We start from the raw sequence: 144179 nt of genomic DNA, 5'->3' as shown, positions 1-144179 counted from the left end.
ACGAGTCAGAGACTATTCTCTGTGCATCAAACGTCCTCCTGTGTTTGTGAGAGCAGAGCACTGAGCGAGAGTGGAGGCACAAGGCACTGCACACATGCAGGCAGAGAAATGCACCGGGACAGAGTGCAAAACATTTCACCAACTGCTGTAAAGATGCAGAGACACCAGTTTATGCAGTAAAGAAGCTCTCGCATAGAATACACAGCTTACCTAATATGACGAAGATCTACCCCAAATATATATATTTTTTAGAACAAATGCCATATACTCAATTAGGCCACAGTTGTGCAATTTACCCATTATTGTTTACAATAGCATTAATACAAATACAACATTTACTATTTCATAGGTTTTTGTATCCAAATTGGGAGTAATTTACATCGGCGTTAGGTGAGAAATGACTATTTTCTGTTTATATCTGTTTTTGCTGTCTTGTTTTTTCCTGAGTCTGTGTTCTCTCGAGTCCAATCATCTTCCTAAAAAGCGTTCCAGGAACCAAAATGGAACAAGACCGCTTTGGCAGGTAGTACCTCCTTCTTTAGATGTTTCCTTATTGTTCTCATCCAACTAAAGCTGTTTAAAACGCATTACAGTCATGTTGAAAGGCTTAGTATTTTGGGGTCTTGTGATTTGCAGTTAATTTATCCCTGTTTTAATTACTGTATGTCCTGAACACATGGGGCAGGAGGGTGGCAGGAGGGTCCAGCCCATGGGCACGCTCACATCTCTTCGTCTCGCACCAGCTGCTGGCTCCTGACGCCCACAGCTTGCTTCATGAGTTCTCTTCACTGACCTGGCAATATCACACATGCTCACTTAAACAGGCTGGCTCAGTAAAAGTGCACACACAGTGCTTTGTTGGTATGTTTTGAAAATACTTAAATTCTTCAAAATAGTTCAATGAATTTGGCATTAGTCTGTCACATTTTATATTGCGTAAAATGATGCACATAAAACATTTTCACAAGTGAAGTAAAACACAATAATTGCTTTTTTAATGAAAGCCTAAATGTGATTATTGGGTGATTCTGCCAAATTCCTCTCAATTTTTTTTGAATTCAAACTATAAAATATATTTTTGTAAACATAAAGGTAAAAATGACAAAATATACATAAATACAGCTTTAAAAGGGCCGTAATGACCTTTTAGTAATTTTCTTTCCGTTTTAAAAGACCAAAAATGTCTAAGTCTAAGAAAAATATATGGAGATTTAATGAAATATTACTCATAATGACACCACATCACGAGTGAGGGAAGGATGGAACGTGAGATTGACAGGTGGATCGGTGCAGCGGCTGCAGTGATGCAGTCGCTGCATCGACTGTTGTGGTGAAGAAGGAGCTGAGCCGAAAGGCAAAGCTCTCGATTTACAAGTCGGTCTACGTTCTGACCTCACCTATGGTCATGAGCTTTGGGTAGTGACCGAAAGGACAAGATCGCGGATACAAGTGGTGGAATTGAGTTTCCTCTGCCGGGTGGATGCCCTTACAGATAGGGTGAGGAGCTTGGAGTACGAGAGGAGCCAGCTGAGGTGGCTGAGGCATCTGTTCCGGATGCCTCCTGGGAGCCTCCCTAGGGAAGTCTTTTGGGCAAGAGGCCCCGTGGAAGCAACAGGACACGCTGGAGGGACTATGTCTCTCGGCTGGCCTGGGAACGCCTCTGGATCCCCCCGGAGGAGTTGGAAGAAGTGTCTGCCCCCGCGAATTGGCCTCGGATAAGTGGAAGAAGATGGATGGATGGATGACATACCACACATGTTCAATCAGAAACATTTTCTGCATTTTTACAGAAAAAAAAAAGTCTTCTAAAAAAAGGTATTTGATTAACTTCTGTTATAGAAATGAAATTAACAGGATTAAGTTTCAGTCCTTCAATCGGCCATTACTTTCAAAACAACAGCAGCTCTGAGGAGCACACTGATTCAGACTATGTGTAACCTACAGTTAAAGGAAGCATGTATCGCGAGAACAAGAAATGCATTTGGGTAACGGGACTGTCAAATTTGTTGACACGTTTTCAGAGTCAATTATGAACCTAAAAATAATAAAATGTTCCTTGGAAACTGTACGTAGAGTTTGTTTTTAGGGAGTGTCTACAGAGCCGCGGCGCCCGACCAAAACTGCCATGTTATTTTGTGCCGCGGCTCCTGAAACTGCTACGCTATTTGACCGCGCCGTTTTAGACCGCGCCGGGTTAGGGTTAGGGTTAGGGATAAGATTAGGGTTAAGATTAGGGTTAGCCATGAGGCTATATGGCACTGCCGCGACTCCTGAAACTGCTCAGCCTTATTTTTAACACTATCCCGCTATTCTGTACACACTCCAAAAGACGAGTCTTTTGGAGTGACAGGGCCACTCCTGAAGACCTTCTACGACTCTGTGGTGGCATCGGCTCCTGTAGGTGTGGCCTGCTGGAGCAGCAGCATCACAGAGAGGGAGAGGAAGAGGCTGGACAGAGTCATCAAGAAGTCCAGCTCCGTCCTGGGCTGTGTTCTGGACTCGGTGCAGGAGGTGGGGGACAGAAGGGTCACCCCCTGCAGGACACTCTGTCCCCTGCAGGACACTCTGTCCGCTCTGGAGAGCAGCTTCAGTGAGAGACTGATCCAGCCTCGCTGTGTGAAGGAAAGGTTTCACAGGTCTTTCCTTCCTGCTGCTGTCAGACTCTAAATCAAATCAAATCAAATCAAATCAATTTATTTTTGTAAGGCCCAAAATCACAACAACAGTTGCCTCTGAGGGCCACAGGGAGAAATGAATCAACAATGTCTGTGGTGGCGATGGAGTCAGACAATGTCTGTGGTGGCGAGGGACGATGTCCCAGGGTCCTCTGTCCTTAGACTCTCCTTCTCGGCCAGGAAAAACTACAAAAAAACCTCTTTGGGAAAAAAGCGTAGAAACCTGGAGGAGTTCCAGTGAAGGAGAGATCCGACTCTCACAGACGGACAGACGGACACGAGGAGACTGGAGCTGGACCCACTCTTCAAGCAGAAGAGGGACCGACTGAGGCGAACTGGACCCACTCTTCAGGCAGATGAGGGACCGTCTGAGTCGAGCTGGACCCACTCTTCAGGCAGATGAGGGACCGTCGGAGGCGAGCTGGACCCACTCTTCAGGCAGATGAGGGACCGTCTGAGGCGAACTGGACCCACTCTTCAGGCAGATGAGGGACCGTCGGAGGCGAGCTGGACCCACTCTTCAGGCAGATGAGGGACCGTCTGAGGCGAACTGGACCCACTCTTCAGGCAGATGAGGGACCGACTGAGGCGAACTGGACCCACTCCTCAGGGTCCAGCTCTACAACAAACACTGTTAGTCCTGAACACTCGCAATACTGACCTAACCTAATACTGATGTGCAATTCTGTCACATGTGCAATTACTGTTGGAATTCATGTGCAATTCATGTGCAATCCATGTGCCGTCGTGACACATATTCATGTGCAATTACTGTCATGATCACATGCAATGGTATTTATTTATTTATTTATTTGTCTATAGGAGTTTTTGTTTATAGATCTTCTACTGAAAGTGTTTTTCAAACTTCCTATAAGTGATCTGTTCTTTTCTTCTGTATCTTCCTGCGTTGCACCAATGAAATTTCCCCATGTGGGACAATAAAGGATTATCTTATCTTATCTTATAGATAGGAGCATGGAAACTCAAGTCTAATGTGCCTATATCTGTCTCAGTGATTTTTTTTTCATCTGTGTTTATTGAAAATAATGAAATAGTTAATGCTGGAATAGAGTTTATGTGGATTAGAAAAATGGGTGTACTGGTATGCACTAGGGTTCATCTCCCTCCAATCAGCGAGTGGGTCTGTAGCTCATCACCATAACTGGAAGTTGTGCTCTTTTTTCACTAGCGTGGCACAGCAGGGGTGCTCAGCATGTGGCACTTAAATCTTGCAGAACTGCAGGTCAATCTAAGATGGTTATATATTTTCAGATATTTTTTCCTGCAAAAAGTTCCTGACACGTCAAAATCAAACAATTTGTTGAAAGAGATGTAAATTAACATTTCAGGGGCCAAAGAGATTATTCATTATACCAAGTTGTGTGACTCAACAGTGAGGCATTTGAATATTAGTAGTATCCAGTGTGGTACATTACACCTGGACCCCTCTTATCCTTCATACCACCATCATTTTCACTCTCAGTTAACCATTTTTTGCCAGAAAATGCCATCAATAACAATTGGGACAACCAACCCCACAAACTGTGACAACTAACTCTAACAGGGGGGCAATTTGTCACAGTCAATGTAGTTGTCTTTAAAGGTTGCTAATGTTTTATGAGATGGTTTTGTCACCTATTTAAAGCCAAGGCTTTAAGCTTTCATTTTGGAATGACACTTGTCATATTGCAACTCAAATGTATACAGCAACAGCCTTTTATTTCATAATCTGCTTCAAACACAAAATACTCAATACTGCCCCAAACTGGATCACTCAATATGTTTACATGCAAACGAAAAAAACAAATAGTTGGCTTTAATCCAATACAATCAGACATCTTTGTGTGCATGTAAACACCTTACTTCGATAGAAATCGGCATTCAAAATCTCCAATTGAGACGCTCAGATTATGCGGTTGTGTAATCACACTGAAACTAGACAAGGCTTGTGCGCATGCTCCACGGCCCACGCTGACGTATGACCCCGCAACAAAACCATACAAGGAAGAACGAAACCATACAAGGAAGAACAAAACCATACAAGGAAGCCGGTCGCTTACAAGGAAGAACACAACCGCCATGAACACCAGGGTTAGCGAGCACTTTATGTGCACAATAACTAACGCGGACATTACATACGAGATGAACAAAGCTGTACAACTATCCATCTTGCTGTTGTTCGAAAAGGCACATGACAGTTCTTTATATGTGACGCAAAAGGTCAACCGGAATGGGGGGGCGTATCAGTCCACTGAAACGACGCATATCGCCGCCTAGTGTTAGGAGGATGACACGTTCTTGTCAGGAATTTGACTTTCTCGTCTGCATGTATACTTGGACAAGGACAGAGCTTGTCCAAGATGTCAAAACCGAATGTTATCAAAAACGTTTTTTTTTTCGTTTGCAATTAATCGCACTGACTGTTACAAAACAGTCAGCAATGCTTTTAGCCGTGGCCCAAGCCACAGTGGGTTATGATCCCGCCATGGTTCACCTGATCCCACCTGTAGTGAGGACTTCTAAGAAGGCAAGGCAAGGCAAGTTTATTTGTAGAGCACATTTCATACACAAGGCAATTCAAAGTGCTTCACAGCAGGAAAAATGCATTCAAATCACAAAGAAATTACAGAAACAGAAATACAATAAAATTATCTAACTTAAAAATTATCAATCCAACTGATTTTCTAAACTAATAAAATCACAAACAAAAGAGAAGAGTGCAAAGCAAAAATCCTTTCAGTCATATGCGTAGCTAAACAAAACTGTTTTTAGCTTAGATTTGAACATTGTCAGAGTAGAACCTGTCTCACATATTCAGGAAGAATGTTCCAGATTTTAGCTGCATAAAACTGTGTCATGGAATTAGACATACACCGATGCTATTCCGTAACACATCGAGAACACAATTCAACCTAGAATATGAAACGACACAGAAAGATCAGACATTTGTGTGGCATGCATGGGAGAAAACGCGGGGACTGTGTCAGCCAGGCCGTTGTAAGGAGCCTGGCTGACCCTCCTGCGTCTCACCCCCGCGTCTCACCCCGTTTTTTCCCATGCTGGTTGGTTTTATTAGATATTCTGGAATAGGCGGGTCACATTTCTCATTGGTCAGCCTCACATCAAGGCACTTGGTATTTTTCCGTAGAGATCAAGCCTTGGGTAAACATTACCCAGACTCCTCTGGGTTATCACCCCCCCTAGGGTAAACATCCTTTGGACCATCTTTACGACCCCTTCACAAATGCAGTTTGTCACACACCCGTTCTTCTCTTAGACTAATGATGCAGATACAATATCACTATTATGCAGATAAAATACATGACAGAAATATACTCATATATTCACATTTTATCACATTTCCCTCCTGTTTATCAAAGCATTAGTCTACTGTCTCATATGCCAAACATATTATTCTTTTCAGTTTTCAACATGTCTTTCATATTGGTGTTAAAATTACACTTTTACACTCAAAAAGTTATGCACATCTTTCAACATTGAACACACTCCTTTTCTCTCGGCCCACAACATTTCTACTGCATTACTGTCCTAAATTTTGAGTCAGATTGGTCAATCTCTGTAAACAGACAATTTATCTTGTCTATAATTTGTGCGGTGTGATGGGAAATATAGAAGTACAAGCAGAAAGCCCTTAAACCCACTGCTCTCTGGTCAGTCAGTTTGACTCGTCAGGGACCTCTCTGGACACCCCAATAACATCAAATACGTAGTATCAGGTGCTACTGGGACCAGACTATCCACTAACCTCTCGACCTTGACCCTGCGGTATGGTTCTGGGTGATGCTGATCTTTGTTATGACCATGGCTGGCCACAAAAGGGATACATAGGCACAACGTCCCACAAGTGTCCCCACATCACCATACGTCCTCTCTTGGTTCCTTAAGAGACCTCCTTCCGCTGCTCGCTTCGGTCACACCTATGACACATATGAACTGGTACATTTCCCATCTCAATTCATAATCTCATTAACATTACATGTAGTTATGTTGTAGCAGATAAAAAACTCTCTTAGTTAGTGCAAACAACAGTGGCTGTATAATATGCCATTGTGTTTCTTCAGCTACTGTCATGTCAATTATACATTGTACATTATTACACATCATGCATTTCATAACCTTTCATGTTGATCACTTATTTTCTTCCCTCTATATTCCATTAACCGGTATACACAGTTGTGTATGTTGATCGATTGTCCCGATTGTCCCGATTGTCCCGATTGTCCCGATTGTATAATACAGGTGTTCAGCACCCATATTACCGTCATCGCTGTGATGATGATAACTGTTGATTCTTTTCACAGAGTATGGTACTCTGCGCACCGTAGCCTCTGGCTCTCGTTCATCGTAGCAGAGTATCGTACTCTACCGTAGACTCTGGACAAAACTCATACAAACGAAGTCCTGCGTCTGCGATGTTATGGATCTGCCGCTGTGTTGTCCAGACATTTCTCTCACTTTCCCATGAGAGCACCCATGTACTCGTCCCTCCAATGGTCGGTGTGAGGACGACACGGTGTGGCTCCGTCCACTTTGCTCGTCCACCTGGCTCGTCTCTGTAAACACCACATCTCCAACACGTTCTCTGTGGTGATAAACAACGTCTTTTCGACAATTCAGTGCATTTCAAACAGTTTTCTTGTTTACAATTTTTGTTTTTTTTTAGTAATTATTGATTCGGAATATTTGTTTACACGTACATCCCTCCTTTTAGAGATATGGAATTCCCATTTCTCAAACTACTACATTTAAACAAAATTCAATAATCCAGATAGTTTACAACGATGTAATCAAGGAAGAGATGGAATTGCGTCTGTCTTCAACTCCGCAATGTCACCTCTTGACCTTTCACAGTTCAGTGGTCACATCCCTGGCTGAGCCCCCCTTCCACGGCGCTGGGCCCCCCCTATGTGTCTGTTATCCGACACTGCCCTAATCTGTTTTACCACCATTTGTTTCAAACTCCAAATGTTTCAAACTCTAAACGTTTCAAACTCTAAATGTTTCAAACTCTAAATGTCTCAAACTCTAAAAGTTTGGTCTCCACGTGTGCGCGCGTATGTATGTATGTATGTGTGTGTGTGATTCAAATACATCAAACAATAATAATTATCTCAATAATTCCCCCGTTGAGCTGGCCATAAGGGTCACAGAAATATACTCATATATTCACATTTTATCACAAACTGAAACACAGATTCCCCATGTTTTGTCCTGACTCTGGCACCAGCAGGAGGCCGGTCCATGTTTAGTCCTGACTCTGGCACCAGCAGGAGGCCGGTCCATGTTTAGTCCTGACTCTGGCACCAGCAGGAGGCCGGTCCATGTTTAGTCCTGACTCTGGCACCAGCAGGAGGCCGGTCCATGTTTAGTCCTGACTCTGGCACCAGCAGGAGGCTGGTCCATGTTTAGTCCTGACTCTGGCACCAGCAGGAGGCCGGTCCATGTTTAGTCCTGACTCTGGGCACCAGCAGGAGGCCGGTCCCTGAGGTCCTCAGAGTCCGAGATGGTTCATATGGCACTAACATGTCCGAGATGTACTTTGGTGCTAGGCCATGGAGAGACTTGTACACAAGCAGAGCTGCTTTAAAGTCTCTTCTCTGAGCCACAGGGAGCCAGTGCAGAGACCTGAGAACAGGACTAATGTGATCATACTTCCTGGTTCTAGTCAGGACCCGAGCAGCAGCGTTCTGGATGAACTGCAGCTGTTTTACAGCTCGTTTGGAGAGACCAGTGAGCGGCCGTTACAGTAGTCTAATCTACTGGAGACAAACGCATGGATAAGTCTCTCTAAATCTGGTTTTGACACTATATTTTTGATTTTGGCACTGTTTTTTAGATGGTAAAAAGCTGCTGATGTTATTGATTTGACGTGGCTATTAAAGTTCAAGTCTGAGTCCATTATTACCCCCAGATTTCTAATTTGGTTTGTAGGTTTTAGAGCGAGACTCTGGAGGTGACCGCTAACACTTTCTCTTTGTTTCTGTGACAAAGACAATGATTTCAGTCTTGGCTGAGTTCAGCTGGAGAAAGTTGTTTTGCATCCACAAACTGATCTGTTGGATGCAGTGACAGAGTGAATCCACTGGTCCATAGTCACCTGCCGATAGTGAAACATAGATCTGAGTGTCGTCTGCATAATTGTGATAGGACACATTTTCACTGCGTATCAACTGACCTAACAGCAGCATGTAGAGGTTGAACAGAAGGGGACCCAGGACTGACCCTTGGGGCACTCCACAGGTCAGGGTCATGTGGTCTGAGACACAGCTACCAATTTCAACAAAGTACTTCCTGTCTTCCAGATAGGACCTTAACCAGTTTAGGGCAGTGCCAGTGATGCCCACCCAGTCATCTAGTCTCTGTAAGAGGATCCCATGATCCACAGTGCCAAAAGTAGCACTCAGATCTAACAGAATTAAAACTGAGGCTTTGCCCGTGTCAGTGTTCAGGCGGATGTCATTTGTCACCTTGACAAGAAGTGGACCAATGAGGCAGCGGAGGAGCTACGTGTGCGGACATTACAGACTGGGAGGTTTTCAGAGCTACCACAGATAGTTTGGATGAGTACACGGACACTGTGACAAAGCAGCAATTCTCAACGCAGTTCTCTGTCTGGAGTGGCCTCCGACTTCTCACCAACTACAAGCCCAGAGCCCCCCAATTCAATTCCATTTCAATTCAATTTATTTTTGTAACACCCAAAATCACAACAGCGGTTGTCTCGGAGGGCGACAGTGAAAAATGGATTAAACAATGTTTGACCATGTTCCCCATGCTGCAGATGACCGGAAACTAGCTCAGCAACTCAGCTCCCCCACTGTGGCCACCTCTGCCAACCCAACCCCGGAACAATGGACTTAATGACTACAGGCCGGTGGTGCTGACGTCTGTAATAATGTAGTAATTTGAATTCCTGGTCTTGCCCCACCTCAAGTCTTTCACCTCCCCCATGCTGAACCCCCTGCAGTTCGCCTACAGAGCCAACAGGTCTCTGGACGACGCCGTCAACCTGGCACTCCACTTCATCTTGCAGCATCTGGATTCCCTGGGAACCTATGCCAGGATCCTGTTTGTAAGATAAGATAAGATATTCCTTTATTGTCCACACATGGGGAAATTTCATTGATACAACGCAGGTTGATACAGAGGAATAGGACAGATAACTTATAGGAAGTTTAAAAAACACTCTTAATAGAAGAACTCTTATAAACAAAAACTCCTATAGACAAAACCTCCCATTTCCCAACAAGGGATGGAGGGGACAAATTAGGATGTACGCCGGGATAACGTGACGATCTCCGGGTGAGACGATGGTTTCCCCCTCAGTTTCATGAGTTCCTCCTTTGTATAAACGCGCACCGGCGCCGTACGTGGCCGGGGGGCGCGGTGCCAGCTCGGAGCTAGCGCACATCACGACGACACGACGAAAAACACTCAATAATCTAGCCGAACAAGTCGAAACAAGTTGAATTAAAGCGATTCCAGCGCGTGTCCCGATCGTACAACTAAAGTAGATTTTTTTTTTTTTTACAAAGCACAAAAGATAACAAAAGATACAAAAGATTGTGGACTTCAGCTCTGCACTCAACACCAGATCAGAACAATCATAAAGGGTTTATTGCCTTTGTCAATGAACAAAATTCACAAACATAGGTGCACAAAAGGCCCCGCGGCCCCCTGTGTTCCTGTGTTCTTGTGGTTCTCGGGGCGACCACTAGAGGCGCTCCAGCACCGCAGGGTACCTTATGACATCACTGCATTGCACCCTTTACTCTTCCCTCTACCCCATCACCAAGTGCCTTATGATGTCACCGGTGTTCCGCCTTTGTTCTTCCTTGGCTTGATGACACAACATAGCAGCTACATTCCGGCTTTGTTCCTGGCGGGGAATATAAGAGGGAAGTATGTATTGTAATGGTATTCTTCGTCTTCTGCGTCTACCTGTGAGCCTGAATAAAGCTATCACTCTCTTCTCGTCTTTCCGATCCTCATTCCTGGCCTCCAGTAGTGCTCTGACCGGCACTCTCGGGCAGTGACTTCTACAAACCAGAACCAGCACCTTACAGTCCACCCAGTCCGGAGTTATCTCTCCAACAATAGGAACTTGTCTTGGTGATTCGGTGTAACATAAAACAATGAACAATGAATAAGTCAAAAGAGGAACCATTTAAGTGACAGTGTTTAAGAAGCATTCATGAGTCCAATGGCAGAGGGAAAGAGACTGTTCTTGTGGTGGGAGGTTCTGGTCCGGATGGGTTGTAGCCTCCTGCCTGAGGGGTGTGGCCTCCTGCCTGAGGGGAGTGGCTCAAATAGTCCATGTCCAGGGTGAGAAGGGTCGGCTGTGATCCAACCTGCACATCCCAGAGCCCTGGAGATGTACAGGTCGTCCTTGATGAGGGAGTTGAACGTGAGCTCCCACTTGAGGTCCTGGGTGATGGTGGTGCAGAGAAAGCGGAGGGAGTCCACAGTGGTGATGGGGGAGTCTTAAGAAAACATCCTCCCTGCTCTGCTCCAGTACAAGCTCTCCCAGCCCACCATCAGCTCCCACATCAAGAAGGCCCAGCAGAGGATGTACTTCCTGCGGCAGCTGAGGAAAGCCAAGCTGCCAGGGGAGATGATGGTGCAGTTCTACACAGCCATCTTTGAGTCCATCCTCACCACCTCCATCACCGTGTGGTACGCTGGAGCCACAGCCAGGGACAAACAGAGACTACAGCCTATTGTGCGCTCTGCTGAGAAGGTGATCGGCTGCAGACTTCCATCTCTGCAGGATCTGTACACCTGCAGGGCTCTGGGACGAACAGGTCGGATCACAGCCATTCTCACCCTGGACCCACTCCCCTCAAGCAGGAGGCCACTCCCCTCAGGCAGAAGGCCACTCCCCTCAGGCAGGAGGCCACTCCCCTCAGGCAGGAGGCTACGGTCCATCCGGACCAGAACCTCCTGCCGCAATAACAGTTTCTTTCCCTCTGTCGTTGGACTCATCAACTGTAAAATGTGTGTACATAGTAGCCTATTTTATTTTTATCCTATAGCAGATTTAAAGTTTATTTTTGATTTTTGTTGTTTTATCATTATTAATTGTTTTATGTTGCACCGTATCACCAAAGCAAGTTCCGATGTTTGTGAATTATGTTCATTGCAATGGCAATAAACCTTTTCTGATTTGTAAATAACTTCTTGAGTTTGGCTATTGAGAAAGTGTGAGATATTTCAGTTTTGCGTGAGAGTGAGAGACTCAAGCTGAGTACGTCAGAGTTGACAGCCCTGTCGTCACCGCCCTCAAAAGCATTCTGGGAGCCAAAAGCGAGCCAGACTGCTTATGAAACTAGACTTCTCATGGTCCACTTTGATTTGTTTGAATAGACCGAGCTGGTTCACTAAAGACAGTGGAGGCGCTTTACATTCCAAAGTGAACCAGTGGAATCATGGCTATACATGAATGACACAAAATACTACTTAATGTTACACATTTGAAAGCGTGTGTAAAATGGGTCCTTTAACTTGTATAATTTTGTATTATTTCTTGTATTTTTTATCTCCTATGTGTGTTTAATTATAGGTGCTGCTGTGTGGAACAAGGCTCAGAGTGGATTTGACAGTTCCGTATGCTAATGCTGCTCGTGGGCTCTCCCAGGGACACTCTTTGTTTACTCAGTTCACACTCGAGCTGCGTTGAAAGCCGCTGGTATCTGTCTCATGCACAAAACATGCTCAAATGTCTATTACTCAGACATCTGTGCGTGTTCTGTGTTATGAAACATTATTACAATATAGCAATAATGACACACGTCTCTTCATATTCACAAAGGATAGAATGCTGTATGCATTTGTCCTATAATTGTGTATGAAAACAGGACACAAGAGAATTCTCTCAACAGCTAAATATCAACTTGTAAATCACTGCTCTTTAAGTCCAAAGGGAGATTACTGGTTTAGGGACTTGTGCAGTAACCATAAAATCACAGGAACCAGAATTATTTCCTGTGGTTTATTTATCAGTTAATCAAATCAGCAGAGTTCAAAACAGCATTAAAATCCCCAACAAGTTAATAAACTATAGCACCAAAAATGTAAACAGAAGTTAGGATTTGTTTAAATGTCCTATATTATGCTATTTCCCCCATTTTGTAGTCTACCTTAAAGGTGGGATGGACGATTTTTTTCAGCAAATTTTTTATCATATTTCCTCGTGGCGTGGATAAATCATTAGTCCTGCCACGTGTCAATCATAAAACGCACCTATCGCTCACCTGCAGCCGCGTCAGGCTCGTCCCCACGTTTCCGCGTGTCTAAGTGCATGGATCTATCATAATATAGTTCCCTCAGTGTACGGGACAAAATGAAGACGGAGAAAGACAGTTCGAGTTGAAGCAGAAGTGGACAGAAATCTACGGGAGACGAGCGATGCGATGCGCTCCGTTGCACTAATAAACAAACACGTGTGTGTTGTATCAGTCCACACGGGGGAGTGGCATGTGCACGGGGGAGTGGCATGAGCACGGGGGAGTGGCATGTGCACTTCCGCCTGCGTTCTCAAATCGCCGAAAAATCGTCCATAACACCTTTAAGGGCATTGTTGATAATAAAAGCATCCTGCAACGCCCATAACATAACAAAATATCACCCATATCTTGGACCCCGCTCCCCTACCTGGAAATGCTAACGGTTTAGTTGAGATTCGCCCCACCCTCCCAAAGAGCAATAAGCCTCCGCCCGCCCACCCCATGACGTATGGTGGGGGTCTAAACAGAGGCAGAGGCGTGCACTGCTACACAACGGTACAATGGAATAAACATTTTATGAATGATGGCGGAGCGTCATGCTGAGCCCTATGTCCAGAGTTTGAAGTGGGCTGCACAAATACCTCGACAACTGCAGCAGGATGTTGCCGTTTGGTAAATAATAAACCTATGCTAGTATTTTACGTATATTGTATTATTACAGTTTAGCATTGGCTTGGGATTTGCTCTTGTTAAATTGTGTAATGAATAAGAATTGTTACTACTCAAATAGAAAACATAAAACGAAATATATACTTTAAATAGGTCTATAGTTATTATGTTACAGTTGTACAATTTGTTGGACTGGTTCAAAAGTAAATACGACTACACTATTCTGACGTGAAATGAACAATGAAGATTTCATATTTATTTTCTTTGCAATGAACTGACTGCCTATGTGTCAATACATCCATTGTCTGAATACCTACATGCGATATTATGTGATACATACAGGTTTGCAACAATTAACCTTGAAGTAAAATACACTTATATAAATATTATACATTTATAAATTATAATTTTATATAATTATATATAATATAATATAATTATATAAATGTGTATGATTATTGTTAAATTATATTATTATAACACTGAATCATTTTTCCTACTTCCATGTGTAGGTTGTAAGGTGGATTCATTACAAAACATTAATAACATCTATTGTGCATGAGCAAATACTTGGGAGAACACAGGAAGAGTGAGTTTATGAAACTTTGATAAGTCACTGTATGCTTTATTTGTTATATATCAAAATCTAAACAGAAAAAATCAATGTAACAATAATAAATACTCGTACATTCCTCCAACACTGAATTCACGGACGAAGGAGGGATTATATCGACACTTTGAATTCAGTTAAAGGAATAATAGAGGATTTTTCGCCGAATTGAGAACTCAAGCCCCCTTTTAACCCATACTCACCCCCCCACCCTCCTATTGTTTCCAAGAGACCGCCTACCATCAAACCTCATGCGGAAGCACGCAACAGCCCCGCTGCTACACGTGCATTTGTTTATTAGCACGATGGATCGCATCGCATCTCTCGTCTCCGCAGATTTCCGTCTCTTCTGAGCTCGAACACTTTCTCTCTCGTCATTTTGTACTGTACACTGAAGGAACACCGGCATATCAACCATTATGCACAGCCAGGGAAACGTGCTGCTATCCTGGGAACGAGGCTGCAGGTGTGCAGTAGCGCGCAGGGAATGATTGACATGTGGGAGAACTACTCGGATGTCCACGCCACGAGTGGTGCGTGTTACAGGTATAGAGTGCTTTCTGGAGGAGAGGCTGAAACGGAAGGGATGGCGCGTCCCTGTAGGGATGATGCGTCCCTGTAGGGATGATGCGTCCCTGTAGGGATGGCGCGTCCCTGTAGGGATGATGCGTCCCTGTAGGGATGGCGCGTCCCTGTAGGGATGATGCGTCCCTGTAGGGATGATGCGTCCCTGTAGGGATGGCGCGTCCCTGTAGGGATGATGCGTCCCTGTAGGGATGGCGCGTCCCTGTAGGGATGATGCGTCCCTGTAGGGATGATGCGTCCCTGTAGGGATGGCGCGTCCCTGTAGGGATGATGCGTCCCTGTAGGGATGATGCGTCCCTGTAGGGATGGCGCGTCCCTGTAGGGATGACGCGTCCCTGTAGGGATGGCGCGTCCCTGTAGGGATGATGCGTCCCTGTAGGGATGATGCGTCCCTGTAGGGATGGCGCGTCCCTGTAAGGATGATGCGTCCCTGTAGGGATGGCGCGTCCCTGTAGGGATGATGCGTCCCTGTAGGGATGATGCGTCCCTGTAGGGATGGCGCGTCCCTGTAAGGATGATGCGTCCCTGTAGGGATGGCGCGTCCCTGTAGGGATGATGCGTCCCTGTAGGGATGGCGCGTCCCTGTAGGGATGATGCGTCCCTGTAGGGATGGCGCGTCCCTGTAGGGATGACGCGTCCCTGTAGGGAGGGCGCGTCCCTGTAGGGATGGCGCGTCCCTGTAGGGATGACGCGTCCCTGTAGGGATGATGCGTCCCTGTAGGTAGGCCCTGTCCATCTGCACATCTGAGGAAAGGGAGAGATGTTGTTCTATAGCTAAAGACTGCAGGAATCAATCAAAAAACATTTTGGGCATATATATGCGGTACCAATGGTAAGATGGTTAAAAGCTCAGAAAAGTTGATTTTGCATGATATGGGACCTTTAAGATTTACTTTCGCAAGACCCTTCTCTGGTATATCATTAGGACACTATTCAATTCACTCTTTGTCATCAGTGCCACTTCCTCCACAGCCAAGATGGGGATTCCATATTGTCCTTGGTTGCCGGTCCTATTGGACATCAGCATTGTCCATAGTGCTCTCATCCTTTCTTAACTCCTTCCTTTGGGGGTCCCGAACCGGCTGGGTGTGTGTCCATCTTACATCATTAAATAATTGTTTGTCACATATCTTGTGGTTGCGTGGTCCTGGCTAAAACATTTAGTTTGTGGCTGTAACGTGACAAATGTAATGTTCCATGGGTACAAATTATTTAAAAAGCCACTTTATACAATAGTATAGTAGTATAGTTGAATTATTTAGTGCTTGAACTATAACATAAGTAGATCATAACTTTATCATAACTAAGCATTAGATTAATTTCCTTTTTAAATATATTTTTTATTTTGAGCTCGGGATTAGACACATCGTGAAGGGAGAAGGAAGGAGAGTCTGGCATACAATCTGATGCTTCAACCACACTGCCACTGGGCAGCACAAATAAGTCCGATTCTAAATTGACTGCAAAGTAGGGCTGCAACTAACCATTATTTTAGTAGTCACCTAATCAGCAATTTGTTTTTCAATTCAAATATCTCACAAATGGATGTTTAACTAATTAAAGGTAATAAATCTGAAATAGTTTATTCTTTTTAGTCATTTTGATTTAATAATGTCATTGTCTTTGTTACAAAAGGTCTTTTTGTGTTTGTTTTAGAGTCTGTAGTCCAGATAATAACGATTATCAAACTACAACGGTTATTTTTTTTATAGTCAACTAGTTATTTTTAGTCAATTAATTGTTGCTGCCCTACTTCAATGCCGCCACATTTTTATTTATGTGGACAGACGGATGTGTGTCCCTGATTGGCTAATCCATCTGTCAATCACACCCATCTGGACTCGTGGAGATGGAAACAATGACCAGACTGATCTTGATCTGCATAAAAGTACTGAGAGATGTCATTCTGGATGTTTTAGTTGGGGGTGTTATGCTCCACATAGTTACAGAGTCAAGTGGGATGTGAAATGTTCAAAATAATTTGTAGTGCTTTATTAGGGATGATGCGTCCCTGTAGGGATGGCGCGTCCCTGTAGGGATGATGCGTCCCTGTAGGGATGGCGCGTCCCTGTAGGGATGATGCGTCCCTGTAGGGATGGCGCGTCCCTGTAGGGATGATGCGTCCCTGTAGGGATGATGCGTCCCTGTAGGGATGGCGCGTCCCTGTAGGGATGATGCGTCCCTGTAGGGATGGCGCGTCCCTGTAGGGATGACGCGTCCCTGTAGGGATGATGCGTCCCTGTAGGGATGGCGCGTCCCTGTAGGGATGATGCGTCCCTGTAGGGATGGCGCGTCCCTGTAGGGATGATGCGTCCCTGTAGGGATGATGCGTCCCTGTAGGGATGGCGCGTCCCTGTAGGGATGACGCGTCCCTGTAGGGATGGCGCGTCCCTGTAGGGATGACGCGTCCCTGTAGGGATGGCGCGTCCCTGTAGGGATGACGCGTCCCTGTAGGGATGGCGCGTCCCTGTAGGGATGACGCGTCCCTGTAGGGATGATGCGTCCCTGTAGGGATGGCGCGTCCCTGTAGGGATGATGCGTCCCTGTAGGGATGGCGCGTCCCTGTAGGGATGATGTGTCCCTGTAGGGATGGCGCGTCCCTGTAGGGATGATGCGTCCCTGTAGGGATGGCGCGTCCCTGTAGGGATGATGCGTCCCTGTAGGGATGGCGCGTCTCTGTAGGGATGGCGCGTCCCTGTAGGGATGATGCGTCCCTGTAGGGATGATGCGTCCCTGTAGGGATGGCGCGTCCCTGTAGGGATGGCGCGTCCCTGTAGGGATGATGCGTCCCTGTAGGGATGATGCGTCCCTGTAGGGATGATGCGTCCCTGTAGGGATGGCGCGTCCCTGTAGGGATGGCGCGTCCCTGTAGGGATGATGCGTCCCTGTAGGGATGATGCGTCCCTGTAGGGATGGCGCGTCTCTGTAGGGATGGCGCGTCCCTGTAGGGATGATGCGTCCCTGTAGGGATGATGCGTCCCTGTAGGGATGGCGCGTCCCTGTAGGGATGGCGCGTCCCTGTAGGGATGATGCGTCCCTGTAGGGATGATGCGTCCCTGTAGGTAGGCCCTGTCCATCTGCACATCTGAGGAAAGGGAGAGATGTTGTTCTATAGCTAAAGACTGCAGGAATCAATCAAAAAACATTTTGGGCATATATATGCGGTACCAATGGTAAGATGGTTAAAAGCTCAGAAAAGTTGATTTTGCATGATATGGGACCTTTAAGATTTACTTTCGCAAGACCCTTCTCTGGTATATCATTAGGACACTATTCAATTCACTCTTTGTCATCAGTGCCACTTCCTCCACAGCCAAGATGGGGATTCCATACAGTACAACATACAATGTTCAAAATAATTTGTAGTGCTTTATTAGTCTCATTCCACCATGATGATGACACCACGATTTATTCTGCAAAGTATTTCCTTTTGGATATAATAAAAGGCCACTCTCCCCCCAGAGCCTTTTTCATGTTGCTGTGACTCAAAATAAGTCAAATTTAATACAAATCTGCCTTTTACTTGGTGTTAGACATTTCCCCAATTTATAAGCATTGGTGCCAGGCGATACCACAGAGAAACATTGATCTTGGGTGGAAATATTTGTGGCAGAGCTATGAAGACTCCGTTTGAATAGCTCCTTCTTGACACCTTCACACAGACTTGTTTGCAGACTAAAATAATCTCCCAAACTCGCATTATCCGAACTGTCAGGGTTTGTGCGAGCTGATTGATTCTCCAACGCATATAAGGTCAGACAACGTTACATCACCAAACACGCTGTGAATCCTCGGCTGTAATTCTTCATATCATTTTCCCAGACAGTTACAACAGTGGGCGGAAGGATTGTTTACATTTTACAATAATCACAGGGAATTCCTATTTGTAGAATGACTGAAAACGGTGAATTCTGTTCACACAGTTATTAGACACGTTCGTATTTAGCTTAAGCCTTGAGGATCGACGGCAATTGAAGTGTCCAATGAGAGCGTAGACAAAACACCCATGAGCCTCGTGCACAACAATAGGTTTAAACCAAAAACTTCACTGTCAATCGACAGGATCGAATCTGCACCGTTTTTGCTTATCCTGATTGCGCCTATCTATTGAAGTAAAAAATATATTTAAAAAACAATATTTCCATGAAGAGATATTGTTATTTTTAATCAGAAGAAAATGCGTTGAACCCAGTCAAAGACATTTGCACGTTATTTGGTCCTAAACTTATTAAGCACATTGCAGTCTTGATTTGGACTTGATCCTGATCTAGTTCTTATTTACTTGGCAGTGGCATCACTGGCACTGCCCTAAACTGGTTAAGGTCCTATCTGGAAGACAGGAAGTACTTTGTTGAAATTGGTAACTGTGTCTCAGACCACATGACCCTGACCTGTGGAGTGCCCCAAGGGTCAGTCCTGGGTCCCCTTCTGTTCAACCTCTACATGCTGCCGTTGGGTCAGTTGATACGCAGTGAAAATGTGTCCTATCACAATTATGCAGACGACACTCAGATCTATGTTTCACTATCGGCAGGTGACTATGGACCAGTAGATTCACTCTGTCACTGCATCCAACAGATCAGTTTGTGGATGCAAAACAACTTTCTCCAGCTGAACTCAGACAAGACTGAAATAATCGTTTTTGGCCCACAGAAACAAAGAGAAAGTGTTAGCGGTCACCTCCAGAGTCTCGCTCTAAAACCTACAAACCAAATTAGAAATCTGGGGGTAATAATGGACTCAGACTTGAACTTTAATAGCCACGTCAAATCAATAACATCAGCAGCTTTTTACCATCTAAAAAACATTGCCAAAATCAAAAATATAGTGTCAAAACCAGATGTGTTTGTCTCCAGTAGATTAGACTGTAACGGCCGCTCACTGGTCTCTCCAAACGAGCTGTAAAACAGCTGCAGTACATCCAGAACGCTGCTGCTCGGGTCCTGACTAGAACCAGGAAGTACCATCACATTAGTCCTGTTCTCAGGTCTCTGCACTGCCCCCTGTGGCTCAGAGAAGAGACTTTAAAGCAGCTCTGCTTGTGGACAAGTCTCTCCATGGCCTAGCACCAAAGTACATCTTGGATATGTTAGTGCCATATGAACCATCTCGGACTCTGAGGACCTCAGGGACCGGCCTCCTGCTGGTGCCAGAGTCAGGACTAAACATGGACCGGCCTCCTGCTGGTGCCAGAGTCAGGACTAAACATGGACCGGCCTCCTGCTGGTGCCAGAGTCAGGACTAAACATGGACCGGCCTCCTGCTGGTGCCAGAGTCAGGACTAAACATGGACCGGCCTCCTGCTGGTGTCCAGAGTCAGGACTAAACATGGACCGGCCTCCTGCTGGTGCCAGAGTCAGGACTAAACATGGACCGGCCTCCTGCTGGTGCCAGAGTCAGGACTAAACATGGACCGGCCTCCTGCTGGTGCAAGAGTCAGGATTAAACATGGACCGGCCTCCTGCTGGTGTCCAGAGTCAGGACTAAACATGGAGCGGCCTCCTGCTGGTGTCCAGAGTCAGGACTAAACATGGACCGGCCTCCTGCTGGTGCCAAAGTCAGGACTAAATATGGACCGGCCTCCTGCTGGTGCCAGAGTCAGGACTAAACATGGACCAGCCTCCTGCTGGTGCCAAAGTCAGGACTAAACATGGACCGGCCTCCTGCTGGTGCCAGAGTCAGGACTAAACATGGAGCGGCCTCCTGCTGGTGCCAGAGTCAGGACTAAACATGGAGCGGCCTCCTGCTGGTGCCAGAGTCAGGACTAAACATGGAGCGGCCTCCTGCTGGTGCCAGAGTCAGGACTAAACATGGAGCGGCCTCCTGCTGGTGCCAGAGTCAGGACTAAACATGGAGCGGCCTCCTGCTGGTGCCAGAGTCAGGACTAAACATGGAGCGGCCTCCTGCTGGTGCCAGAGTCAGGACTTAACATGGACCGGCCTCCTGCTGGTGCCAGAGTCAGGACTAAACATGGAGCGGCCTCCTGCTGGTGCCAGAGTCAGGACTAAACATGGAGCGGCCTCCTGCTGGTGCCAGAGTCAGGACTAAACATGGAGCGGCCTCCTGCTGGTGCCAGAGTCAGGACTAAACATGGAGCGGCCTCCTGCTGGTGCCAAAGTCAGGACTAAACATGGAGCGGCCTCCTGCTGGTGCCAGAGTCAGGACTAAACATGGACCAGCCTCCTGCTGGTGCCAAAGTCAGGACTAAACATGGACCGGCCTCCTGCTGGTGCCAGAGTCAGGACTAAACATGGACAGGCCTCCTGCTGGTGCCAGAGTCAGGACTAAACATGGACCGGCCTCCTGCTGGTGCCAGAGTCAGGACTAAACATGGAGAATCTGTGTTTCAGTTTTATGCAGCTAAAATCTGGAACATTCTTCCGAAGATGTGAGACAGGTTCTAAATCTAAGCTAAAAACAGTTTTGTTTTGCTGTGCATTTTCTTTGCACTCTCTTTATTTCTTAAACTGTTTTGTGATTTCTGTAATTTCTTTGTGATTTGAATGCATTTTTCCTGCTGTGAAGCACTTTGAATTGCCTTGTGTATGAAATGTGCTCTACAAATAAACTTGCCTTGCCTTATTTAGTCTTGGCCTAGTCCAGGTTTAGTTATTGGTTTAGTCCTAATTGTGATGTCCTGAAGTGTGAACGCGCCTATTGAAAGACAGACATATTATGTAAAATTTACTTTTTTGAGCTTTTAACCATATTCTAACATAGCTCCCTCATCAAAAACGTACCTGAAGTAGCATTTAGCTTATTTGACGCTAGTTTGGTGAATCCTGTTTAGAAAGGTCTCTTTTGTCCAAATGTCAAAAACTCTTATTATATTATAGGGGAGCTCTGAGGTCTCCTGTGCTGTTTTAAATCATATCCAGATTCGTTCTGAGCATTACATAATTACAACTGCATGGCTAAATTTTCATGTCAGAAGCAAGGTAGTTTTTGCTTGTCTCACCTATGTAATTCGCTCTGCTGCCAGAAGTCAAATCCAGGCATAATGTTTGTCCTTTGACCTAATATGTTGCTGACACAAAACTTCTTATTTCAAGCAAAATTATCACAGTCATCTATAATACATTCATTTCAAATTAGTCAAAATTACCTACTTTTCTGTAGGACGGTAGCAAATCTTCTTGGTGGATTAAAAACTCTATCGACTGAGCCACTGCCAAACAAATACTAGTCCTGTTTCTCCAAATCAAAAGATTCCTTCAACATGTGACTGCTTTTCTCACAATCCTGTACAAACATTTCATACCATTTGTTATCCAGACCTTAAATCTCAGGTTTTGTGCTGTTTGGCACAAAACCTTTTATTTTTAAGATTTTAAGATGTCAGTTTAGTTTTTACGTTTTGATTAGCTCTTTCCAGGTTGTAAACTCAGATTCTACCCTCTGTCATCTGCCAGTAAGGGCTGTACAGGAACCTACTTGTGTTAGTGTTTCGATTTTCACTCTCTGGTCCTATTGTGTTCTGTTCTGTCCGATGTTTATTTAAATATATATTTTTTAAAAGAGATGTTTAATTCCACTCGTCAAACAGCTGGTTGGGTTTGAAAACTAGGAAAAGATTTTCAAGGTTGTTTTTTTTCAAGCTATAAAAACACCTGTAATGTAGATAACTTAAATACAGCACTGTAGAACATTCCAACTAAAGCAGCATCTCCATGGAGAGAAACAGGTGGCAGACCAGAAATGTTACACAGTGCACCTTTAAATGTTGAATAATGTTCAGTACTAGATATTGTTTTCTTTAATTATTATGTCTTCCCCTCAGTACAGAAGACGGTGGAACTGTGTTGTTTACATTTCACAATTCATTATAGTGACTTCCAGTTTGTAGAATGAGACAGAAAAGGATGCAGTGTGTCCGCCCAGGGCAGCTAACCGTGCGTGGCCTGACGAGACAAGCCAATAGCTGCCTAACTGCCCTGATTTTGGGAGAGGATTTACGAAAGCGCGCCTTATTATCTGCAGGTCGGATTATTGCCTTCCAAAAAAGCTCTTCCACGCCACATGAAACCCAGAATGCTTTCCCGGGGACTTGGCATTTGAGCGCAGATGACTTCTCCCTCGCACTGGTTCACTTGATGGTGATAAGTAAGCCACCGTAAGCCTTGGAGATCCACGCTCCTTGTTTGTCTTTGGGCTTGAGGCAGAAGGGCGCTGCAAAGGTCAAGGTGATGTGGGTATTTTTTAACTGACACAGACCTGATAGGCTCCACTAGAATAATTGGTTTGCTGGTATAACATATGAAAAGGCACTTGACAGAGGATTTATGGCGACAGGGTCAATGAGATTAAAGGTCTTTGATAATGGCTACAAATAACATTTGTCCTTCATGTTTCACAACTTGAAATTCTCAAGAATGAAAATTTATCAAGGATCTGGTCCGATCATAAAAACTAATACTGAATTATATTAAATAATTTCCGTTGACTAAAACTACATATTATTGTCAACTATAGTGCTAATATTTTTGTCAAATAATAAAATCTAAACATAAAAATAAATGACAGGAACAAGTGGAGACAAGTGGAGACTAGTGGGACGCAGAGCTTCCAGGGGGTGCTTGCTCGCTTTAGATGGTTGGACAAGAGAGGACAAAAGGGAAAGCAGACGAAACGGGACAAGCAGATGTAGAGTCTTCACCACACAATGATCGTGTCTGATGAGTGCATGTTCAAATACGACAGGCCTGTGTGAAGGCATGGGCTGGAGTTTCTGTAGTTTTCTCTACTCAGGACATTACTCTTCATTATTTACAACATGTTTTATGGAATTATTGCCTTAAAAATATATTTTTATGATTTGTTTAAAAAGTTTAATATTTGCTGTAGTGTTACATTTAATATTAATTTAAATACTGAAATGCTTAGGCCTCTAGGCTTCTAGCCAGAGGGGTATTTGCTGCCTCAACCGGAAATCTGACGGCCCTAATGAAATAAGTTATCAAAATATGTAGTATCTTAATCTGATAAGTCAAAATAGCTGATAGTGGGATTGTTGCCAACAGACAGATGGAAGGTTTTAACTTGAGACCTATTGTGCTAAATGGACTTTCAGGAGTTCTTTTAACCTAATTGTTTCCCCTTCTCATTTAAACACTGGGCGTTGTATTTAAAGTGATTCATCCATATTTGAGTCATCTTTGTTCTCCTGCCGACAAGACACCATTGGTTCGACAGTTTCACTGCTCTCCAGATTCCCCACTGATACACGGCCACTGCTCTTTACTTCACTACACATACGACACACGGCAACGTACCCTAAAGGGGTTTTCAACCTGGACGTAAGAAGACATGTTTTTTATGAAGTTATTTCAGATAAATAGTGAGATTTAAAATGATCCACAGGTGTCTTAAGAGTACAACTTTCGTAGCAGGCAAAAGCACAAAAGGTGTTTTAAGTATTGACATGTAATATTTACATATTAAAGATATATCTATTCCAGAGACACTTTTTTCTATTGGAACAAAATGTACCAGTCAGAACACAACAGACAGCATTTACTTTCAGCTGGTGTCCACATGGAAATGACATCCAGGAAAATACTGTTTCTCTCTTTCCAGCATACATTCAGAGCCATCCCGGGGCTAAGGGACTGATAGCACGAGTCCAGTCTGACTTTGATAAGGAGACACTGCTCCAGACGAAGAGGCTCAATTAGCATAAATCTATCCATGCAATTGTGTTCGGGTAAATGTGATATGGCCCATGCACATAGCCCCTGACATATTTATTGTGCCGTTCATTAGCAGCCAGGTGGTGAAGGTTGAATGTACTATGTCATCTCCTTCCATTAAAATATAAACCTGATTTTTACACAGCAAAACTGGTTGCAGCTTTTTAAACCTGTGTAACTTATCCTTAGCTCTCACAAACCCTTTGACACATTGTGAATATTTACACTGTGTCAAGGTTCTTCATTTTTAGGCATGTGAGCGGGATGAAACTGGAGTGGACCCAAGTGCAGCCAATCAGAGAGCTGCTTTAAGCTCTTACTTCCAGGTTGATTAATCATAAAATACTGTCTTATATGATACAGACAGTGTACAGAGGTTCATTTTTGTCACTTAGTCTTGCTTTTACAATATACTCTTTGGTGAAAAACACAAATATATTAATGTCATGTTTAAAAGTTGAGCACCCCAGCTTTAATTGGACATACACATTTTAGACTGATTGAAATCCCTTATTTGTCCACATTATTTATTTATTTTCAGCCCCATAGTGTAAAAAATTGGTTAAAAAAATATAAAACAAAATAAAACAAAAGGACAGTTTATTTTTGGGATGATTTTATTGCCCTAAAAAATGTATAAAACATGTGTCCATACTGTGGGCGGGCTCATACTGGTTGGCTCCAGTCAGTTGAAGCCATTCACGCTAGCAGGGTTAGTGGTTATCCAAGCAGGTTAATTCATTTCCATTGTTGTCGTGTTATGTCTACGATACATATTTTATAAAGTCAGATGGAATATTGGTGTCAAAGACGGGGTCTCATTGATCTCAGTCCAGTATTTATGAATAATAAGACCCAAAACACATGATAATTATGAGTCACTTGACAGCCAGTGTCACTTTAACCAGTACTTCCCTGTTTCCTGGAAAACCCCACTTCCTGTATTCTGCAGCAAACAAGTCAATCAGAGCCATGAGGGAGGAACATTACATCCTGAGTGTGAGAGCCTTTTGTGTTTTTTAGATGAAGTTCAACACTAGCTCTGTGCTCTGGATATGGGGCTTTCTTGTATTTTACAAAAATTGAGTTTATGATTATAATCATTGACTGATGTTCATGCCTTAACCTCCTACTCCTCCTCCTGCAACCACTCCACTCTTAAACAATACCTAAAACTTCCCAAAAGCCCTGTTAATACAGGCTTGTCCCAACATCTCTGGTTGTCTCTGCTCTCTCGACAGAGACATTCAGTCAGCGAGTTCCCACCGAGGCAACTGTGCCGCCCCCCTTGCGTCTCCATACAACCCTCTTTTCGCATCTCCTTCCGTCCCCCATTCAATCCCCCTTTGACTCTTCATGCCTCCCTCCCTCATTCATCCTTCATCCGACTAGAGCCCTCCCTGTTTCCTCCGCAGGGTCTCAGCCGAGCACCTGGACACCCTCTCTCCTCAAGCACCGGGATGCCTTCTCTCTCCAGGGTCACAGCCAGACACTGGCACGCTCTCACGCTCTCTCTCCTTGGCACTGGGATGCTGTCGCTCTCCAGAGCTGTTGCCGGGCTCCAGGATGGCCCCTCAAGGCCAGGATGACTTCTGAATCATCTCACTTTTCCTCTTTTGACCCACTGCTCCCCTTCCTCTATCCTTTCTATCTTGACAGAGTTCTACTGAGTTCGCCCTGTCATAATTTTCAGAGGTGCAGACCTTTTCCTGTTTCTTTCTCAGAGGAGACCACTCAGCGCGGTGCAGCTACTTCTACCATTCACATCATCCTACAGCAGGGGGGGCAAACTTATTTTGGGCTGCGGGCCGAATTGCAACGCTCAGGCTGGGTCAAACATAACGTAAAATATAGAACACTAAAAAATGTAAGAAATAAATATCTTTATATATCCTAGTAATAGTTCTATGTTGACACTTATGCACAACTCTGCTGCAAGTGAACGAGTCCATATTCATGCTCAGCAGCAGGAACAAGAACATGGACTTTTATATATGATATCACAGACATGTTTCTGCTCAAACTCAATATGAGATCACTGTTTTCATAGTTTAAGTTGATCTTAGTGACAAATGATTCATGTAGTGACTAATGAAGTCATTGTATTTGTGTTCAGTCACATTAGTGTGACACAGTCATGTTCAGACTTTATTACACTCTGACCTGTGGCTCTTGATCTGTCCAGGTTTGTAGAGGATGTTTTTGTCACAAAAGATTGTTTTCTTGTTGTTAACTCCACATTAGCGCCTCTTTTAGCACAGCTCTAACGTCCACAAAAGTGTCTCCTTTCTTTATTCCGAAATTGTTTCCCAAAACCATAGGTCTTCGGCGTGAGATTAAAACATCTGGCCGGACAGATTTGGCCCTGTAAGACACATGTTTGACACATGTGTCCTATAGGGCAAACCCTTCTAGATTTCAGAACAAGAATCTGCTTCTAGTCACAACAATTCCAACAGCATTTATTTTAAATTATTTTCCTCTGACTGTGGAACTCCTCACTGAAGTAGCAGGTTCACTCGGGCCAGCTCGCTTCTGTGTGGCCTTGAGCTCACTCTCTAATGGGTCCTCCATGTCCTTTCACAGTACACCCCACTATTGTTCTGGACATTCTTTCGGGGGATCGAGTTGTAAAAAGGCACTAATTTGAAAACGCCTCTCAAAGACAAAGGGTCTAGAGATCTTTTAGATCTCTAGACCCTTTGTCTACTCTCATCCATCAGTCCGTCTTCTGAACTACTCATACTCAGGTCACCACAATTGGCTAAAAATCAAACGCTCGGCACAACCGTCCCATTCCTTTTCCTCAATCTTCACCAACCATCTTCAATCAGATTACGCTCTCATCTATCTTTCATCCAACTCATTCTCAATCTCATTCAGCTGTTTTACCATGTTATCTCTGTTATGTTTCCAATGTTCAGAGAAACATGCAAACCAGACAAACAGGGGAAGTGCTCCGACAAACGGACATTATTATTTTTATATAAATGATGGGGTGCACGGTGGCAAAGGCGGTTAGCGCTCTTGCCTCCCAAGAAGGAGGTCATGGCCCTAGTGAATGAATGTGAGAGTGAATGATTGTCTGTAATGTCTATGTCTCTGTGTGTCCCTGCGAGGAGTTGGCCACTGTCCATGGTGCACCCCGCCTAAGGCCCGAAGTCACTGGGATAGGCTCCAGTCACCCGCGACCCCGAAAGGGAACAAGAAAAATGGATGGATGGATGATACTCTCATAGAATGAAGTACAACAATGTTGTGTTGCCATGAGGAATAACCATCCTAGTACCTTAAATGCACTTTCAGCCACAATTCTTCATGCTGTAAAGTAAAGTGCTCCGGTCTTTTCTATTTTTCCAGAGTATAAGTCCAGAAAGCTGAGAAATATTGTTGTCCAGGTCTCCAACATCTCCACAGCAAGTCGTATACAATCTCCCTCCATAACACGGATGAGTAATTGCGAGTTTTGGAGCCGCCTTTTCCTGAGCCGTAGGATAGGTAACGTCTTGCTGGGTTGTTTGATCTGCTAACTTTGATCATACAGAATGTAGAGTTAGGCAATCCGATTTCCTTCTGCCATGACAGTGAGCAGAAAAACAACCACTGTGCGATTATCTATCCTCTTTTTATTTTCTTCCTCCATCACTTTTATCGTAGGAGAGTAGATGAAAGATTATATCAAACTGTCACACGAATTCCATGCAGACAGCGCTAACCAACATCAAAAATCACTTTTCGATTTGAGACCAAAGGAGTGAAAGAGCCAATTATACTGGCCAGAAGTTTACTTTCTAAAGAAGTGCAGACACTTTCAGGCATGTCATTTCAGTTGTATGGAATTAAATATATTGAGTAACTAAGTACGTAAGTCTCCACTGTCTTATGTCTCTAATTGGCACCACGGTCAAATCCAAAACAGATTAAATACAAACATATTTTCTTTTCTTATCTTTTCCATGACCTCACTGGCTTTTACTACTTTTTCTGTCAGTTTTAAGTGATTAGTTTAAAGTTTAAAGTGTATATATAATGCTAAATTGACTTTTGAAAGCCGTTCAAACATTATTCCTCATCGAAAACAAACCTTTGTTGTATTTAGTCGTATTTAGCTTCTCTGTGGCTTCAACGTTCCCATTTTTAAATAAGATTTTAAAAAATGGACAGAACCATTTTAAAATTTCTTTCAACTAATTGAGTATTTGAGTAAACTCGAAATTACTGAAAATGAGTATCAAGTTAAACATTTGAGTTAAAAGTGAATTAAATTAGGCTTAAAACTAAATATCAACAAATCCTAAAGTATGATCCGTTAAAATGGTAGTAGTAAACTATAGTAAAGTTTGGTTAATTATTAAAATTCCAACCTGTCCCAGTTCTCTATAAAAAGCACGTAACTAAGACCACCAATTTTATATTCCCAGTTCACACCGGGCAGGTACTGGTACATGTTTTTTTTTTAAATATTGTTTTTTAATTATATTAATTTTTGGGTTTTGCCATAAAGGACTAGATAATGATACAATATATTCCAGTGTACTTCAAATACACATGAACTGTAAAAAATATACCAGTATAACGCATCATTTGAGCTGCATTCATTATGATTCTGTCCTTTAGTGCAATGCATTTTTTGATTGCGCGTCAGCCTCCTGCATATTCCTCAGTCTTGCATGCAGTATACTCATTGTATCGTATCTATTGCATATGGCTGCTCAAAATGCCATACCCTTTACTTTATTTCATATCTGGTCACCGGAGACACCAACGCTGCATCGGTCTGTGGACTATAACCCCAACAGTCATTTCTATAATTTATATCTGAGCTTGCTTCCAGTAATATCGCACACTAAAATAGAAATAATGAACTTCTATGCACGGTTTTGTCCCCCCCTATAGCGAAGAGGCTCTACAGACGCACTCACGGCGCACACACGCGCATGCACACACACACACAAGCATGCACACACACGAGCAAGCACACACACACACAAGCATGCACACACACGAGCAAGCACACACACACACAAGCATGCACACACACGAGCAAGCACACACACAAGCATGCACACACACGAGCAAGCACACACACACACAAGCATGCACACACACGAGCAAGCACACACACACACAAGCACACACACACACAAGCATGCACACACAAGCATGCACACACAAGCAAGCACACGCACGAGCAAGCACACACACACACAAGCATGCACACACACGAGCAAGCACACACACACACAAGCACACACACACACAAGCATGCACACACAAGCATGCACACACAAGCATGCACACACACGAGCAAGCACACACACACACAAGCACACACACACACAAGCATGCACACACAAGCATGCACACACAAGCAAGCACACACACGAGCAAGCACACACACACAAGCATGCACACACGCGCATCACACGCACACACAAGCATTAACACATGCACATCACACACACGCGCATCACACACACACACGCGCATCACACACACACACACGCATGCACACACAAACACACACACGCGCATGCACACACAAACACACACACGCGCATGCACACACAAACACACACAAACACACACACACGCGCATGCACACGGTGACCACTGGCCCGCACCAGCTGGATCACAAGGCGCGCTCCAGGCCCCTAATTGGCCCCATTTCTCCTCTTCTTGTCTGGTAGTCTTTGTACTCATAACGGCAAAGGCCTAATGCATGTTTCAGGAAAAAGAGGCTGGACGGAGCCTAGCTCAGCCGAATACAAAAAGCCTCTCCAAATGAGTCTAAAAGGGAGACATGGCGGCTGTGTCTTGGAAGCGAAAGCGCTTAGAAGGACTGACAGAATGGGGATGAGCAAAGCACACGAGACGGCCATTCAGAGTTGTGGTTTCACGTTGAGACGTAGCCTCATCAGACATGATGGCTGCAGCTGCTGCTGCTGCTGCTGCTGCTGCTGCTGCTGCTGCTGCTGCTGCTGCTGCTGCTGCTGCTGCTGCTGCTGCTGCTGCTGCTGCTGCTGCTGCAGCTGCTGCTGCTGCTGCTGCTGCTGCTGCTGTTGCTGCTGCTGCTGCTGCTGCTGCTGCAGCTGCTGCTGCTGCTGCTGCTGCTGCTGCTGCTGCTGCTGCTGCTGCTGCTGCTGCTGCTGCTGCTGCTGCTGCTGCTTCTCTCAAATCCACTGTCTTTTGAGCACTGGGCCAGAACGAGCAGTGACTATGAGTGCTTTTATGGTGAGAAAGTGTACATTTCAACTGAAGTACTGTGTATAAGGTTCTTACAGAGTTTTAGGGGTGCTTTAAGTAATGATGTGCCATTCACTTTTGATATCAGGACATTTATAATTAAAAAAGTATCTTTCAACACTCATTGTCCTTGTACATGACATTATCAGCCACAGCTGCCCTAGTGTCTACTGAGACATGGCTGCCGATCTCCAGCCACCGGCAGCTCAGTCACAGTTGGTATTCACTTATTACAGAAGAGGCTATGGTCCTGATAATAATTCATCATTGAATTTTTAAATGCATATATAAGACAACCACTGTCCAAAGTCAATGTACTTATACAACTAGCTGGTTGCAGTGCACTCCGCCCCCTTTTTCCTACGTCTAAATGTTGTGTGTGAGTGATTGGCGGTGGGAGGGTCGATGGGACATATCGGTTGCCCTAGGGCAGCTGTGACTACAGAAGTATCCTACCACCACCATGTGGTGTGAATGAATTATGACGACAGTGGAGGTAAGGTAAGTTTTATTTCTCTTTGGTGGGAGATATTCTTATTCCTTCAGTTCTGCAGTTGATCCCCTTTTGCTCTTAAACATGAATTATCTTTTTAATTAGCCCATTAAAACCAATGCAAATGTTGATGAGAAAATCACCAGCAGCATATTCTGTATCACAAATTGCCTTAATCACAGGCCAAAAACTAACCCAAACTAAACCACATACTACACCCTTCAGCACCAGCAATAAAACGCAGAATGACATTAACAAGACATTTTGGACATTTCACTCTTTCACAAAGACTCAATGTTTAAATTCCGTAGTGGGAAACATCTTTGAATCTCAAGCACTGTCTTGAGAATCTGATCAATAGTCCCGATGTAGCTTTGTATTCTTTGTGACCTCGTTTTTTACGGCCTTCTGATGTGCTGCAGTGTCTGGCTTTAACATCCTTCTGGCAGTGCAACTTTTGATTAGAAAAGAGCACCGCTGCACTTCCCCCCGCCTCCACCCCTCTACGGCACAGCCAATTTGCTAATGGATGCGGCAACCTTGTGATTTATCGTTGGCGGAGATATGCTTCAAGTAAAAGCCACTAAATGATTTAAGTTGGTGGGGCTGCATTTCCATTTGAAAGCCAGTGCACTCCGGCGAGTTCCCCACATCGCGTATGCAAACTTAATTATGTGGAGCATCTATTTAGTGCGTCTAAATCATTGTTCTAGGCGCTTTCAGTATTATTAAACTCAGTATGGATCGTCTGCAGGTTGTATCCTCAGTCGGAATCCAAGTCGGAAATGGAAATTAAGTGAGTAGCAGAGGCAGAATTTACAGCAACAAAAAGCAAGTCGGAAGAGCATGGGAACTTTGGTATTAAATCTGCCCGAAGGTTACAGCGTCGGGCCCGGGCTGAGTTGAGAGGACGGACGAGACGGGCTGTGCTCTGTTTGAGTCGCACACGTGAGACAAAAACACGGAAATGGGAAGAAGTAGAAATGTACAAATAAATAAAGCACTTGGACTTGGACTTGGACCGATACCAATAAACATGAGATTGATAAAATGTCCTAAAATGAGTATCTTTGTGCTTACTGTTTCTTGACCACAGTTGCCGCGTAAACAGCCCTCATTTGTGTCATTGTTCTGCTCTTATATCTAAGCTTGGTTGTGATCTTCAATTGTTTTCTAACCAACCTTGAACATAACTCACAACTGCACATATAATATTGACTGATAAACATCAAGGCTGAAAATCATCTATTTCTATTTATCCATCACTTTTCCACCAGACCTTTCCCTTTTGAATGTGTTTCTTTTCTGTTTAAGAGACATCAAAGTGTTGAAATTTAAACGTTTGCAAAGCCCTTAAATTCAGCCTCACCATATGCAGCTGATAATGGATTACCGTGAGCCTACAGGCCGTCATTGTGAGAAGAAATGTTTTCAATTTGGAATTGAAAGATTATTCTTGATTGTTGAAACTATTCACAGTCTAATACAGAGGTCCCCAACTTTTTTGGACTCGCAAGTTACTTTTAGATTTAGCAAAGCCCGAAGAACTACCTATAAACTTATATTATAGTTTATTATTATCAATCCATGTTTTAAAACCCATCCCAGTTAAAAGGTACAGCCTGACTTCAATAGACTAATAACAGTTTATTAACATGTATAAACCTAAACTATAAAATGTGTTGGTTATAAGAGATAACTTATTATATAGGTGCCTACAGGTGGTCATTTTGAAAATAAAATAAAGGAGCCACAACTATAATAGGCTAAAAGAAGTTAAAGCTTATCATCACCTCATTTGTAGCTCTTCTAACTAGTATTCATGGGTAGTATTCAAAACTAAAGCAAAGACAAAAACCCTAAAAATAAACGTCCCAATTGGTTGGATTAGGTTCCAATTTGACCCTCTCCATATTCCGTATGTTAGAGATAATGTCGGTCCAGTCCCTGATTGTTGGTGCACTTCTATGTAAATCCACTGCATTTGTCTATGGGATGTGTATGAGTGTACTTCATACATAGTCTTTTTTCTATTTCAGTCTAATATCTCTGAGCAACAGGACAGTCCCAACACATATGGAAGTGGGTTGCCTCGTGGTTACCACATTTTTTCCAACAGTTTGACGTGTTGTTATGAAAAATGGTGTTGCACTTTTCCAAATGAACTGTTGGAACCTGTTTGATCCTGTTTGATCCTGTTTGATCCTGTTTGATCATGGAGAACTACAGTATGACAAAACGTACTGTTAGTGCCGGGGGCAGTTGTTCACAGTTTAAGATAAGATAAGATAAGATATTCCTTTATTGTCCCACATGGGGAAATTTCATTGGTGCAACGCAGGTAGATACAGAGGTAGATACAGAAGAACAGATCACTTATAGGAAGTCTGAAAAACACTTTCAGTAGAAGATCTCCTACAAATAAATAAAAACTCCCATAGACAAATAAATAAATAAATAAATTCCATTGCATGTGATCCCGACAGTAATTGCACATGAATATGTGTCACGACAGCACATAGATTGCACATGAATTCCAACAGCAATTGCACATATGTGACTGACCGTGGCTAAACCAGTTACATGTCTACCCGCAGACATTGAGTTATTCACAGATTCTGAAAGTGTGACTTCAAAGCTATACAATGATGTCTCACTCATGTAGATCTGATCATATTTGAGTAAGTTGTGGTCATTTGAATGTAAACAACTCTCAAAACCTTTCACTGAGAAAACGGCCTCTAAAGATTCTCACCTGAGTGAGCCCAGAGTCACAGGGGGCGGGGCTCATTTGCATCTCATTGAGATAAACCCTCCCCCTGTCACACTGACAGCACCTCCCCCTACAGCTGTCACTCAAGACTCAAGAGGAGTGTTGTTATTGATGGTAACTGGACTTGAATCAGAATTAGAAGTTACTATATTAAAATGGAAATACTTGGATTACAAAAGGCCCTGAATAGAATCAAAGAATCAGAATCAAAGAATCAGAATCAGAATAGGGTTTATTGCCATTTGTCGATAAACATAATTCACAGGTGATTCAGTGCACCAACAATGGTGCACTGAATGATTCAACACAAACAACAAAAGATAAGATAAGATAAGATAGCCTTTAATGTTACAACGCAGTAGATACAGGGGGAAAGGACACACATAAAACACTCATTAACTATTTTTTTTTTTTAACACAATGTGAGAGTTTCAATATAAATACCTGAAGTGCTGATAACTCTTGATCTTTGGAAGCCGTCTGAAGAAGGGACTCAGATGCTTCTGCCAGTCCAAGTTCTTGACAAACACTTTGCCATCCGCCGTTCCAACAAGCTGTGGGATACTGAGGTGAGACTCAGGAGAGCTGTTTTCCACTCCCTGATGACAAGGGCGACAATGTAAAAAAAATGAGAACAGAAGAAACATATCTTAAGCAGAGAGCAGCACTGAAGTTTTACCAGACTAATGTTTACACATTACAGTAGTCAAATAATATAAACTAACCTCAGCGATGTCTTCCAAAGCGTCAACCCTGGTCTTCATGTATGCTCGCTTGATAAGTCCAAAGCCACAATCAGGGGAGAATTTGGTGTGGCCAGCAAACTGCAGGCTCACCTGAAAAACAGATGTTGCTTATGGTTAATTATACTCTAATCATTAAAACACGAAAATCACCAAAATAATGTTTTACACTTACCACGCTCCTTAGCAGACTTCACGTAGAGACAGGTCATGTCAGTCAGGGTGTCTTTGCCAATTCTGAAAAGGGGGATAAAAGGATTAGGGTTAACAGTAATATGGGAATAACACGCTTCACAGATAACAGTTCACATTGTGACGTTAACGGTGTATTTAAGATGCAAAACGCGGAGATATTGGGACATCTGCCCTCGGCTAGCGATGCTAGCTAGCTCACTTGAGATAACACGGCTCGTAAAAGCAAAACACTTGCAGAACAGCACACCAAAACATAAACATACACTCGAGTTTAAAACCGGCGTACATTAAAGTGATTAAAAGCGGGTGTTTTAGTCGCAAAGCTTACCTGGTTCAGCCGTCCTGTTGTCTCTCCCAACACCGTGCACAGAGAGACACACAGGAAGCTGATAATGGCCAGGCAAGCGCGTGATTGGTTCGAGTGACGCAGTGCGTGCGTGACGTGCAACGTACGTAAGCCACGTGACCAGAAGTGGTATCGGGAGTTGTAGTTTTTTTCTCTTCCCTCGCCGAAAAATAACCCGATAACATAGCAAAGTTTAGCTTACAACTTAGCTCCGAATAGCTGCGTTTAGCTCCGGGCTGCGGGGCTAACAGCCGGTTTAGCACCATAAAACAGACACAAAGCACGACCCACACAACCCACGGGCCAACCCACGCCGAAAAATAACCCGATAACATGGTGACAACAGCAAGTAGTCACATTAAGCCCGTATTGCAGAGTGCACTGAAGCAACATGTTAGCTTAGCATTAGCTCCACCGGAGCAGACAAGTAAGATTCTAAAGTGATCACGAGACCGCCTTAAAACACAGCGTTAAAGCAATAATTTAGTAGTAAAGTAAAAGTGTACCTGAGTAAACAGTTCCGTTGCAATGTAGTCCAGGAAATGTAAGCTCTGAAGACTGTGCTCTGCAGACGGTCTGGAGTAATGAGAAAACACGGAGCAGCAGCTGCCATGCGGATCACAGCTGATTGGTGGAAAATGTAAACAACACGTTGGCTAGAAAAAGGTGACGCCCCCCAGGAGAGCAGGAAAAAGACCCCAAAACTCCACATTTTTAACAGCTTAATGTATATGTTTAAGACAACCAATAGTGTTATCTGAAGCACACAGGGGCTTATTCATAAATTCAACTAGCACATTCTGCAAAAAAACGAAAATCACACATTTGAAAAAAAAAAATCGTTTATTGGGTTTATCTCAGTTTCACCGAGGCCGACATGTACCGGCATTAGGGCTGCTGCGCCACATATGACAGAATTGCACATCAGTATTAGTTAATAATTAATTATTAAATTAAATTAAAGAGACTGAAACAGATTTGAGGCAGAGGGCCACACACAGGTGGTCTGTTCAGATGGATGTATTATTTTGACAGAGCCACCACATCTTTAAAAAGGCTTATGTTAGGTCTACATCACAATAAAATGGGATTTTGTTGAGGTTATAATGGTAGAAGTACTTATATTTGCACTAAAAAGTACTTTCTATGTTGATTTAAAATCATTTTAGCCGGAAGAAAAATGACGGCCATATTTGGTCCCTGGGCCATAGTTTGGACACCCCTGCTCTAACATCTGAACAACCATGCTTTTACAGACAGTGGACCTCGATTAAAAAGGTTATCATCAAATTTAGATGATCAGTGGCTATTCTGCATAAAAGCATGCCGTATTATGTCCACTGGCCTTCTTTTAATCCCTGTCAGGAGGGCCCCCAGTGCAGTGTGTGGAGCCTCCCTCAGGTGTCTGGCTCCTGCTTTAAACAGCTGTGTCTCCAAAGCTGCGAGACAGCCGATAAACGCACACTCCAGCTTCCCCTTGGCCACCTGACAGAGCCTTCACACTCCCACCTTCAAGCTGCTCTTCAGCTCCCTCACTGTCCACCAGCTGGACCGGGCTTCAGCTGGAAGCTTTGATTGTCTCAAGACAAAATCATGTACTTTAAGAACACATTACACTTCGCTTTTCCAAAATTCAGGATTGCCCCATTCCTATTTTTCCATCTTCAGCCACCATCTTCAACCAGACTACATTTCCCTCATCTAGCTCTCGTCTCGCCCGCTGCTTTACAGGGTGGAATCTGACTCATTCGTTGCTCATATTGACATCATTACTATATGTAGTTTGTCACCTTCTCACTCCACTCACCCCAGAGCAAGGCCACTACAGTCTATTCCACTGTATCATTTCTATGCAGATTAGTGATGTCCAAAGCTCATCCTGAAATCGGCCAACTCTTGCACCTATTTGAACCTATACGTTTCTTATGGATTCCCAACTCGTCAGCAGATCTGAAGTAGAAGAGCATTCTCTTCTACTTCACTTATGGACTGGAGGCTGTTTGATTGCACCATCTGTCCCCCAATTTCTCACTTCCTTACTCTCCATATCATCCAGATTCTTCACCTCAGCGGCTTACAAATCTTGTTCCAACACTGCCGGTAATTATCTACTTTTTCTTTGGTACGGGCAGACGGCTTCTAGATCCTGTTCCGCTCCTCTTCAATGACTCCTTTGACTGTTCGGCACTAGATCAGATTAGCCTTTATTGTCTCCATAGGGAAATTTGTCCTCAGCATTTGACCCATCCTTCAGCTGGGGCATCTCCTCGGGAGCAGTGATTGCTGCTGGGACCCATCTCCAGATCTTTGTGCGAGGCCTGGTCAGGACGACCCTTAGCTGGAGGGTTTGAGTTGGGTTGGCAGCTCTCTTTCCCATCACTCAGTCACATCTGATGCGGTCAGGCATTCGGACCATCCACGCTCATTTAAATCTTCTCTGCGTGTCCTGAATCAGATGGACTGACCATCCTGGGTCTCTCTACATCTCTCGTCTCCTGTAGATTTCTGTCCACTTCTGCGTCAGCTCGAACTGTCTTTCTCCGTCTTCATTTTGTCCCGTACACTGAGGGAACTATATTATGATAGATCCATGCGCTTAGACACGCGGAAACGTGGGGACGAGCCACACGCGGCTGCAGGTGAGCGATAGGTGCGTTTTATGATTGATACGTGGCAGAACTAATCGGCAGTTCACGCCAGAGGCAGAGCCAGACATTGTAAACATCCGGGGCTTAGTCCAAAAAGAGAGGGAGGGGCTTCATTCTGGCCAATATGATGTGGTTTTAGTGCAGTTACAGACAGTGACCCGCCAAAGGTAAAGACAGACCTCTGAGAGAGCTCCTCCCTCCAAAAAACGTTGAACAGAACAGCAGAGGTGACCTTTAGTTATTCAAGAAATTGTACATCTTGGTGTTCTTTAAAACAATCCGTGACAAAACAAATATGAAAAACATGCCCCTGACAGGGCTCGAACTCACATCACTAATGTCCTCAGACTCATGCTCTGCTGTCTCGGCTCGTCGGCCTTGAAAGTTGAAATCAGTCTTACCTTCAGCAGACACCTTCCTCAGTGAGCTGTTTGTCCTGTAGTTTCTCTGCTTCAGCTTTGTAGATGAATAAAACCTGAGCCACTGCTTCACCGACAACCACAATGAACTCATGGTTTGAACGATCATGTGCTGTTGTTGTCTCTTCTACGTTAGATAAACTTTGTTTTTCAGCTCATGTTCTGAACGTCTCTTTTTCCAGTCGATCTGCTCTTGTGTCCATCACTTTTTGCAAAACTTCAGTTAAATGATGTAGAAAAGGCCAAATTGGTCAGATTGTATGACGTGCTGTAAACACCGCGCACTTTCCACGCTCCCGCCCACTTTCTACATGCAGCCAATCATACATCAGTTCAACAAAAATAACCAATGGAACGGATAAAGAGAATCGAAGCCACTGCTGGATTCGAACCCTGGGCCCCTGTGTCCCAACCCATGGTCACACACCCCTCAGCTCATAATCCAACCTTATTCCCACTTTGGCCTCTTTTTGCCCCGGATTATCACTTCTGTTGTAAGGGCACTTAGGGTCCAGCAGGAAATCTGTTTTAAATTTAAATGGAGAATGAGGGAAAAGTCTGACCGCTAAAATATAAAATCGATTGATCTGGATAAAATGTCCAATGTTCACGTCACCAACAAGTCAACACTGCACTGAAAACTGTTTTTTAGTCTGTGTAGCACTTCTTTTCTCTGGAGGTCACAGTTCACTGTCGGATGGCGGCTTCTGGAATATGGTGAATAGCCTACAGTTTAGCAGCCTCAAATCTAAAATCAATTTCTATAGAATCATTCACGTATTTGATACTTTTGCAATGGCATATATAAATTAATTTTAATCCATATAGAAAGTGCCTGGTTTAACGCACTGCTACAGTAACTGCGACGCACTGATACTTCTTTCATATGGGTCGAATCTCAAAAGTTTGGACTTCTTCCTATTCCCTTTTTGAATGGACTGAAATGTATTGACATATATGTTATAAAGATACAGGTTATAACAATAACATTGCATTGCATTTGTATCATCTATACTGCATGACATATATGGAAACATTTCAACAGTTTGTGTGAACACTACGGTTAACTTTTAATTGGAACGTATAGGACACGGACAACAAAACATTTCTCAAAGATAATAAAGTCAAAGTCATATCAGAAACTGGCTGTGGACAGTAATTGGAAAGATTCTGCGAAAGGAAAAGTACAAAGTGTCAATCTCTAATGTGTGTTGGCATGACGACCCATTTGAGGCATCAAGGCCCATCAGACCATTCCACATTAAGGGAACGAAAATGAAAAAATATGACATTAAGTTCTTTAGACTCAAAACGTGCTGACAGTGAGTTGCTTGGTTATTGTGTAATTCATTTGCTATTATTAGTGTTTTGGAGTATGTATTTATATTTTATATGGGTTATAAACATCAACTATTTTACTTATAGGAATATACTCCAAAGTATGTTGGAAAATGGCCGTCAAAGAATGGACTAAGATGTTTTCTGGGACATGAAACTTTTGACAGAGAAAATAAAATAAGAAATAAGATCATAACTAATAATAAATAAATAAGTATGAAATGAGATTTACAGATACTGTGATGTTGCTTGTAGTGGAACAGATGACATCACCAGGTGAATAAATAAATGATTAATGAAGACAAAGGGCAAGTTCCAGATGGATGATCACAGCAGCATGTTCAGACCTTTACATACCATGTAAATACTTCAACTGGAGACATCTATATGTTTATAAAAGTAGGTGCTTTTGTACTTGTATAAATGTAGTGTTAAAATAACACCAACAACTGAACTAACCTGTTTACAAAAACACTCCACTTTGCATTCTTTGTACTTTAATCAAGTCTGTTTTATGTCTAAGTGAAGTGGAGATCTGCACTTTTACGGCAAGATATCTTTGCTTATCGTTAAAATTCCCTCTATTGGCTACAGTCATTACAAAAGTGTCATTATTGCAGCTTATTAAACAGTCCATGAGTTGATGCTCACTCCATCGTGGTGGAGGGTTGTGATGTACGCCTGACCCAGTCCATGTTGAGCTAATAGGGTTTATTTGTATTTACTTGTGTGCTTGTAGTTGTATGCAGATGATCTGTAAGACAAATGAGTCATATCTTCTGTTTAAATTAAAGAAAATCAATCAAAAATATTTCTACAAGGGGTTTTTGCCATTTTCCCGAAAGACTTGAAAAATGACTTAAGCAAAGATGCTTTGAGCATGATGCAATGCAGGAAGAGGAGGCTATACTGTGAAAACATATAACATCTCCATGGAGACAAGCAGGTGGTGTGCCTTCCACTAGAAAGGTTATGCAGTACACCTTTAATATCAACATAAACCATTCTATTCTGGTGCTTCTATCCTTTCCTGTCTGAGCCAAGCAATTCAAACACCCTGAAGACTCACCTGCAGCTGTGGCCCATGCTAACATGGCACAGACACACAGAACGTGGCCCTCCGGTGCTGCCTTAGGATCCCTCTCCCTCCAGCTCAGTAGCACACATCCACAAACGCTAACCTGCTGATTCCACCGCAGGGAGAGGAGAGCGCTGTGCTGGGGACCGCCAATTAGCCTTTATGCCCGGCGCTAACGCTAAAGGCCTCTTCAAATGTCATTAGCCATTAAAAACAAGCTAATGCTGATCGTATGGACGGAGGATAAATCATCGCACATCTGACACTGCGAGGCCGTTTGTGGAGATGGACGTCGGGGGGGTCGTGAAGGGGGGGGAGAGGGCAGGGCGATTCATGGGCACATCAAACAGCGGCTGCTCAGATGAGAGGGAACAGAAAGGTTATCCCAACTGACAGACATGTGGAGCTAATGGAAGGAGGTCAAGGGCAAACCTAAGACACAGCAATACCAGTTGTATCAAATGCAAACAATATGATGTACAAATAATGTTTTGGCTTATTGACTCTGAAGTGTCTCCACTATCTACAAATTATATTCTATTCATATTGTATTCAGGGACCTTTCATTTTGGGACTAATACCTTGGTCTTTGAAAAGGTACACAATTAGACTGCGGGGGCGCCATCAGAAATCTTGCCTAGAGCGTGAAGGCCCTAAAGCAGGCGTGCCCAGTACATCGATCGCGATCTACTGGTCGATCTCAGAGAGAGTGAGGGTCGATCACGCTGAAGTGTGCCGGAAAGCTGTGTAACGCAGAGGAAGGAGGAGAAGTTCTGGTTAAGCTCAACCTTCCATTATTAGCGTAGTTGTGGCCAGTATATTTTATTCTTTTAAATACTCAGCTGTATTAAATGCTCTAGTTAAATAGCAGATTTTCTCTCTCCTTTTTAAATTGCACATTTGTATATGATAAACAATACTAAGCTATTAATGAAAGCCTACATTGTGTTTCTATTGCCTAATTATGGTTAAACAAAAATAAAAACAATAAAAATAATACTAAATTATACTATCATTTAGATCGATAGTCAAATATAAAAGTAGCTTGTTAGCCGAAAATGTGTGGGCAAAGGTTATGCTACGGTGGCACGGTGAGTGGTTAGCACTCCCGACCCACAGCAAGAAGAGTTTCTGGGCTTTTCTGTGCATGATTCTCCCCAAGTTTGAGTGAGTTTCCGCTGGTTTCCCCCATCAATCCAAAAAAAGCATCGTAGGTCAGAATCCTCCTGCTAAGGTCCTGGCCAAGAACAAGGTCTTGAGATGAGTCCCTGGGTGTTGCATTGTGGGCCAACTGCTCCTGACAGGTCAAATGCAGAGGATACATTTCTGGCAGGGAGAATGAAGTGTAACTTAACCTTAACCTGAACCTAACCAGGATTATGTCCTGACGGATGGGTCGGGGCTAGAACATTCTTTAGACAAGATGAACCTGAAAGAGTTCCTCATACCATCAGTACCATACATGAGCCAAACATACTCATGAAACAGCTGTACTTAAGATCATGTCGGCCTCAACCATCAATGCCCCAAAGTCTCTTTCGACTTGTAGAGCCATATACCTCTACATCCCCCACTATTCACTTTGAAAACTCTACATTGTCAGTCTTTTCAGTGCTAAAGCCAGGATGATGAAACCACAAACCCACAGTACAAAAAAAGGCCATTTAAATGTGCGAGTGTGCTTGCCTCTCTTTAGCTGGGACTGCACTCCATGTGTGATCAAACGCATATCGGGCAACTCCTCTTTTCATTCCATTTTTTCCTGCTCTGCGCTGTAATAAAAGGCTTCATTAAGGCACAGGGCTGGAGATATTGTATCAGAAGTAATTTTCCATGGCGTTCCCGGAAAAAGAGACTCCACTATTGTTCGGAAGAAGGGGAAGAAAAGTCTGTCAGGCCTTGAGATGAGATAGAACACCGCAGTGCTGCCTCCGAGCTGTAATGGACGCTGATAGGAAGGGGCTAATGGCAGCGGGAGAGGAGCTCATTGGGAGCCGCGGTGGGGAGAACAGCAAAGGACAGGGACGGACGCACAGGGGGGCAGATAAAAGGCAACGAGACGGGAGGAAGAATTGGCTTGAAATTTTCTGACAATGAAACGTCTCCGGTAATTGTCCCCACGGTGATAAATGGCGTCCCATTGTAAAGCCAGTCTGCATGTCCTTGGGAGTGTCAGTGATGAGGGGGGAGGAGCGAGGGGGGAGGGGCGAGTGGTGGAGTGCCAAAGAGGCTTTTAACGCAGAGGCAGAAGAAAGAGAAGTTTTGTGAAGGTGACGAGGAGGATGTTACAGGACTCAAGTTTGGTAAGACAGACTCATTCTTATCATTTAGCTCCTCTTTTTTGCCCCCAAAAAATCTTGTACAGTTTGATAGGTCTCAACTGGTCAAACAGAGACAACAATGGTAAAAGAAAACACCATATATCGAGCGATTATTTGACTAATTATGACTGGTCTATTTAAAAATGTGACCATAAACTATACAATATTGTCATAAGACACATTTCTGGACTATACTGAGTCCAAAACACATACAAAAAGACTTTTTACAACAAAGTCAATGGCATCATTATTAAATCAAATCAAATAAAAAAGAATACTTTTTTTTGTTGAAATTTTCCTAAATAACACACTATATTCATAATTATTTGTATCTAGAAGCCAATCACCATATTTAAACCTTTATTTGGTTGGTAATGTACGTTAAAAAGTCTCAGTGTACAATACTGAGACTACGACTCCAGTCTGTGCCAAACGTGTGAAACCATCAAATAAAGTGCACTATCGGAAGAAGTAGAAACTGACCACATTTAATTTTCTTTCACTTTTCTGTTTCTACAGCACAAGCCGCACTACAGCTTCAGTCAAGAGTCTGGATTGTGGTTTACAGATTTCTGTTGCAACCACAATTCAGCCTCTGAACATCACAGTGAAATGGTGAAACATATGAACTTAAAGGGGCTGTATTTGTGGTTTACTTTTTGGATGTAATAAAGTAAAACACATTTTGTACCAGTACAGATATAATGTAAAAGCTGCATTAGCCAGCGAACCACCTGAAACAAACCGCTCAGTCTGGAGTGATTTCCACTGGTCCTTCCTGACCACAGTCATACATTTCTGGACAAACAGGGTCTTTCAGAATGTTATAGATGATCAATTCATATTAGTACAGTTGTACCTAAATAATAATAATAATAATAAAAACATGTAAATGCTGATGAAGTGGTCGAAGTCCAATCCTGATTATTTTATTATACTCTATTATTATGTCAACTTATTTACTCATTGTGTGTCATTTGGTGGTCCCCAACCAAATTCTTGTTTAGAGCCACCAAATGCCCCGCCATGCCTCATACTGAAAGTCACATGGTTGTAAACTTATGATAAACTTCCAACTGAGAAACTTCCAGTTTCACGTTCAGGGTTTCAGACTTTGGACGTGTGTTGTCATCTGGCTGCAGAATATTGTGAAGGGAAGCAGCCGGCAGCGCAGTGGAGAGCAGACATTCGCCGTAGGGAGGAGGCTGTCAGAAGAAAAACAGCACATGGAAGTTTGGAAGGCTCCCTGGACACCTCGCCTGGAGCACTGTGCACCCGAGAGACAAGTACACACATCACTGCAGGCACGCTTCGGCCACTCACAACACAACTTCTTTTTAATTATAATTTGGGGACTTGAGAGTTAGATATTATTATAAGAGTACAACATGTCAAAGCAAATTACATTAAGTGGAGTCAGACAGAACATCCTCCACAAAGGTAACAAGAGCTGAAAGTGGTTATACAGGATGTAAGAGATTTGAAGACATTTATAACGACGGTGCAGTGAGTCCGCTTGTGGAGGTGTTGTCCTGGTTTAAAGGAACAATAGAGGATTTTTGGTGATTTCCTCATTTCCTCGTGGCGTGGACTGCCGAGTAGTTCTCCCACATGTCAACCCTCTTTTGGTGTTGAATACTTTTACAACCCTTTGAAACTGATATATCCTCGGTCAGGCTGGTCTTATTCTCAGTATTCATGTAGAAGAGTACAATTATATAAACAAAACTATTACACATTTTGACAAATCCTATTCATTGAATCATGCAAAAGGATAAACCACCAAAACAGAAATAATTAAAGAGATAAAGCCCCTCTCTCTGCACCTGTCCTGCACCTGCACCTTTACTGCCTCTGCACCTGTACTGCCTCTGCACCTGTACTGCCTCTGCACCTGTACTGCCTCTGCACCTGTACTGCCTCTGCACCTGCACCTGTACTGCCTCTGCACCTGTACTGCCTCTGCACCTGTACTGCCGCTGCACCTGCACCTGTACTGCCTCTGCACCTGTCCTGCCTCTGCACCTGCACCTGTACTGCCTCTGCACCTGTACTGCCTCTGCACCTGTACTGCCGCTGCACCTGCACCTGTACTGCCTCTGCACCTGTCCTGCCTCTGCACCTGCACCTGTACTGTCTCTGTACCTGTACTGCCTCTGCACCTGTCCTGCCTCTGCACCTGTACTGCCTCTGCACCTGCACCTGTACTGCCTCTGCACCTGTACTGCCTCTCCACCTGTACTGTCTCTGCACCTGTACTGCCTCTGCACCTGCACCTGTACTGCCTCTGCACCTGTACTGCCTCTGCACCTGTACTGCCTCTGCACCTGTCCTGCATCTGCACCTGTACTGCCGCTGCACCTGTACTGTCTCTGTACCTGTACTGCCTCTGCACCTGTCCTGCCTCTGCACCTGTACTGCCTCTGCACCTGCACCTGTACTGCCTCTGCACCTGTACTGCCTCTGCACCTGCACCTGTACTGCCTCTGCACCTGTACTGCCTCTGCACCTGTACTGCCTCTGCACCTGTACTGCCTCTGCACCTGCACCTGTACTGCCTCTGCACCTGTACTGCCTCTGCACCTGTACTGTCTCTGTACCTGTACTGTCTCTGCACCTGTCCTGCCTCTGCACCTGTACTGTCTCTGTACCTGTACAGCCTCTGCACCTGTCCTGCATCTGCACCTGGTCCATTGCACAGGCCCTGACACCTGCAGCCAACACTTAAGCTCCTCCACCGAGCACGTACATTTTGTACCATATGAGAGAAAATTGGGGAAAAAATATTTACCTTTAGCCAATTTAACTAATGTGTGCATTTAGGGCAGGGGTGTCTAACTCATTTGGGCCGTGGGCCGAATTTGGACGCTCAGGCTGGGTCGCGGGCCGAACATAACGTAAAACATAAAACAATTAAAAATATAAGAAAAAAAGAGCTTTATATTGCCTACGCTGTTTTTGAAGCAATTACTGGATCAATTAAAAACAAATTACAAAACGTTTGTTCTCATAAACTGAAATTTCTGAAGAAAAACAAGTGTAATTTCATCAATACTGTGCTTCAGTTTATGTGCATTACAACTTCAGATCACAGTTTATCTGCAGAGATAAGTATTCAGTCTCAGTGTTTTGACCTGAAAAATATTGTATTTGACTTTATAACAAAATAAACTTCTCAAGATCTAAAAAACCTTTTAAATGTACTAACTAACATTTCCACATCTGTGTAGTTATCAGTAGTTATCAGTAGTTATCAGTAGTTATTAGTAGTTATTAGTAGTTATTAGTAGTTATCTGAACACCTGAACTGACTCACCACTTAATACAAACAAGCGTGGAGCGTTTAAGTAAGCATGTTAAGTTACGCCTCTCAGTGCATGAGCCACATTGTTCCATCAAACCAAACTCTTTTGTCAAATCTCGAAGAAATATAAGAAACAAGCCTAGTAAAAGATGTAGAGACTGTTGCACAAATCTGCAGCAGGTGAAAGACTGAGTCCATATTTATGCAGGAACAGGAACATGCACTTTTGATGTGATTTCTGATATGAAACATATCACAGACATGTTTCTGCTCAAACTTAATATGAGCTATTTTCATAGTTTAAGTTGATCTTAGTGACAAATGATTCATGTAGTGACTCAAATGAGGTCATTGTGTTTGTGTTCAGTCACATTAGTGTGTTCATGTTCAGACTTTATTACACTCTGACCCGTGTTTTTACCTGATCTGTCCAGGTTTGCAGAGGATGTTTTCCTCAGAGCATCATCACAGAAGTTAGTTTTCTTGTTGTTAGCTCCACTTTTAACACAGTTCTAACGTCCACAAAACCATCTCCTTTCTTTCTTCCACACATTTCTTTTCCTCGCTCAGACTTCTGCTCAAAAGTGCTTAAAGTGTGCAACACCCGTCAATACTTCTCAGCACTTCTTCCTCAGCAGCACACACAGCAGTGCAGAGCCGCGCGGGGGAGGGGCGGCCACCGGCGGCATTGTGGGATGTGTAGTTTTAGCGATAAAAACTTTACGGATGTAACTATGTTTCTATGAATCGATTGAAAATATAAATTTGAAATGTTTGGCGGGCCAGATTAAAACGTCTGGCAGGCCGGATTTGGCCCGCGGGCCTTGTGTTTGACACATGTGAATTAGGGGTACAGCGCCAGCGACAAATTCTTTGTATTATCAGAGTGATATACCACACCAAACACAAGAAGCTACACATTTTCACAAGCTTCCATTTATTCAACTACACAACACTGGCGACTAACGTGTTCATGCGGTTCATCTTCTTTTGGCTGAATAATCTCATCATTCAAGTCATTGTCCTTGTTCCCTTCCCTGACACAGATCCACAGTCTTCCTTTGAAACGGGTGTGTTGCTGTTGAAGGCATCTCCCAGTTCAGATCTCCCAATCCAGATCTCCCAATCCAGATCTTCTAATCCAGATCTCCCAATCCAGATCTCCCAGTCCAGATCTCCCAGTCCAGATCTCCCAATCCAGATCTCCCAGTTCAGATCTCCCAATCCAGATCTCCCAGTTCAGATCTCCCAGTCCAGATCTCCCAGTTCAGATCTCCCAGTTCAGATCTCCCAGTACAGATCTCCCAGTCCAGATCTCCCAGTTCAGATCTCCCAGTCCAGATCTCCCAGTCCAGATCTCCCAGTTCAGATCTCCCAGTTCAGATCTCCCAGTCCAGATCTCCCAGTCCAGATCTCCCAGTTCAGATCTCCCAGTTCAGATCTCCCAATCCAGATCTCCCAGTTCAGATCTCCCAATCCAGATCTCCCAATCCAGATATCCTAATCCAGATCTCCCAGTTCAGATTTCCCAGTTCAGATCTCCGAGTTCAGATCTCCCAATCCAGATCTCCCAGTTCAGATCTCCCAATCCAGATCTCCCAGTTCAGATCTCCCAGTCCAGATCTCCCAGTTCAGATCTCCCAGTTCAGATCTCCCAGTACAGATCTCCCAGTTCAGATCTCCCAGTCCAGATCTCCCAGTCCAGATCTCCCAGTTCAGATCTCCCAGTTCAGATCTCCCAGTCCAGATCTCCCAGTTCAGATCTCCCAGTTCAGATCTCCCAATCCAGATCTCCCAATCCAGATATCCTAATCCAGATCTCCCAGTTCAGATTTCCCAGTTCAGATCTCCGAGTTCAGATCTCCCAATCCAGATCTCCCAGTTCAGATCTCCCAATCCAGATCTCCCAATCCAGATATCCTAATCCAGATCTCCCAATCCAGATCTCCCAATCCAGATCTCCCAATCCAGATCTCCCAGTCCAGATCTCCCAGTCCAGATCTCCCAGTCCAGATCTCCCAGTCCAGATGTCCCAGTCCAGATCTCCCAGTCCAGATCTCCCAGTCCTGATCTCCCAGTCCAGATGTCCCAGTCCAGATCCCCCAGTCCAGATCTCCCAGTCCAGATCTCCCAGTCCAGATGTCCCAGTCTAGCGGTGGGTCAGGACATTAGTCACCAGACTGAACCAAGAGAAAGAAAAAAAACATGTAAAAACCAAAAGCCACAACACAAGTTTGGACATAAAACATCTTTGCATGCTACAATTACTAAACCTAATCCAAAGTGTATTTAAATATCTTAAGGGCAGCATTAATTTATGTTTTACTCCACAGTGATTCAATTCAATAAAAAACATAACCATTGTAATTATAGGCAAAGGTTTTTAAAAGTGCCCACCTGAACAAGCTTTTACTATGAACCACTCCTGGATGAATGAGGAGGATGACAGAATCTAAAGCCATTTATTTCATGAAATAAAATCCATAAAAGTGTAAACAGATTTATAAACATCACATTAGGATCAGTGAAGCCCACACCTGTTCAGAAACATGGCATCCTCATCATCTCAGCCGGCAGAGATCCTTCTGCCCATCCTGCAGCAACTCATGGCAGATGGAGTAGCAGCCAGTCAGTTCAGTGAGCTACAGGAGCCAGTAAGACTGATTCTGATTCAGAATAACCCAAAGTGTCCTCAGTGAATGGTCCATTTCAAGTCCAGAAAACATGTGGGAGAGTGAGACTCTTGTTAAAGAACATGGTCTGGAGCAGATGTTCCACAGAGAAAGTTATATGAAATGAATTCCCAATGTTAACTCCATTATAAAGCTCCCTTATGTATATATCATTTTTAACTACAAAAGAGTTGACGTGTTTTCAGGACTTGACCTGTCTCACTGTAACAAGCCAAGTTGTCTCCTTGAATTTCACTGTGGGAAAAGATTAAAGAAACGTCTCACTTCTTGGTGTACTGTGAAAATATACACAGTCATGTGTATGAAATACATCCTGTATTATATAGTGAAATCTGTGACTGAAGCTTGTGTTCAGATGGTTCATCTCAGTCAAGGGCTCAGGGCTGTGGACACCTCAGGGCTGTGGACACCTCAGGGCTGTGGACACCTCAGGGCTGTGGACACCTCAGGGCTGTGGACACCTCAGGGCTGTGGACACCTCAGGGCTGTGGACACCTAAGGGCTGTGGACACCTCAGGGCTGTGGACACCTCAAGGCTGTGGACACCTCAGGGATGTGGACACCTCAGGGCTGTGGACACCTGAGGGCTGTGGACACCTCAGGGCTGTGGACACCTCAGGGCTATGGACACCTCAGGGTTGTGGACACCTCAAGGCTGTGGACACCTCAGGGATGTGGACACCTCAGGGCTGTGGACACCTGAGGGCTGTGGACACCTCAGGGCTGTGGACAGCTCAGGGCTGTGGACACCTCAGGGCTGTGGACACCTCAGGGCTGTGGACACCTCGGGGCTGTGGACACCTCAGGGCTGTGGACACCTCAGGGCTGTGGACACCTCAGGGCTGTGGACACCTCAAGGCTGTGGACACCTCGGGGCTGTGGACACCTCAGGGCTGTGGACACCTCAGGGCTGTGGACACCTCAGGGCTGTGGACACCTCAGTCTCATGGAGATTCTACTGTTGGTGTAAGATATTTCTGTCAGTGTTTCAGAATTAGAATAATCTATTATCAGTTTGGTCAAATCTGATCTCTAACTGTAGGAGCCAGAGCCACAGTCATCTCCTTTATTACTGAATAATACTCTCTATTTTCAACTGAATTATAAACATAAACATTGTACTTATTTGTGGCCAATGATGGTAGAAACAGAGAAGAAGCTCATCCCCTATTCAAGGCTGTGGACTCCTCAGAATGCTGCAGATTCTCTTCTATCTCACAAGCAAATATCATATCATTGTATTAGTAGTAATTCATCATATTCATAATATATTCTACATGATACAGTACTTTAAACAAAAGATCTTATTTATACAAACAAACATCTCAGGACAAACCAGCACAACAAGAGTCCACTGTCTGTAGAAACAACTGTTTTAGAGACATTACACAGTCGTTTATGTCGTGTTTACAGTTTATATTCATTATCATTAACTTTACAATCACGTGACAGAAATACCATGATATGACTCTACAGGCCTGTTAGTCCATGTATCCACGAGGAACTGTATTTCATACAAAGATTGACCTTTACTTTTTATTTATAACAAAAAACGGACGTTAGCATTAGCCATTAGCTCAAAGCCAACACGCCACATTTACATTACAGCAGGGGTGTCCAAACTTTTTTCACCAAGGCCCGCATTTTGAAACTTAAATGGGGCCACAAACAACTTGACAATGTCGAATTTGTTGAATGACAACGTGCATTTGACGTAATCGCGACGAGCCTCCAACACTTTAATTAGACCTAGAACATTAATATTAGGTCGGTATAACATCAATATGTCTGAATCTTACCAATTTCACTGTAAAAAGTACTAGTTTTTGTTGTTTGGGCCGAAATAGAAGGAAGCTGGAGGGCCAACAAAAAATGGTCTGAGGGCCGCATTTGGCCCCCGGGCCCTAATTTGGACATGTCTGCATTACAGGAATACGAACGTGAAATAATAAATACTGAGAATAGTCCGGACACTTACCAGAGCCCGCTTCAAAGTGTTCCATAAAGTTGCGTTTCCTGAAGCTCATCGCCCAGAAACGCAGCCGTGAACACGCACAGACTTTTAGACCGATTCTCAATGTTTTGAACGACGTGGTCATTCTGCCACTGCCGTGTTCCAAGCAACCGGAAGAAACACAAATCACCAAGTGAAGACGCGAATGCTACATGCTTACATTAACTGATAAAAACGATTACATTTGATGGCAATTACGTGATTAGGACATCAGAATTAACCATGTCAAACAATTCACAACAACATTATTAAAACATATTCCTCATCTTGTTTTTTAAATTTCCTGTAGCACTTGAGGAGACCCCCGGTCAAAAGACGCATCACTACCATGTAATATGTGTGTAAATATCTCATGTTACAATGTGGGGACCTGGGGTTTATTGACAGGTGCGGCCTGTACAATTTAGTTAGTTGTCTCCTCTGCTCGCTGCTGACAAATACCATATTATGGACCTTGAGTGAGAAACACTTTCTTGCCTTTGTACTGGAGATCTTCTTCAACTTTTGCAGCTTTCATGATGCGCTCCTTGTCAGGGTGGTCAAGGAACCCCATTACCAGGCCAAAAGGCTAATCAGCCTCTCGTATTTTTAACTAAGGTGATGTACTCTCTATAGTGATGGAGGGGACAGCAAATCCGGTCCCAGATACAAATTGTGATCACTGATCACTGTCTCAAGAAAGCCTTCAGTGTTGTACCCCTTGTCACACTCCTACAAGTCTGAGATTGTTTCTATGGGATCTGGACTCCAAATCCAGAAGCTTGTTTTTCATGTCTGGAGTTTCATCACCTCGAGTCTCAGCTCCCGCAACTATTGTCTGGAATACATTGTTCCTCCTCAGCGGTCCATCTCCCACCTCTTTCCCTCCTTCAGGCCCACCACACCAGCTTTTATTTTGACGAACCAAGTTACATCAGTCCTCACCTCAGCACTCAATGACGCCATGTCATACCACAATTCACATAACACTCCTCCGTCCACCCCTGGCAAGTTTGCAGTGTGGAGGGTGTTAACATCAACATCATAACTTTATAGAGAGTCATTCCCCCACTGAGATTACAGTCCGTCAGCTTTTATTCTTTAAACCTGTTTTTTGTTTGTTTTTTTAATCATCTCTCACAGCGTCTTGTTCTTTTGGGGGTTTTCTGGGTGAAAAAGTTAAAAAGTGGAAAATGTTTGAACAAAAACATAAAGGGTTTTAGCAGAAAACATTGTAACAAAAATTGAAGACATATGATCAAAAGTGGAAAACAAAAACCATTTCAGCAAAAGTAGAAAACATTTCAACAAACATTGGATGGATAGATTGATGGAACGCTCCAAAGGGAACTAGTCTGGGGGGGTCAAGGCCTGTTCAAACCTGACTATAGGGCACCTTTATAATGCTATACAGAATGAAGCCAGTTATTTGAGTAAGTATACTTGTATAGTGACAAATAGCCGCAGCATACAATAAAGGCAGAAAACACAATAGTTGTGTAGAACAGGACAGAACAGTGACAGAGGCAGCAGAGATAGGGCTGTAAAGGCACAACACAGGGGAAATGCTATAGAGTTGGCATGACACCCATTTATCAAGTGACCCCCCCTGCATACAGATCAGACACAAGCACACACACAATAGCCTGACCAGCCAAGACTGCAAGCTTTTCCTACATTTACAAAGACGTGTATTCTGGGACGTGTTTTTAAGCTGGTAAAACACTTGGTTGCTTATATGTGACTGACCGTGGCTAAACCAGTTACATGTCTACCCGGAGACATTTTGAGTTATTCACAGATTCTGAAAGTGTGAATTCAAAGCTTTCCAATGATGTCTCACTCATGTAGATCTGATCATATTTGAGTAAGTTGTGGTCATTTGAATGTATACAACTCTCAAAACCTTTCACTGAGAAAACGGCCTCTAAAGTTTCTCACCTGAGTGAGCCCAGAGTCACAGGGGGCGGGGCTCATTTGCATCTCATTGAGATAAGCCCTCCCCCCTGTCACACTGACACCACCTTCCCCCTACAGCTGTCACTAAAGACTCAAGAGGAGTGTTGTTATTGATGGTAACTGGACTTGAATCAGAATTAGAAGTTACTATATTAAAATGGAAATACTTGGATTACAAAAGGCCCTGAATAGTATCAAAGAATCAGAATCAGAATAGGGTTCATTGCATTTGTCGATAAACAGAATTCACAGGTGATTCAGTGCACCAACAATGGTGCACTGAATGATTCAACACAAACAACAAAAGATAAGATAAGATAAAATAGCCTTTAATGTTACAACGCAGTAGATACAGGGGGAAAGGACAGTAACTTATAGGAAGTTTAAAAAACACTCTCAATAGAAGAAATCTTATAAACAGATGCCAGGGCCAGGTATACGAACTGCAACGGGTCCATAGCTTTGAATATATGAAATATGAGATAATAGATATGATATGTACACCACCAGAGTCTAATTACATCAGAGATCACATCCTCATCCTCTTCTTGGTCTGTGCACTCTTCTGTGCTGTGACTCTCGGCTCTTGGCATCAAAGCTGTAAACAAATAACAGGACATTTAAGAAATGGCTAACTATTTCACATAAAACACTCATTAACTTTTTTTTTTTTTAACACAATGTGAGAGTTTCAATATAAATACCTGAAGTGCTGATAACTCTTGATCTTTGGAAGCCGTCTGAAGAAGGGACTCAGATGCTTCTGCCAGTCGAAGTTCTTGACAAACACTTTGCCATCCGCCGTTCCAACAAGCTGTGGGATATTGAGGTGAGACTCAGGAGAGCTGTTTTCCACTACCTGATGACAAGGGCGACAATGTAAAAAAAATGAGAACAGAAGAAACATATCTTAAGCAGAGAGCAGCACTGAAGTTTTACCAGACTAATGTTTACACATTACAGTAGTCAAATAATATAAACTAACCTCAGCGATGTCTTCCAAAGTGTCAACCCTGGTCTTCATGTATGCTCGCTTGATAAGTCCAAAGCCGCAATCAGGGGAGAATTTGGTGTGGCCAGCAATGAGGAAGTGGATGTCCATTGTGTAGTGAAGCTTGGCCCCGTCTGCAGAGGGTTCGAGGGAAAGTGTATCTGTAGTAGACAGAGAGAGAAAGGAGATTAGATTAATACATATGACATTTGATTAAGACGTATATGTCTCTATAATTGCTATTCTGCATTTGCAGTATTATTAGTACCTGCTGTGCAAAGTCAAAGCTGTAATGCATCCTGATGTCTTTGCTTGCTGGCGGTGAGGGTCCGAAAGACAGCACATTAGATTCTGTTGTAGAGATCTGTGCGTGGCCTGCAGCTTCTGATGTGTGGGAGAAGCTGTTTCCACAGTGATCTGAAGCTTGATGTACAAACTGCAGGCTCACCTGAAAAACAGATGTCGCTTATGGTTAATTATACTCTAATCATTAAAACATGAAAATCACCAAAATAATGTTTTACACTTACCACGCTCCTTAGCAGACTTCACGTAGAGACAGGTCATGTCAGTCAGGGTGTCTTTGCCAATTCTGAAAAGGGGAAAAAAAGGATTAGGGTTAACAGTAATATGGGAATAACACGCTTCACAGATAACAGTTCACATTGTGACGTTAACGGTGTATTTAAGATGCAAAACGCGGAGATATTGGGACATCTGCCCTCGGCTAGCGATGCTAGCTAGCTCACTTGAGATAACACGGCTCGTAAAAGCAAAACACTTGCAGAACAGCACACCAAAACATAAACATACACTCGAGTTTAAAACCGGCGCACATTAAAGTGATTAAAAGCGGGTGTTTTAGTCGCAAAGCTTACCTGGTTCAGCCGTCCTGTTGTCTCTTCCAACACCGTGCACAGAGAGACACACAGGAAGCTGATAATGGCCAGGCAAGCGCGTGATTGGTTCGAGTGACGCAGTGCGTGCGTGACGTGCAACGTACGTAAGCCACGTGACCAGAAGTGGTATCGGGAGTTGTAGTTTTTTTCTCTTCCCACGCCGAAAAATAACCCGATAACGTAGCAAAGTTTAGCTTACAACTTAGCTCCGAATAGCTGCGTTTAGCTCCGGGCTGCGGGGGTAACAGCCGGTTTAGCACCATAAAATAGACACAAAGCACGACCCACACAACCCACGGGCCAACCCACGCCGAAAAATAACCCGATAACATGGTGATAACAGCAAGTAGTCACATTAAGCCCGTATTGCAGAGTGCACTGAAGCAACATGTTAGCTTAGCATTAGCTCCACCGGAGCAGACAAGTAAGATTCTAAAGTGATCACGAGACTGCCTTAAAACACAGCGTTAAAGCAATAATTTAGTAGTAAAGTAAAAGTGTACCTGAGTAAACAGTTCCGTTGCAATGTAGTCCAGGAAATGTAAGCTCTGAAGACTGTGCTCTGCAGACGGTCTGGAGTAATGAGAGGAAAACACGGAGCAGCAGCTGCCATGAGGATCACAGCTGATTGGTGGAAAATGTAAACAATACGTTGGCTAGAAAAAGGTGACGCCCCCCAGGAGAGCAGGAAAAAGACCCGAAAACTCCACATTTTTAACAGCTTAATGTATACGTTTAAGACAACCAATAGTGTTATCTGAAGCACACAGGGGCTTATTCATAACTTCAACTAGCACATTCTGCAAAAAAATTAAAATCACACATTTGGGGAAAAAAAGTAAAATGCTGTTTTTCTCAGTTTCACCGAGGCCGACATGGTCCGACAATTGCGGCGGTGGGGCACAAATGTTGGTGTGCTTGAAAAAAAAAAGAGAAAAAAGCATGTTTAATGTGTTTATTAATTAATACATTAGTAAGAAATTTCCCAGCATTTAAAATGCAAAATCACTTGAAACAAATTATCTTCCACAGAGAGAATACATTTTCCTGCATTTAAACCATAGGCATATATAGAAATGGATTTGGTGTCGCCATACTGTTTGGCCAGCCAACTGAATCTGAATCAAAGATGGCAATTATGGAATTATTAACTGTGACATCACAGGTTCAGAATGTTCCTTTGACACAAACAATAGAAACAGGGAGTTTGTAGAGTTTGAAGAAGGATCACGTTGGATGGTAGCGCTCAGACTGGTGAATTGTAAAGATTAGTTGTAAAAAAAACTAAAAGAGTAAAAATACCAATTGCTCGATAATCCTGGCAGTTGTCGCATAGGGCCCTGAGGCCGAGTTCCATATTTAAAAATCCGAGACAACATTTCATAGCAACCACAGAGCCAGGTTGCTACACAACCGCTTCTCATAGCTTAGTAATGAGCCATGCTAGCTGTCAATCAAATGTGTTGCTAATACAAGCTGGAACCGACCTTTGAAAAAGAAAGCACCTGATTGGGCAGTTAGTTATTATTGTCCATATCCTATTCAGGCTCACAGTGAAATAAGTAAAAGTCTCATTTAAACAATTCAATATTTTTCATTCTAAAATGTTCAAATTGTAAATACATACAATAGGGTGTTTCCTGTGGAGTTACTGTCTGTGGTATGTCCCTGCCCAGGGACAACAGATGGAAACTATCCTGTGTCTAAAATCTGGCGTATTTACACCTGTATCATATGTTGATTAATATTCACTGTCTCTTTTATATATAAATAAAACAAATAAATAAATAGTCTTCATGGAGCGGACAGAGGCAGATTTTCATGAGACAAGACAGAACAGTGACGAGTGCTCCTATGGTTAAAATCAGAATCAAGCAGAGGGCGCTGTAGTCTCTGTTTGTCCCTGGCTGTGGCTCCAGCGTACCACACGGTGATGGAGGAGGTGAGGATGGACTCAATTATGGCTGTGTAGAACTGCACCATCATCTGCGCTGGCAGCTTGGCTTTCCTCAGCATCCTCTGCTTGGCCTTCTTGATGAGGAGCTGATGGTGGGCTCCCACTTGAGGTCCCAGGTGATGGTGGTGCTGAGAAAGCAGAGGGAGTCTACGGTGGTGATGGGGGAGTCTGTGACAGTGACAGGGGGCTGGGGGGCTGTGACTTTCCTGAAGTCCATGATCATCTCCACTGTCTTCTGAGAATTGAACTCCAAGTTGTTACCACTGCACCAGGACACCAGCCGGTCCACCTCCCTCCTGTGGACAGACAGAGATGAAGCCAATGAGGGTGGTGTCGTCAGCAAACTTGATCAGGAGCTCCTGTGCTGATAGTCCGTGTGTCTGAGACATTCTTCCCCAGCCGCATACACTGCCTCCGATCCATCAGGAAGTCTGTGCTCCACCTGCAGGTGGAGTCAGGCACGTTGAGCTGGGAAAGCTTGTCCTGGAGCAGAGCAGGAGGATGGTGTTGATGCAGAGCTGAAGTCCACAAACAGGATCCTGGCATAGGTTCCCGGGGAGTCAAGATGCTGTAAGATGAAGTGGAGAGCCAGGTTGATGGCGTCGTCCAGAGACCTGTTGGCTCTGTAGGTGAACTGCAGGGGGTCCAGCAGGGGGGAGGTGAGGGGCTTGAGGTGGGACAAGGCCAGGCGTTTAAATGACTTCATGACTACAGTTGTCAGCGCCACAGACCTGTAGTCATGAAGTTCAGTGATCCGGGGGTTTTTGGGGACAGGGACATGTGGACAATGATGGACAACTTGAAGCAGGCTGGGACATGGCATGAGTCTAGGGAGGTGTTAAAAATGTCAGTGAAGATGGAGGCCAGCTCACCTGCACAGTGTCTGAAAGTGGCAGGAGTGACACCGTATGGCTGGTCTGTTACATCCCCAACTTGCTTTGGAGAGAGAGAGAGAGAGAAACAACATCACTCAAGTACAAGTGTTAGTTTAAATTATAAACAACTAAAGACAACCAACTATCTATCTACCTCGTTTACTTTCAAAAGGAACAGAGCGGGTGCTGCACAAATAGCCTATTCTGTCATTCAATCCGTACTGCCTGGTCAAGCTGGTGGTGGTGGTGGCCCCTCACAGCACCTGATGCCCTACATACTGCACATTATGTGCGTAATGGGAGCGCCAGCACTAATAATGCCAATTATAACAAAGAGAAATCACAGATATAAACACAGTGAAACTGTAAATCAGAAACATTTAATTTATGTACCATGAGAGAAGACAATGCTTAGTGAAACTTGCTGTGCAAAATGTAAGATCATCATGTAACAAATCATTTCTAATCAATCATTTATTTCTTCTTATAATCTCAATTTCTCGTTTTTTACTGAAATATGGCTTGATGAAAACACAGTTCTTATAGAATTATCTTAACCCAACTTCAAGTTTGAATCTGAAATAAATGAAAACATCGGTGTTTAGATCGCATCACAGCACTGAGACGGCTCTCATTAAGGCAGGGGCGGGCAAACTACGGCCCACATGTGGTTTGTCTTTATAATCCGGCCCGCCAAACATGCAAAGTAATATTTATTTTTAAATTAAAAATGTTTTACTTTTATTTTTTGCCCTGAGGCATCTGTCTACACTTGTATCCTTGATAAATATGATGTGAAATGAATTAAATAATAGATTAAATAGCCTATATTTGACAGAAAAGTGATATTTTATTTTTTTAATTCATTTTTTTCACACCAATGATCGCGGGCCGGCCCTCCGCTACTTGTCTGGATTCGAATATGGCCCTCGGAGGAAAATGATTGCCCACCCCTGCATTAAGGTGACAAATGACCTCTGTCTGGGCACTGATGATGTTCTGTTTTAGTCTTGCTGGATCTCAGTGCTGCATCTGACACTGACAATCATGGGATCCTTCTACAGAGGTTAGAGGACTGGGTGGGTATCACTGGTATGGCCTTGGAAGTCCAACCTTGAAAACGGAAAATACTTGGACCCCTTTGGTTCATTCTGTACATGCTGCCATTGGGACAGGGTTAGGGTTAAAACTGTGGTATATTCTATCACAATTATGCAGACGGCACTCAGAGCTATGTTTCACTGACGACAGGTGAATATGGACAAGTGGATTAAAGGAATAAAAGATGATTTTTCGCCGATTTGAGAATTCAACACGCAACAGTTCCGCTTCTACATGCTCGTTTGTTTATTAGCGCGATGGATCGCATCTCTTGTCCATGCAGTCCATTTCCGTCTCTTCTGAGCCAGCTCGAACTCAGTCTTTCTCTGTCATCCCTCAGCTTTTTTTGTACTGTACACTGGAGGAACTCGCGGCTAGCTTAGCTAAACACACACCGGCATATCAACCATGCATGCGCAGCCAGGGAAACGTGCTGTTATCCTGAACTCAGACAAGACTGAAATCATCGTCTTTGGCCACCGAAACAAAGAGAAAGTGTTTGTAAAAGATTTAGTGAAAGATTTAGTAGTAATAATGGACTCAGACCTGAACTTTAACAGCCACATCAAAGCAGCTTTTTCTCCATCTGAAAAACATAAAAAAATATAGTGTCAAAACCAGATTTAGAGAGACTTATCCATGTGTTTATCTCCAGTAGATTAGACTGTAACGGCCGCTCACTGGTCTCTCCAAACGAGCTGTAAAACAGCTGCAGTTCATCCAGAACGCTGCTGCTCGGGTCCTGACTAGAACCAGGAAGTACCATCACATTAGTCCTGTGCTCAGGACTCATGTTTTTGTTGATTCATTATGACTTATACTGTATTGTGTCTTTCTGTGTTGTTAAAGGAATAATGGAGGATATTTTGCCGATTTGAAAACTCAAGCGGAAGTGCGCATGCGCACTTACCCTCATGCGGAAGAACGCAACAGCCTCACTGCTACACGTGCGTTTGTTTTTTGACGATCGTCTCCGTCTTAATTTTGTCCTGTACACTGAGGGAACTATATTATAATTGATCCATGCGCTTAGACACAGGGAAATATGCTGCTTTCCTGGGGACGAGCCAACGAGGCTGCAGGTGAACAGTAGGTTTGTCCTATGATTGACATGTGAATGAACTACTTAGCTGTCCCCACCACAGGAAATGAGACTTAGATTTGGCGCAAAAAAATCCTCCATAATTCCTTTAATGTTGTAAAGCACTTTGAATTGCATTTTTGTACAAATTGTGCTCTACAAATAACATTTGATTGATTGATTGACTGAGCTGTGCCCTGAGCCGCTCATCTGACCTGCAAATATATAGTAAAAGCAGGTCTTATTGTCAAGATAAGATAAGATAAGATATTCCTTTATTGTCCCACATGGGGAAATTTCATTGGTGCAACGCAGGTAGATACAGAGGTAGATACAGAAGAACAGATCACTTATAGGAAGTCTGAAAAACACTTTCAGTAGAAGATCTCCTATAAATAAACAAAAACTCCCATAGACAAATAAATAAATAAATACATAAATACCATGGCATGTGATCACGACAGTAATTGCACATGAATATGTGTCACGACAGCACATAGGTTGCACATGAATTGCACATGAATATGACAGAATTGCACATGGTTAGGTCAGTATTGCGAGTGTTCAGTACTAACAGTTTTTGTTATAAAGTCTGACAGCAGCAGGAAGGAAAGACCTACGGAACCTTTCCTTCGCACATCGAGGGTGGATCAGTCTCTCACTGAAGCTGCTCTCCAGAGCGGAGAGAGTGTCCTGCAGGGGGTGACACTCATGGTCCAGCATAGATGTGAATCTAGCCAGGACCCTCCTGTCCCCCACCTCCTGCACTGAGTCCAGAGCACAGCCCAGGACGGAGCTGGACTTCTTGATGACTCTGTCCAGCTTCTTCCTCTCCCTCTCTGTGATGCTGCTGCTCCAGCAGGCCACACCGTACAGGAGGGCTGATGCCACCACAGAGTCGTAGAAGGTCTTCAGGAGTGGCCCTGTCACTCCAAAAGACCTGAGTCTCCTCAGGAGGTAGAGCCGACTCTGGCTCTTCCTGTACAGTCTGTGTTATGAGTCCAGTCCAGTTTGTGGTTCAGATGAACACCCAGGTACTTGTATGAGTCACTCTCTCAATGTCCCGTCCCTGGATGTTCACTGGTGAGGGGGCAGTGGGGTGGCGTCTGCGGAAATCCACCACCATCTCCTTGGTCTTCCCCGCGTTGATGAGGAGGTGGTTCCGCTGACACCAGTCCACAAAGTCCTGCGCCAGTCCTCTGTACTCCGCGTCATCGTCGTCCGTGATGAGTCCGATGATAGCAGAGTCGTCAGAGAACTTCTGCAGGACACAGCTGTCCGTGTCATGTCTGAAGTCTGCAGTGTAAAGGGTGAAGAGAAAGGGCGCGAGGACAGTGCCCTGGGGCGCCCCCACACTGCAGGTCCGAGTGTCAGACACACAGTTCCGGGCTCTCACAAACTGGGGTCGGTCTGTGAGGTAGTCCAGGATCCACTCTGCCAGGTCATACTCCACACCAGCCGTCTCCAGCTTGTCCCTCAGGAGCAGCGGCTGGATGGTGTTGAAAGCGCTGGAAAGATCGAAGAACAGAATCCTCACAGAGCTGCCAGGCTTTTCCGGGTGAGAGAGAGAGCGGTGCAGCAGGGAGATGACGGCGTCCTCCACTCCGATGCCAGACCGATATGCAAACTGCAGCGGGTCCATGGCTGAGCTCACGGTGGAGCGGAGGTGGTCCAGGACTAGCCGCTCTAGTGTCTTCATCAGGTGAGAGCCACTGGCCTGAAGCTGTTGAGGTCTTTGGGGCGCGGTGTCTTAGGCACAGGTACCAGACAGGAGGTCTTCCAGACCTGTGGTACCACCCTCAGCTTCAGGCTCATGTTGAAGACATGCTCCACAACTCCACACAGTTCATCTGCGCAGGACTTAAGGAGCCTGGGGCTGATGCCATCAGGTCCTGCTGCCTTCCTCACTTTAATCCTCTTCAGCTCACTCCTCACCTGTGCTGCTGTGACAGTCAGTGGTTGGCAGGGGGACTGTGTGCTGGGGGGATGGGTGAGTCCAGGCGAAGTGGGGAGCCGATGGTCCGGGGCAGATAAGCGAAGAGGAACAGATGCAGGGCATTGTCCAGCTGTGGAAGAGGGAGCATGCAGCTGTGCAGGGGGAGGGGCGGGTGACCGATCAAACCTCAAGAAGTGAGCATTTAAATCATTCACCCACTGTAGATCCCCCTCTGTCTGGGCAGGGGGGATTTTGAAGCCCGAGATGGTTTTCAGGCTCCTCCACACTCCCTGAATGTTCTTCTGCTGCAGCTGCTCCTCCATCCTCCTCTTGTAGCCGGCCTCAGCCTGCCTGATCTTCCTCCTCAGCTCCTTCTGCACAGTCCTCAGCTCCTCCTTGTTCCCTGACCTGAAGGCTCTCTTCTTCTCCTTCAGCAGAGCCTTCAGTTCACGGTTAATCCATGGCTTGTTGTTTGGAAAACACCGCACCGTCCGGGAGGGAACAATGTTCTCAAAACAGAAGTTGATGTAGTCCGTGATGTACTCTGTGATGGTGTTGATGTCCTCCCCATGTGGGTCATAAAGCTCAGTCCAGACAGTGGTGCTGAAGCAGTCCCTCAGAGCCTCCTCGCTCTCAGCAGACCACATCCTCACCTCACGGGACACCACAGGCTGCCTGCGCATGATGGGTTCATACACAGGCCTCAGATGTACAAGGTTGTGGTCCGAGCTGCCCAGGGGAGGGAGGGGGGAAGAAGAATAAGCCTCCTTGGTGTTGGCAAAAAACAAGTCCAATGTTCTATTCTCTCTGGTGGGGCAGGTAACATACTGGGTGTATGTTGGTAGAACAGAAGAGGGAGAAGCGTGGTTAAAGTCACCAGAGATGAGGAAGAGAGCCTGTGGATGCTGTGTTTGCAGCCTACAAGTGCAGGAGAGCAGTGCTTCACAAGCATTTTCAGCATTGGCAGACGGGGCCACATAGACTGCGATCAAAATCACATGTGAGAACTCCCGGGGCAGATAGTATGGCCTCATGCCAATAGCCAATAGTTCAATATCCTTGTTACATAGCTGCTCCCTCACTGTGCAGTGTTCGGGTTTGGACCAGCTCGTGTTCACATACACAGCAAGACCTCCTCCTCTTTTCTTCAAGCATTCTTTCGTTCTGTCCGCCCGCAGCAGATGAAAATTGTCCAAACCTACAATAGAGTCTGGCATTTCTGCTGTTAACCAGGTCTCTGTGAAAATCAAGACACTGCTGTCCCTATAAATCCTCTGGGACCGCATGAGGCTCGCTATTTCCGTCATTTTATTTTGAAGGGACCTCACGTTACCCATGACTACGGCGGGAACCGACTTCCTGTTTGTCCCTCTCTTCTCTCGGAGTTTACGTCCAGCCCGTCTGCCTCGTTGCGTTTTCCTTAGGATGTCCGCCGGGATAACGTGACGATCTCCGGGTAAGACGACTGTTCTCCGCAGTTTCATTAGTTCCTCCTTTGTGTAAGCGCGGTACGGCGCCGGCCGGGGGGCGGGGCCGGAGCCGGGGGACTCAGAGCCAAGACACATCGCCACGACACGACGAAAACACTCAATCCAGCCGAATAAAGTCAAAACAAGTTAATTTAAAGCGATTCCAGTGCGTGTCCCGATCGTTGGTGAAGTTCCTCTTTCATATAAACGTGTATATAAACGTGTACCGACGACACGCCGTACTTTAGCGCGGCCGGAGGGCGCGGGGGGGGGGCTGGTGGGCTCGCTCGGAGCTAGCTCACGTCACAACAACACAACGAACGCAAAGAAAAACGCTCAAATCCAGCCGAAAAAAGTCAAAAACAGTTGAATTAAAAAACTATTCCAGCGCGTGTCCCTATCGTACAGTAAAATAGAAAAAATATACTTACTATATTTACAAAATATAAGAGATAAAGCACAATAAGTGTGAGAAAGAAGAGAGAGCGTTTACACCGGGCTGCCAGCTGTACCAGCGCCTTATCAAAATGAGATCACTTGCATTAATTGCATGGGGATCTGCGTTTCAGTTTTATGCAGCTACAATCTGGAACATTCTTCCTGAAGATGTGAGACAGGTTCTACTCTGACAATGTTCAAATCTAAGACAGTTTTGTTTAGCTGTGCATATGACTGAAATTATTTTCTTAGCACTCTTCTCTTTTATGTCGTGAAATGTTTTGTGATATCTGTCATCTCTTTGAATTGTCTTGTGTATGAATTGTGCTCTACAAATAAACGTGCCTTTCCTTGACTAATTTTAAAGCGATTTATTGTCCAAGAAGCAGGAAGTGAGTAGTCAGCTTTACCGTGACAGCAAAACTCGCTTTGACATGACTTGTATAAAGCGCTCATAAAGTAATGCATCAGACAAGGGACAAAAAGTTTGGACTGCTGCAAACTGTTTAAAATTGATTTGTTCTGTTTTACATTAAAAAACCAAGAACAGTAGCTATGAGAAATAGACTGTTGTGCAAAGATTTTACACACACACACACACACACACACACACACAAGCTACACCCGGTCCTCTTCACACCTCCGCCCCGGCCCATCAGCTCCCTACTCCCCCCTGCCAACCACTGACTGTCACAGCAGCACAGGTGAGGAGAGAGCTGAAGAGGATTAAAGTGAGGAAGGAGCAGGACCTGACGGCATCAGCTCCAGGCTCCTTAAGTCCTGCAGATGAACTGTGTGGAGTTATGGAGCATGTCTTCAACATGAGCCTGAAGCTGAGGGTGGTACCACAGGTCTGGAAGACCTCCTGTCTGGTACCTGTGCCTAAGACACCGCGCGCCAAAGACTTCAACAGCTTCAGGCCAGTGGCTCTCACGTCCCACCTGATGAAGACACTGGAGCGGCTGGTCCTGGACCACCTCCGCTCCACCGTGAGCTCAGCCATGGACCCGCTGCAGTTTGCATATCGACCTGGCATCGGAGTGGAGGACGCCGTCATCTCCCTGCTGCACCGCTCTCTCTCTTACCTGGAGAAACCTGGCAGCTCTGTGAGGATCCTGTTCTTCGATCTTTCCAGCGCCTTCAACACCATCAGCTCCTGAGGGACAAGCTGGAGACGGCTGGTGTAGAGTACGACCTGGCAGAGTGGATCCTGGACTACCTCACAGACCGACCCCAGTTTGTGAGAGCCCGGGACTGTGTGTCTGACACTCGGACCTGCAGTGTGGGGGCGCCCTTTCTCTTCACCCTCTACACTGCAGATCTCAGACATGACACGGACAGCTGTGTCCTGCAGAAGTTCTCTGACCACTCTGCCATCATCGGACTCATCACGGACGACGATGATGCGGAGTACAGAGGACTGGAGCAGGACTTTGTGGACTGGTGTCAGCGGAACCACCTCCTCATCAACGCGGGGAAGACCAAGGAGATGGTGGTGGACTTCCGCAGATGCCACCCCACTGCCCCCTCACCAGTGAACATCCAGGGACGGGACATCGAGAGAGTGACTCATACAAGTACCTGGGTGTTCATCTGAACCACAAACTGGACTGGACTCATAACACAGACTGTACAGGAAGAGCCAGAGTCGGCTCTACCTCCTGACGAGACTCAGGTCTTTTGGAGTGACAGGGCCACTCCTGAAGACCTTCTACGACTCTGTGGTGGCATCAGCTCCTGTAGGTGTGGCCTGCTGGAGCAGCAGCATCACAGAGAGGGAGAGGAAGAAGCTGGACAAAGTCATTAAGAAGTCCAGCTCCGTCCTGGGCTGTGCTCTGGACTCGGTGCAGGAGGTGGGGGACAGAAGGGTCCTGGCTAAACATCTATGCTGGACCATGAGTGTCGCCCCCTGCAGGACACTCTGTCCCCTGCAGGACACTCTGTCCGCTCTGGAGAGCAGCTTCAGTGACAGACTGATCCACCCTCGCTGTGTGAGGGAGACGTTTCGTATGTCTTTCCTTCTGCTGCTGTCAGACTCTACAACAAACACTGTTAGTCCTGAACACGTGTAACTATCATGCCCATGTGCAATACTGTAACATTCATGAGCAATTACTGTCATACTTTACACAATAATGTCATATTCATGTGCATAGAACAGGTGTAAATAAGAGTGTTTACTTTACCACTATGTGAGTATTATTTTGTCTTATGTTAGCTTATTTTTATCTTCTTATTTTTCAATTTTAATTTAATTTATTTTTTCTCTATTTTTTTTAATGTGACAAAAGACTAAAACTAAACCTGCAGGATTACTCAAACACACAAAGCACAGCTCCAGGTTTTTTGATGGGGAATCATTATGTTCAAAATGTCCAACAAGGTTTGATTTCATTTTAACTCTAATGTGACTTTGAATTCATTTGACAAGTCAGAGATAACATTGATACATCGTCAAATCAATACAAATACACTTAATTCAAGCTATTAACATGTATTTAAAAGGTGACAAACAAGGCAAACGTTCACTGCTTTTCTTTAGTCCATGGCTGAATCTTAAAGTGTGTGTCCAAATCAGCCAGAGCAGTGGGTGTTTAGTCACACTTAAAGAAGGCGCTGTTCTCTGACAGACAGGAGGTGGTAATTTATCGCGGCGGCCATTACTGTTATTAGAAAACTCACTCAGGAAGACGGATCACGACTGCCTTCATTGGTCTTTAGCACTGACATAAAACACAAACACTTACGGCTATTGACTTAGAACGCCTAAAATCTCATCACAACCATAAAGCAACTCAAGTTAAGATTTTTCTGACTTTGGCAAATGACCTCATATTTGGTTGGCGAAATATCAAATATCTATCTTTTATTCTCAACCTTTCATTCTTCCTTCTTTTTTTTTCTTTTTGGTTGATGGATGGATTTAAAAGAACATAAATCACTAAAGCTATTACGTCTTTAAATGGGGGCAATTTCTCCTATGACTAAGACAAAATCTGAAGCAACATTTCAAACAGCAGCTCTGTATACCTTTGTGAGATTTTTTTTATGTCTACATCTCTCTGCCTCATGACTCATTTTTCAGCCGGCAGCGCGGAAACACTGACAAACGCTTCACAGTTGAAATTGAAATGGAAAGGTTGACAAGGCCATAGCAAAGGGCTCTGGCCACTCACAACATTTGTCCTGCGGGAAAATGACCTGCCAGGAAAACAAACAATAAAGAAAAGTTGAAAAGGTTGGAGTGATGAGAGGAATAATAGCTGGATAGTATGGTGTGAATACTGAAGAATAATTGAAAGGGCAGGTGACCGTGACTCCGAAGCCTTTAATGTCAGATGTAAAGGATTTATTGTCTTGTCTTGAATAAGGAATAATGTTACAAGGAGAGATTTTTGTTACTGAAGAAATACAAAACAATCAGACAAAACTTAAATGACACTGTAACGTTCTTGTGCTTTAAACCTTTTACTTTGGCATCCAATGATTTAGAACTCTTAATAATTGATGTCACACATGGTGGCAGAAGAATGGACCATGAGGAAATACACATAGTCTAGCTTCCCCCGACATGCTAATGTTAGCACACAGTGGCAGAGAAGATGATGTGAGGCAGGAATGCTCCAAACGAGTCTGGTGATGATTTATGGACCTTAAAACGACACAGGAGAGAGAGATCTCGAAGCCAGATCTCGACCTTTGACAAAGTCACAAATGTGGGAAATTGCAAAGAAAGTAATTTTTGTGAGGTGTGAATGCAGCTAAATACAACAGCTATGTTTTTGATGAGGATGAGCCCACACGTGTTACAAACCTGGCTCTGAAAGCCGTAACAAATGAAGGGGAGGACATAACTGGAACTGTTTGAACTCTTTGGTGGAGTCTGTTTTTTAAATTTAATTTTTAAATTAAAGTATGTTTCTGTATTTGAGTTATGTGCTCTGGTGCGAATATTATTCAGTTCGATAACCTTTGTAGTGAAATGAGTGTGAAGTGCTATGTAAAAGGTGCAAGAAGCAGGTTCACGTGGCTTTGCAAGGCATAGGTGGTGAGAAAGGGCGAGAGAGAGGGGGAGGGGAGAGAGAGAGGGGGGAGGCGGAGAGGAAGAGTGTGGGAGATCGAGACAGAGGGAGAGAGCGAGGGGGAGAGAGAAAGAGAGAGGGGGGAGAAAGAGAGAGAGAGAAAGAGAGGGGGAGACAAAAAGAGAGGGGGGAAATCAAGATAGAGAGGGAAGAGGGGGAGAGAGAAAGAGAGAGGGGGGAGAGAGCAAGAGTAAGAGAAAAAGAAGGAGCGAGAGAGACAGAGAGGGGGGAACCACTTTCTTTTGCTTTCATGAGACAGAGATTTAACTTTTTAACTTTTGTTTGTTTGTGCTGACAGGATCAGTCCAGTAATTCCAAAAATATGAACCATAAACCAGGTCAACATGTCTGACATCTGACAGTTAAATCTACCTAAGAATTGTAATCGGCCCACGAGCTCATTTTAAAGTCCACGTGACTGGGGCTATTTTACCCAACAACGTCATTAAAACAAGAGAAACTCTAGAGTCTAGAACGTTATGCTGTCATGTGATGCCAGAGAATGGGGCGGGGCTTACGCATTGGCATGTAACAGGGGGCTATGTTATTACATTCTTAAGAGAGAAAAAAGTCAATTGTGCGCATAATATGTGTCCTTTAATGGAAGTGGGGGCAGATATAATTACAGTTTGTGTATTGGAATGACATTTTTCTGTAAGAGAGGTTTACCACCAAACAAAAAGGTTCCTCCCTCTAAGTGAAAACAAGCTGAAATCTTGAAACATTTTAATGATGGTCAAACATAAACGATCCCTGAGTTTCTCCTCTAATGTAGATAAGACAGCGCATGAGTTTCAGGGCGAGTTATAGTTGGCCCACACATTGTTGTTTTTTAGCCTTTTAGCAGTGCAGAGATGTTTGTTTTGCTCTGCTTTTCTGTAGGATTTGTGGTGAACAACCTGCACCTGATGGGATCATGTGGATCATGTGGATCATGTGGATCATGAGGATCATGAGGATCATGAGGATCATTTGGATCATGAGGATCATGTGGATCATGAGGATCATGAGGATCATGAGGATCATGAGGATCATGTGGATCATGAGGATCATGAGGATCATGTGGATCGTGTGGATCGTGTGGATGGTGAGGATCGTGTGGATCGTGTGGATCGTGAGGATCGTGAGGATCGTGTGGATCATGAGGATCGTGTGGATCATGAGTATCATGTGGATCATGTGGATCATGAGGATCATGTGGATCATGTGGATCATGTGGATCATGAGGATAATGAGGATCATGAGGATCATGTGGATCATGTGGATCATGAGGATCATGAGGATCATGTGGATCATGTGGATCATGTGGATCATGTGGATCATGAGGATCATGTGGATCATGTGGATCATGAGGATCATGAGGATCATGTGGATCATGAGGATCATGTGGATCACGAGGATCACGTGGATCACGTGGATCATGTGGATCACGAGGATCATGTGTATTATCAGGATCATGTGGATCGTGAGGATCATGTGGATCATGAGGATCATGAGGATCATGTGGATTATGAGGATCATGTGGATCATGAGGATCATGTGGATCATGTGGATCATGAGGATCATGTGGATCATGTGGATCATGAGGATCATGTGGATCGTGTGGATCATGAGGATCGTGTGGATCGTGTGGATCGTGTGGATCGTGTGGATCGTGAGGATCGTGCGGATCGTGAGGATCGTGAGGATCGTGTGGATCGTGTGGATCGTGTGGATCGTGTGGATCATGAGGATCATGAGGATCATGTGGATCATGTGGATCATGAGGATCATGTGGATCATGAGGATCATGTGGATCATGTGGATCATGAGGATCATGTGGATCATGTGGATCGTGAGGATCGTGTGGATCGTGAGGATCATGTGGATCACGAGGATCACGTGGATCACGTGGATCATGTGGATCACGAGGATCATGTGGATTATCAGGATCATGTGGATCGTGAGGATCATGTGGATCATGAGGATCATGAGGATCATGTGGACTATGAGGATCATGTGGATCATGAGGATCATGTGGATCATGAGGATCATGAGGATCGTGTGGATCGTGTGGATCGTGTGGATCATGAGGATCGTGTGGATCGTGTGGATCGTGTGGATCGTGAGGATCGTGAGGATCGTGAGGATCGTGAGGATCGTGTGGATCGTGAGGATCGTGTGGATCGTGTGGATCGTGTGGATCATGAGGATCATGAGGATCATGTGGATCATGTGGATCATGAGGATCATGTGGATCATGAGGATCATGTGGATCATGTGGATCGTGAGGATCGTGTGGATTGTGAGGATCATGTGGATCATGTGGATCACGAGGATCATGTGGATCGTGAGGATCGTGTGGATCATGTGGATCATGAGGATCATGAGGATCATGTGGATTATGAGGATCATGTGGATCATGAGGATCATGTGGATCATGTGGATCATGAGGATCATGAGGATCATGTGGATTATGAGGATCATGAGGATCATGTGGATCATGAGGATCGTGTGGATCGTGTGGATCATGAGGATCGTGTGGATCGTGTGGATCGTGTGGATCGTGTGGATCGTGAGGATCGTGTGGATCGTGAGGATCGTGTGGATCGTGAGGATCGTGAGGATCATGTGGATCGTGTGGATCGTGTGGATCGTGAGTATTATGAGGATCATGAGAATCATGTGGATCATGTGGATCATGAGGATCATGAGGATCATGAGGATCATGTTGATCATGAGGATCGTGTGGATCGTGTGGATCGTGTGGATCGTGAGGATCGTGTGGATCGTGTGGATCGTGTGGATCGTGTGGATCGTGTGGATCGTGAGGACCGTGCGGATCGTGAGGATCGTGTGGATCGTGAGGATCGTGTGGATCGTGTGGATCGTGTGGATCGTGAGTATCATGAGGATCATGTGGATCATGAGGATCATGTGGATCATGAGGATCATGTGGATCATGAGGATCGTGTGGATCGTGTGGATCGTGAGGATCGTGTGGATCGTGAGGATCGTGAGGATCGTGTGGATCGTGAGGATCGTGTGGATCGTGAGGATCATGAGGATCATGAGGATCATGAGGATCATGAGGATCATGTGGATCATGAGGATCATGTGGATCATGTGGATCATGTGGATCATGAGGATCATGTGGATCATGAGGATCATGTTGATCATGAGGATCGTGTGGATCGTGTGGATCGTGTGGATCGTGAGGATCGTGTGGATCGTGTGGATCGTGTGGATCGTGTGGATCGTGTGGATCGTGAGGATCGTGCGGATCGTGAGGATCGTGTGGATCGTGAGGATCGTGTGGATCGTGTGGATCGTGTGGATCGTGAGTATCATGAGGATCATGTGGATCATGAGGATCATGTGGATCATGAGGATCATGTGGATCATGAGGATCGTGTGGATCGTGTGGATCGTGAGGATCGTGTGGATCGTGAGGATCGTGAGGATCGTGTGGATCGTGAGGATCGTGTGGATCGTGAGGATCATGAGGATCATGAGGATCATGAGGATCATGTGGATCATGAGGATCATGTGGATCATGTGGATCATGTGGATCATGAGGATCATGAGGATCATGTGGATCATGTGGATCATGTGGATCATGAGGATCATGTGGATCATGAGGATCATGTGGATCATGTGGATCATGAGGATCATGTGGATCATGAGGATCATGTGGATCATGTGGATCATGTGGATCGTGAGGATCATGAGGATCATGAGGATCATGAGGATCATGAGGATCATGTGGATCATGAGGATCATGTGGATCATGTGGATCATGTGGATCATGAGGATCATGAGGATCATGTGGATCATGTGGATCATGTGGATCATGAGGATCATGTGGATCATGAGGATCATGTGGATCATGTGGATCGCTCCGGTGCCGTTTGGTGCAGGTCTGTAGTCCGACGCTCACCTGGATTTACTTCAGTTTACAAGTTTATCTGACTAAATGCATTTTCACCTTTAAAAAAATAGTTTTAGTCGTGAAAGAAAGAATGTATCTCCAGCGAGCGTGTAAACTTTTGAGATTTGCCGTTTCCACCTCATACAATACACAGCTACTGTCACTTTGTGTTTAAATGACTGTATTTCTAACTAACATCGAATCATTAGAAACGTGAACAGAGCCCTCACTACAAAGCCTCGTCTCTAAAATATTCACTTCTCCTCTGCACATGCTCAGTTAGGCACAATCTGCAACCATCCAAAATTCCTGTGGTTTGAGGTTGTGTTGTCCTCAGAGCGCATGTGCAGACCTCCAAACCCAGCTGCTGTCTACTCACATTCTAAAAGCCCATGGTAGAGAGCTAATCTTGGAGAGCACAAGCTCCGCCCATTAAAAAAACAGCTACAAGCTTCCTGCAGTATGCACAGCGTCCAGCAGGAGGACTCAAGGACACCATGGCGTCCAGCAAAGCTTCAGATCCAAAGATAACAGGCTTATTTGGATATTTTTTCTGAACAATTCAATTGCAGTTTTGATAGCTTTAGATTTGATTGGTCTAACACTGATTGCCTGGCTTATAATGGCTGAACGCCACTGGTAAAATGTGCAGCACCCGCTCAGAAAAAGACTCACAGAAGTGAGGCTGCCACCCTCACTCTTCATGCAAACAGAGCTGGGATCCAACTGTCAACCTTTGGGTCAGCAGGCGAGAGCACAACTTCAACATGTGTGAATCAATGTGTGTGCAAACCGTATTCATAAATATTAATTATGCTTATAGTATCATAGTACATTATGAGATGTTACTGTTGATTTGAATATTTTTTCTTTCTGTTTATGAGCTATGGAAAAAGTTGGCGAAATTAATATTTAACCATACAATAATCAAACTCTAGCTAGCTGCTGTGTTGAGTGCTAATATGACGGTTATGCCTTCCACACAATAGGCTATTGCTAATGATGGATCCCAGCGCTGCGCTGTTTGTGGCACAGCGGGCTAATGTACAGTCACATGACAATGTGCCATTCACAGTCTCACTCTCACTTTGGGAGAAAGCTCAGCCCATCAGTGCAGCAAACGGGGAGAAATGTTCTGTTCTAATGACTATGAAGCTGAAGCATTAATGTGTTTTTCTATTTAGTTAGAATCTTGTGCTGCTACAGTATAATTCCTCACAAACTGTGCTGTATGTGATGCAAATAGTGTGTTACTGTTCGTCTGTATTTAACAAATAAAACACTGACGATATGCTCTGTACTTCCATATTCTGGATAACGTATGAGATTCATTTCTGAAACGTCTTTAGGCTCGCAGAATAATTATAAAACAGCAGTTAAAGTTCTTATTCGGTGAGGCAAGCTAAACACCTGACTCATGGTAGAGGCGCTCCTGAGCCCGTGGACTGTTGCATCTTCTTCGTTCTTGAACTGGTGTATTTCTTATTCACAATCCGACGTATCAAAATGTGAGGCTTTCCTCTGGTGACAAAGATTAGGCCAATTTGAAGAGCGCCCTGGATACAAATTTGTTGTAGACTTGTGACAAAAAGTCACTGATGGGCACTGGTTACTTACTCTAATTACTTACTCTGCCATTTCTCTCAACTTTGACTCAGAATTGTGACTTTTGTCCCGGAAATGTTGCCTATTGATAACGTCCAGGTCGTATCTGGAGACCTGAGTGGTCAGACTGCAGTCGCATTGTAAAAGTACAGATATATATCAGATTTATTTCCACATACAAAAGTGGCCTGGGTCGGATTTGAACAAATCGGATTGTTCTGTTCACACTGCCCTGTAATTTTAACCAATTAACTAACTAATAATGTTCAACCAATCAGCACACATGCTATTGTGCTGAGTCAAGAGGATTGGTCAAATGTCCTGAGAAGGAAGTGATAGATTGTCCTTTATGTAGAACATTGTAGGCTATATATTACCAAATTGCACAGATTGGACGCTTTCAAACAATATTGACAATATTTACATTTTATACAGTTGATTCATCATGTGGAGTCTTCAACGACAACATAGCTGAGTTTAGCTTTTGTCTTGGGAGAGAAAATGGCTCTTGAGAGATTGAAAGCAGTATTTCAGGAAAGAGACATCATAAAACCCTCATGTGGTGAGCTGTCTATCAGCAAAAAGCCTAATGTCTGGCACCTCTGTCACCATGGAAAAGCTCATTCAAATCAAATCAAATCAAATCAATTTATTTTTGTAAGGCCCAAAATCACAACAACAGTTGCCTCTGAGGGCCACAGGGAGAAATGAATCAACAATGTCTGTGGTGGCGATGGAGTCAGACAATGTCTGTGGTGGCGAGGGACGATGTCCCAGGGTCCTCTGTCCTTAGACTCTCCTTCTCGGCCAGGAAAAACTACAAAAAAACCTCTTTGGGAAAAAAGCGTAGAAACCTGGAGGAGTTCCAGTGAAGGAGAGATCCGACTCTCACAGACGGACAGACGGACACGAGGGAGACTGGAGCTGGACCCACTCTTCAGGCAGATGAGGGACCGACTGAGGCGAACTGGACCCACTCTTCAGGCAGAAGAGGGACCGTCTAGAGGCGAGCTGGACCCACTCTTCAGGCAGATGAGGGACCGACTGAGGCGAACTGGACCCACTATTCAGGCAGATGAGGGACCGACTGAGGCGAACTGGACCCACTCTTCAGGCAGATGAGGGACCGTCTGAGGCGAGCTGGACCCACTCTTCAGGCAGATGAGGGACCGTCAGAGTCGAGCTGGACCCACTCTTCAGGCAGATGAGGGACCGTCTGAGGCGAGCTGGACCCACTCTTCAGGCAGATGAGGGACCGTCGGAGGCGAGCTGGACCGAGCTGGACCCACTCTTCAGGCAGATGAGGGACCGTCGGAGGCGAGCTGGACCCACTCTTCAGGCAGATGAGGGACCGTCGGGGGCGAGCTGGACCCACTCCTCAGGCAGATGAGGGACCGTCCACACAGGGCAGGGACACTTCACCAGGAGAGGGACATCTGGGTCCACAGGTCCTCAGGAGTGAGAGAAAGAAAAGAAGGCGGTGAACAGTTTGCAAGTGGAATCAAAAAATAAATATTGTTTGATAGCATAAGTAGTCAGAAGAAGAAGAGGATAGTGCTCAAGCTGTCATACTTCCCCCAGCATAGTTACTCCTAGGGCAGCGTAGCTAAAGCTGTGGGTTTATCTTTCTGTTCCTAACTAGTCTGACCATAAGCGATTTCAAAGAGGAACGTTTTAAGCCTGGACTTAAATGAAGAGACTGTGTCAGCAGATTTAACATGGGTCGGGAGCTGATTCCATAACACAGGGGCTTGGTAGCTAAACGCTCTACCTCCTACAGTACTTTTAGAGACTCTTGGCACCACCAGAAGGCCGGCATTCTGAGAGCGAAGAGCTCTGTTTGGATGATTTGGTTCTATAGATGGGGCCATGTCATTTATGGCTTTGTAGGTCAGGAGTAAAATTTGAAATTTGATTCAAAACTTGACGGGGAGCCAGTGAAGGGACTCCAGCACCGGCGTAATGTGCTCTCTTCTTTTTGTTCCTGTTAGTAATCTTGCTGCTGCATTTTGAACCAGTTGAAAGCTTTTTATGGAGCTTTTAGGACACGCTGCAAGCAGGGAGTTACAGTAGTCTAATCTAGTCGTTACAAATGCATGGATAAGTTTTTCAGCATCACTTTTAGGCAGAATTCTTCTGATTTTGGCTCTTGTTGCGCAAATGGAAATAGGCTGTTTTACAAGCTTGATTTATATGAGCTTTAAATGAGAGCTCCTGGTCAAATAAGACTCCAAGGTTTCTTACAGTAGAACTGGAGGCTACACTGACATTGTCCAGTGTGACTATCTGCTCAGATAGAGCGTCTCGTAGATGCTTAGGGCCAAGCACAATGACCTCGGTTTTTTCAGGGTTAAGAAGCAGGTAGTTTAGTGTCATCCAGGTTTTTATCTCCTTCACACAAGCACTAAGTCTGTCTACTTGATCGCTCTGATCAGGTTTCATTGATAAATACAGCTGAGTGTCATCTGCATAGCAGTGGAAGTTAATGTCATGCTTTCTGATAATGTTGCCTAATGGCAGCATATAAAGAGTAAACAGAATTGGACCGAGTACCGAACCCTGTGGCACACCGTAAATTACTTTAGAGCTTGGTGAGGAGCTCTGGTTTACATTAACAAATTGGAACCTATCAGATAGATAGGATTTAAACCAGCTGAGGGCTGTTCCTCCAACACCTACATCACATTCTAACCTCTGCAGTAGAATGTTGTGGTCGATGGTGTCAAACGCTGAGGTCCAACAGAACCAGGATTGAGACCAGTCCATCGTCAGCGGCTAATAACAAATCATTTGTGACTTTAACTAGTGCAGTTTCAGTGCTGTGGTGGGCTCTGAACCCTGACTGGAAAACTTCAAATAAGTTATTGTCCTGCAGGTGGCGACAAAGCTGTTTTACTACAACTTTTTCAAGGATTTTAGAGACGAAGGGAAGATTTGAAATAGGTCTGTAGTTTACCAATAGGTCGGGATCTAGATTAGGCTTTTTCAGAAGAGGTTTAATGACTGCATGTTTGAAGGACTGTGGAACATAGACACTTTCGAGTGAAGTATTTATTATATTAAGAATAGGGTCTATAATTAGGGGAAGAATGTCTTTGAGGAGTCTGCTTGGAATGGGGTCTAGGACACAAGTTGAGCTTTTAGAGGACATAATGGCTGAAGTTATCTCTGCTTGATCAACAGCTGTGAACCTTTCTAGGTTTACAGGTGGATTTATATGGGACGTTAGATTTAGAGCTTGGGCTAGTTCAGGGCTAATAGCGGGGGTAATTTCATCTAATTTATCTCTGATTGTTTTTATTTTATTGTTAAAAAATATGAGGAAATCATCAGAGCTAAGTGTAGCTGGGATTGAGGGCTCTACTGCTGTGACAGTTTGTTAGCCTAGCTACAGCGCTGAAAAGGAATTTAGTGTTACTTTTGTTGACTTCTATTAGATTTGAATAATATCTGGTTTGGGCCTTACGCAGAGCCTGCTTATAGGACAGCAGGCAACTTTTCCTGCTTTTAGGGATTCTTCGGTGTGAGAGCGACGAAATAATCCCTCTAACTTTCTAACTCTTTGTTTATGTGAACGCAGTTCTTGGTTGTACCATGGGGAGGCGCGCTTTGGCCTAATGACCTTCTGTTTTAACGGCGCTACAACGTCAAGAGCAGACTTCAGAGAATTCATGGTCAAGTCGACAAATTGATCACTTAAACTGGGACTAAAGCTGTTCTCAGCAGGATCACATGACATGATCACATGACATGATCACATGACATGATCACATGACATGATCACATGACATGTCACTGAATATTGGCTCTATTATTTCTTTGAATTTTGAGATAGATTTTTCAGATATTGTCCTTTTCATTATAACTTTATTTTGTGGGACTGGATGATCTTTAAGAATAAACTGAAAGGTAATTAGGAAATGATCTGACAATATAGGGTTTTGAGGGAGGACAATGAGGTCACTAATCTCTGTTCCATACGTTAGGACAAGATCCAGAGTGTTCTTATGACTGTGAGTCGGTTTATTTACATTCTGAGTGAAACCAATGCTGTCTAACAAGGCGCTGAAGGCATTACTGAGAGAGTCATTACTCACGTTCACGTGGATATTAAAGTCTCCAGCTATAACTATTTTATCCCAGGCTAGCACTAAGTTTGATATAAAGTCAGAAAACTCTGTTAAAAACTCTGAGTAGGGACCAGGAGGTCGGTAGATAACTATGAACAAAACTCCTTTTTGGTTTTTCATACTTGGACATGTGATTGACAGCATAAGGCTTTCAAATGAGTGAAATGCATTGTTAGTTTTAGGGCTCATAAGTCGCTTGAGTGTGAGATCACTGCCACACCACCACCTCGGCCTGTGCTCCTGGCGGTCTGAAAGTTAACATGGGTGGGTGGGGTTAACATGGGTGGGTGGGGTTAACATGGGTGGGTGGGGTGGACTCATTTAGTCTGACGTAGTCGTCTTGTTGAAGCCACGTTTCAGTTAGAGCTAAAAGATCTATGTTATAGTCACTAATTAATTCATTAACTAAGAGCGATTTGGAGGAAATTGCTCTAATGTTTAGCAGTCCACATTTTACGTGTTTATTCATTTGTGTATTTGTGTCATTTGTGATTGTTATTTTCCTTAAGTTATTTGGTCTGACGCCTGAAATATTTTTTCTGAGATGTGACTTTTTGGCATTATTTGTACGAGGGACATGAGGGACACGAGGGACACGAGGGACACACACAGTCTCTATCTGTCTTGAATCTGAACACTTCACATGTAACAGAACGGGCGAGAGTTCAGCGACAGAGGAGCGTCTTGAACTGCTGCTCTGCACCTGGGGCTCATCCCTAGATGGTCACTTAACACGACTAAGACTATCGGTCAAATTCCGAACTAATAGGGATGTACCCTCCGAAGTCGGATGGATGCCATCCCTGCGTATGAGCCCGGGCTTTCCCCAAAACGCACTCCAGTTATCAATAAAGACAACGTTGTTTTGAGGGCACCATCTGGATAACCAGTTGTTGAATGCTGAGAGACGGCTGTACAATTCAGCATTGATCCGATTGGGCAGGGGACCAGAAAATATTACAGTGTCCGACATCGACTTCGCTAGGTCACACACCGCGGCTACTTCAACTTTGAGCACCTCTGATTGTCTCCGCCGGGCGTCGTTACCGCCTGCGTGAACCACGACTCGCCGGAAACGGGTCCTACTCTGCTTTAAGATCCTAAGGTTTCCTTCGATGTCACCCATTCTGGCCCCCGGGTAACACCTAACGCTAGCAGCTGGCAGCTTCACGTCTCTAACAATAGAACTCCCGATTACAAGAGTTTCTCTCGTGTGTTCAGCGGGCGTGTGATCGCTGAGGGGAGAAAACCTATTATAGACGTGAAGCTCACGGCGCTCTGAGGTTCGGCGTTTAGCGCCTTGTCCCCTCCGAACTGTCACAAATTGGTCCCTATTCTGTTCCTGGTCTAGTCCCGGCTGCACGGGAGACGCTGAGGGGCTGAGCTCGGCCTTACTGCTACTGCTAATGCTAATGCTACGCCCTGCAGCGCGGTCCGGTAGCCCTCGCGCTAAAACCGAACTATAACTGGACTTTAGCTCCTCTAAACAGCGGATCCGCGCTTCTAACTCCGTAACCCTGGCCTCCAAAACTACCACTACACTGCACTTCACGCACCCATCATCAGAGAAGGAGCCAGGGTTCTGACTCGACATATGACAGCTCAAACAGGTAAAGGTAGATCCAGCCATGACGCTAGCGGCTAGGCTACGCTAGGCTAGTTCAGGCTAGTTCAGTGAGGAGGGCTTTTAATCCACGAAATACTGAAAATCGAGCGGCTTGAGGCTCCGGATTGTTTGCTGAGCAATCAAACGTTCACTTTCGTGTATATGATGCGTAAATAGTGTGTATAATTCGTGGATTAATCGGTAAAAGGCTCTAAGAACGAACAGCTCTGAAAACGCGACACACTCACCGGAAATGACGTCACCCAGTATTCTCCAGGTCTGTAGGACCTTCAGTATGTATTCTTTTAACATGTATGATTTATTAAACGTTGTACGCATGCATTACATGTTATAACTATTAAAGCATGTTACATTTATGAGATTCAAAATAAACAATAGCGCCTTGTACCTGAGCATGGATCGTGCCCCGGCTTTATGGAATAAGTCAGGGCCGAGCGAGATTAAGTGCCATTGTGTGGCAGGGGCGGTGAGAAAGCGAGGTGGAAGGTCATGAGAGGTCACAGAGGTAACAGAGAGTCAGGTAAATCACGCCGTCTCCTCACACATAGAGGAAGAGAGAGGAAAGGTAAAGGAGAGAAGGATGTGGCAGAGTGGTAAGAGACGAGGTGGTTCTGGTTCACTTTGCAGCAGAGAAAGTGTCTCCACTGATTTAAGAGAGCCATACCAGCCCATAAGTGTTGTTACATGTCTAATGTGCATACTTGTCCCTCATCAATATGTACATACATTTAAGTGATCCAAAGCGGCAGAGGTGAGCAATGTGGGGATAAAAATCGAATTGTGATCTCCTGTGACAATCTGCCATTTTGGTCAAATCGACATATCGTGATCTAGTAAGTTTGTTTGAAATGTGAAAAGTTGAGACTTCAGGGATGATGGCTGCCGAGCTTGGTTGTGTCTATCAGGCTGCTGTCCAGTACACTGGATTTATCTGTGTATATTACGAGTTCACCTGGGGAAACCCGATATTTCTTGGTGGGAGCAGACATGTAATGGGCTGGGATACCTATTTCTGTAACAAGTCTAAGAAAACAAAGAATAAAAAAGGCACAAGAACCGGGCTGGCAATGCTACATCCACAGCTACAGCCACTGCCTGCTCCAGCCCCCGCCGCAACTCTGGCCCAATCCCGTGCCTGCTCCAGCTCTGGATTGGACTTGGCTGTGGAGGAGACCCAGGGAGAGACAGACCCAGTGGAAATGTGTCATTGGAAATCCAAAAATGGCAAACTTGTCAGCCGGGCCACAGTGGCAGAAAATGAAATACTCTATCTGATTTCAAAGAAAATCAAGTGGCACAATTGACAAACCAGGTACTTCCCTGATCCCTCAATATACTTCCAACAAAAGCTGGGAAAACAAAACTTGACCCTGCACATCGCTCCTTAAGCCGCCTCCGAACCGGCGTCCAAGACCTATTCTCCTGAAACTCCACATCTTCAGTGGTAAACAGTGCGTCATGGCTGCATCCGGGCGTCTTGCCACGTGCCAACGAGCCCCACGTCTTTTTCTTTAATGACTACTCAGCAAGAGTGGTAAAAAAAATAAAAATACCACGCCAGAGGAGACTTTGGCATTTTCGGACTCACTACCAAATCCAGTCAGACAAAAGGATCAGGGCTTTACTGGAGACATGTAAATATTTGCCCAATATGTGCCAAAATGTTATATCAACTGTAACACATGGCCTTTTCTTTTCCCCTCAACCCTCTGATCTCTTTTTGGATCAGTCTGTGGGTTCTTTACATATTCTTGGATTCTTCTGTGTTCGACCGGAGAGCTGTGTAACAACAGCAGATTTACAAGAATGATTTCAACTTTAAAAATATGAATAGCATCTTTTCATGTCAATGGCATTTTGAGTTTAATTAGGCAGTCAAATATACAAACAAAGATGAGAAAATAAATGGTCACATTTATATAGCACTTTTCTACCGTCAAGGTACTCAAAGCGCTTTACATCAAGGAACCAGTCACCCATTCACACACACATTCACACCCCAGATGTACGCAGACACTGGGGGGCAAGTTGGGTTAAGTGTCTTGCCCAAGGACACAACGGCAGTATTCACATGAGGCAGCTGCAATCGCACCACCAACCTGCGGGCCAGTGGATCTGACCGCTCTGGGAGCGGGGAGTCGAACCGCCGACCTTTGGATCAGAAGACGAGCATAAGATAGAAAATAAAAGAGAAAATAAGATATTACATAACAACAAGAAACCCATTAAAACGACTTAGAACATTGTACTAAATTTGGTAAGAACAGATTGTACTATTCCTCATACAAGGGGAAACATAAGAAGGGTGTGGCCATATTGGTCTCAATATAGAATAGCCTTTGAACAGAGTTTTGAACACAATACAAACATAGCAGATTTGTACTAGTCAAGAGAACTATAATTGGAAATGTGTTTACTTTGATAAATGTAGTTCCAAATTATGATGTAAGTAATGTAGTTTCAGTTTGTTTTCCAGTGAAACTCACAGATGGTATTGTGACAATGAGACGGGATGCAGCCAAGGCAGTTTTGAGGGGCAGGGTAATTGCTGTAATTGGCCAAAAATATATATATTTTGTAATGATTTATGGAACAAACTAAAGCTGTTGGCAGCTAAACATGCCAAAAACAAGAATCCTCAAAAGCTGCAAGAAAATTAAAACACAAGAGGTTAGATTAGTGACCTGGCCTCACAGGAAATATTTTTTAAAAATGCTCTTCACCAAACAAAGATATCATGCAAGTGGTTCAAAATTCTTGAAATTATTAGCTTGGAAAACAAAAGGTAGATAAAATGTCTTTTAAAATAGGAGATAGGCAGAATAATGTCATTTTGACCAAACAAGACCAAATACAATAATTGTTTGAATCCTTCTACAAAAAACTTCAATCCAAAATATCAGGAAACAAAGTAGAAATACAATCTTTTCTGGACACTCTCAATTAACATGCCATGACTGAAGAACAAAAAACAAAAAAATGGTGCTGAAATAACATCTACTGAAATTCAAAGTGTAATTAAAAGACTAAGGAACAATAAATCTCCAGGGAGTGACGGGTTCACCTCAGAGTGGTACAAAGCCCCAAAAGAAACTCCGATCCTTCAGAGTTATAAGGGAGCCATCATATCTATAGAGGGGAAGGCTCGACTTGACAGTCCACATTTAGAATTGAGATTGGTCTGTATGAGGCACATTCATTTTCACACCTCAATTATATCCAAAACATTGGCACAAATACCCAAATTTAATACACAATGATCCTGATGACAGGACTAATTAACTAACAACAAACACAAGGTAACGTAAGACAATCCTTACACCCAATAAATCACAAACAAAAACTCTTACTGTCAAAAAACTCACTCTTTTTGACATATCTCCTACTTCTACACGTAATGTGATATAATCAAGTTATGATTTGCCCCATAGAAAATCGTGAAATAAATGTTCAATCACTCGCTCAACAAAGCAGAGCCTGATAGCCTTTGGCTCCTGGAACTCTAGTGCATGATGATTGGTTAAGAAAGCACGAACTAAGGTGAAAATAATAATTTTCCTTCATGAGCAAATGACGTCACTCAACATAACACATTTTCTTAAGATATAAAATGAAATAAAAATTGTGCCTGAATTATACTTTTTAAACATTAGGCCAATCTTTGCAATTCATTGCTAAAGCTAGAGCAAACAGGAAACTGCATTTATTTCACTTCCCTGCAAAACTTTCATGCCACATTTTAAACTCTCTTTATGTCATGCATTGGGTTTGGATAAAGGTGCGTTATCCACAGGAAATAGAAGGTATTCAGTGGTGTGCGTCGATAAACAGGAAACAGCTGAGGCAAATGTGCGCTTGCTTTGTTTTACTAAGCATGTGGGCTCGACATTTACACTAAGGTAAGTTTATCACAAGATCAAATCAACATTTGGTGAGGAAATTGTTATCTGTCACCCTTCAAGGCTGTTGTTATTTTGAGCATTACAAAAATAAACTGAATTGAAATAGAATAAAATTTGCTGCTTATATCTGCTTTGTGGCGCCTTGTTTTCTCCCGAGTCTGTGTTCCCTCTTATCCAATCATCAGAAGCAAGACAACTTTGGAAGCTACAGCTCTCATGGCCTAACAAAGGCCTGGATCCGATATGTATATGCACTTTATGAACAAGAACAAGAACAGCAAATGTGATAATAGTACTAACAACAGCAACAATGATAATATATGTGTTTATAACATGTTTGAGTAGCAGAGTGGTGTTAAGAGTGGGAGATGGAGGAAAAAGGTCAGAGAGCATTGGGTGGTAGAGGTTGATTATGGTGGAGATGTATATTCCATTGTAATGAAGTCGGTGAGAAGATTTTTCCAGTGGTTAATATAGTGTGGGTTTTCCAGTTCATGAAGATCATTTTTCTTGCCGATGGTTAGAACTGTATACTAGTAATAGCTGTATACTAGTAATAGCTGTATACTAGTAATAGCTGTATACTAGTAATAGCTGTACTCCAAAAACTTTGGTTCCAACCAAACCTAACCATTGTTTTTGGATAAACATATATAGACAAGGTAGAGGTTGTTGGAGAGCACAGCTATGTACTCTAACTACAGTCAAACAACAGAGCATTTATAATTGTGTGTAATAGCCTATTAAACAACATTTAATAGCCTGGTCAACCTGGCCAAAGTGTGTCACCGCGGTGCTTAGTGAAGACGTACAGAGAGGGAGTCAAACTTTTAATGAATGAGCTCAAGTGTGAAAGTTTGAGTTGTGGTGGATTAAATACCAAAAAAGTACACATCTTAACCCAGAAGGAAATTAAGTGGCTTAAGTGATGGTTTGAGTGTAGAATCAATCAAATTAGTGGGACTACTTTTCTATGCATAAAGTGGATCAGCTCGTAGTCTCTACGCGCCTCCTCCAGCGTAAGGCCACCAAATCTTTTAGAGGCATGCAGTAGTGGACCGTACGGCCTACTCAACTTTCACCCCTGACAGAGGGTAAAAGCTAGAATCACTTTGATGGACAGCCTCAGCAGGCAGTCGTGTTCACGGCAAAGAAAAGATAAGATAAGATATTCCTTTATTGTCCCACATGGGGAAATTTCATTGGTGCAACGCAGGTAGATACAGAGGTAGATCCAGAAGAACAGATCACTTATAGGAAGTCTGAAAAACACTTTCAGTAGAAGAGTGTGTAAAGTGGGTTAGGGTTAGAGATAAGCTCCGCTGATATGATCCTTCCAACATGTACCGGTACTTCTTATTAAATCTCACTACATTTTTTCACCTTCTATGGGGTGGGAAACCAGCCAGAATTTGTATATTTGTTCTACAATTTCCAAAGTGCGAGGGTGGTTTTGCTCCTCCTTACTTTAGACCATATTATTACTGGGCTGCGAACATACAGAAAGTAAACTATATTGGATGTGTGATGATGAAAATCTTCTACCTGTTTGGGTGCAGATGGCGAAAGCATCTAGTTGTGATGTGTGTCTTCAATTCAGTTTCATGGTAAAAGCTACACTGTCAAGAGACGGGTTGACGTGGGTTGCAGAATCCTTCTTGATTGTCTTCTTTATTGAAGAATCACATCTTTCCTCCCTCAATTACAGATGTAGCTTTTAAGATTTGACAAGATAAAGATTAAAAAAAATAACCAATTCCTTCTGCTACGGCCCCTGAAACCTTTTAGGCACTCTCTTGGAAGTCGATCCACAGCAGAAGCGCTATATCTCTCATTCCGCATGATTGATGTAACACTCTCAAGGTCAATCCCTTCTAATAAGGGAAGAGGAAATAAAATAGTCTTCTAAAGGATACATTATTTAAACACAATGCTATACAGGACACCCTGTCATGTGACACGTGTAATAGGTCCTACCTTAAAGATGCTATAGCACCATATCATCCAAACAGAGCTCTTTGCCCTCAAAATGCTGGCCTTCTGGTGGTCCCAAGAGTCTCATAGGAGGTAGTAGGAGGTAGAGTGTTTAGCTACCAAGCTCCTGTGTAATGGAATCAGCTCCTGTCCATGTTAAAGAGGCCGACACAGTCTCTTCATTTAAGACCAGGTTTAAAATGTTCCTCTTTGAAATGGCTTATGAAATAAAAAGTTTTATAGGAGCAACTATACTGGGGGAAGTATGGCAGCTTTCTGCCAAAGACTACTTTCAGTGTTGTGCCTGAACGCGTTCATTGAACGAAAGTTCATAATTTTGGTGAACATGAACTGAACGTACTGTATTACTGCCGACGGACGATAATGTGAACGGCACGTTCATGCACTGCGCATGCACATCAAAACAAAAAGCACCATGGACGCGACAGCAACAGAGCAGCAAGGAGTCGCCCTACGACCAGTTACAAGGAGTCGCCTGTAGGGTAACATACTAGTACAAGTACTGTAAGGTTCTGAATGTCCACCACTTGTGGAGAAGGCGGGGCATTCAGGTTTGATATTGATTAAAGAATTGTTCAAGAATTCAAACATGACACACTGCCTAAGTGTGGGTAAGTTTGAATCGTATTTTTAAGAGTAGAATGGGGCACCAGCCGGATAATCTGCAATTTAACAACTAAAATCAGATATCTAGATTAATTAATTAATTAGAAATGAATTTGCTCGTTGATCTAAAGGTTTGAGAACGTAACCGTGACATTGACCCCTTTTCTGGAAATGAAGGAACACTTAACCAAATGTGGGTTATGAAGATTTAATGACCAAATAATTAAACAGATAAATATGAATTAGGAATATGCAAATGAGTCGATAACAGATGGAAAACACTAGACAAGATGGTTCTAGATCTATCTAGGTGTGTGCAAGAGTTAACTCTAAGATGAATTTCAGCCAGCCTGTGAAGTGCATTCAAGGGCCTGCTTGGGGTCCAAGGGCCTGCGTGGAGTCCAAGGGCCTGCGTGGGGTCCAAGGGCCTGCTCTGGAGCTCGGCTCTGACGTTGTCTGGCCAAAGAAGGACTGGATCGGTTCTGCGATCTGCGTTCTCCTTGGCTCTGAGGCGTTCCAAATGAAAAGGCGGTCGTGCTGCTCCACAGATGTGGCTGGTCTAAAAGGCTGTGGACTTGAAAAGTTGCAAAAGGTCCTTGCTTGATTTTGCGTGATGCAGCATCAATCACGTTTTTAAAAATGGGCACAGGTTTCTTAGTTCCGGGAGGGAACATTAGCTTCTCTTGGAAAAGTCTTTGTTCCATAGCGTAGCATCGCTCACGCTAACTAGCCCCGAGGCCTGCTCCCAAGGCCTCATGGACCTTGCTGGTGGGACCCTGGATGGAGGGTAGAGCTTCGAAAGAAACTCGGATGGAACTCTCTCTGGAGCTCGGATTGGAACTGGTCTGTAACTCTCTGCTCTTTCCTTTGTCTTTCCCCGCGGGGGTTTTGGCGCCGTGGCTTCAGCCAATCAGCATGCACGCTGGGGTCAGAGCTGATAAGGAGACGAGATCTGGCTTTAGGCCACAAGAGTTACACAAAAGGTCAAATTGTTCACAAAACAAGTTATGAAACAGTTAAAATGACATGTTAAACACGATATCACAATATGTACATGTAAAGTCATCTGGTGGACACATTTTTGCAATCTGATGATTGTCTATTAAAACCACTAAAACCGCAGAGTCTTTCAGCGTTTGAGCGTTTGTCTTGGAGAGATCGTTACTCTCTGTGATCCAAAAGGAGTCATTTGATGACAAGTTATTTTCAAAGTTCAGAGCGTCTCTGTTGTCACTATTACATCCTCTTCCTTCTGAGGGGTGTAAAACTCCACACGGGCAGTAGATAACACCTAGCCCGCATTCCTGTCACCATGGCAACAGGGGTAGGACATCTGCATATCCTACACGCCCTACGACCAGTTACAAGGAGTCGCCCAACGACCAGTTACAAAGAGTCACCCTACGACCAGTTACAAGGAGTCGCCCAACGACCAGTTACAAGGAGTCGCCCTACGACCAGTTACAAGGAGTCGCCCTACGACCAGTTACAAGGAGTCGCCCTACGACCAGTTACGTTTTATGATGATGATTTATATGAGGATGGGAACAATCTAAAATGTTTGTGCAAACTTTGCCACTGGGGAAGTCTGTTCCTTCAGTGTGAATGTAAATCCTGGAGGATTCAACATTGGATATGAAGATGAATCTGACACATAGTTTCAGCATTAAACTAATACAATAATTGCTGCCTGTGGTTGTATTTGGGCTGTAGAAATAATTTAGAAACCTTATAGTATAATATTGAAAAAAAGAACTGAACTAATTCATTTTTTTGGAGCTGTGAACTTAGTTCAAAATTTTGAATCATGAACTATAAACTGAACTAGTTAATTTTAAAATGTATGAACTGAACAAGTTCATGTAGAAAGTGAACTTTCCCAACACTTTTCCTATCTACAATATTTAATATTTGGTTTCCCTTGTAATCTGTTCATTGCTGGTCACATCTCTTTCTTCTTCTCCCACTTCCCCAAGAGTGGAACAGGCACATCGATGACCTGTGGATCCTGATGCTCCTCAAACCTCCACTCCAGATGAACAGCTCTTCATCTGCTTCAAAGAAATGGTACTCCTCCTGTCGCCTTGCGAGACAACTGCTGGTGTGATTTTGGGTCACAAAAACAAATTTAATTGAACAATACCATTTCAAATACTGTCTGCTAAAGTTAGACGCTGATATTGGATGCTTTTTCATTTTTGTATTTCCCTAAAAGAAAAAATAATAATATTCCTATGAATGTACTTAAATTGTGAAGTCAAACTGAGGTGGAAAGTGCGAAAGTGTGAATTTGAAATGCAAGTGAAGATACCTGCAAATGCTTCCGTTACTTCACAATGTATCACGTTTTGTCCACACTCTGAATGGAAATCATTTCTTTACAATCATTATCCATTGCCGTATACCATATAGTGCAGTTTTAGGTGCAAAAGTCATGGCTGTCTATTCGACACCTTTAGAAATGTAATAATAAATAACATAAAAACATTGTTTTAGCAGACAAATACTACATGGGAAGGCACCCTTCTATTGCACCATGTACAAATACAGTTACAGTTTTTTAAATAATTATTTGGCCTTTGTTTACACTTTTAGAGGTCAAATGTGTCCTGTAGTTCTGGACCAGGTTTACACACTGCAGCAGGGATTCTGACCTTAAGACCTAAAAGAGAAGAGTGCAAAGATTATTGTTTCAGTCATATGCACAGCTAAACTTGACTGTTTTTAGCTTGGATTTGAACATTGTCAGTCTCACATCTTCTAGAAGACTGTTCCAGAATTGAGCTGTTTGTCCCTGGCTCTGGCTCCAGCGTTCCACACAGTGATGGTTGATGGTGGGCTCCCACTTGAGGTCCTGAATGATGGTGATGCCAAGGAAGCAGAAGGAGTCCACAGTGGTGATGGGGCAGTTCACGTTCATCTCCACTGTCTTCTTGGCATTGAGCTCCATGTTGTTACCACAGCACCAGGACACCAGCCGGTCCACCTCCTGTAGACGGACCGTCTGAGATGAGCCCGATGAGGGTGGAGTCGTCTGCATACTTGATCAGTTTTACAGGTCCCCAAAGTTTCTCACAGTAGAACTGAGGCTACACTGACATTGTCCAGTGTGACTATCTGCTCAGATAAAGCGTCTCGCAGACATTTAAGGCCAAGTACAATGATCTTGGTTTTTGTACAATGACCTTTGTTTTCATCAGGGTTAAGAAGCAGATAATTAAGTGTCATCCAGGTTTTTATATCCTTCACACAAGCTCTAAGTCTGTCTACTTGATCGCTCTAATTGGGTTTTAATGATGAATAACGCTGTGTGTCATCTACATAGCAGTGGAAGTGGAAAATACCACAGCAGCATGTAAAGAGTGAACAGAATTTTGTTTATGCTACTGTAAACTGTATATCGCTCAGCCCTACCTGCTCAGTTTTAGTCAGAAACAGTTCTGTCCCTATTCTAATCCCAGTATCTCTCCCATCCCACATGAAGGACACAGGCAGAGCCCCTCTGTCTTCGCCGCATCTCCATCCGAGCATTCTCTCTCATCGTCGCATTATTCCACAGCACTTTGCACAGAGCATTAATCACTGAGACCCTCCAGCGAGCGCTCCCGGCCCTCTAAATATTCCGACCTTGGGGTTAGTGGAGAGGCATTAGTCGCCCTGTCCGTTCCGTTCCAAGCAGTGGACTCAGGGTGGGGCGGAAAAGCTTTCAAGGTAATGAAATTCTGCCATAATTTAAAGACGAAAGACTTGTGGGGACAGAGGCGAGCAGTAGAAAAGATTAAATTGGATTTTTCATTTTAAATTAAGCTTAAGTGCATGTGGGGGGCAGTTTTTCTTTCTCGTTTTCTTTCCTACAAAAGCATGATAACAGCATTAAGGCCCGCAATGAATTGAATCATTTCCAAACCAATTAACCTTTGACAGAACGGATGAATGGACAGGAATGAGAATGGTGGGTGCTGTAGGGTGGGGTCTTACAGTGTCCTTTGGGGAATTTGAAAAATGGAAAGGATTAAGTCACTGGGGTCGATATTTTGAAATTGATAGTAGCTTTTGGGCATCATGTGTAGATCAGTTGAATTGAAATTGATTAGTATTTTTCCTGGACTTTAGGATTCTGTATTTCCAGCATCCATTCCATCTGGAACGGAAACAGGTGGAAATAATAGTCAATCTCAAAGTGACGCACATTTTGGTTAATTTTACCTGCTCAACATACAACCCATCCTCAAAGACACTTGTTCTGCACAATTGACTTTTTTGAGCTTTTAGCATTGTTCCCTCATCAAAAACATACCAGGAGTAGCATTTAGCTTCATTCGTGCTAGTTTGAAGAGTCTTGGTAAGAAAATCATTACCCATCTGTCCATCTGGCTCTGGCGTGGCCCTGATGTGGCTCAGGCGTGGCCCTGGTGTGGCTCAGGCGTGGCCCTGGTGTGGCCTGGTGTGGCTCAGGCGCGGCCCTGGTGTGGCTCAGGCGTGGCCCTGGTGTGGCTCAGGCGTGGCCCTGGTGTGGCTCAGGCGTGGCCCTGGTGTGGCTCAGGCGTGGCCCTGGTGTGGCTCAGGCGTGACCCTGATGTGGCTCAGGCGTGGCCCTGGTGTGGCTCAGGCGTGGCCCTGGTGTGGCTCAGGCGTGGCCCTGGTGTGGCTCAGGCGTGGCCCTGGTGTGGCTCAGGCGTGGCCCTGGTGTGGCTCAGGCGTGGCCCTGGTGTGGCTCAGGCGTGGCCCTGGTGTGGCTCAGGCGTGGCCCTGGTGTGGCTCAGGCGTGGCCCTGGTGTGGCTCAGGCGTGGCCCTGGTGTGGCTCAGGCGTGGCCCTGGCGTCAGGCCGGAAGTCAGATGACAAAACAACAAAGTCGATCATTGACCTCCGGCCTAGGGTGTCCTGGTGCCATGTGCACTGATGGACCTTGTGCTTGAACATGCTGTTCGTTATGGACAATCCGTGGGTAGCACAGAAGTCCAATAACTGAACACCGCTCACTGCTCTTTGGCCCGTAGGCCGACACAACAGTGAGAGACCTGTCCCCGACCCGAAGGCGTAGTGACGCGACCCTCTCGTTCACCGGGGTGAACTCCAACACGTGGTGGCTGAGCTGAGGGGCTATAAGCCCACACCAGCCGCGTCTCTCCCTGCGGGAAACACCAGAGACTGTATCTAGTCTCAACCTCCCGCAAAAGCTCAGGTTCTTCCCCCCAGCGAGGTGACATTCCATGTCCCCAGAGTTAGTTGCCGTTTTGAACCACTTCAGGGAAATACAAGATGTTTAGTCAGGAAAGACGTGGCTTTGATTTACAACACGTGAGAGTGACATTTGAGTTATATCACGTCTGGTTTAACGCAGAGCTGTTTTTAAGCAGACATTTGTGGCACAAGGTCTAAGTCTGACCAGTGCTTTTGTGTTACGAGTATCTCTTCATAAATGTGTGTTTTGTGTAATAAGTGCATTACTCACTTGTAGTAGAGTACATGTTACTCACTCAAATTATTTCTGGTGCATAAATAATAAAATACAGACAATAGTACTGCAGGTTCTGCTGCTTAAAGGGGAAAAGGACAAATAAAATGTCCCCATTGTGTTACAAATAAAGGTTATCTTATCTTAAAACTGCAGGCCTTCTTGTGGTTAGACACACAGACAGTGCATAGTATTTGTCCAATTTACATTGACCTAAACATCAGATTTCAAATAGATTTTAAATCCAAACTGTTGTGTGAGTAAGAACTATTTGGGGCATTATTTTTTATACTTGAGTAACATTTTGAAGTAACGTTAAAACTTTGGGCTTCTCTGGCTGGATGATTAGTCTATTGTGCTCGTTTTGGGGGATGGGAGAAACCAGAGATTGTACATTTAATCAAAACTATTCCTATACTTTACAGAAAACATTATAGTATTACTAAGATGTCCTTTTTTTCAAATAAGGCAAGAGTTTTTTAATAAGTTGTTTCTCGAACAATTTTTTCATGGCATTTTTCAAGAGGGGAGGACGGAATAAAAATACAAATAAAATGTTATTTTCACGTTATCAAATCACATCTCTACCATCCAGAAGTTGGAGTTGAATTTAAAAATAAAAGTGTATTCACTTTTATTTTTTAATTTGCCCACCCTTTTCTTTTAAATTTAGCACCAAATTTAGCTTGGCCCCCAGGGACCAAACTCAGCCTAGCCAGAGGCAAAAGCCGGCCAAAGTGACAATAAAATCACAAAAACTAACACCAAACCACCATAAAACACACTCCAAACGATCCACACGACCCACGGGTCAAGAAATACAGAACAACACCGAAAAATAAGCCGCAGAAAGGCCGAGAACAACAAACAAGGGGCTAGCCTAGCTCCCAAACAGGAACAAACAACACGAAGATTCAGACAAAACACACCCAAAACACCACCTCAAACACCAACGAATAAAGAATACACACGGCTACACACATCAGACAACACAAGAAACACAAAAGAAAGAAATAAAACTGAATGATTGAGGGAGAGTGGATGCTTGTGCGGGCCCAACCGCGCCGGGCTCTGGCCAGCGGCGCGGCCCTGACACAGGGGCCAGGTCCACAAGTGGATCCGTTCATGGCTCGGAGATACTCAGGTTGAGAGGGGATGGACCCTTCTGACGTTCTGACGCAAGTCATCTAACTCGGTGTCGAAGTTGCTGGTGCAGATTGCCGATTACATTTTTATTTTTATTGAGGTTTTGGAAATAACTGCGGAAAATCCGTGAAAACATTTTAGTGGGATCTCCGTTTTTTGACGTCGGCGGGCTCGCGAAACAACTTATAAAAAACCTCTCGCCTAATGGATACAAGATATATTCTGCAGAGGTTTGCATCGGGTGAAGTACGCCTGGCATCACAAAGTATACGCACGGCCCACGTGCCACGCCCACATACACAAGAATGATTCTCCACTGGCACCAGGTCTGTCTCCTCCTCTCTTGACTCCTCTAACTGAGCTCGTAAAGTCTTTGCACTTAACCTCACTTTTTATTTACGACTTCTCTCTCTCCTCCCTCTCCCTCCCTCACTCATATCGGTCTATTTCGGGCGCTCTCCTTCCACCGCCGCTCCATTAACTTAATTAAAGGGTCCATTTTGAGCTGGAGCCACGAGCAAACACGAGTGCCAATCAATACATCTCTGGCTCATTCATCGTGGAGAGAGGAGAGAGAGGGCGAGGAGGCTAATTTGTGGCACCGGCAGACAGGTCGTGTCCCTTTACAGACACTCCCCCAACGTTGTCCTTTTCTGTCATTTTACTTTAGTATAACTTGTTATAACTTGACTGTTGCCAGGGCCTTTGTGGGGACCACCACTCAATGAAGAGATTTACAACTCCTACACCACAAACAACCAAACATAAATAAAGGAGAGTTCTTATGTACAGCCAGGTTTGGCCCTGTCCCCAGACTGGTTCCCTTTAGAGGGCTTTGGAACACTTCTGTTAATGGTGCAATGCTAAGCTCGGGGCCTGGGGTCTGCTGCTGAGGTCACCAAACAAACTACATGAGGCTGCTTGATGTAAAGCACTTTGAGTGTGTGTGTTAAAAGCGTTATAAATGTTATAAATGTGACTATTAATTCACTGAGAACATTAAATGCTTGTACATGGCATTTAGTGATCATTTAAACTCAGATTATTATTTTACATAGTCAACTGTACCCACCCATTTAAGTGATCCAAAGCAAACCCTGAAAAGTACTAGCTTCCAAAGGGGCCAGGCTCGCTTTTTGCTCCCAGGGCGCTTTTGAGCAGACTATTACATATTTGGTGTTTTTGACATATCTACTGTATTCATTGCTTTTTATTGTTGTTAAGCTCATTCAACATTGCATTTAAGGTGTTTCAAAATCCTGGAGACACCACTGAATGTATGTTACCCACGTTTGCATTTCTAGGCTGTGTGTGCAGGCAGAGGAGGACGTCAGCTTATGGGGAAGACACATCCCAGGTCAGGAGAACAGACAGAACAAGGCACAAAAGAGAAAAGCAGAATTGGCCCGTGGTGTTGTATTATTACCAGTGTTGGAGCAGTATCGGGCTTCCCAAGCAGCTCATGTACACTATGAGCAGGCGCGGCTTGTCATGACCCCGCCCCAGCTCCTCCGCCCTCCACAGCGCTCGCCCCGCCTCTCTCACATCCCACTCGCTCTGATAGAGAAAAGACTCACCTGTGCTCCTCACACACCTTTCTCCTCTATCCCAAACCCCTGCACACATCCAGTGTCCTGACCCATTACACAGTGACAAGAGCAAACACTGAACTAAACTCAAAGAGAATCGAACGTAAACTAACTCCACAGACAGTGTCTTTGCAGAGGACTGAGATGTTTCTTGTGTTTTCTTCATAAATTGCACTAAGCGTCTGTATTTGTGACGAGGAGCTATGGATCCAGAGAGATTAAATTCAATATAACGTTTTTAATTTGCTGTTTTTAGCTCATCAGAGTCCTGAAAACAGATTAAAGGAACAGTTTTATAAAATACAGTGGCAACGAGTTTCATGATGACTAAACAAATCAAGTGAAATATTTTGAGGAAAATTGTAATACAAATGTGTCCATGTCAAAAAACAATTCAAAGTCAGTTCCAGTTTTGTCATTAAGGCCACAAAAGTGTAGCAAATAATGAATAATGGATTTTGAATATTGGAGAAGAATAATTATAATCTAGGCCACGTCCTCACGCACACTCTTATAGTTATGCAAAGACACATTGTTTGGCCGCTCCTCATTTCTGTTTTCTGTAGCGTCTCACTAAAATGTTGTTAATTTCTTCACTTAAAAAATCCAATCCAGACTTTCTTGCAGGATCTGTGCACGTGCTTTTGTGCTGCTTGATCAAATATTAAATAATCATTCATTCATTTTCTACCACTTGTTCCCTTTCGAAGTCGTGGGTGACTGGAGCCTATCCCAGTCACTTTGGGCTTTAGGCGGGGCACACCCTGGACAGTGGCCAACTCATCGCAGGGCCAACTACATTAGAGACAACCATTCACTCTCACATTCATTCACTTGGGTCAATTTACAGTTGCCAATTTTGCCTGACACATGCATGTGTTTGGACGGTGGGAGGAGCTGGAGAACCCGGAGAGAACCCACGATAACACAATCAATCAACCTTTATTTATAGAGCTTTACAACACTTAAAGTGACCAAAGTGCTTCACAATAAAATCGAGGCAATACAAAACATAAAACTAAGTCAAAACAAACTGTACAAAATAAAGTGTCATTACATTACAGAGTGTTAAACGCCAGTCTGAATAAATATGTTTTAAGCCTAGATTTAAAAAGGTTCAAATCTGTGATGGTGCGCATGTTGGGGGGAGGGTCATGTCGGGGGGACAGTTTGTTCCAGAGTCTGGGGCCAGCGACAGAGAAGGCTCCATCACCCCAGTGTTTAAGTCTGGCTCTGGGGACGTCCAGTAGAAGCAGATTTTTTTTTATCTTAGAGCCCTACTTGGGTTACGAGCAGAGAGAAGCTCGGCCAAATAAGGAGGTGCCAGGCCATTTAGAGCTTTAAAAACAAAAAGTACAATTTTAAAATCAATTCTAAAAGAAAGGGGAAGCCAATGGAGAGCAAAAAGAGCCGGGGTGATGTGCTGACGTCTGGGTGTGTTGGTTAGAAAACGCACCGCAGTGTTCTGTATGAGTTGAAGCCGGCTGAGAGCGGACTGGGAGACACCAACATATAGTGCATTGCAATAATCTTGCAATAATATTGAATTAATAAAAAAATAACCATATTAATACTTCAGATTAGGGTTGTTAAAAGTATAACATTGTATAGTTTTATTTAAAGGCGGTATGGACGATTTTTCGGCGATTTGAGAAGTGCTCATGCCACTCCCCCGTGCACGTGCCACTCCCCCGTGCACGTGCCACTCCCCCGTGCACGTGCCCCTCCCCCGTGCACGTGCCACTCCCCCGTGCACGTGCCACTCCCCCGTGCACATGCCACTCCCCCGTGCTCATGCCACTCCCCCGTGTGGACCGATACAACACACACGTGCGTTTGTTTATTAGCGCAACAGAGCGCATCACATCGCTCGTCTCCCGTAGATTTCTGTCCACTTCTGCGTCAGCTTGAACTGTCTTTCTCCGTCTTCATTTTGCCCCGTACACTGAGGGAACTATATTATGATAGATCCATGCGCTTAGGCACGCGGAAACGTGGGGACGAGTCTGACGCGGCTGCAGGTGAGCGGTAGGTGCGTTTTATGATTGATACGTGGCAGGACAAATGATTTATCCACGACACGAGGAAATATGATAAAAAATTTGCTGAAAAAAATCGTCCATACCACCTTTAATGAACTTCTTGATCTTTATCAGAGCCAGTATAAAACCACATGGTGAAATAAATAGAATATATAAAATATAATGTGTAAAATGAGTGTAAGCGATATGGGCTCTGCAGCCTATTCATCAGTATCAAATCAAGTTTGAAATGTTAGTGTTGTGACACCAGAGAGGGACACGGTTGTAACATCCGCGTTCATGTCTTTTTTAGACTATAAAACATACATTTGCTTATTTCACCATCGCCTGCAGACACCGCGGAGCCTGAGGAGCATATCCATGTTAGGGATGGTACAGTAACCCAAATATTGGGATATTGTATCGTCAGAAGTTACAAAAGAACCACTTAAACATGAAGACATCACTTTTATATCTTAATTCTTTGGCCTATGACTTAATGTTGAATTTAAAAAGGATAAAGTAGAACGTTGATAATTCCTCTACACGATAAATATTGTACTGTGAGATTCGACGCGTCCCGACTTCACATACGCATTATGACTATGATTATGTCTAATGAAAGAATGTCAGTTGGTATTTGTTTGTAAATGTAAAGATTTACCTTTTGGGCCTCAACAGCAGTGTAAGAAAAAGGGTCCTGTCCCCGGAGAGCAGGTTCAGGCCAGGCCGAGAATAGACTGTGCTGCAGACTGCACCCAGGCAACCGCATACAGAGTCAGTAATTACAGGAAAAACAAAGTGAGGTAAAAGAGAGAAATTGCATTGCAAAGGTGAGCGTATCCTATTTTCTTTTGTTATTCATGAGCAAACACAGCAAACTGCAGCACAAACCACTCATTTCCTTCTCTGCCGAACCAAACATACTTTTAACCACACAGCTCTTTATTTGTCTACCTCTGATTGTGAGACAAAGACGCAAGACACAACTACTCCGGCCCAATAAATGTGTAATTATAGTAAGCTGAGCTGCGCTGGTCACAAGGTACAGCAAATGTACTGTTTTTAAAAGTAAAAGTGATCTTCATGAACTGGAAAACAAGACAATACATAAATACCACCGAAGGGGAGAAAAAGCACATGACTTGAGAAAAGTCCACCTCACTCAACTACACGGATGGTAGAACCTCTTCCATCAGGTCCTCACAAACACCTCTCCTTTCAAATGAATCCATCTTTCCTTTTCCTGTGACCATATCCCTGAGCACATACAGTTGCTTCAAGAGGTATTCATACCCCAGGATCCTTTCCACGTTTTGTTTCGTGACCAAAAACTTACATAGATTGTATTGACATTTTAAGTGCCACACAAAATGGCACGGGAAGTGGAAAGAAAATTGTACATGATTTACGGATAAAAAGAATAAATAAATGAAAAGTGTGACCAATTGCTGTCAGATGTTTCCTGATGATTGCAGAAAGGTTGAACGTTGACCCAGTGATTGAACAGAGTCCACCTGTGTGTAATCTAATCCCAGTATAAATGCAGCTGTTCTGTGAAGGCTGCAGACCTTTGTGAAGAGAATGTTGGGGAGCAGCATCATGGAGTCCAAGGAACACACCACACAGTGCAGGAATAACGTTGTGGAGAAGTTTAAAGCTGGGTTAGGTTATACATAGATTTCCTAAGATTTGAACATCTCACAGAGCACTGTTCATCCGGAAATTGAAAGAGAACCTACCAAGACATGGCCGTCCACCAAAACTTACATCTGAGCAAAGAGAGTTCTGATCCGAGATGCAGCCAAGAGGCCCATGGTAAATCTGGAGTTGCAGAGCTCCACTGCTCAGGTGGACAGGGAATCGTCCACAGGATAACTATTTGCACTTCACAAAGAGCAGCCGTTGTTGAAAAGCTGCCATAAAAAGTCCTCTTTGCAGTTTACCAGAAGCCATGTGGAGGACACAGCAAACATGTGGATGGAGCCAAATACAAGGCAATCTTGAAATAAAACCTATTGGCGTCTGCAAAAGACTTGACTGGGGCGGAGGTTCACCTTCAGCAGGACAACAACTCTAAACCTAAAGCCAGAGCTATAATGGAATGGTTTAAAACAAAAGTTATTCATGTGTTAGAATTGCCTGACCCGCCAGCCCCGCCCACATTCTGTTCGAATGCATAAGGGTCTGGAGTCAGAGCCATTGAAGTCGTCGATCCTCAATTTACCGATCCAATCCCAGGCTGAGGTTTTAACGCGTCACACTGACGATACGGAAGTAGCTCTTCACCCCCGTTCCAAAACATTCAAGATGGCGGACCCGGCTCGTGACCCGGCTCGTGACCCGGCTCGTGACCCAGCTCGTGACCCTAAGTAGTTTGCCAAAACTTGTTGGGAACGGCTGGTCAGGCAAGTATTATAACGGCCCAGACAAAGTTCAGGCTTAAATCCGTTCCATAATCTGTGGCAAGATCTGAAAACTGCTGTTCACAAACGCTCTCTGTAGGTGTGAAAGCCGGTAGACATACCCCAGGAGACTTGCAGCTGTAGTAGCAGCAGAAGTATTGATTCAGACGCTGAATAGTTTTGCACGCTTCATTCAGTTCTTCGGTTGTTGTTTTTTTTATTAGAAAATCATATACCATTTTCCTCCCACTTCACAAATGTGTGCCGCTTGGTGTTACTCTTTCACAAACACTGCCAATACAATTGACTTCAGTTTTGTGGTTGTGACGTGAAAACATGTGGAAATGATGATTTATGAGATATGGTCAGTGTAACATGAATTTTAAGTAACATCAGTGTAAATGTGAGACTTATTCTCAGTTCAATCACTTATTATTTATTAAGAAATTCATAAATTAAGATATTTTAAACAATTATCCTGATATAATGGGGAAACTAGCGTTAAGGTTTTAAGCATAGCATTATTGAGTGTAGTGTTTTTAATGCTCTGAACATTAAACATTTTATCGGAAATCAAGGTCCAAAAGGACAATTCCCTTTTCCTATTTTTGGTGTTGTTTTCTCATCCAGATATAACCATTTACTGACGAAGGTGTGATGACCGCTACTCTGAGACCACAACAGCAAATGATCAACTAACCGGTTCGAACCAGTTTGGTGCGGGTCTCGGTGATGCGGGACCGTCGGCAGAAGTCGGGGGTGTATGTGGGATCAAAACATGTATGAACAGCGTTGTATTATAAAGGAAATAAGGAAATGGAGCAGAGAGAGTAGACAGGTGGTAAAAACGTAACAGTGGAGACAAACCATTTTGAGATCTTTGTACTCTGGAACTTGTTTTTAGACTCCTAACATGCCCGCTTCATGTGGATAATCCCTGTTCAAAACCAAAAATAAAATATTTTGATGGTGTGGACGAGGTCTAAAGCTCAGGCAGCAGTACTGAACATGAACTGAGCATTATCCAGCAGAGTTATTGAGACCGCTCTGTTATACTGCAGCTCTGTGAGGAGCCACGCCCTCAACCCCCGGCCACGCCCCCTGCCACACACTAGGAGGGAGTCCCAAAATCTAGATACCTTGCCTTGCTGAAGTCAATTCCTCTAAAGTCATTTTCTTCCAATCCAAGGCTAGTGTCCTTCCCAAAATGAGGGCCAATGAAACAGGCTTCAGCGGAAACAAGCAACAGCACCAGTCACACCAAGAAACCAAACGGAGAACATGAACAATGGAACAGCACTTGGATGCCAAACCACTGCAGACAAGACGCCTTGGCTTTGGGAAACAGCCGTCCTCTGCTGAAGGGAGTGGGAACACACACAAATAAACCACAAAAAAAGCAGAGAAATCCAGGCAAAACAAATGTGTTAATGTAGTATTTTAGTGTATCTGAAAAGTTACACAGTGGGGCTTTACAGCATAATTTTCTTACTGCACTATAAAATATACTATAAAACCTGTTAGGCATGCGTTTAAACAACTTGGATTCATGGCAGTGAATAGCTGACAGAAGCAGGGACCCAGCAGGACAGTCTCTCTCTGCAGGGTGCCTCTCTCCCCTCCCCTGACCACCAGCAGGCGCCTGGAAGGTCCCAGGCGAAAACCCTGTCCTCTCCCAGCGGCACGCCTCTCTGCTCCCCCTGCTCCCCCCGGGGGAAGCAGCCTTGATGTCACCCACCCTTGTTTGTCCTTCTCTTCCCTGCACTCCTGGATTTGCTCTTCACTTTTATTGAGTTTCTAATCTACGCTCGGAAAAATGCCCAAGGGAGCTTGTTCATATTCTTCCACTTCTCTTTCTCTCTTCCATTTCTTTCTATATGACACCAATATTATTCTCGGGAGGATACAGCGGGGTGACGCATGGTTAACCCTATTCTATAGCGCCTATTCAAAAGATTCCAAGGCCCACGCTGAGGCGATAAGGAACCATTGGCTCAAAGCAGCGGCGAATGTAGGAGAAGTCTGAGATGAGAAGAGGAGAAAGAGGAAGGTCAAAGTGAACGGAGCAATGTGCTGGATCAAGTCAATCACAACAACAATGCAGGGCTGGAGGAGGAGTGTGAATGGTTTGGCCTAAATGAAAATATAAAGTGAGCTGCTTGTCACTGAGGTCGTGTTTAGTTCTAGATGAGACATAATGTGAATGCAGGTCTGTGCTGTCTGCTTCATGTGCTGTGGGAGTTACGGTAAATACCACTTGTCAATGGGAAATTGTACATGGACGCCCCCTAGAGTCATAATAACCCTTTTGCGGCAGACAACAAAATATAATATATTAAACATGAATTATATATGTATATATATTAAAAGTTCTTACACCTGTCATTGGGTTATATTGATGCCTGCATATATTAATTATGTGACATTCACAAGTTTAATCTATTTCAACTTTGCATAATTACATCAAATACAAATTTGAATGTGTGATTTTCCCTGAGTGATATATTGTTTGTCCTGAATATACCTGAATATACACTGTATACTGTATTTGTCAAGATATATGTTTTGAACATGTTTCATTTTGCTACAGTCACAAAATCACTTGAACAAAACACACTTGTAATTACCACTTCACAAAGGGAAAGGATCATCTTTTCCATAGTGAGGAGCTTGGAGTAGAGTCAGTGCTCCAGCTGTGGTGGCATCTGCTCCTAAATGCCCCCTGGGCTTCTGGGCATGACCTGCTGGGCCTGGAACACGTCAGGATCCACCCTCGGGGATCTGCAGCAAGTCATGAAAAAGGTCATAAAATAATGGCTAATAATAAACATCCTTATGTTGAATTGTCCACCTCTTTTCTTCCCTTCTGACATGAATATATTCTCTGATCCACAGTAAATAAAGTTTTATGAAGTATGTCAGTGCTCGGGGATACATAGGCACAGTACATTTTGGCTGATTATCACCTCTCCGATGTCTTCGTTTAAGCTTTCTAATTATCTCATAAAAGTTGGGATCATAATTACAGCTTAATGTTCAGCGAGGCCCCGTCGATTGTCCACCTGAGGCCAGAATATTTAAGAGATGAGCGGCACTAATTATATCAGACAATAGTATTTTTATAAGGAATTTTAATGGACATAATGTGTCAGAGCAGAGCGGGCCTCCCAAAGTATTATTTGTCTTCTTTATTATCAACAATATGCCCTCTGTATTTGAGGTCTGTACTTTGTCTGCACATCTGATTGATATTCTATTGTATCCGTAATGAATAGCATGAATAATAACTGCTTTTATCATGAACATCAACCTACCCATTGTCTTGTAAGGTGTAATGCTATTTAAATCTTCAAACCTTCTGAAGCCCGTCCATAATCCGTGTTCATGTCACACATTGGCCATTTAGTCCAATGACAAATGCCTGTGGAGCCGTGTGAAGACTCGAGCTGCCTCTCGAGCTGAGTGATACACCTCTGGAGGGTGATAGAGCTGTCCAAGGTAGTGTTATCAAGCTGGAGGCATGACGCACAAAAATCGAAATTGCAGGAAAAGTATGAGACGACGATTCATCTGATGCTTGGCCATTGACCTCATCCAGATTCATTCACTGTCGATGTAGCTCCCAAACCCGGTCATTTTAGTCCGTCCACTCTCACACGTTTATCCTTCTTTATTGCTTTTGTTCATTATTTCCCTTCTGCTTCTCCCACAAGTCTTGCTTTGGAGCAGACTGGTCCAGTCCCAGAGTGTGTCCACTGTCTGAACCGTGCTGGCCCAACTAAGCAAAGCTAAGCACACCCTGCTAGTTAAAGGACAAATATGATGCATTGTTTGTATTGTAATTGGCCTTAAAACATGCCCTTGAGTACCTTTAGGTGCTGTAAAGTGAGCCGGTCTGAGGGGGGCAGGGCCAGTCAAAATGTTCTCTAATCTGTGCTATCCCAGTCTTTCCTATCCCCCCTCATCCTCCCTCTCGCTCTCTGCTCCTTCACTTCCTCACCAACTCTTCCTCCTTTAGTCAGTCGCTGTCCTCTCTTTCCTCCTTCGTCTTTCTCTCTCCCACCCTTCTATACCCCCCCCATCCCTCCCCACTCTCTCATTCTTTCTTTCCATCTCACCCTCTCTCTGTGTAATTTAATCATCCACAAGGAGATGGATATCCCTCCCACAGGAGCGCTTACATTCTCCATTTCCTAAAGTGCTTGATCAGATTAATTGATTGTATCCCCCTCCCCCAACACTCACTTCATCCCCCATAGACATAGCCCCTCCTTACGGTGTCCTTACATTGCAAAGGCCGGGTGGATCAGATTTGCATTGATATTTTTATGAAATGGCTTTTGCTCTGTTGCTTTAATCTTAAAAGGACGAAGGGGAGAAGGGATGAGACAGGGGGAGGGGTGATGTGTGTGTGTGTGTGTGTGTGTGCGTGTGTGTGTGTAGTTGTGTGCTTGTGTGTGTGTTTGCTTGTTTGTGTGTGTGTGTGTGTGTGTGTGTGTGTGTGTGTGAGTGTGTGTGAGGTGTGTCGTGTGTGTGTGTGTGTGTGTGTGAGGTGTGTCGTGTGTGTGTGTGTGTGTGTGAGGTGTGTGTGTGTGTGTGAGGTGTGTGTGTGTATACAGGATATAACACAGGAGGGGACGGGTGGTGGCGTGTGTAGCTGGGTGATTTATTGTTAGATATGAAATTTCCCCATGTGTGGACAATAAAGGAATATCTTATCTTATCTTAGTAATGGAATTGTTGTTGGGAAAGAGTGCGAGAGATTTGTGACTCAAAAGAACACATGACAATTGCAAAATCATAACTAAACATCATTAGATTAGAGCCAAATAGGTAATAATGAAAAGGGGAATCTGTAATCTCCACGGTTTCAGATGGGTGTGAATTACAGGTGGATTAGCCAATCAGGGGCATGCATGGTTTGTCCGTATTAAAAAAATTATTGAATTGACTGTCACAGTGAAGATAATGTCATCAATTTTAAGATGGTATTTACACAGACACATGCTTTATACTTTTGAGACACTCAGTGTCTAGTTGCATGCTCTCATCTGAGTGCTTAATAGGGAGTGCCGCAGGGCCGAACGGAAATGGCGCAAGTCAAAGCTCCAGGTTCAAAAAGAGATTTACAAAGAAAAGCTGAACATGTACAACCTAATCTTATGTAGAACTAGGGAAAGATATTTTTCTGAAATAATTGGAAGCTGCAGTAACAACTCGCGTGTCCTGTTTGCCACAGTAAACAGATTAACAAACCCTCCAGCTCAGCTGCCGTTAGAACTCATTTCCACATCCAAGTGTAATGAGTTTGCATTATTCTTTAATGACAAAGTTCAGGGCATTAAAAATGCTATAAATCCCACAATGCAAAAAATTACCCTAAAACCACCAAGACACTTAGAGCTAACTCACTTTGCACCAGTAACTGACAAAACTGTCCATGAGATCATCACCAGTCTGAGTTCATCTACATGCTGCCTTGATGTGTTACCCACCAAATTTCTAAAGTCTGTGCTGAACAGTTTGTTAGCACCATTCACTCACATAGTTAACATGTCGCTTCAATCTGGAACATTCCCAATGTCTTTGAAAACTGCGGTCATAAAGCCTCTCCTAATTTGTCTATGGGAGTTTTTATTTATTTATAGGAGATCTTCTACTGAAAGTGTTTTTAAGACTTCCTATAAGTGATCTGTTCTTCTGTATCTACCTCTGTATCTACCTGCGTTGCACCAATGAAATTTCCCCATGTGGGACAATAAAGGAATATCTTATCTTATCTTATCTTAAAGAAGAGCAGTCTTGATGCCGCAGTACTTAGTCATTACCGGCCCATCTCTAATCTGCCATTTTGGGGCAAAGTCCTTGAAAAGGTTGTTTACCAACAGCTCACAGATTTCCTCTTAATAAACAACTCATTTGATGTTTTTCAGTCAGGTTTTAGACCTCATCACAGCACTGAGACTGCTCTTGTCAAGGTGACAAATGACATCCGCCTGAACACTGACACGGGCAAAGCTTCAGTCTTAATTCTGTTAGATCTGAGTGCTGCTTTTGACACTGTCGATCATGGGATCCTCTTACAGAGACTAGAGGACTGGGTAGGCATCACTGGCACTGCCCTAAACTGGTTAAGGTCCTATCTGAAAGACAGGAAGTACTTTGTTGAAATTGGTAGCTGTGTCTCAGACCACATGACCCTGACCTGTGGAGTGCCCCAAGGGTCAGTCCTGGGTCCTCTTCTGTTCAACCTCTATATGCTGCTGTTAGGTCAGTTGATACGCAGTGAAAATGTGTCCTATCACAATTATGCAGACGACACTCAGATCTATGTTTCACTATCGGCAGGTGACTATGGACCAGTAGATTCACTCTGTCACTGCATCCAACAGATCAGTGTGTGGATGCAAAACAACTTTCTCCAGCTGAACTCAGACAAGACTGAAATAATCGTTTTTGGCCCACAGAAACAAAGAGAAAGTGTTAGCGGTCACCTCCAGAGTCTCGCTCTAAAACCTACAAATCAAATTAGAAATCTGGGGGTAATAATGGACTCAGACTTGAACTTTAATAGCCATGTCAAATCAATAACATCAGCAGCTTTTTACCATCTAAAAAACATTGCCAAAATCAAAAATACAGTGTCAAAACCAGATTTAGAGAGACTTATCCATGCGTTTGTCTCCAGTAGATTAGACTACTGTAACGGCCGCTCACTGGTCTCTCCAAATGAGCTGTAAAACAGCTGCAGTACATCCAGAACGCTGCTGCTCGGGTCCTGACTAGAACCAGGAAGTACCATCACATTAGTCCTGTTCTCAGGTCTCTGCACTGCCCCCTGTCGCTCAGAGAAGAGACTTTAAAGCAGCTCTGCTTGTGGACAAGTCTCTCCATGGCCTAGCACCAAAGTACATCTTGGATATGTTAGTGCCATATGAACCATCTCGGACTCTGAGGACCTCAGGGACCGGCCTCCTGCTGGTGCCCAGAGTCAGGACAAAACATGGGGAATCTGCGTTTCAGTTTTATGCAGCTAAAATCTGGAACATTCTTCCTGAAGATGTGAGACAGGTTCTACTCTGACAATGTTCAAATCTAAGCTAAAAACAGTTTTGTTTAGCTGCACATATGACTGAAAGGATTTTTTCTTTGCACTCTTCTCTTTTGTTTGTGATTTTATTAGTTTAGACAATCAGTTGGATTGATAATTTTTAATTTAGTTAATTTTATTGTATTTCTGTTTCTGTAATTTCTTTGTGATTTGAATGCATTTTTCCTGCTGTGAAGCACTTTGAATTGCCTTGTGTATGAAATGTGCTCTACAAATAAACTTGCCTTGCCTTGCCTTAATGTAGAAGATTGGGTTTTGTGGGATCTGGATGGCCGTTGTGGTTTGGGGAGGGAGTGTATCCATTTCTTGGAATGGATTGGTACGAGGAGCCGGCTCAGTGCTGTGTTCGAAAGTTTTATAACATTGATTGAGAGTAAAAAGAATTCAATCAACCAAATGGCATCAGAAAAGTTACGAGTAGCATCCTTTAATGTGAATAGCATTTTGAAATCAATGAAACTATCAAAATATTTACAAAAAATAGAACACAAAAAATGGAAATTATATATTTACAAGAAACATATTGAAGCTATATGCATTCATTTTCTACCGCTTGTTCCCATTGGGGGTCCCGGGGGACTGCAACAAACACAGGAGGAGAGTTGCAATATTGATCGAACTGAAAAGCTTTTGACGCAAAGAAATGGCAGATATTTACTGGTTAAAAAATATGAATAGAAATGTTTTTACTTTATTGGATGTGTATGCACCACCAGGAAGTGTTATGACCTTTTATACTAATATTATACACCTGATTGCAAACCACTCTGGGGGAACCCTAATCTGTGGCGGCGACTGAAATCTTTGTGTTCAACCTATATTAGATGTATCACATTCAAGAGGCATTCTGTAAATGAATGAAGAATATAACACTGATTGACATGTGAAGGAAGAACCCCAGTGCTCGTACACCCATTTTTCTGATTCACATACAATCTACTCCAGAAAAGATGATTTCTTTATTATCAATAAAGACAGATCTAAAATCTCTGAGGCAGATACAGGCACAATAGACCAGTGATCCTGCTCATATCTACAGTACTGTAGACGTGGGGGAAACACACTTGAGGTGCAATGCTAGCCTGCTTAATGAGCCAAATGACATTAAGACCTATCTGGAAGCAATGTCAATGACAATGGTGAAAAACTAACATTTCTGGAGGACGAATTCTTGAATGTTACAGGAAATAAGAGGAGAATTTTATTATCTGACCTTACAAGAAATAGTTAAGAAGATGCTCTTTACCAAACAACTGTATTACATGTTTTAAATAGGAGATGGACAGAGTAATGCAATCTTCGAATTATTCTATAAAAACGTTTTTTTCTAAAATCTCAGGGAAATAAATACTTTTTGTACAGCCTCATTTTTTCTGTTATGATGGAAGAACCGAATGAATGAAAATAATTGGAGCTGAAATAACAGTGTTGGAAATTCAACTTTCAATCAAGAGCCTACAGAGTGATACATCTCTGGGGAGTGACGGGTTCACCTCCGAATGGTATCACGCACTTATCCCTCCCTTTGCTCTTAACTACTTAAAAACTCATAGTCCTCCTAGTTGGAAAGAAGCCACATTATCTCTAAAACCTAAAGACGGGAAGGACAGTCTTCATTGTGCCTCATATAGACCTATTTCTATTCTGAATGTGGACAATCTTTAATACACCACAATTATGTCCCAAAGAATGGAACAAATACTCCCAAATTGTATTCACAATGATCACGCATGATTTATTAAAGATAACATAAGACAATAATGAATCATATACAAAAACAGCAGAACAAAACGTTGATGTTGAGAAAGGTTTTGATTCGGTTTCTGATTGTTGGCTTCATTATTTAAAATGCTAAACAAATTTCAAATAAAAGGCAAAATGATATGTGGCTCTTTACAATGGTCCAACATCAACAGTCCTCTGACAGACCCACTGAGGCTGGAAGGAGGGATGAAACAGGGCTGTGCTTGGTCCCCCTTGTGTAAACTAGACTAGTTAAGACTCATTTTGTGTGCTGTCATTTTTGTTTTATTTGTTGAATGTCTTGATTTTGTTTGTTTGCTTTCTGTGTTATTTTCTTTGTTTAGTGTTTTATGTGTTTAAGTAAAAAAAAAATATTAGAAAACAAGTAGAATTGATCTCAATCCCAGGCAAAAAGTTTACACATCCCATTTACCGTCGCCGTCCGTTTCTAGATGGCACTGTGGGTCACTACTGATTCCTATTTCCTAATTTTTTTTTTTGCTGGGCTGATCAAGCCTGTCCCCAGTTTGGACACTTTTTGTCAACATTCAGGTGGTAAAAATACAATCATTTGGTGAGAGGAAGGGGACTAATAATAAGAGTTCGATAAAAAAAGAAGCTCCTCCGCAGTTTATTGGATCGGGCAAAAAATTCTAGAAAAAGTAAATAAAACAAGTTCTTTCCATTCCCATGGTGCTGCCAGGAAGATTTATCTTCAGTTGATCCCGCCCTGCCCTTTGTGTATGTATGTGGGTTGAAGGGGTTAGTATTGGGCAGTCTGATTTTTTTTCCAACTCCTGCGGCTCCCAAACAATTATCATCATATTAAAGTGCATTTATTTTGCACTTTTCCACCTTCAAGGCATTCAAAGCGCTTTACTAGACGTGGGGTAAGGTAGATGTGGGGTAAGTGTCTTGCCTAAGGACACAGCAACATTTCCTTGCCACTGTAGCACCTGGTGTTCCAGTGGTCTCAAATCCAAGTGCTGACCTGGTCCTGCCTGCTTTGCTTCCACGAGCTGACGAGATTGATCATTGGCAAGCAGGTATGGCCAGGGCAATAAAAGATCATACAAACATACATTTCAGTTGGGTCCACCAGGTCTGAGCTGAAGATTTAATCTAGTGTGAATCGACTCTTCTGAATTACTACAAGTAATCAATTCTTAGAGAAGAATGTCACTGGGGACCTAGGTGACGGTGAGAGCCCCGAGCAGACAACAGACTGATAAAGAGGACAAAGGGCTCATGGCGTATAGTGTCACTGCCTACAGCTGCCCCTGGCCAGATTCCACCAACACCCGATCAATGTGGTTAGATCAACAAGGAGGAGGAGTCAAGAGAGTTAGGAGAATGTCTATTCATCTGATGCAGCAGTATTAAGCCAACCAACCAGATGTTATTCAGTTCCAATCTCACCTTAGCACTTTGCTGCAGACTTTTACATACATGCGGTAGAAGATCTTACAGGGGAAAAATCCTTGAAAAAGTGGGTTAGGGTCACTTACAGGACAATAATGTATTCTACGTTTTGAAGGTAGGGTTCAGGACCCACCACAGCACTGAAACTGCACTAGTTAAAGTCACAAATGATTTGTTATTAGCCGCTGACGATGGACTGGTCTCAGTCCTGGTTCTTTTGGACCTCAGCGCAGCGTTTGACACCATCGACCACAACATTCTACTGCAGAGGTTAGAATGTGATGTAGGTGTCAGAGGCCCCGCCCTCAGCTGGTTTAAATCCTATTTATCTGATCGGTACCAGTTTGTCAATGTAAACCAGAGTGCCTCAATGTGTTCTAAAGTAACCTATGGTGAGCCGCAAACTCACACGCTCACATGCAAAATTCTACATTTCCCAAAAAAAATTGAATTATTTCAAATAATTTGAAAGTTTATAAATGACTGCGTGAATTCTAAGCTGTGCATAAATATTTCACAAAATGTGTAAAGTCTGTTTTCACATTCAGAGGTGAAGAAAGCATAGTTTTGGTAATTCCCAAACACGCATTCAGATCCTTGCATGCAAAAGCTTAGATAAATAAAAAAAATATATGTTTTGTTCCCCTACCTTGGTGGAGAGGTTTGGGGGGTCTGAATGATCCCAGGAGCTATGTTGTCGGGGGCTTTAAGCTCCTGGTAGGGTCTCCAAAGGCAAAAAGGTCCTAGGTGACGGGTCAGACCAAAAGCGGTTCAGAAGCCCTTTATGAACAGAGAAACATCAAGACCAATTACGTCACATGGATTCGCGTTACCGGGGCCCCATCCTGGAGCCAGGCCTGGGGTGGGTGCTCAACAGTGAGCGTCTGGGCACAGCCCAAACTAGGGGCCATCCTACGGGCCGAACAGCAGTGTCCCTGGGAGGGGTACTGGACAGTGCACCAACCGGGGACTCCATTGTTCTACTGGGGGACTTCAATGACAGTGACACCTGGAGAGGGGTGATCAGAAGAGCAGCTTCCTCCATCTGAACCCGAGCGGTGTTCAGTTATTGGACTTCTGTGCCATAACAAACACCATGTTCAAGCACAAGGATGTCCATCAGTGCACGTGGCATCAGGTTCTAGCACTTTGCTTGATTATTTAATAGTTAAGGAAATTGCTCAAGCTAGTGACGGCGTGTGGGGCGACGCTTTTAGCATGACAAGAGGTTTTACAGTTGATATCTTCTGCTTTAATAGAGAAGTTCAAACATGGCTCTTCCAGGATGATCATAGTCCGGAATGATTTGAAGGACCCGGTTTAAAAACAAACTTATTTAAAGAGCCTCAAGAACCGGCAGGTCACAGTGCACAATTTCTTTAGCTAAGCAGACCACATTATCTAAAGCTTTTCTGTCTTTGAATGTAATATTTCCAAACCACACAGCAATACAGCCAACAAGAAGACTTTCAGTGGCGCAGCAATAAAAGATCAGCAAAATGTTAAAGTTTTGTTTTTTTGCTCCAGACCAAGAAATTTGCACTCTTTCACTATTTGTACTTCTGAATTGTTATAACTAAACTCAAAGGTCTCATGTTTTAGAAATTTAGGAAGTAGGTTGTTTTTGCACCATGGCTCTGTAAGATGATTCATTTTCACTGATGAGACCAACAATTAGATCACTATCATGGGAAGCAATACAATTATATATGTAGAGACTGAAAAGCATTTGACAAAATGCACCTCTGAGGTGCTGAGGCTCCCAGTGTTCACAAAAGCTTCATCAGAGAAACAGGCATTAACTTGTTGTGATCTGTCAGTTAAAAAAATAAAAATCCATTTAACCATTTACAAATGGAATCACTCAAACCAAAAGTTCACTCAAACCAAAAGTCAAGCTAAAATAAGTGAATTAAAAGCTGAGCTGTAGTCAATAAACATTCTGTCAGAGTCTTTATATACAGAGTTCAAATAAAAAAAAAATATCCTCAATGTCTATTTTGTCTCTTGCTCTTGCGACAACTGTGAAATGTGAAACGAGTAAGACTCCGGTGAAGGATCGATCCGCTTTTGCGCGTTGGTATGGATATAATGCAGATTACATTCACAAGTTTTCCCAGGTATGTCTAGGAGTGAGGTTATAATAGAAGAAGAGGATGAGGAGTACTGCCCAGCTCTAGGTCATAGGTCACCCACATGCGCAAATGGAGAGGCTGAGAGAAGAGGAAAGTGACGTGGACATCACTCCTAAAATAAGTGTGCAGGATCCCTGAATTACGTAATTTTTACAAAAGGAGAGGATGCTTTTTGCATTGCCTTGCATTAATCATTATGAAGCAGCTCGGCGACATGCATGCATGCTTAGTTCAATGCTCTCAGTGTGTAAACAGTGTAAGTCATGAACATTAAAATGGTGTACACAAATAGGTTCACTGACCTGACACTGTCCCAATAGTCGCCACAAGGGCATGTTCATTCATTTTAGCACTTGGAAAATCTGGCGACAGTGCTTTGTGGCTGATTGCGGACACCCCTCGTACCCATGCTCCAGGAGTTCTCTGGAACAGAGCTTCGCAATGTTAAGCCTGTCGAAGTGGGTCAACACCATCTGCGCCGCCTCGGCTCATCAAGTCCAAAAGCTCACCTTTACGTACAGAGTTACCAGGGTTAGATTTTGAACATGGTTTTCCCTCATATTCATACAGACAACTGGATCAGAATGAGGACACTGAGGCTGCTGAAATGGGTGTCATTACAATGTATTTATCAAAGTATGTAAGCTCTTTTCAAAGACAGCAGAAGTGCTGATCATGGCGTACCTTTCTGCACAAGAGTAAGCGAACATGGACTGGCTGGACATCTATTTGTGCGTAAAGAGGGCAATTGTGGCTGTCGTTGGAGAATTTTGCCACCAGCCAGGAGGGAAGTCAACCTGCGTTCAGGTTGACCACACTTAGGTAGAACAGCTCTTAATACACGTCACACCAACCATCTTGTGATGCTTCTAATCAAGGTGGAATTTTTTTTCCGAAACACGTCATGGTAATTCCATAAACTCCTACCTTTTGTCTGAGATTAAAAAAAACAAAAACAAATATTGACGATAAGATGAATCTTCTTCATCTATAACACAACAATAAAGGACTGGACTGACGTAATAACAGATATTGGACACATTTTTTAAAAATTACATTCAAAGTTAATTTGGAAATGGACAAATTTGACCAAATAGGACTTTTTAAAATTATAATTTTTAACTTACTTGAATTTAATTAAATGTATTATCACATAATGTTGTGATAGGATTTCATGTAATTTATTAAAGTTTCACTTGTTTAATTTAAGTGTATGTGACACATTGCCATCAATGTATGACTTTGTTCCAGTTATTAATTATGTTCGAGCTTTTAAGCCGCATACACACCGCAGCGTCCAATTTGCGCCCAACGCAGAAGTTGGACGCCTGTACATTTGAAGGCAGATGCCTCGGACCCACGTCCTAGACTCCCCGGACGCCTGCTCAAAAAATAAACTCACCAGCAGACTCGTGTCCGAGGCGTCCAGCGCGGTGGCTGCCCACGAGTCCGAAGATTCACTAGTCCGAAGATGTGAGTCCGCGCAGCGGCTCTCCTCGCCAAAGGTATGTGTCCGCTTTCACTACCAATCCTATGGTGATCGGATCGCGCATATTTCTATACTTATGATCAATCAAAAAGTAAAAAAGAAAATTCAGCTTTTAAAGAACGCCTACTGGAAAACAGTTTAATCCCGGAGACGATGAAATATCTGCCTTATTGTCAGAAGAATGACAAGACTAGGCTCATGTGCGGTTAGGGCAAGGGTGTGATTACCATTCCAGACAATCGGACGTGTTGGCCCAGCGGTTAGGGGTGCAGGAGAAATCAGGAGATCCTAGATCGACTCCCACTCTGACCCAACCAAATTAAATTTGGGTTCAAACTTTTTAAACTTATTTATTGTTTTTGAATGAGTTAACTACACTTTTTTCATTGCATTACTGTTCCACTTCCACTAGTATAGTCTGCTCAAAGATAGTGTTTGACCATAAAATTAATAACCCTAACCCCTAACCCTTAACCCTATATTTTTGTAGTAGTTAGGAGACGAGGGAAAACAATTGAAATGTTTGCTCACCTGTTAATAATGGCTGGATCAGATGAACAGGTGAGCAAACATTTAAATTTCTTGAAGTTGAATAATGACAATGAATGAAGAAAGTTAGGTTTACTTCGTCTGTTTAAAACTAGTTTATGCCATGGCTCTGTATTAGCAAGAGTGTAGTTAACTCATCCCAAAACAAACTAGACAAGTGCAATCTATAAATTAAAAAAGCTTAATCCCGAAATAATTTTGGATCCATGCGGGAGTCAAACATATGATTTCTTGCACACCAAACTGTGTGTTATACAGCTGGGCCACCCCATTTGAAAATGTTGCGCTGCGAAGATGCCTTGTCTCTAACCACAAGTGATTTGGGCCGCCACGAGGGCCGCCATATTGGATTCTGTAACTTCCGTCCCGATTCCGTATATGATCTAGTGCTGACCATGGTGCTGACCCTTGTTTTGGGCCTTTTTCCGGGTAATGCATAGCACGTCACTAGAGTGTAATCTCTGATTGGTTGCTGTGCCGCATCTGCCGGGTTTTAGGGATGGTATATTTTCCCCTCATGTCAAAACGGATGGCGGGCCATTTGGATTTATCATGTTATGTACGTAGCGAGACCCCTGAGTTGAGGCTGTCATCAGAAATTCAGAAAGAATAAGAAAGTGCATCAACACTAGAAAAGCCAATACATGTAGGGCAAAGGGAGGCGAGGAGAGCTGCACGGACTCACACCTTCGGACTAGCAAACCTTCGGACTAGCGAGCCTTAAAATTTCGGAAATTTCAGGCTAGTGAACCTTCCGACTTGTGAACCTTCGGTCTAGTGTGCAGCCACCGCTTCTTAAGCCTCCTTCCATAATACACAGTTGAAACCAGAAGTCTACATACACTATATAAAAAGACACATGCACTTTTTTTCTCATTGTCATATATGAAACAGAAAAAAACTTTCCCAGTTTTAGGTTCACTAGGATTAACAAAATTATTTATGTTTGTAAAATGACAGATCAATCAGACATTTCTTATTCTTCATTTTGTAATTTCTTTAATGTCAAAAGTGTACATAGAAATCGATAATATTTAGTACTCTTGCCTTTAAAATGTAGACTTGGGTCAAACGTTTTTGCTATCCATCCACAAGCTTCGCACAATAGTTGGCAGGGATTTTGGCAGGGATTGTTTCGCACATCTGAAACACTCTGGGAAGACTGGGAAAGTCTAAAGAAATTAGCCAAGATATCAGCAATAGAATTGTGGACTTGCAGAAATCTGGTTCATCCTTGAGTGCAATTTCAAAACGCCTGAAGGTGCCACAATCATCGGTTCAAACAATTATACCCAAGTATAAACTGGTGAAGATAATGGCTGAAGCTGGTAAAAATGTATCATTATCCACAGTGAAACGGGTCCTGTACCGACGTGGGCTGAAAGGCTCCTCTGCTAGGAAGAAGCCATTACTCAAAACACATAAAAGCCGGATTACAGTTTGCAAATGCACACAAAGACAATGCACACAAAGACAAAAACCTCATATTCTGTGCAACCCCCGAACCCGGTGGTGGACACCGAAAGTAAGGGATGTCGTCAGACTGAAGAAGGAGGCCTATCAGGCCACTCTGGCTTGTAGGTCTCCTGAGGTCATTGACAGGTATCGGCAGGCCAAGCGGGCCGCAGATTGTGCTGTCGCAGAGGCAAAAACCTGGGACTAGGAGGAGTTCAGGGAGGCCATGGAGGAGGACTATCGGTCGGCCCCAAAGAAATTGTGGCAAGCCGTCCGGCGCCTCAAGAGGGGGAAGCAGTGCTTCACAAACACCGTTTACGGTGCGGGTAGAGACCTGCTGACGTCGACTGGGGATATCGTCGGACGGTGGAAGGAATACTTTGTGAATCTCCTTAATCTCTTAGTCACGTCTTCTGAAGAGGAAGTAGAGACCGGGGACTCAGAGGCTGGTTCGTCCATCACCCAAGCTGAAGTCACTGAGGTTGTTGGCAAACTCCTCAGTGGCAGGGCTCCGGGGGTGGATGAGATCCGCCCTGAGTACCTGACGTCTCTGGATGTTGTAGGACTGTCTTGGCTGACACGTCTTGAACCTCGGATTCAGGTTTTCGTCCTGGTCGTGGAACACTGGACCAGCTCTATACCCTCCATCGGGTGCTCGAGAGTTCATGGGAGTTTGTCCAACCAGTCTACATGTGCTTTGTGGATCTGGAGAAGGCTTTCGACCATGTCCCTCTGGGTGTCCTTTGGGGGGTGCTCCGGGAGTACGGGGTCCGGGGCCCTTTGCTCAGGGCTGTCCGGTCCCTGTATGACTGGAGCAGGAGCTGTGTTCGCATTGCCGGCAGTAAGTCAGACCTGTTCCCAGTGCATGTTGGACTCTGTCAGGGCTGCCCTTTGTCACCGGTTCTGTTCATAATTTTTATGGACAGAATTTCTAGGCGCAGTCAGGGGTCGGAGGGTGTCCGGTTTGGGGACCACAGGATCTCATCTCTGCTGTTTGCAGACGATGTTGTCCTGATGGCTCCATCAAACCCGGACCTGCAGCTGCACTGGGACGGTTTGCAGCCGAGTGTGAAGCGGCTGGGATGAGAATCAGCTCCAAATCCGAGGCCATGGTTCTCGACCGGAAAAAGGTGGCTTGCCCTCTCCGGGTGGGTGGGGTGTCCATGCCCCAAGTGGAGGAGTTCAAGTATCTCGGGGTCTTGTTCACGAGTGAGGGAAGGATGGAGCGTGAGATTGACAGGCGGATCGGTGCAGCGGCTGCAGTGATGCAGTCGCTGCATCGGACCGTTGTGGTAAAGAAGGAGCTGAGTCTAAAGGCAAAGCTCTTGATTTACCGGTCGGTCTACGTTCCTGACCTCACCTATGGTCATGAGCTTTGGGTAATGACCGAAAGGACAAGATTGCGGATACAAGAGGTCAAAATTAGTTTCCTCCGCAGGGTGGCTGGGCGCTCCATTAGAGATAGGGTGAGGAGCTCGGCCACTGCGCGACCACAGCTCGCGGTAGATCCGCTGCTCCTCCTCATCGAGAGGAGCCAGCTGAGGTGGCTCGAGCATCTGTTCCGGATGCCTCCTGGACGCCTCCCTGGGAGGTGTTTCGGGCATGTCCCACCGGGAAGAGGCCCTGGGGAAGACCCAGGACACGCTGGAGGAAGTATGTCTCTCGGCTGGCCAGGGAACGCCTCGGGATCCCCCCGGAGGAGTTGGAAGAAGTGTCTGGGGAGACGGAAGTCTGGGAGTCCCTGCTTATACTGCTGCCCCCGCGACCCGGCCCGGATAAAGCAGCAGAAAATGGATGGATGAATATTCTGTGGTCTGATGAAACTAAAATGTAACTGTTTGGCCATAATGATCACCGTTACATTGGAGGAAAAAGGGGGAAGCGCTCAGGCCTGAGAACACCGTCCCAACAGTGAAACGTGGCGGTGGCAGCATCATGTTGTGGGGTTGTTTTGCTGCAGGAGGAACTGGTGCACTTCACAAAATAGATGGCATCATAAAAAAAGAGCAATATGTGGAAATACTGAAACAGCATCTCAAGACACCTGCAAGAAAGTTAAAGCTTTGGTGCAAATGGGTCTTCCAAATGGCCCAAAGCACACGGCCAAACTGGTGACCAAGTGGCTTGAGGATAACAAGGTCGATGTTTTGGAATGGCCATCACAAAGCCCTGATCTCAATCCAATTGAAAATGTATGGGCAGAACTGAAAAGTAATGTGCGAGAAAGGCGGCCTCCAAAACTGGCTCAATTACACAAGTTCTGTCAAGAAGAACGGTCCAAAATCCCTGCCAACTATTGTGAGAAACTTGTGGATGGATATCAAAAGCGTTTGACCCAAGTCCTACAGTTTAAAATGAAGAATGAGAAATGTCTTAAAAGTGTATACTTCTCATTGATCTGTCATTTTACAAACATAAATCATTTTGTCAATCCTAACGGACCTAAAACTTGGAACTTGATTTCATGTCTGACAATGAGAAAAAAAAGTGCATGTGTCTTTTTATATAGTGTATGTAAACCTCTGGTTTCAACTGATCCATGCTTACTGCTGTGTGTGTGAGGAGAAGGGGGCGGGGTGTAAAAGAGCATGTCCAAGAAAAATCATCATTGTACCACATTCTCTGAAAGTGGTCGGTGTCTGGTGGCACAGAAAGGACCTGTACACGAGTTTAAAAAAGAGGCAGTATCTAGTATATTTTTTGACCACCCTAGTCCACATACATCCCCTGGCTCCCCCTGGACACCTGGACTGCTGGAGGGACACTTGTCCTGAGACTTAATACTCGTAGTCCCTACATGTACCCTCACAAAGCAGTAGATTACCTCCAACACACACACTTCCCCATACACAGAGCCTTATCTCCCTCTGCACATGGCCCCACACATGAGGCGGTTACATGTACATAACGGCCCCTCTGCCCCCATCTCTCCGGGGCACAACAACCTCCAGATACGACACTGACATTCTCCAGCTCGCTCCGAACATTTGGTTTGCGTGTCAAAAAGTCAAACAAATTATGTTCTATGACTTTAATGTGATACTGTGCCTACTTTTATTGAAAATATCTTGGGGCCGTAAGACTCTGTTCTTTATAAATATATATAGATATACAAGATTTACATATATAGATTTATAAGGTGCACATTTTGAATCAAAAATGCAACACATAGTCTGGCTTCTGGAAGCGCACTTACAGACTATTGCAGTTTTACTCCTTCAACGACATGTGAACACGGTCAGTGGGGACATATTTATGTCACCAGCTCAAGCAAGGCCTTTCATCCTTTTTGTCATGTTTTCCACAAGTTGTGGTAAATGGGGGCCCCATGCCTGGAGACAAGTGCCTCGAGTCACGAAGGGTCATGTGGTTGAGGCCAGGCATTGCAGGCAGTGCCCAGTGCACTGGGGCTGGGACAGTGTTGTCTCAACAGAACAGCAGTTGAGAAAGTCTGTTGGAGACTAAAATGTACTATAACATTTAAGTGCTCTGAAAAACTTACCCTTAAATGTTATTGAATCAATATGTATTATAAGAAATCAAATCCCTGTGTGTGAGAGTGATTTCCACAGTTGGATTTGTTCTTTCAGAAAAACTGTAATTAAGCTCAAGTGACTCTGTCCTTAATGTGTCCTTAATGTGTCCTTAATGTGTTCTTAGTGTGCCTTTGCCCCAACAAACACACAAAAACATAGTTTTGAGCCAAAACTTTCAATATCCTTTATTACCCCTTAAATTAAAATTAATGTACTGCAGAAACATATTATATCCATCATTGGACATTTTCTATCGTGAAAATCTCTGCACGGTTAAAATTGGAAAAAAATGACTTCAGATAATTATAAATTGATGTTTGTGTCTCTAAAATTAATGGTGTAATTTATTAAAACTCAATATTCCAATATGTTCTCAGATGGAAACTTACAAATTAGAGGCTGTGAAATGAAGAGGTGGGTCCATGGCAGAAGAGAACAAACCTGATACATGTCCAGGGTTGGTGGTACAGGATTTCATCTTTTAGAACAGGAATGCTAAACAACAACAGTTTTGTCCCTGGGCGAGTCAATTTATTCAGATGTCATATAACAAACTAACCTAACCCATCGTGAAACAGGAAGAAATAAAGTAATTATACAAACCAAAATGAGTAGAACATTTGAAATACATTAAAGTATTTGTAGAAGCTATTAAAAATACACAACAAAGACTTACAGGAAAGGTGGTGTGCCTTATTTTTACCCTCTTTAAAATAAACTTGTTCTGTTTTTACATACATTTACATACATTTACACAATTAAGAGACATTTAAGATCACATAAAAACAAAGTTTACATTTAGAAGCACAGATTAATTCTTAATTGCTCGAAAACTATTATTTGAGCTTGACCAGTTCTTCCAACCTCAAGTCCACTTAAAGACACTTCCATTCCTTACATACTAACAAACTGTGCATATCACGAGAACACAAGGCATAATAACTCCCCGCTCTCTGCATGAGGGCACACAAGTAGGTAGGTGCACATTTACATCCAAAGTGTGAACCTCCTGGCCCCTCCCAGTGGTGGGCGAGCCCGCCACAGCACAGTGATATACAGTATCCTGAGAGTTCAGACATTTTGCAGTTGCATTTACATAGAGAGCATTGCCATAATCCAATAGAGGCTATACAATACTTTTATGAGCTTCAAGGCTTTATTACAATAAAACAACCCAAGCTTTTCCTTCAATTTATGAGTGAATTATTGTAGATGATCTTAAAAAGACGGCTCTTGGTATAGAATAAAACCACGGTATTTCAAATCAGAAACAAACTCAATAGATCTATGCACTGCGCGAGGCAAATGGTGTCACACACTGACTAGTATTTCTGACCCCCGCAGACCGCCCCAACAAGGTAAAACGGGATTGTCCTTTTATTGTGGCCAGCCTGAGCCACACCTGGCTGAGCGATAAGTCTATTTCATCTATTAATCGAAATTGGGGTTCATCTTCATTTGTCTGGAAGAAAATCTATGTGATTTCCCCCACCTCCCCGTGTTCTTCTGGGCTTCCGTAGCTCAGACATGCTACAGGAAATGATTACTGTCCCGCCGTGTAAACAGCAGCAGCACAGTGCACGAAGAGCCTCTTTCCAGATTTGTTTTATATAAAAGTTGCAACATCAGAGACTGTATTACTATTATCAGCAGCGTCTCACACGGGCGATCGAAGGAGAATCGGGAGAGGAAAGTGTTATCCCGCTGCCAACAGGGCACTCAAGAAAACGAGTTTCTCTCATTGAGTTCTACTCTGTATAAATAATAACAGCGCTAAATGGCAGACATTGAGAGATAAGATAAGATAATCCTTTACAATAGATAAATACCTCCGTTAATAATAAGCCATTCTTAAATAAACCGCTCCAATTTAATTAGCATTAAATTTGCACATTAGCTGTGATTATGAAAAAAACACTTTTAAATAAACTTTTATGCTGTAAAATCGCTCACGTTACCTTGGCTCACCGTAGCTTGAGCTGTTTAAAAAACACTGTCACAGGCAAAAAGTTGAATAATTATGTCCATTTGATGTTTACCATGATCCATGTTAAAGTAAAACTTATGCTAAATATTAGTCCCTAATTACATGTGTCTCAGACAGATTTTCCCTATATCTATTACAGAAATATTTTTTTATCTGAATGGCAGAGTCACACAACCAAATAGTACAGAACTATACGGTGACGCCGCATACACCGACTCAGGTGCAGGGCCGGTTCAGGAGCCGAGTGGTTGTGGTTCCCACTGGAGTCAGTGTATGCGAGGCGAAAATGAGGGGTTAGGGACTAGAGACATATTTTCATGTATTATTTTTGGCTTTAAAACATGCTTTTGGCCACCTAGGCATTTGTGTTAGAACTCCCTCTGACAGGAATTAGCATTGAAAACAGCCTTTTAGTAGGTATTTAGTGGTTATAGTGAACACCAATTAAGTGTATTAGGTTTGTGCGGGTTTGTTGTTTAACAAAGACTTTTGTTAAACAAATATGGAATATTTTGATTATTAGGCTGAGCAAAAAAATATTTCAGTTTGTCGTAACCCGACCGCCCCCAGTATAAAACAAGCCGATTGGAAAAAAAAAAACATAATTTTGTCAAAATGACGCCTAATTCTTTTATTTTTCTTATATTTCACCGATTCACCGACCGTTCTTTTCAAAAGCGCCGTGTAAAAGAATGTTAATAAGCTGGTCAGTTTATCTTTCATCCCACGGGGCAAATAACGCATTGCACGATGCATATCCATCAACATTTTCGGTCATCCTTATGCTTCTGTATTGATCAAACAATGTAGGAGTAAACCTGTATTTCTTTTGTTTGGTTGGTTTGCCTCTGTCGGTGCCACTGGTCTGGCCACCGCTCATGTCGTTCTCCATCATGGTGTCAATTTCATATTAAATTTGACCTGCGCTTTGCATTCTGGGACATAAACACGCCCAGCAGCGTAATCACAACAAACATGGTGTCCCCCGTGTCCCCCGCATGTTCCCCCGCTCGCCTTCGCCACCAAAATAAAGGATAGCGGCGTACAAAAGGTCGATTGAAATATCTTAAAATCTGGAGATTTAGTCTCATGATCGGGTTGATAGAGACGTTTTCTGTCATTGACTGTTGAAGCCTCTGACCCCTGGACTGTTGAAGCCTCTGACCCCTGGACTGTTGAAGCCTCTGACCCCTGGACTGTTGAAGCCTGACCCCTGGACTGTTGAAGCCTGACCCCTGGACTGTTGAAGCCTCTGACCCCTGGACTGTTGAAGCCTGACCCCTGGACTGTTGAAGCCTCTGACCCCTGGACTGTTGAAGCCCGACCCCTGGACTGTTGAAGCCTGACCCCTGGACTGTTGAAGCTTGACCCCTGGACTGTTGAAGCCTGACCCCTGGACTGTTGAAGCTTGACCCCTGGACTGTTGAAGCCTGACCCCTGGACTGTTGAAGCCCGACCCCTGGACTGTTGAAGCTTGACCCCTGGACTGTTGAAGCTTGACCCCTGGACTGTTGAAGCCTGACCCCTGGACTGTTGAAGCTTGACCCCTGGACTGTTGAAGCCCGACCCCTGGACTGTTGAAGCTTGACCCCTGGACTGTTGAAGCTTGACCCCTGGACTGTTGAAGCCTGACCCCTGGACTGTTGAAGCCTCTGACCCCTGGACTGTTGAAGCTTGACCCCTGGACTGTTGAAGCCTGACCCCTGGACTGTTGAAGCCCGACCCCTGGACTGTTGAAGCTTGACCCCTGGACTGTTGAAGCTTGACCCCTGGACTGTTGAAGCCTGACCCCTGGACTGTTGAAGCCTGACCCCTGGACTGTTGAAGCCTGACCCCTGGACTGTTGAAGCCTCTGACCCCTGGACTGTTGAAGCTTGACCCCTGGACTGTTGAAGCCTGACCCCTGGACTGTTGAAGCCCGACCCCTGGACTGTTGAAGCTTGACCCCTGGACTGTTGAAGCTTGACCCCTGGACTGTTGAAGCCTGACCCCTGGACTGTTGAAGCCTGACCCCTGGACTGTTGAAGCCTGACCCCTGGCGGTCACTGCAAGTCAAAAAATGGATCACAATTTTGCCATAATGTACCCTCAGGCCAAATAAATTGTATGTTTGCTGTAACCCCACTTGAAAAATGTTAGGTCGAGTTACAGCAAACATACATACATATTTGGGTTTTGTGTGTGTGTGTGTGAGTGTGAGTGTGTGTGTGTGTGTGTGTGTGTGCGTGTGTGAGTGTGTGTGTGTGTGTGTGTGTGTGTGCGTGTGTGAGTGTGTGTGTGTGTGCGTGTGTGTGTGTGTGTGTGCGTGTGTGTGTGTGTGTGTGTGCGTGTGTGTGTGTGTGTGTGTGCGTGTGTGTGTGTGCGTGTGTGTGTGTGTGCGTGTGTGAGTGTGTGTGTGCGTGTGTGTGTGTGTGTGTGTGCGTGTGTGTGTGTGTGTGCGTGTGTGTGTGTGTGTGTGCGTGTGTGTGTGTGTGTGTGTGCGTGTGTGTGTGTGCGTGTGTGTGTGTGTGCGTGTGTGAGTGTGTGTGTGTGTGCGTGTGTGTGTGTGTGTGTGTGCGTGTGTGTGTGTGCGTGTGTGTGTGTGTGCGTGTGTGTGTGTGCGTGTGTGTGTGTGTGTGTGTGTGTGTGTGTGCGTGTGTGTGCGTGTGTGTGTGTGCGAGTGTGTGTGTGTGTGTGTGCATGCGTTTGAATTAAAGTACACACTGTAAACTCTTCTGCATAATATTAAAAATAATAAGAAGAGTCTATGCAAATGTAGGCATTGGGCCTAAATCAATAAGCATAACAGGCGCAGTGGTTGTGGCAGATACAATTTCATACTCCGCGTCCCATTTGCAGAGTGCTCCTCAAGGCAGCGCATAAAAGAAGCCATTATTCTGAGCAAATGCAACGATTCATTCCAACATTTGGCACAGTAAATTGTTCATGATCAAATGGCCCCTCACCTGTGGAACCAACACTGGCAAACAGGTTTTCTTTTGTATAGAGCAGGGGTCGGCAACCTGCGGCTCCAGAGCAGCATGCGGCTCTTTAGCGCCCTCCTAGTGGCTCCCTGAAGCTTTTTCAAAAATGTATGAAAAGGGAACTAGATGGGGGTTATATTTGTTGACATGACATGACGCAAACATTCTGAACGTTTTCCAATGCTGTAAAAAATGTTATAATAAATATTAAATTTCAACATTTCTATCAATGAAGATTTGCGTCATAATCTGCCGCGCTCGTTTCAGCGCACGTGGGCGGAGCCAGTTGTAAACAAACCATAACGGAAGAAATGATGAGAACAGAAGATTCAAGGAAGAATCATGTGCTTTCATTGTCAATGCAGAAGGATCGTCTCATGTTTGCTTTGGAATGACAAATAACAAAAAGAGTCATTTGGAAAAGTCATTTCTAGGAAAAAGGCTTTCATCAACTTTGCTCCTGTGGAGCAAAACACAGACTTTTAAAATTAAATCATTTTATGCCTTTTAGGCGAGAGTTTTTTAATTTGTTGTTTCACGGATTTTCCTTGGCATCTTTAAAAGGGGAGGACGGAATGAAAATAAAAATACAATTTTATTTTCCCATTATCAGTTCACATTTCTACCATCCAAAAGTCGGAGTTGAATTAAAAATATTTTTTTATTCTAAATCATTTTCTATATTGAATATAGAGGTCATTCTCGTGACGTCACACGACCGCCCCCCATGCTCCCCCCACGCTCCCCCACGCTCGCTCCCCCCACGCTCCCCCACGCTCGCTCCCCCCACGCTCCCCCACGCTCGCTCCCCCCACGCTCCCCCACGCTCGCTCCCCCCACGCTATGGAGAGTGGCGACATGTGGCGTGTGGCGCCCTGCCTCACAGTGGCACTAAAATACATTGCCAATGTCAAGTAGTAATTGTGAGTAGATTTGCGAGACAATGTGAAATGGATTTACCTGGCCCTTAACACAACCTGTCGACAGCCCCAGCTAACAGGAAGCTGGAGGGTCGTGTATTATGCTTATTTAGCTTTGGTTTAACCATGTTTTTTTTCTCATTAACAATATTTTGTGTTTTGTTTCATTCACACATATTTGAGGTGTTTCCAGACATTGTGAAATTTAGACGACCAACTCAACCTGGGAGTTGTGTGGCATTGAGTTTGAATGGTTTTAGTTTCCCTGAAATTAATCGTCTTTGTTACCATAACGCCATGTAATGACTCAGGTGTATCATGTTGTTAGCTGACTGCGGCTCCCTCATCACCGATGAGTTCCTGATTAGTATTTGAATGGCTCATTTTTAAAAAAAAATTGCCTCTTGAACTCCTCTTTCAAACCATCTCTTCTCTTGCTTAGAATCTTCTCCTCACTGTCTTCGATAGAGTGGTAAATGGCTTTAAGATGAAGATGCACGGCGCTCTGTGGTCCTGAACTTGCATGTCTTCTGTGCTGATAAAGCCTCTTGTGCAGAGGCTGTTTAGTCTCACTATGTGCCGCTTTTTGCAACTTTTCCTCATTGCATAGAGTAAACTAAATTGCTCTGTTTTTTTGTCGGCATTTTGTCCTTAGGGTAAACCAGACATTTTTTTCAGTCTAATAATCCTTTGTAGTTTTCAGACAGTCCAGACACATAAGGGACATAGGGCCGTATTTTGCCCCTGGTTGTAGTGTTAACTTGGTCATTGTGAAGCTCATTTCGTCACATAATGCGTTTGCGCAATCGATGACGGCGCAGGGCGTGGCATTCTAAACAAGATATGTGATTATGTCAAAATATGAGGTGGAGTTAAGACACTTGAGGGCGTGGTCTGGTGCATTCTGTGAATGGCCACAATCGTAACTAATCAACTTCAAAACTACTGGTGTTACTATCCCCATAAGGACGAGATAATCATAATGAAACGACCTTCATGGGCATAAATAACACAAATTATAAATTATAGAATAATAAATACAATTAAATGTAACCATTTAATTGGCTTAACTCAACTCTTTAAGGCCAATTCATACTTCAGAAGAAGCAAGACGTCAGACTGCTAATGTTGAATGTATTTTTTTTTTGTGATTAGCACGCACGCTCGCTCTTTTCCCCATCCCCCCACTCTCTTACCTGTTGGCGCAAGGTTGAGGTGAGGTTAGTTATAGATTGGGGATGATTATGAGTTTTAGATATTCTCTTCTAGCATAAATGACCAATATTAACCTATGTGGGTTTTATATTCAAGGAGAGATCGGTGCAGATGAGGGGAAACTTCCCTTTTTTATAAAATGTTGACCACGTCTCATTTGTCCGTGCTCCACCTGTATCATTGCATTTTGTTGCGTTTGAATTCAGTTCCTCGTTTGGCTTGTTTCTCTGTGAATATCCATCCATCCATTTTCTGCTGCTTATCCGGGGCCGGGTCGCGGGGGCAGCAGACTTCCTTCTCCCCAGACACTTCCTCCAACTCCTCCGGGGGGATCCCGAGGCGTTCCCAGGCCAGCCGGGAGACATAGTCTCTCCAGCGTGTCCTGGGTCTTCTTCGGGGCCTCTTCCCGGTGGGACATGCCTGAAACACTTCCCGAGGGAGGCGCCGAGGAGGCATCCGGAACAGATGCCCGAGCCACCTCAGCTGGAGGAGCAGCGGCTCTACTCCGAGTTCCCCCCGTGTGGCCAAACTCCTCACCTTATCTCTAAGGGAGCGCCCAGCCACACGGCGGAGGAAACTCATTTCAACCGCTTGTATCCGCGATCTTGTTCTTTCGGTCACTACCCAAAGCTCATGACCATAGGTGAGGGTAGGAACGTAGAGCGACCAGTAAATAGAGAGCTTTGCCTTTTGGCTCAGCTCCCTCTTTACCACAACGATCCGATGCAGCGACTGCATCACTGCAGCCGCTGCACCGATCCAACTGTCGCTCTCACGCTCCATCCTTCCCTCACTCGTGAACAAAACGAGATACTTGAACTCCTCCACTTGAGGCAAGGACTGCCCACCCACCTGGAGAGGGCAAGCCACCTTTTTCCGGTCGAGAACCATGGCCTCGGATTTGGAGGTGCTGATTCTCATCCCAGCCGCTTCACACTCGGCTGCAAAGCGTCCCAGTGCATGTTGCAGGTCCGGGTTTGATGGAGCCATCAGGACAACATCGTCTGCAAACAGCAGAGATGGAATCCTGTGGTCCCCAAACCGGACACCCTCCGACCCCTGACTGCGCCTAGAAATTCTGTCCATAAAAATTATGAACAGAACCGGTGACAAAGGGCAGCCCTGAGGAGTCCAACATGCACTGGGAACAGGTCTGACTTACTGCCGGCAATGCGAACACAGCTCCTGCTCCGGTCATACAGGGACCGGACAGCCCTGAGCAAAGGGCCCCGGACCCCGTACTCCCGGAGCACCCCCCAAAGGACACCCAAAGGGACACGGTCGAAAGCCTTCTCCAGATCCAAAAAGCACATGTGGACTGGTTGGGCAAACTCCCATGAGCCCTCGAGCACCCGATGGAGGGTATAGAGCTGGTCCAGTGTTCCACGACCGGGACGAAAACCACTCTGCTCCTCCTGAAACCGAGGTTCGACTATCGGTCGGATTCTCCTCTCCAGTACCTTGGAATAGACCTTACCCGGGAGGCTGAGGCGTGTGATCCCTCTGTAGTTGGAACACACCCTCCGGTCTCCCTTCTTGAACAGAGGGACCACCACCCCGGTCTGCCAGTCCAGAGGCACGGTCCCAGACCGCCACGCGATGTTGCAGAGACGTGCCAACCAAGACAGTCCTACAACATCCAGATACTTTAGGTACTCAGGGCGGATCTCATCCACCCCCGGAGCCCTGCCACCGAGGAGTTTGCAAACAACCTCAGTGACTTCAGCTTGGGTGATGGATGAGCCAGCCTCTGAGTCCCCGGTCTCTACTTCCTCTTCGGAAGACGTGACTGAGGGATTAAGGAGATCCTCAAAGTATTCCTTCCACCGTCCAACGACATCCCCAGTCGAGGTCAGCAGGTCTCCACCCGCACCGTAAACGGTGTTGGTGAGGCACTGCTTCCCCTTCCTGAGGCGCCGGACGGTTTGCCAGAATTTTTTGGTGCCGACCGATAGTCCTCCTCCATGGCCTCCACCGAACTCCTCCCAGTTTTTGCCTCTGTGACAGCACGAGCCGCGGCTCGCCTGGCCTGCCGATACCTGTCGATGACCTCCGGAGACCCACAAGCCAGAGTGGCCTGATAGGCCTCCTTCTTCAGTCTGACGACATCCCTTACTTCCGGTGTCCACCACCGGGTTCGGGGGTTGCCGGCACGACAGGCACCGGAGACCTTGCGACCACAGCTCCGAGCAGCCGCATCAACAATGGAGGCGGAGAACATGGTCCACTCGGACTCAATGTCCCCAACCTCCCCCGGGACATGGGAGAAGCTCCCCCGGAGGTGCGAGTTGAATACCCTACTGACAGAGGGCTACACAAGACGTTCCCAACAGACCTTCACAATGCGCTTGGGTCTGCCAAGTCTGTCCGGCTTCCTCCTCCGCCAGCGGATCCAACTCACCACCAGGTGGTGATCGGTTGACAACTCTGCCCCTGTCTTCACCCGAGTGTCCAAGACACGCGGCCGGAGGTCAGATGACACGACAACAAAGTCGATCATTGACCTCCGACCTAGGGTGTCCTGGTGCCATGTGCACTGATGGACACCCTTGTGCTTGAACATGGTGTTCGTTATGGACAATCCGTGGCTAGCACAGAAGTCCAATAACTGAACACCGCTCGGGTTCAGATCGGGGAAGCTGTTCTTCCCGATCACCCCTCCCCCAGGTGTCACTGTCTTTGTCCACGTGGGCGTTGAAGTCCCCCAGTAGAACAACGGAGTCCCCGGTCGGTGCACTGTCCAGTACCCCTCCCAAGGACTCCAAGAAGGCCGGGTACTCTGCACTGCTGTTCGGCCCGTAGGCCGCCACAACAGTGAGAGACCTGTCCCCCACCCGAAGGCGGAGGGACGCGACTCTCTCGTTCACTGGGGTGAACTCCAACACGTTGCGACTGAGCTGAGGGGCTATAAGAAAGCCCACACCAGCCCGCCACCTCTCCCCGCGGGCAACATCAGAGAAGTGGAGCGTTCAGCCCCTCTCGAGGAGATGGTTCCAGAGCCCAAACTGTGCGTGGAGGTGAGGCCGACTATATCTAGTCGGTATCGTTCAACCTCCCGCACAAGCTCAGGCTCTTTCCCACCCAGCCAGACATTCCATGTCCCCAGAGTTAGTCTCTGTGTCTGGAGATCTGGTCGCCGAGGCCCCTGCCGTCGACTGCTGCCCAGATCTCTCTGCACCGGCCCCTTATGGATCCTCCTGCGGGGGATGGTGGGCCCACGGGAGGGCGGCTCCACGTCGCTCTTTCGGGCTGTGCCCGGCCGGGCCCCGTGGGGTCTTACCCGGCCACCAGGCGCTCGCCATCGAGCACCCATCCCAGGCCTGGCTCCACGATGGGGCCCCGGTGACGCCGATCCGGGCGACGTAAACGGCCAGGTTTTTGTTGTCATCATAAGAGGCTTCTGAAACGATCTTTGTCTGACCCGTCACTTAGGACCTGTTTGCCTTGGGAGACCCTACCAGGGGCTTGAAGCCCCCGACAACATAGCTCCTGGGATCATTCAGGCGCTCAAACCCCTCCACCACGTTAAGGTGTTGGTTCAAGGAGAGGTCTCTGTGAATATGTGACTGCAAAAAAAGCATTTGTAGCTGAACATACAGAGAACAGGTGTGTGAAGTCCCCACTGTCTCCTCTTTCCACAGTCTGTGTGTGTGTGCTGGATTGTCTGCCTCATGCACATCTGACCAATTAGAAAAAGTGGGTCGCCAGAAAAAAATTGGAGAAACACTGGGCTAAACAATATCACCTGAGGTGTCTATGATAATAATCTCCATAGCAACAGCGTGGAAACAGTTATTGGGGTTCACAGGGGGTGGGGTCTAGAGGCTGTGGTGCTTCTGTTGAAGTATGAAAGCCAGAGCTGAAACCAACTTTGTTTGTTTACCTTGGGCTGCGAGAACAAGAACAAACTTTTTGCTTCTTCTGAAGTATGAATTGGCCTTTAAAGCTCTATGCACTGCGTTGGACCTGTTAGTGTGCGCTCTGAGCCAGGCTGGACCAAGCAGATTCATATGCTCAGCTTAGAGAGGAATGTCTGTTTGAGAAACTGGATAAATCCCACTGTCACGTCATAGTCACCTAAAATCTTTCTGGCGCATTTTGTGCTCAGCATATCCAGGTTCTGGACCTGGTTTAGTCAAAATCATACAATGTTATTCATTGTATGTTCATTCATTCAATGCTCACCTCTTTCTTTTCCTGGATACGAGGCCAGGGAAACGGAACCAAGAAGAAATGTTGTCTCTATCACTTATGTGTGTCTGAAAAACTACAAAGATCAGGAAATTCCTGTTTTATTGTTTATTGTGGCTACACTTTAACCATGAGGTGAAGGTTCTAAGCAGGGGAAGAGATGGTTTGAAAGAGGAGTTACGGAGGCTATTGAAAAAAAGAGAATCCCTCTTAAAAAGAAATGGAGTTTTAAGGTGCAATTTATCTGTAGTGTACCACAGTATTTTGAAGCCATGGGGCGGCATCAGCCATGACCATTCAGATGCTAATCAGGTACTCATCAGTGATAAGGAGCTGCAGCAACAAACAATAGGATTTCTATGGGCCATTGCAGAGCTGTTATGGTAACTAAGATTAGTTTCAGGGGAAACCTAATACAGTGCACACAAATATTGTATTTTGCGCATGAAAAGGTGCACCGGATTATAAAGCGCATCATCAATAAGTGGTCCATTATGGATATTTGTTCACATATAAAGCGCTACGGATTATAAAGCGTATTAAGCTAAACAAAACAGACGGATAAGTCAGTCAGTTGAGCTTTATTAAATCCGTTCAACTCATTCAGATCAACATTGTTCAACATCAAAACACACTTTGCTACAGCTAAAAGAATCGTTAGCGTATTCACAATCATTCTCAGACAAGCTCACTTATAAACACATGAAATACAACACAATCTGATGCGCTGTGTGTAGCGGTAGACTACTGTTCCCAGAATGCTTTGCATACATGTTGTTGGGACTTCTGGTTCCAGAGTACCGTAAACTCGCTTCTAGACGTGAATCTGAGTTTCTTGTGTCCCGATTTTTCTTTACCTTTCTGTACCACACAAAATCGCAGGTCAGTAAGCACATCTATAAATAATCCATATATTAAGCGCACCGGATTATAAAGTGCACTGACAGTTTTTGAGGATGTTAAAGGCTTTTAAGTGCTCCTTATAGTGCGGAAAATACAGTAGTTAAATAGGGCTATTATAAGGAGGTTCCGCCCAGTGGGCTTTCTTAGAGTAGGATATATATCAGACTAGATCCCACAGATTGAGCCCTAACCCTACTCTTACCATCTAGTGTTATTTGACTCACATCTCCTTATACCAATCCAGTAGAACTCCAGATGACAATGGAATTGACGGAATTTTGGATTGTTCTTCCACCAAAATATAAACATTAAAGGTGCCATATCATGCTTTTTCTCACGTTTCGTAGTCTATCCTAAGTGTATAATTGATAATAATAAGGGTTGTGCAACACCCTTAACATAATAGTTAAGAAATATCACCCAGACCTTGGACCCCCTCACCAACCCGGAAATGCAGACGGCTTGGTTTGATATTCGCCCCCACCCTTGTGAAGAGCGATCTGGCTCCCCCGCCCAACCCGTGACGTAGTCTCAGAGAGAGCGCGTGTGCCCCGCCCAACCCGTGACGTAGTCTCAGAGAGAGCATGTGTGCCCCGCCCAACCCGTGACGTAGTCTCAGAGAGAGCGTGTGTGCCCCGCCCACCCCGTGACGTAGTCTCAGAGAGAGCGTGTGTGCCCCGCCCAACCCGTGACGTAGTCTCAGCGAGAGCGTGTGTGTGCCCCGCCCACCCGTGACGTAGTCTCAGAGAGCGTGTGTGTGCCCCGCCCACCCCGGAGACGGTGGGGGTGTAAACAGAGGCAGAGGTGACAGCGTGGACACAGCCACTTTTCACATACTGTGTCATCTTTCGGCAAAGTAAAGCGTTTGACGCAATTTTTACAGCCAAAAACACATTTTCTCAAACCAGGCATGTTGACGACAAATAACGAGCTGTGTCCGCGGCAGCAAACAAACAAAAGAAGTCATGTTTGCTAACTTAAATAGCCCCCCTTCCCCCGTCAGCGCGGGATGGGGATGGAGAGGGGGGAGGGTGAGGGGTGATGGTTGATGGTGACGCGTGCTTGCCTTTATGACGCGGTCTTGCACCCACCGCCCGTCAGTTTGGAGATTGGAGGAAAGGAGATAGTCTGTAATATAGCTAAACACTGCGGGAATCAATCTAAAAAACACTCTGGACATATATGAAGCACAAATAGCAATGTAAGAAGGTTAAAAGTCCTGAAAAGTCGATTTTGCATGTTATGGGACCTTTAAGCATTGTGATCACTGCACACTGTAGGCTATGCCCTGCATTAATCAGAGCCCGTTTCCCATCCTTCCATTTTATATGCAAGACCACATTGCTTGGTATGGGGCCTTGACAGAGGAGCGCACATGTGGCCAACCTGGGGCAACCTTTGGATCAGATGAGAATCAGCTGAGCAGTGCACAGGGACCTTTTATCCCACAATTCATTTATCATTGGGTGCCAGTTTCCACATTCCAATTTCACAATCAGAATATATCAAAGTGTGTAAAGCAATGCTAAATGGAATCATGCTTTTATAACAAAATAGGTAATTTAATTCTGAAACTTTACTTAGGTGGGAAGATATTTAAGTAAAACATATTGAAATAAATACATCAGGAACATTATTCAACCCTCAAACAGACCCACCTCAAACTTATAGTGGAATTCACTGCATGGGGGAATAGACTGGGGCAGGAAGTGGGTGGTTGGGTGGAGAAAATCCTTCATAATGTGTATCCAGCTAGGAAATGTTTAAGATGTTCTAAGATAGATATAGATTATAATTGCAACTTATAGATAGAGCAATAGAGCATGAAACCATCATTCACCTCTTTTAACATTGCACTTACAGAAGGAACCTCTGGATGCAAATGCAAGAGTTTATTCATCAGCCTCCATGAAAGCGATGTCCTCTACTTTACATTGTGTTTATAACATTTAACAAAACACGTGAGAACAACGCGACCAGAGAGAAAACATGAGACAAAATAAACATGAAAAAGCAGACAAATACATCCTAAACAAAGTTACAGTACATATTGTTCACGTCCCATTTGATCAAAAGCTTTCAAATTTGTAAATTTTCAGTCTGAATGTAATATTTTTCCATTGTTGATGTATATTATAATGTCAGTCCAGTCCTTGATTATAGGTGCAGTAAATGATTAAGAAACAGGGGCCTGCAGGTCACGTCATAAACATGTGTGCAGTTTTTGATTGCACATTCCCTAAGCCTATGTGCAGTTTTTGAACTGTAAATGCTCATCCTGACCATGTGCTCTTGTGTACTCGATCAACAGTGTGTTATGTGTTTGCCAGCAGCTCACCTCTGCAGGTGAATGCAACGTCTCTACAGGGCCGTTTTGGCATTTGTATTTGTAAATGATAATGTTTGAAGGCAAAGGGCTCATGTGCACTGAATATACAATATATTCATGCACACTTCCGATATCAGTGTAGGTACCGATTGAAATGTCCCCCAAAATACTTGGTATCATATGAATACTAAAATATATGGTATCTCCCTTCCCTTAGCTACGCTGCCCTTGGAGCAACTATGCTGGGGGAAGTATGGCAGCTTGAGCACTATCCTCTGCTTCCTCCTAGTTTTCCTCCTTCTTCCACTTTTGTCGGTGAGTGGTCGTTTTTCAGACACTGCTGACCTGGATGCTCCTCAACTGCCTGGAGGAACGCTCTCTACTCTAGATCAACAGATCTTCATTTGCCTGGATGAACGTAGATAAACCATCTCTAAATGAACCTCCCTCTCTCTTCCTGGGTGGTGCTGGCTCCACAGTCTATATGCAAATAGACCCATCCCATCCATGGGAGTAGGGTTTCTATTTCACTGGTTCTCCCCAAGGTTCCTACTTTCTGCCAAAGGGTTTTGTAGTTTTTCCTTGATGAGAAGGACGGTTTTGGGATGATGTTGGGACATTTGCTAATTTCCTATGAACATTGTTTCATCTGTCGCCCTTTGTGGTAACTTCTGTTGGGATTTTGGCCGTGACAAAAATACATTTTATTAAATTAAATGGTGAATGTGTGCACTCAGAGCCCAACAAACAGAGTTGTGGACTGAAGATGGAAACTAATGGCTGGTGTTCTGTAAGGAAAAGTGTTTGCCGTACAAGTATTGGTTAAATATTTTCACTCCCCACACTGAGAGCTTCTCTGTCTAGTTGTAATTGGGCTCTGCAGGAGACAGTGTGACGCAAAAGGAATGGGGCGTCCTGAGCCATTAGTCATTTTGTGAGACAAACGGCACAGGAGCGTAGTATCTACCTTTATATCCAGCAAAGTCCCACTGAGATGTAGCATCTCTTTTTCTGGGCAGTCCTGGCCCCAAAGGGGAGGAGCCTGTTGTACATGCTTTTAGTGGTAGGGGAAACTGGAGCACCAGGCAAAAACCTACGCAGACACAGAGAGAATATGCGAACACCACACCCAGATCCCAGGACCTTATTTCTGTGTATATTATGAGTATGATTATGAGTTTCTTTGCCTTTTTGAATGCCAGTTCTTTATTCTAACTCCATTTAGCATTTTGATGGAGCAGAGCAATGAGAGTGCAGCACAGTTGACAATTTGGCAAAAACGTGCAATAATAGTTGATAAGGCCAAGGAATGAGTGAAGCTGACTTAAATTTTCTGAAAAAGCTTTTCTGAGAGCTGAGATTTGACTCTTGAAGGGACACACACAGTCTTTATCTTCCTTGAATCTGAACACTTAATTTGACAGAGCGGGCGAAAGCTCAGTGACAGAGGAACGTCTTACACTGCTGCTCTGCGCCCGGGTTTATCTCTGGATGGTCGTCACCTCATAATGTTAGGTTGAAATCAAAATATGAAATACACAATTGGCAACTTTTGTATCTGTGTGATTTTGTTTGAAATGGAAGTCAAAATCCTGTTTTTCTCTTTTTTGGGGGGGATTTGGGTTCCCCTTCATGAACCGACACCTTAACGTGGTGGAGGGGTTTGAGCACCCGAATGATCCCAGGAGCTAGGTTGTCGGGGGCTTTAAGCTTCTGGTAGGGTCTACCAAGGCAAACAGGTCCTAGGTGACGGGTCAGACCAAGAGCGGTTCAGAAGCCCTGTATGAATAGAGACACCAAGGCTAGTTATGTCGCCCGGATTGGCGTTACCGGGGCCCCATCCTGAAGCCAGGCCTGGGGTGGGTACTCGACGGCGAGCATCTGGTGAGCGTCTTTCCCCACAGGGCCCGGTCGGGCAAAGCCCGAACTAGTGTCGTGGGGCCCGTTGACCCACCACCTGCAGAAGAATCGTAAGGGGCAGGTGCAGAGTGATCTGGGCGGCAGTCGACGGCAAGGGCCTGGAGAACAGAAACTAACTCTGGGGACATGGAATGTCACCTCGCTGGGGGGGAAAGAGCCAGAGCTTGTGCGGGAGGTTGAGCGATACCGACTAGATATAGTCGGCCTCACCTCCACGCACAGATTGGGCTCTAGAACCCATCTCCTCGAAAGGGGCTGGACACTCCACTTCTCTGGTGTTGCCTACGGGGAGAGGCGCCATCTGTTGTGAGCTTGATTATAGCTTATTTTTTGTGCTTATTTGCTTATTTTTGTGTCGGCCTATGGGCCGGACAGCAGTGCAGAGTACCCGGTCTTCTTGGAGTCCTTGGGAGGGGTACTTGTCAGTGCAACGACCGGGGACTCCATTGTTCTACTGGGGGACTTCAACGCCCACGTGGGCAATGACAGTGACACCTGGAGAGGGGTGATCGGGAAGAACGGCTTCCCCGATCTGAACCCAAGCGGTGTTCAGTTATTGGACTTCTGTGCTAGCCATGAATTATCCATAACGAACACCATGTTCAAGCACAAGGGTGTCCATCAGTGCACATGGCACCAGGACACCCTAGGCCGGAGATCAATGATCTACTTTGTTGTCGTGTCATCTGACCTTCGGCCGCATGTCTTGGACACTCGGGTGAAGAGAGGGGCAGAGTTGTCAACCGATCACCACCTGGTGGTGAGTTGGATCCTCTGGAGGAGGAGGAAACTGGACAGACTTGGCAGACCCAAGCGCATTGTGAGGGTCTGTTGGGAACGTCTTGCGGAGCCCTCTGTCAGTAGGGTATTCAACTCACCCCTCCGGGAGAGCTTCTTCCAGATCCCGGGCGAGACTGGGGACATTGCGTCCAAGTGGACCATGTTCTCCACCTCCATTGTCAATGCGGCTGCTCGGAGCTGTGGTCACAAGGTGCCTGTCGCGGCGGCAACCCCCGTGTCCGAGGCGTCTGCCTTCAAATGTACAGGCGTCCAAATTCTGCGTTGGGTGCGAATTTGACGCTTTTGGTGTGTACGCCCCATTAGTAAGTTCAAGCTGATTCTAGCAACAGACCAAAGGTGTTTTTGATGATTTCTCTTGCGCCATAGACACTCACCAAAAATCACATAATTGGGTAATGATTGGGTTAACTGATTATCCTACTTATCTGAGTTTTATTGGCCATGTAAATGTACTCTATGAATTGCTCAAGAACTGATTTATGAACATACATCATTTGCACTACTATTCACCATTATAGCCATAACAACCCTTTTTTTAACCTGCTCTGCTAGTAAACAATACAGCTCTCTAAGCTCTGCCTCAGTCCGGTTATAGCAGCATGCATGCCTCCCTCCCACACACCAGACAGAGACAGGTTCTGTAAAGGGCCTGTGGAGGTTCACCGTGGAGCAATGCACATGAATTCATACACAATTATTATTCCACGTGTTGGGCCAATAGAGCAGGGGTCTGATGGATAGGCCTGAGGAGAGCTGTGAGTGAGCTAATGTACAACGCTTCCTACTGGATAACTGCCCTCACTGGACCCATGCGCTGACTTGCTAATCACCATGAATAATGTGTCTGCAGTGTGTGTAGCGATATCAAAGAGAAACAATGGAATATAACAGTGCTAGGAAATCAGATATTAAAATAAATCTGGACCTTGTATGCTGCTTTCACTGCATGCAGCTGCATAAAGATAAAGACAGTTTTTGGGTGAGTACGATGGACACGTATTGGCAAGTCAGTAGGATGCATTTGTATCAGCTAAGGCAGTTCAAGAGTTAAGACAACCCCAATTTTAGTCAAATATTAACAAAAATGCACTCAGGATTTTGGCCCAGAGAACCTTTAGAATTTTAATTTAGATTTATTTAGATGAGCTAATACAAAAATACATATCACAGTTTCCCAAAATGATTTACCTTTATTTGATTATAATAGGCCTATTAAAAAAAAAAAACTGCATTCACACAACCCTTAATAAAAAACATTACATTTATTTAAAAAAGAAAAAGAACAAGACCAGAGGGAACATAGCCGACAAAAAAAAAATGATAATAAAAGACATCCAGATAAAGCTAAGGCACACAAACGTTCCAGTTGGTCCAAAGTCAGTCCAGTTTCAAGTTAAGTCCATATTCTGTCAAATAATACAGTTATAATGGCGGTCCAGTCCGTGATCGTCGGTGCAATTTGCTTCATACATTTTTTGTGATGGCTTTTTTCCCTTCTCCCAAATATATATATAGTATATTTCAAATATGTCTGCTGATTGTGTCCATGGTCTGAGTTTTGAGGTCCAAGTACATTTAGGATGATCAAAAACAGTCTGCAGCACTTTATTCGGAGGGTACATCCGTATTAATTCGGAATTTGACCGATAGCCTTAGTCGCCTAAAGTGACCACCCAGGGATGAGCCCCGGGCGCAGAGCAGCAGTGTAAGACGCTCCTCTGTCCGCTCTGTCACATGTGAAGTGTTCAGATTCAAGACAGATAGAGACTGTGTGTGTCCCTCGTGTCCCTCGTGTCCCTCGTGTCCCTCGTGTCCCTCGTGCAAATAATGACAAAAACCTCAAACCTCAGAAAAACTATTTCAGGCATCAGACCAAATAACTTAAGACAAATACAATCACAAACGACACAAATAAACAGATAAATAAGCTGCTAAACATTAGGTCAATTTCCTCCAAATCGCTTTTAGTTCATGAATTAATTAGTGACTGTAACATAGATCTTCTAGCTCTAACTGAAACGTGGCTTCAACAAGACGATTATGTCAGACTAAATGAGTCCACCCCACCCACCCATGTTAACCCCACCCACCCATGTTAACCCCATGTTAACCCCACCCACCCATGTTAACCCCACCCATCCATGTTAACCCCACCCACCCATGTTAACCCCACCCACCCATGTAAACCCCACCCACCCATGTTAACCCCACCCACCCATGTAAACCCCACCCACCCATGTTAACTTTCAGACCGCCAGGAGCACAGGCCGAGGTGGTGGTGTGGCAGTGATCTCACACTCAAGCGACTCATGAGCCCTAAAACTAACAATGCATTTCACTCATTTGAAAGCCTTATGCTGTCAATCACATGTCCAAGTATGAAAAACCAAAAAGGATTTTTGTTCATAGTTATCTACCGACCTCCTGGTCCTACTCAGAGTTTTTAACAGAGTTTTCTGACTTTATATCAAACTTAGTGCTAGCTTGGGATAAAATAGTTAGAGCTGGAGACTTTAATATCCACGTGAACGTGAGTAATGACTCTCTCAATAATGCCTTCAGCGCCTTGTTAGACAGCATTGGTTTCACTCAGAATGTAAATAAAGCGACTCACAGTCATAAGAACACTCTGGATCTTGTCCTAACGTATGGAACAGAGATTAGTGACCTCATTGTCCTCCCTCAAAACCCTATATTGTCAGATCATTTCCTAATTACCTTTCAGTCATTAGGCCAAAGCGCCTCCCCCTGGTACAACGAAGAACTGCGTTCACATAAACAAAGAGTTAGAAAGTTAGAGGGATTATTTTGTCGCTCTCACACAGAAGAACCCCTAAAAGCATGGAAAAGTTGCCTGCTGTCCTATAAGCAGGCTCTGCGTAAGGCCCAAACCAGATATTATTCAAATCTAATAGAAGTCAACAAAAGTAACACTACATTTCTTTTCAGCGCTGTAGCTAGGCTAACAAACTGTCACAGCAGTAGAGCCCTCACTCCCAGCTTCTCTCACCTCTGATGCTTCTCTCAGCTTCTATTTTTAACAATAAAATAAAAACAATCAGAGATAAATTAGATGAAATTGCTCCCGCCCTGAACAAGCCCAAGCTGTAAAACTTATTTCCCATATAAATCCACCTGTAAATTTAGAAAGGTTCACAGCTGTTTCATGCACCTGTTAAAACACAAGAAAAAATAAACAACAAACATATGAGACTAAAACACAAATAAAACAATCAATAAAATTAATCAATACATGCAAACACATTTAAACAATCCAGTGATTTAAAATCATTAAAAGACATAAAATGATTTAATTAAAAAAGTCTCTGTGTTTTGTTCCACAGGAGCAAAGTTGTTGAAAGCCTTTTTTCCTGTCTCTGTGTCGACACGATGGGATTGTAAGATAAAAATGTCCCGAGACCTCAAACAGCAAATGTGCAAAAACAATGTGCAAAAAACTTGATAAATAATCAGGCAAAATGCCAAGCTGATCAAGTTTTAACTCTAAAAGCTTTGGTCAAGTTTTGTCTAGGACAATTAGTTTAACCAGCTAAATCAAGGGAGGGGGCAGACGAGATTGGGTCCATTGTTAAAGATACAAAAGTGCGTCAACGAGAAAGTCGTCGTAAAATCATGAATACAATCAGCACAAATGTGTGCAGCGGTAGATAGCGCGTTTACGTCTATGGATGGTCAAACATAGGAAAGAATCCATCTAAAAGCAATATGCCCATCCAGGAGACACCTGTCACGCTGGCAATGTCAAATGAATATGGGAAAGAGTGTCTGGAGTGTCTGCCAGTGTGGTCCAGTAGATTTGGTTTTCAATCTAGCGGATCACTAAGCACAGACAAAATGTACAGAAAGTACAGAAAGGCCTGATTTTTTTCATGCAGATAGGTCTGCCTGCCCAGGTGGGACCAGGACATGGAGATTGTCAACCGGAGGCAGAACAGCTGAATTGCGTAGCTGAAATTCCACAGGTTCTGCTTCACAGTGACTTTTCGCAAGCACCACACCTGGTCTCTTGGCATCAAAGCTATAAGCAAATAACAGGACATTTAAGAAATGGCAAACTATTTAACATAAAACACTCATTAACTCATTTTTATTTTAACACAATGTGAGAGTTTCAATATAAATACCTGAAGTGCTGATAACTCTTGATCTTTGGAAGCTGCGCACGCCGCTCCGTGCTGACCGGCTGCAGAGGGTTTGAGGGAAAGTGTATCTGTAGAAGACAGAAGGAGAGAGCGAAGGAATTAGATTAAGACATGTGACATTTGATAGATAAGATATTTATTGTCCACACATGGAGAAATTTCATTGTTGCAACGCAGGTTGATACAGAGGAAAAGGACAGATAACTTATAGGAAGTTTAAAAAAATACTCTTAATAGAAGAACTCTTAGAAATAACCTCTCATTTCTCAATAAGAAATGGAGGGGGAAAATAAAGATAAAATAAAATAAAAACAGCTAGCGTAAGACAAAATAATTCTAATAATATCTATAGCAATCTATAATTGCTATTCTGCATTTGCACTTTATTGTACATTTAATAAAGTGTAAAGTAAAGTAAATTATGTGTAATAAATAGTACCTGCTGTGCAAAGTCGAAGCTGTAATGCAATGGACTTCTGCATAGTTTTTGATCAAATCCAGCTCTGAGCGCCTCTTCTGAAAAGTGAAACAAAACAGTAAAAACAGTAAAAAACACGAAGATACAGACATTATACCATCCCAAAACAGCTAGTTTCAAGAGACTACGTGATGTTAATTATTCAGAAAGTGGTCACATTAAATTCAAGCCCGTATTTATAATGTAGAGTGAAGACTGAAGCAGCATGTTAGCTTAGCATTGCTCCGTGTCTGCGCCGGTGCCCGAGGCTAAAGTGACATCACGAAACCACCTTAAAACACAGCGTTAAAGCAATACTTTAGAGTAAAAGTACCTCAGTTCCGTTGCAATGCAGTCCAGGGAATGTAAGCTCTGAAGACAGTCTGGAGTAATGAATAATGTCTCTGAGAGGAGGACACGGAGCTGTAGCCATGTGGTTCGCAGCTGATTGGTGGAAAAAGATCAACATGCGCTGACTAGAAAAAGGTGACGCCCCCCGAGGAGCGCTGGAAAAAGCTGAAAATTACACATTTTTAACAGCTTAATGTATACGTTTAAGACAACCAATAGTGTTATCTGAAGCACACAGTTCTCATTCATAACTTCAACTAGCACATTCTGCAAAAAAATTAAAATCACACATTTGAAAAAAAAAATCGTATTTTGGCTTTATCTCTGTTTGGTCCGGTCCGAGTTGTGGCGTTTTTTCCCGTGGTCGATCACAAATGTATGTCTCATGTCAGCAAAATAGGGTCCATATAATGCAAAAGCGGCTTTTCAGAGCTTTTAACCTTCTTAAAGTTCTATTGGTACCTCGTAAATGTGCTCAATGTGGTTTTTTGATTGATTCCTGCAGTCTTTAGCTAGGGAACAGTATCTATCCTTCCCCTCGGATGAGCAGATGGACGGACCTACTCACCAGGATGAGTCAGCCTGGTGAGTGCCGCAACACGCTTCCCTGTTTCAGCGCATGCTTCAGGGAGAACTCTGTACCTCTGTCCCTCCGCTGCACTTGAGAGGAACCGAGCGTTTGTTCCAAATCCTGCAGCTGCTGACATGTGCCGCTGTGTCATGCGCTGTGTACCGGCGATGCCTTGGCCTCTGTTTACAACCCCACAATCTCCACACTAGGCTACGTCACGGTTTGAGTGGGGAAGGTGGATCGCTCTTCATGGGGTGGGGGCGAATCTCAAACTAAGCCGTCTGCATTTCAGGGTTTGTGAGCGGGGTCCAAGATATGGGTGATATTTTAACTATTATGTTATAGGTGTTGCACAGGACTTATTATTATCAAATATGCCCTTAGGGTGGACTACCAAACAGGGAAAAATTGCATAATATGGGATCTTTAAATTGAATGAATATATGTGAAGGGTTTGTGATTTCTGATTTTTTGTGATTTTAATGCATTTCTTTCCTGTACGAATTGTGGTCTACAAATAAACTTGTCTTGCCTCTCAGCCTTCATCTCGGCTGTCATTAACGCTATTTCGTTCCGCAGCCCACGTAATATGAGACCCATCTGTTGTAAAGTTATGTCCTCTCCTCCGTCCGCCTTGCACAGGCCCAGCAAGTCTGCATCTCAGAGAGCGCTTGTCTGTATGGCATTCACCTCCAGAGAAGAAGCTGCGTTAGCCATATTAGCAATTGTATCTTGAAAAAGAATCGGCTTTCCGCCAATGTTACAGTCCGTCAACTTCAATTGTGAAACTCCCAATGCATTAACTTCCTTGTTTTTTTCTCTGTCAAGTAGTCTCTCACAGTGTTTTGCTAAACACTTGCTTCACTGCATATATTCTTGCTCTGTCTTGCTTCTGTCTCATGAACTCAAGGCCAACATATCTGTTATCTGTCTTGGTCGAAGTAATACCACCTGCTTCCTGACCACAACATGACCATATTAGGAATGTACAGAGAAAGTCCATCTCGGTGGAAAACTACTGAGAAGCAGGTCCCGAGAGAGTCAACCTTCATGAATATTCATATTATTTGTCTTGAGTGTGTGAGGGAAAACGTTCCAAGCAGAGCGCCTGGTGGAACTTTGTGTGTGAGGAATGTTTTACGCTGAACAATTTGTTTTAGTTTGTAATGGTTAGGGAAAATAAATTCTTCTTCATACGACCATGTCCAGTCTTGTTTCCTCAGATGTATTGAATACGACAATTGAATCCGACAGCACCCCAGTATTAGTAATTTTAGATTTTATTGGTCAACCACTGTTTGCCTTGAGTCCCCTCACTGCAAGCTTTGTTTCCGTCCCCTATTTAATCCCCTCTACAGCCAGTAGATAGAACCAAAAGATCAGATCCTAGCATGAGAAAAAACAGAGTAACTTGTTTTGTTCTGTTGTTACTTTTTTATTGTGTTCTAAAACATGGGATGTCAAAGTAAAGGTATTCAAGAGCATGTTTAATGGCCAATACAATACAGCAATACAAAAAAGCATCAAATTTGTGCACGCTGGCAAAGGCGGTTAGCGCTCTTGCCTCCCAAGAAGTAGATCATGGGTTCGATTCCCGGACCAGACCCACATCACATGATCTCTCTGGGTGGAGTCTGCATGTCCTCCTCGTGTTACCGTGGGTTCTCTCCGGGTTCTCCGGCTCCTCCCACGTCCAAACACATGCCTGTGTTAGGAAAAATTGGTGACTAAATTGTCCCTAGTGAATGAATGTGAGAGTGAACTGTCTGTAATGTCTATGTCTCTGTGTTGGCCCTGCGACAAGTTGGCAACTGTCCAGGATGTACCCCGCCTATGGCCCAAAGTCACTGGGATAGGCTCCAGTCACCCGCGACCCCGAAAGGGAACAAGCGGCTGAAAATGGATGGATGGATAAACTGAATTGTTGTCATAGTCTAGATAAGGCTTGTCCGAGCTCTATTGGTGTTACATATAGCCAGGGGAAAAAGCCTTTTAGCAGCCATTCATGATACTACATAAAGTTTTTTTAGTGAACACAATTTGAGGGCAGGGATTCTCAGAATGAGTCCGGTGATGGAATTTGACAAATAAATTACAACGAAAAGAAGAAAATTAGATAAGCCTTGGCCCTTGTAGTGTTTTGGCCACTCCATTCAAAGGTGGAAAAACACCAGACTTCCTGTGTACAAAGGTTTACTGGTGCTCCATGGCCCAGGAATTGTGCACATCCAGGGCAGACAGAGCACAAGCCCTGCAGCAATGCCTCTGGCTATGGCCCAAAACACACTTGCATGCTCTCTGTCAGTCTCAAGCACTGTCAGTGGAATGCAGTTTAACTTCCTACAGCATATATCATTCTGCATTAATATTGAAAGGATAGACCTGTGATTCTGTTCTAGTCACAGAAACAGTCAGATTTGAGAGTGGGTCCAGCTCCAGTCTCCCTCGTGTCCGTCTGTCCGTCTGTGAGAGTCGGATCTCTCCTTCACTGGAACTCCTCCAGGTTTCTACGCTTTTTTCCCAAAGAGGTTTTTTTTGTAGTTTTTCCTGGCCGAGAAGGAGAGTCTAAGGACAGAGGACCCTGGGACATCGTCCCTCGCCACCACAGACATTGTCTGACTCCATCGCCACCACAGACATTGTTGATTCATTTCTCCCTGTGGCCCTCAGAGGCAACTGTTGTTGTGATTTTGGGCCTTACAAAAATAAATTGATTTGATTTGATTTGATCCATTATGCACAGACATGTTTGATTTCTGCATTGGCTCCTTATCAGGATCAGTTTGTGCCTGTTAAAGAATCATTTTTTGTTTATAGGAGATCTTCTTCTGAAAGTGTTTTTCAGACTTCCTATAAGTGATCTGTTCTTCTGGATCTACCTCTGTATCTTCCTGCGTTGCACCAATGAAATTTCCCCATGTGGGACAATAAAGGAATATCTTATCTTATCTTATTTGATTTAAGGATAATTTGGACTGTCTAAATGAAAGAAGCCTAAAACAATAATGTAACAATGTAATGTTGACTTATGTCAAATCAAATCAAATCAATTTATTTTTGTAAGGCCCAAAATCACAACAACAGTTGCCTCTGAGGGCCACAGGGAGAAATGAATCAACAATGTCTGTGGTGGCGATGAAGTCAGACAATGTCTGTGGTGGCGAGGGACGATGTCCCAGGGTCCTCTGTCCTTAGACTCTCCTTCTCGGCCAGGAAAAACTACAAAAAAACCTCTTTGGGAAAAAAGCGTAGAAACCTGGAGGAGTTCCAGCGAAGGAGAGATCCGACTCTCACAGACGGACAGACGGACACGAGGAGACTGGAGCTGGACCCACTCTTCAGGCAGATGAGGGACCGTCTGAGTCGAGCTGGACCCACTCTTCAGGCAGATGAGGGACCGTCCACACAGGGCAGGGACCACTTCACCAGGGGAGGGGCATCTGGGTCCACAGGTCCTCAGGAGTGAGAAAAAGAAAAAGAAGGCGGTGAACAGTTTGCAAGTGGAATTAAAAAAAAAAATATTGTTTGATAGAATAAGTAGTCAGAAGAAGAGGATAGTGCTCAAGCTGTCGTACTTCCCCCAGCATAGTTACTCCTAGGGCAGCGTAGCTAAAGCTGTGGGTTTATGTTTCTGTTCCTAACTGGTCTGACCATAAGCAATTTCAAAGAGGAACGTTTTAAGCCTGGACTTAAATGAAGAGACTGTGTCAGCAGATTTAACA

The sequence above is a fragment of the Eucyclogobius newberryi genome, unplaced genomic scaffold, assembly GCF_026437365.1.
Source record: "Eucyclogobius newberryi isolate DKJ021-1_F unplaced genomic scaffold, fEucNew1.0.hap1 SCAF_21, whole genome shotgun sequence".
Classification (NCBI taxonomy): Eukaryota; Metazoa; Chordata; class Actinopteri; order Gobiiformes; family Gobiidae; genus Eucyclogobius; species Eucyclogobius newberryi.
The sequence above is the reverse complement of the archived record's forward strand: the minus strand, read 5'-3'. Positions refer to the sequence as shown.